The sequence below is a fragment of the Neopsephotus bourkii genome, unplaced genomic scaffold, assembly GCF_033783945.1.
Source record: "Neopsephotus bourkii isolate Nb327-2 ecotype Australia unplaced genomic scaffold, CSIRO-AGI_Nbou_v1 NB_86, whole genome shotgun sequence".
Lineage (NCBI taxonomy): Eukaryota > Metazoa > Chordata > Aves > Psittaciformes > Psittacidae > Neopsephotus > Neopsephotus bourkii.
The window spans coordinates 40,350-162,613 of NW_026900603.1; the positions used below are offsets into that span (position 1 = coordinate 40,350).

Sequence of the window (122,264 nt, forward strand, 5' to 3'; positions counted from 1 at the left end):
ACCAATTTCAGGTTTGTTCAAGAATCTTATCAAATTATTTGTGTATAAAAAAATCAAAGTCTGGTTTTGTGTGTAAAAAATTCTCTGTATGATGTGACCAAAATGAGTGCATTAACATAAAGGCTCCTGAGAAATGCTTAACAAATCAAAATATGTCTGAAACCTTGAGGTCATAAAATACCATTTTATTTTTCTGCCATGTTGAGAGTATAGAAAAATGGTAAAATTACAGCGGTTTCAGTCCAGAGTAACAACTAGAATAGCAGCAGTGTGATTCAAAATTGATTGTGAAAGTCAGAGTTGTATCTGATGCTCAGACCAGAGTCAGGAAAATATGTGGATATTTCTGCCTGGCTGTGGGAGGCTGCCAGTGTACATAGCACTCACAGTGAGTATATAGCTACTGCTCACAGGCCACAGTCATGTCGCATCTGGAGTAAATTCAGTATTACTGCTGGAGCAGACTGGAAATAAAGACAATCACAGAGTTATGGGAAAATAGTTTTCTTTAGTCTCTTCAAAAAGAAACTAAGCATAGCAAAAGAAGACCTCAGGAGAGCTATGCTATTTCTATTCCAGTCTAAGTGAGACTACAGGTAGCTTCTCCAGGATTACTTTTGTCACTTTGAAAGCTTCTGTCCGCCACTGGAAGTACAGGTTTTGCAACAGATTTATTATTTTATCTTCTCGTATTCACCTCCTAATACCCAGGGTGTAAAAGTTCTCTGTATTTCGACATTACTTCCAATAGCAGCAATATGCAGTGATGTAGAACCATTGATTCTGAAAGCATTCAAAGCATTAATATGATATAGCCACCTGCTGGCTTTGGGAAGTGGCAAGGAGGAAATATATGTATCTTGAAATACTGCTCCTGCAAGTAAGTCATAAGATTACTATTACAGAGCAGTTACTAAAGAATGCTTTTGAAGTGTGCTTTCTTAGAGTCTCTGATTGCATTTTCTCAGTCCACATCTCTTCCCTGAATAGCCAAGTTTTCATTCTTCAATCACAAGCATAGTTAGCTCTTACACCACAGAGACTCACATGTGCAAAGAAGTTTGGCAACAAAGATAATTGCAATTTAAATTCTGTCCTTATTAGCTTCTACACAATTAAAAGAACCAGATCAACAAAAACAATAGTCCTTGCAGCAATTTGGGAAGAAATTAATGACAAATATCAGAAGCTATAAAGAGACCTGTGTTAGAAACTGAATATTGTTATATATCATTATTTTTAAATCCTGTTGCTAATTACTTTAATAACAGACTCTGGATAGAGATTAGATGCTGGCAAGATTAACAAACTTGAAATACCTGTTGTATATGATACACGTTTTTCCTGTACTACTTGATTTGTTCACAAAATGTACGAGGAACCTGACTTACCTCATGTGCAAAGCACAAGTTTTACTTGCTGGACTTAATCTTGATTTATGCAAACTAGACATGGTGTAAAATCTGGTTCCTCATACAGGTCACAACTTTAAGGATCATTCCTGGTTGGAAAAGTGCTTTAAAGACATTTGAAGTTAGACAATTGCCAGCGCACACAAAGGATTTAAATTTTTGTGATGGGAGTATAAAAAAATCAGGATAACCCCAAAAGAAGAAAAGGACCTATAAAAACAGAAAAACTGGTCTATTGACTTTAAACTGTTTCAAAGTGCATGTGCTGCAGCCATGGAAACAGGACATTATTGCAAGCAATTTCTGCCCATGAGTGTCCATATTCTGCCCAGTAACAAAAACAGTATGAAAAAACACACCAGATAGGTGTGTGTTAGGAATTATTTCTTGTGCACTCAGTAAGCAAAGCTTTTGGGATGGTAAGAGCACTTCAAAGCCTGGCTCTGCAGAGTTTGCCGTGCTGGCCACCTGGTGACTGATGTTGATGTGGTTTGTGTATATTTTATGACTAGTTTTAGTGTTACAGTAATGGTGAACTTTTACACTTGTTTTTAAACTCACTGCAAGGATAAGGTTGAAAAAAAATGTGACTATGTGGCATAACATTAAACTGTATTTTGAGTTGGAGACTAACTAAATGTTCATTTGGGCAAAAACTACTAAAAAGAGGTGCTGTTCAAGATACAGGTAGGTAATAACTCTTTTCTTCACCTGCCAACGCTGTCTGCAAATATACCTCTACCTACTTAAAAAATGAACCTTTTCATGGGCAGATGTATCTCTGTACAAATATAGTGAGGAAAGCAGAGTTCTGGTTTTCAGCTTGATCAGGAGATGAAGAGTACCTGTATTCAGATTACTAAATCACAGGTGTGGGAATACTTTTTCAATTCATCATAGACTGGGGAGATACAGAGATATGGCAGCCACCCTGCAGTCAGTGAGAGACAGCTTCCTGTGGGTACTGAATTAACTGTAGACATCTGAAACCATCAGTTGTGTCACATGTAAAACCTGTTAGTGGTGTGAGCTGCAGGGTTTCTTTGGGGTGTTAACAAGCCCAGAAGCTTGCTGCATGGGTTATGTGAAAGCAATTGGAGAGAACCAGTAGTGAGAGAAATATTTGAGAGCAAACATGGTCCTCAGGGGAGAGAGATGCGTCAGAGAGGCAGCCCAGATCCTACACAGCCTGCTGTAATTTTACTGGCAACAGTATTAGAAAAACAGGACTGCCTAAATGTTCCCTGAAAAGACAACACTGTACCAAAGCAATGTTTCAATCCCTACTGGTAAAAACAACTTGGCAATTCCCAGGACACAGTGAACCATGATAAACATCTCGCCGACTTTGTGCGCTCTGAACCAAAGGCTGGGAGCTGACATTTCCGTTCATGGTAATTGCCTTGTGTGAATTAAAATCAGTGTAAAATTTGCTCCAGCAAGCAGCTTTCAAGTGCAGTATTGTGCATTACAGTTTAAATCACAAATGCTGATGGATATTCGAGCTTCCAGGTGACATCTGCAGGAGGTTTGCTTACAAGTTTGTACAGTAAATTCAACCCATCATTCTGTGGTAGAAGGGAGTATTGTGATGTCCTTCCCATACTTGTGAATCTTTGCTGAAATCGATAAACTTCAGCAGTGGAAGAAAATGCTTCTGACTCACCCCTACGCCTGCTGTGAGCCATGGTTGTGTCTGCCATTGCAACTACACATAAGGAATTTGGATGCCAGCAGGACCAGCGCCATGCAACATGTGATACATCCCTATGGATTTCAATAGGTCTTTAGGTCTTGTTCCTAGGGTAATTGTGGCCAAAGTTCTGCCTTTTTTAGTGGGTTTGGAGTGAGAGCATATTTGGCTTACAATAGAAATTTCTTTTGAAGTACAAACGTAAAAATCACAAGTACTTTGGTACTGCTATCAAATAATGTAGTATGTTACAGATCTTGTTGCCTTCTCATCCATGTAATGAATGTGTGATGTTTTGTGATGTTTTTGTAGTGCAAAAGAAAGTATAAACCCTACGTGAATTAAAGTTTCAGCTTCTGACTCAACTCTGCCCTCATTGCAATCGGTGTCACTTTTTCTCTTTAAATATTTTGTCTTTGTAATTTATGTATCTTTAAATACTCTTAGGGCTTGTAAGTACAGTGAGAAGCATTATGGAAATATGTGTTAATGTTTTATATACAGTTTTGAAATTATGGGTGTAATACCAAGGTGTGAGAAACCTTTTATTTCAAGACACAACTCCCCCCTTTTTCTTTATAATTGTTTTTTGCTATAAAGTTATAACGATTTTTCTGCCTTCAAATGCTTACTTAAGATTGAAACAAAAGAATTCTGTAGGTGTGGTATCTCTGTGTGTATATAACATCTGAAGAGCTTGTTTGTTTTCATATTTTGCGTGCTGCCCAGAATGATTAGCTCTATTCAACTAGCTCATTGCTAATTTTAGCTTGGCTTCTGGATATATTTGACACAAATACAGTGCATGTCTTAAAGGCAATTCCATTGAAGATAACAAATAACACAAATGCACAAAAAATTGGGCTTTGGTATGAAAAAGTTGTTTGCCTCGTGTACTGGATCCTTCAGAAGTCATCTAAACCTTCTGTGTAGGGGGGTCTTTAGGACACTTAGGAGGTTAGCTTTCCCGTGGAGCTTGTGACTTTCAGAGCAAAACTCGCATTTCACTGACTATAGTAAACCTTTCCTTGAAATACCAGTTCATTGCTAGCTCAACCCCCATTCTTCACTCTCTAGGATATGTTCTGGAGGAGCCTAATGTCCATCCTGCAGCTGAAATATTTTAGATTTGGAGATCCTAATGCTGTTGCAGAAGGGAACTGAGTCAAATCTGAACTGTTCTGTGCTTCATTAATATTAATACAGTTACTGTTGTTTCCTTATGGCACTGTGATCTCTGAGCCACAGCTAATTGCTGTACATGCCGTATGTCCTGGCTATGAGAATCCAAGGGGCCAAAGGAGGTGGGTAGGTATGGGCCTACAGAAAGGAGATTAGTGAGTTGTGGGGGGCAGCCCTGTGAGGACAGTGAATTGTGTATCTGCTCTACTCATGCTGGAGCCCAAAATCTGACCCAAGGCAGGTGTGTTTACAGCTGCAGCAGCTGTATTTATGGATTAATCTTTTGAGTGTTTGGAAATATGTTGTGTGTACCTGTTTAAATTATAAACATTAACTCGAACTAAAGTTGCTGCGATGATTAGTCACTGAAGGAAAAACCCTTGACTTATATTCTGTAATTTGGTTTCATTCTGTAATTTGGCTTCCAGAAATCAAAGCAGTACTCAAGCTCATTATTTCTCCCTGCTATTCCTGAATCTAACTTCATATCTGATGGCAATTCCTGGGTAAATAAAAAGTACAGGCTACTGGCCCTTACTCCATCCGGATATACTCAGCCCAAAGAAATCAGTTAGAAAAACAGAGTGGGAATACAGCTATTGCACTGGCTGGTGACCGTCCTCAGAGTGATGAACCTCAAGTGCATTTCAAACATGTGCCTGACCACCAGCATTTGTTATTGCAGCCGTAATTACCTGATCTTGAGATCTCCCAAACTCTGCAGTATGAAGCAGGTGAGTGGTTGAATAGAGCTCTACAACATGCTGTGGTCTTGACAGCAACAGCTGTAGCCAACAACCTTCCAGTGAGTCAGAAGTGGACAGGTGTACAAGCAATGGATTTTTTAATCATTATATTTTATACTCCATTGGCTCAGCATTTACTGGCAACTGAATTGAATTTATCTGTGTATTGCTTTGTGTTTTCTATATTTGCCATACTATTTAATGCCAGTTCCTGACTTTTCAGGTGATATTTTTAAACACTACCTGCATAAGGACTGTTTGGCCTCCAAGATACGGCAAAAAGGGGTGCACTCAGTCAAGCATGGCAGTTGAAATATGTTTGTGACTTTTTTGATATAATTTGTAATGATTTGAGACATTCATGAGCCTCTTATTTGTAGGGTAAAGAAAAAAAACCACCTACAATGATTTTTGACTCAGAAAGGGATGGCAGTCTAATATCTGGTGGAAAATCCATCTGAAGGATTTACATTCTGCAGTTCCAACTGGGCACAGCATTTGCTTTCACTGCCTGTTTGTTTGGTTTTTTTTCTTTTTCTCCTGTGGGGCAGAATATTAATTTTTGATCGCTCATGGATTTGGCGACATCCCTCTAGACAGCTGCTGTATTCTGTGCTAGTATTTCTGTGGTGTGAAACATAGGAATCTATCACTTGTCTCACAGAGCTCTCAGGCACCTCAAGTCAAAATGGTGTGGTGTATCACAGAAGCAAAGTATCAGTAACACATGAGTGACCTGTCTTTAAAGCAGGCAAGTAAAATTCTGCTGTGCTCTGTGCTCCTGCTGCTATGTTGCTGCCGGTACGCACCAGCTCACACTTGCTCTGCAACTGCCAGTTTGGAGATGTGAATTTCATGCTGCAGTCATCACTGTGTCTGTAATTCCGAGAAATCCTGGGCAGCTCATTCCTCTATTCACCATTCTAACAGTCAAACGAAACCCCACTCTGACAGTGGCAGGCTTTGACCTGGTCCCTAAAGCTCAGCTCCCTCTTCTAGTTCCCCTTTTGAATGGTGAAAGGTGTGCTGCAGAGACTGAAGGGAAAGGTGAAATATTCGGCTTAGAAAGAAAAGATTCATTCTGTACTGTAAGCAGGAAAACCTGTGTTGTGGGAGAGTCAATCTACATGTGGGCTGAAATCCTGCCCCTACTGAGTTCCCTTGCTGAAGGACTGTAGGACAAAGAATGTTATAAGTGATTTCTGTCTACAGCAGGTGTCGTGGCTGATAGAGGCCTTCTTCTAAACTTTGAGGTTGACTATGGCTATTGAGGTGAACAATCTGTTTTAAGTACTCACCGGTTTGCTTCACTCTTCATTACGCAATTGGAAGCATTTATCATTTACAAGAAGCATATACTTACATTCTTTCTTTCATGTTGCATATTAAAGAACTTTGCATATTTATTAGCTGACGCTAGTGAGCATTATATGCTTCTCATTTGTTTGTGGTTGTCGGTATTTCCTGCTGTTAGCAGTCCAGCAGGAAGCCCAAGGAAGAGATTACAGGAGTAGCGGTGTTTAGGCTTTTCCACTGGATTTTCAAAGAACATTACATTCACACAAAACTACTTTCAAAATATGGACGCATACAGGTGACCATGGACAGCGAGGTGAAATGACTGAAATACACCTTGTGTGTGGCTGCCAACACTATTTTTCTCTTTGTAGACTTTTAGCCACATCCCATTGTGCACTGGCTGTGTTTCATTTCAGATTTAAAAAGGAAGAGCTTCTTTTCCAACACAGTGCTAATCCCTGTTTCAAGGTTTACACAACAAACAGGGTGAGACTGCTCCTCCTTAATGGACCGTTTTCCCCTGAGGAAACAAGTTTCCAAGACTTGCACTCTTACATGAAGTTGCATTGTTTTCTTCTGTTTCCTTACAGCGTACCCACCTCCTGTACTAACTTCTGTAATATATAGAACAAAAGGTCTATATATAAATGTATACTTCAAACGGCCCTCCTCCTGCGAAGGGCAGTGTTGGGGTACCCGGGGACCACGGGGGTACCACTGCCTGAGGTGCGCGCACAGCCAGGCGCGGCTCGCCTGTGGCGGAGAAGGCAAACAGACGCATTGACCATTGTCCCTCGGGGCTGCCTTTTTCCTGCAGCCCGACGGCGCGGAGCCCCGCAGCGAGGGGGGGAGCAGGTGAGGGCGGAGAGGTGCCGTGCCGGGGGCGGGCGCGGGAGAATGCTGAGGCCGGCCAGCGGAGCGCAGCCTGACGCAGCGACGGCCCCGGCCGCAGCGGGCGGGAGGATGGCGGGCGGTGGCTGGGCGCCACGGGGCTGAGGGGCGGCGCCGCCGCTGTGCCGTGCCGTTCTGTGCCGTGCCGCGCCGTGCCGCGGTCGGCCAGGAGCCGCTGCAGGCTGGCCCCCTGCGGCTGCCTGAGGGGCGGCGGCGGGCGGGCTGCCGGGATGATCCGGTTCCGGAGCTCCAGCATCAGGTCGCTGAGCTCGGAGATGAAATGCACCGTGCGGCTGCTGGACGACTCCGAGATTTCCTGCCACATCCAGGTGCCGGCGGGGAGAGAGGGGCGGCGGCGGCGGGGCATCTCGGCGGGCAGCGGCACCCCAGCACGGGAGCGCAGAGCCGGGCCGGGACTCGGGCGGCTGCCCTCCGGCGCAGAGCAGGTCGCAGGGCCCGGGCAGGGGCTCGGCGCGGCCGCGGCGGGAGCATTTCTCACGCCCCGTTTCCCTGCGCGGGGCTCCGCGCACCTGCGGCACGGGCAGCTGCGCCTTTCTCGCCGCTTCCCGCCGCGGCGCTGCGCCACGGCATTGAACGGCACGGCATGGAGCCCGTCCGGCCGCTGCTGGAGCCGTGGGGTCCGCCGTGCGCCGCACCCCCGGCACGGCATCCCTGCGGGCATGAGAGCCCGCTGGGCTTCGGCGACCTCCGGGAGAGGCGGTCCTCGGCGAGGAGGGAGACCTCGGTGTCGCCGGCCCCGTCCCGCAGCGCGGTAACGGAGTGCGCGGTGGGCGCATCTTGCGGCGGAGGTGGTGTGCGAGGGAACCTGGTCTGCGGGGCCGGGAAAGCCCTGCACCGGGAGCAAGGCCCGCGGCGTGCAGATAGAGGAAACGCTGTTACCGAGGTGGTAGGCAGAGTTGAAGTGCTGCTGCCCTTTCCTCTTCGTTCAAGGCAAAAGATAACTTAAGGAAGGATTTCAGTGATAGTAGTTGTGCTGTTGGAAAGAAAGTCCAACTTGCTGTAGTCCCTCTTCCTAATTACTTAGTTCCTTTTTATTCCTTTAAGTAATAACGATAAGAGGGCGAAGAGTAAGGAGTATGGATTTCTGGTGTAGCAGCAGTGTTTGTAGTGCGTGAAAGCAGAAGTATTTCAGGTGTCCTAACAAGATCCAAACTGATGCGTTATGGAAGTCTTACAGATTCTTAAACTGCGAGTGTTAGAAACCAAGTTACACTGTTGTAAATTTCCATGGCATTCATAAAATCACTGAGATGAACTTTGCATCCAGATCAGAAGATGTGAATAGCTTTTCAGGATGTTGTTTATTACGCATAGTAGGTCTTTCTGTCTCTCTGGTGGTATAAAATATCCACAGCTTTAGATCAAGTTGGCGGTCTTATGCAGAAACCTACTGTGGCTAAAAAAAATCAAGTGCCATGAGATGCAAGCAACATTTTTTTCTTGGACCAAAAGAAAACAGACTAGACTAGAGTAGACTAGACTAGAATAATTGTAAGGGACCTACAAATTGTAACCTAGTCCAACTGCCTGACTAGTTAAGTGCTGATCAAAAGTTTAAGAATATTATGAAGGGCATTGTCCAAATGCCTCTTTTTAAGTTACCTAGAGGACTGGGGCATCAGCTGCCTCTCTAGAAAGCCTGTTTCAGTGTTTGACCACCCTCTTAGTAAAGAAATGCTTCCTAATGTCCCATCTGAACCTCCCTTCATGCAGCTTTGAGCCACTGCCTCACATCCTGTCACTGGATCCCAGGGAAAAGAGACCAGGAGCTCTCTCTCCATGTACCCACATTAGGAAGCTGCAGAGAGCCATGAGGTCACCACTCAGCCTTCTCTCCAGCCTAGACAAACTCAAGAGCCCTCCTCACAGGACATGGCTTCCAGTCCTGTCACCAGCGTTGTTGTCCTCCTTTGAATGCAATCAAGGACCTTTGCATCCTTCTTAAACTGTGTGGCCCAGGACTGTGCACGGTGCTCGAGGTGAGGCTGCACCATGACTAAACACAGCAGATAATCACCTCTTTCGACCAGCTGGTGATGCTGTGTTTGATGCACCCCAGGATGCAGTTTGCCCTCCTGGCTGCCAGGGCACATGGCTGACTCACACTGCGCCTTGCTGTCAGCCAGCACCCTCAGGTCTATTTCTGCAAGGCAGCTCTACAGACACTTCTCTCCCGATCTGTACCTGTGTACTAGTTTTCACTCAAATATTATGCAGCCTGGAAGTAACAGGAAATTACTGAAACTTGTACCGGTGTCTTTGTAGTGCTCTTGTTAATGAATAGCGTGGTTAAGAGATTGTAGCATATGGGTAGGAAGCATAATGGTCCTTGGGTATTTTCTCTGAGCCCAATGCAGTTTGGCATCTTCAAAGATTAGTGTCTTTAAACAATGATGATTTTAAAGTCAGAATCTGAGCTGGTGTCATTACAGTTCTGTAGGTTTATAGTGCTCAACAGATTTACCTGTGCTAAGAATACGCCCTTTAATGCCCGCAGGGTAGAAAGATATAGTCATTACTTTAGGTGTTACATTGTGCAAGGTGAGTTGAATCTTACTGTGTCCTGGTGGCTCATCCCACATATATACAGGGGAAAAGTGTTTTAGGCTACAGCTGATTTTTTTTTCACTATTGTAGTTCTAAGGGTAATCTTGAAAACTGAATTCTGTTATAAACTCATCTAGAATCGTTTTCCTGAGTCTCCACACTGACCAGAAATATTTAAAAGGTGTGAATGGCTCCTGGTATGTTTTTTTGTTTGTGTGTTTTGTTGTTTTCTTTTTTCCCCTTTTAGGTACTGAAATTCTGAACATGTAAATGCAGATCCTAGGATGAGGACTTACTTTGCTCTTGGTCACTTCAGCAGAAACATGCAATTAATGATGGCATTTCATAGCTTTGACTTACCTTTCAGTCCTTCCTATGCCACATGCTTTGAACTGATAAATTCTGTCTCTAGCTAACCCTTACCTATTGCTGTATCTATAGAAGAGATATAATTTAGCTGTATAATTGATTTATCCTCTTGTATGTGCATAGCTGTGAAGACACTAGACTAACAAATCTCAATTCACTCAACTTCTTGTCTATAGCCTCTCAATCAGATTTCTATTTGAACTTCACAATGTGGACAAAACTTGCTAATTTCATTTTTGAATGGAAAAAAATAGAAGTTGTGAGTTGTGTATATGCATATTGCTGCATATGCAGCAGGACAAATAGTCCAGATGATGTGCTGCTGGGTTAGCAGCAGAGATGGCAGGGTTGTGCCAGCTGGAACATGTTGGACAGCTGTGTTTTGGTCATTAAGAAGATAAGAAAGCCTAATTCTACAACACTGAGAAATGCCCAACAGAGTCTTTTAAGGACATGGGATGCAGTAAAAACCAGTGATGACTGAAATTCTAGCTATGTATTTTCAGGGGGAAAGGAGGGGAGATACACAGCTAGTCTGGATGGTGATACGTGTAGCTGATGATTTGCTGCATTTTAGCATACTGAGTTTTGCCAAACCTTACTTTTTCAAGTATATCTTTCCAGCAGTTGGCTTGCACATGTAGACTGGTATCAGAGGGCCTCAGTACCACTTCAGGGCAGAGATGTCAGCTAATTAAAATCTTTATGGGTGCACTGTATGTCTTTGGCCCTGCAAAATGTGCAGCTAGAAGTGTGTGTTACTCAGCTAAAACACTGGTATGTAGTTTAGGAAAAGAAGGCAGGAGCAGATCTACTTAGGTGCTACATATATGTGTGTGTGTGTGTGTGTGTGTGTGTTTTGGAGGGGGGGGTTGTTTGTTTCTGTCTCCTGATGCACATTTCATAGTGTTCAGGAAGTAAAATAAAATATGCTTTTGTTTTTGCTATTAAAGTTCTTTCAAAGCAGTGTTTCAGCAAGCCAACAGGCTAATAAAGCCTGCTTTTGGAAATAAAGTTTTATAACAGACAGTGTAGTGACAGCATATGGGGTGTTGTGGGGATTTGCATTTGCAGACTCCAGCCAACTAGTTATTGAGCTGTGCAGCCGCCATGTAGGTCACCAAGTTGCTCAAGGCTAGGTTTGCAACTCAAAGGTCATGATTCAGTGTGTTGTCCTCCGCATCTGAGAGAATTCATTACTGCAAATTAGCTGAAGTGGTGACGGACACAGGAAAGGGCTAGGACCCGAGGGATGTTTAACTAATTCTTGTGATGACATGTATTTTGCCATGTTTTTTGTTTGTTTGTGAGGCCTCTCTGGGACCTGTATGTCGGGGCAGTCTTACAGCAGCAGTAAGGTGAAGTCATAGTGGCAACGCTAAAATTGAAAAGGTTATGAAAAACAGCCTGGAGGACCAGTGGCCACTGTTTGTTTCCATGTGCAAGAGGAAGAGGTGACCTGCTTGTGCAGTCTGCCTGATAAAGCACAGAACCAAGGCTTGAAGGAGGGCACTGGGGGAAGCAGGTATTCAAAACTATTGGAAATGTGTCTGGAGCAGCAGGAAGACCTCCTTTCTGGAGGTACTAATGAGATACTTATTTTCTGAGTCATCGGCATAATGAGCACTTAGCTTCTATTTTTTCAGGCTTCATGCAGTAACTTCACACATTTAATTAACCTTTTAGTAGCAATAGCGTAAACATTTGTTGTGTTTTAACCCCAGCTGGCAACAAAGTCCCACAGAGCCACTTGCACCCACTCCAGTGGGGTGGGAAAAAGAATCGCAAGGGTAAAAGTGCGAAAACTCGTGGGTTGAGATGAAGACAGCTTAACAGGTAAAGCAAAAGCTGTGCACACAAGCAAAACAAAATAAGGGATTCATTCACCACCTCCTATCAGCAGGCAGGTGTTCAGACATCTCCAGGACAGCAGGGCTCCATCTCGTGTAATGGTGACGTGGGAAAACAAACACCATCACTCCAGTGTCCCACCTTTCTTCTTCTTCCCCTGCTTTTATTGCTGAGCGTGACATTGTATGGGATAGTCCATGGGTCTGCTGGGGTCAGCTGGCCTGGCTGAGTCCCCTCCCAACTTCCTGTGCATCCCCAGCCTGCTCGCTGGTGGTTTGGGATGAGGAGTGGAAAAGGCCTTGACTTTGTGTAAGCATCTGCTCAGCAGTAGCTAAACATCCCATCTGTTGATAACAGTTACCAATACCGTTTCCAGCACAAATCTAAAACATAGCCTCATACTACATACTATGAAGAAAACAAACTCTGCTCTAGCCAAAACCAGCACAGTATCTTAAATAGTAAGGTTAGTTTTGTTTATTTACTTATTTATTGGTTTATCCTGTAAGATTACTTGTGCTTATTTCAGTTCTGAGTAAAGTTAACTATTGATATGATAGATTGCTATTAAATATGTAAGTACACCTTGGGTTCAGTGGTGCCACTGGCATGCTTTAGGGTGTGGGCTTTTAAAAATCGAAGTGTATATTAGTAACCTTTATAACTCAAAATGTATTTCTTTATAAGAGGTTAATACAAAATTAAAAGCTCATTCTTGAAAAATGCTAAGTTAAATATATTACTTACTTTTGAAATTAATGAAAGTTTTACTCTACTTTTGAGCTGCTGAGGTCAAGCTATGCACAACCAAGGATAAAGTTGGCATGAATGAGGCTTTTCTCTCAGCTGGAACTTGTTATTGACAGTGGTAGTGAACTTCGTTGTCTGTGTGTTTGTTTGTAGAAATACGGTCTGATTGGATCTTCTTGTTCCTCAGCCCATACGTAAATCTGTGTGATAAGCAGGCCTTTATAATGATGCAGATTTTCCTTTGTGTGAGCTTTCCCAAACAAAACCCGGTATAGATATCCCCCAAAATCCCCTGGCTATACTACTGATTTTTTGTTTAATGTACCTAAATGGTTATTTGATTGCCATTTAGAAGAACAAACTTGATTTTCTAAGTATACCCAGCTTCTGAGCAAGGAGAATGTGTAATTTTAAAGCTGGTTTAGAAGTCAGGAAGAAAACAAGCAGAGGAAAGCTTTGTTTTCCTCGTGGTCTGTTCTTAGACCTTTTACCTTTTTTTTGCCAAAGTCAAATTGGGGGTGACAAAATCTGAGAAGGTTCGTCTGAGAAAGCCACTGGTGGTCAAATAGTATAAGGTGACCTCTTAGGTTTATTTTTGTCTCAATTCAGGAGCAGTTTCTGTGCAGTTTGACTGAATAATGCTGCTTTTAGCTTGGCTAAAAATTTACTTGCTTGATTTTTTGTTTTAAATCAGCCCCCCCCCCCCTAAATTGTGTCCTATCCTGTCTAGGTCTTTTTGTAGCACATTGATGACTTGAAACTTGCCTTCTTGATTAATACTTTTTGCTTGGTCTGCGTCTTGCAGGCAGATGCTAAATTTAATAGAAATCTGCTAACCAAAGAACTCTTTTTAACATCTCATTAACATTCCCATCCCTTAATAAAGTGTCAAAACCAAAACAGCATGCTGAAGAGGGCTGTGAAGTTAAAGAATAGTGACCATGAATCTCAGTGTGAAGATATGCAAAATGTTGACAATATGGAAAAAGAAGTGGGAAAGGAAAGGCAGCATGAGCATGAAAAGAGCAGAGAGGCCAGAAATGAGAAGGCGGCAGAGAACCATAGCTGCAGAAAGGGAAAGGTTAAGGGATTATGTAGACAGCAGGCAGGAGATTTAGTGAATATATATTTATCCTGTAAGCAATGTCAGAACTGTAAACGGCAAGTGCCTTGAGCTGCTGGGATGATGCTGTTAACAGTCCAAAATAGTAAGACAAGATAAGGAAAGAGATGCAAGTTTGAATAGGTTCTGTGCTGTGTTCTGTTGACGCATATTGGAAACTGCGTACTAGGGTTTGTATTCCTAATTTCATGCTTGAGCCTCTAATTGTACAGTTACAACAGGTACTCTTGGTGACAGTTGCAGATGAGAAGCCTCTCTAATTAAGCTAAGCTGATGGGTTAAAGCTACCTCTGTTGTCATTTTGTGCTTTTGATTAAATTTGCAGTAACTTGTTTTCTTTTTAATATCACTTACTGATGTGCTCTTAGCTCCTTACAGAGCTGAAAAGGAAATAAGAATAGAAAGTGCTATTAGAAAGTTACTAGGGTGTCGGGAGTTCTCATTACAAACTATGAAAGTAATTGCCTTGATGGATTTTGGTAGGTATTTGTGGAGGTCAGCATTTGCTTAACTTTGGTTTCTCTGTTTCTGGTAGTGTAAAACCACGTATGTACTTGTACTACCAGTTCGCAAACTCTGTTCCTTCTTGTTTTTCTTAAATAAAAAGTTGGCTTATGAAGGATTTTATCCAATATATACTAAACTGCTTTTGTGTTGGATAAGGATTATTGATGGTGTTTAATTAGTTTTATTCTGCACTCCATGTTGTCTTATTAATGAACAAGGTCTGTAATTTCTCTGTCCTAATGGTGATGATCTTCCCTTTTAACTGTGGATTTCCCGTGTATTGCAATTGACAGTGTAATTCATGTTTTGATTGCTAGTAAATAAAGGTAGGGGAACTTAGATGTGTGCGTAAGGACTTGTGTGATCCAGGGTCGAGGATGAACATGTATTTCAGTAAGTACAAACAGTGTAGATGTTAAGTATTTCAATATATTGGTGAGGCCTGGTGCTGCAGTGTGGAGGAAAAAAAATGTGAAAAATGCAGGTATCCTCAAACAAAGCTAAGGAACAAGCTAAAAGGATAGTTACTGCTTAAAAATGTAAGTATAATCTTTTCACTTTTACCCACCTTTTGTTTTTCTCACAGCTTTGAATGCAAATTTTTACATTCTTTACTGTCGCGCATGTTTGGATGTTGACTGAACAGTAGGGGTGGAGCTGTAGTTATAATAAAAAGCATCTGGAAAAATCAATAATACCATGCAGCACAGCTTAGATCTCCAAACTGCGAATCGTGGGCTTGATCTCCTGAGGGGGAACGTGGCTCCTCTGAGATAACAGGGTGCTTTCTGCTTGCAGGAATTTTATACAGTCTTTCATCTTGAAAAGGCTTTTGGCACCTCATGAGGTTTAGACTTCTTACACCTTGAAATGCTCTCCTCTGTCTAGGCATCTTCAGTGCACTGATACAGATCTGATATAGTGGGCAGCTGGAAAGCAATCATTTGGCAGAATTAATTGGCCAAAGATTAGCACCAAAATGGATAATTGGTGAGCAAGTACTGTACTCTTTTGATTGTATTTGCATAGATTGACTAGGTCAGGAATGATTTAATAATGTGTATCAATGCTTCCCATATTACCTTCAACAAAAGAAATGATTAGTGGCTTTTCTATGGGAAGGTGCAATTGTGAGTCTGGATTTTGCCTGGTTGCTACTGGTTGTTGCTGGTCCCCTGGAACAGACAGTATATTAAAATCTGAAGTTTTAAACACTAAGGTTAAAGAATGAGAGAAATGACAGCTGATTTGTTAGTTCTTTCTCAAAAAAAAAAAACCAACAGGTGGCATGTGAGGACTGGAGAGCAATTCTGTGATAAAATGCTTGTTTTCTGTAGCCAGGACTCTGTCCTTCTGCATATTTTGGCTTATTAAATCAAATATACTGAAAATGTCTCTCTTTGTATTTTCCTTATTCTCCCTCTCTCTTTTTGCACTCCCCTTCCACTCCCCTGTATGGTAATATCAACCTCTTGGCAAGGTTCATAGCATTCATAGCTTTTTTTCTCTCTTTTTCCTGTTAAAGTCAAGCTGTTGCCAGATGACTTCTGCTGTATCTTTCCCGGCTGCATATGGAAAATATCTCCTCATGGTTCTTCCTTCAGCTGAAGCTGCTACCTGTTCCTTCATCCTTTGTTTGCTCAAATACAGCGTCATTGTTTTTGCTAGCCCTGCTTTCTCAGAGACCCATCCCAGACCTTACAAATCATCTTTTTGTTCACATTGGATTCACTTGTTCTTACTTTGTTTTAACTCCTTGTCTGACAGTGAAAACATAATTGGGATAATTCAGCTGTAATTAAATTAATACCTTCTTTAATGTCATAAAATAAAAAATACCCCCCCAAAAGACCACCCCCAAAGAAAAAAAAAAGAAAAAAGAAAAAGAGCAAAACCAAACCAACCTAAACAAAAAAAAAAAGCCCCTAGACACTTTTCTTCCTTTAATCCTTTGCTGTTTATTTTATCCTTTCCACCTACTGGTATTCAGTCCATAAAAGCTTTCCTGTTTTCATCTTTTCAGGGTTTAACACATTGTCTTTGATGGAGGTGTGTTGGTAATCAGCCCTTGTTGTTTGACATAGATGCTGTTCTCCAGCTAATGATTAATTATGGCAGTAGTAGACCAAGCGTAAACAGTAATTTACATTTACAATGTGATAGTAAACCATCTTACTCATGGTTGCTGTTCATGGGAGTTACTGAGAAACTCGATTAAGGAGGCCTCGGGGATGAAGAATGAACGCTGATGTTTTAGGACTGTTACGTTTAGAGGAAAAGTTTCTCCTGACTGAAAATAGTGCTGGAAACTTGAGATAAAATGTTTCACACCAATCTGCATAAGGTTAAGTGTATGTGTAAAATTTCTCTGTGTTGCTCATAGCCAGAAATGAGAAGGTATGGGCTATATACCCTGAGTTCTTTTTCTCCAGAAGGGTTCGCAAATAGAAACAATTCCTGCAATAACTGGAAATCCAGCCATTCAAGATAGTTCCAGTAAGAAACTTAAGTGGCTGCAAAATGTTTGCTCTTTAAACGGTTCCTCTTAAAAAACGTTAAGTGAGTCAACATCTTCATTAAAAACACTTGTTATTTTTCCCTTGTTAACTTGAACCACACGAAGAAGTAAACAATCTGGATTGAAGACGTTCATTGTTGCTTGCGAGTATATTATCTCACAATGATATTTGTCTCATAGGAACTCTCTTTGCAAGAGAATTGTGCCTTAAATAAAAGATTTGCACCTGGCCATTTTTTGTCCTGATGTAACATGTAAACTTCCTATAAAGGGGCACACGTTGCAAAAATAACTTCGGGTATTTCTGACAACACTGCATAAAACCATTTTAATACAATAAGTTCGTATGCCCACTTTTTTTGGTCTTTCATCTATCTGCAACAGAAGCAAAAAAGAAATGGGATTCAAAAGTAAAACAAACAAGTACACAATTCCCTTAGGCCCCCAAATCCAAACAGTATGAGAAGAAATTACAACAGGACTTAATAATTCATTAAATATAAAGAGAACAAAAAGCAGTCACAAACAACTGCAAGTTAATGGTAAAATCCTGTGGAAAATGATACGTAAAGTTCAGACTGTGATGGTGTATTTGCATTATTTCCAGGCTTGGAAGCCAGTCTAACATTTTTGTCTCTAAAGTAGAGTTCCCATGTGAACTGCCTTTTGGGAATGGATCCTGCACCCTTCTATTTGCCAGACAGTGCATGGGAATTGGTCAGTAAGAATGCTAATTGGCATGGACTAGAATTTTGGCAGGCAGTGCCCTTGCAGTTTGCAAGCAGGGGTGGTGGATTTCAACACCCCAAAATGCTTGGAGGGTTTTAGGAGTTTTGGTATGCATGCAATCTCTGTTTTCAAAAAGAAAAAGAAAAAAAGATTTTGTGAATGACTTAAGGATAATTTACAGTTCAGATACTAAACCATGTGAAATGGTAACTGTGTTCATAATGTTGTCCTTTTAAGTGGAAAATCTGAAGTATTTTGTGGGCCATCTTAAACATTTGGTGTGAGGAATAGCACTGGTTTTAGTAGGTGTGTATAAAACAGCTATGCTTAGGATCTGTGGCTAAGATCTTGGATCTGAACCTGTAATGTCTTCTGGGATGACAGGTTCTTGATATTTTTTTTTTTAATGCTCTTATCAAAAGATTAATACGAAGGTATTCCACAGGATGAGGACATCAGCTGGGGGTCGTTTTTTGTTGTTATTTTTACAGACACTAACCCTGTAGTGGAGTGAGAAACAAGACATGGTAGTTTATTTGAATTATTTTAGTTGCAAAAATGCAGATGAGATGTTCTATGGAGTGCTGTGAACACCACAGAGATCTAGAGTACATACACTTTTAATCCCGTTTCTTTAGGCTTTTCAGGGTAAAAGACAGGTGATCCTTCACTTTTCACTTTGTTACTTTAAAATTGGGTAACAAAGATAAATACTGCGCAGTCAGAGAATGATGGTTGCTCTTGCGTTAGATGGGATAGTTACCTGGGCATGCAAGGTGAACTCTGAAGCTGTACAGTGCCAGCCTGAACTTAGATGACTTCAGGATGACCTGGAGATGCTCAATGTGCCAATAGGTGGAGTGTACGAAACACACAGACTCTGTTTGCTCCTACTCTGTGTGAACTTTCTTTAGCTCCATCCTGGGAAAAGAGAGGAAACAGGAGAGGCTTTTACAGATGGTGCCATGAGTGATTCAGCATGCAGACTCAGCTGCTCACATGAAATCGCTCCATCAGCTCGCGGTGCCCCTGGCAGTTGCTAGGTGCAGATCCAGTGTGGCTTTTCTGTTTTGACTGGAGAATCCATTCACGTTGCCAGGATTTCCAGATTAGTTTTCTCATACCGTCTGGCAGTTGGGACTTCACAGTTACCAGAACAGAGAAGACTTGAGCGGGAATTATCAGTCCCCAGACCAAACGATGCTGCTGGTTTGTGGGCATTAAAGAGTGGCACACTTAAGTCAGAAATGAATAATCTGCACAGTTTCAGGACAGCATGTTCATGACAGCTTTGGTTATTTCTGTGCATGGATTACATCTACCAAATAAGTAGCAATTTTCATCCTATAGCTTCTTGAGAATCAGAGGCTGGTTTCTGTTTTACCCAGGAGAGTTTATGGTGTAATTTTGGGGAAAACACTGTAAGGGAGTTCTTAATTTATGTTGTGATGATGAGAATATACAAAGTAATCTTTGTAGTTGGCCTAAATTTTAACTTAAGTAAAGGGGGGGAAATAACTACTGTAGGAGAAGAAATCCCAGGAGTTTGGTGCTGGTATGTGTGGGGAAGAGAGCAAGGCTCCAGCTGTGTTCATTGATTATGTGGTGCATTGCAGAGAAGATGGCAGTATTGACTATACCCTTCCAGTGTTTGCACCTGTTTTTTTTTTGTTTTATTCTGTTATTTAGAAGCTCTTTATAAAAAACAGGTTATAACTTGGAAACTTCAGTTTCTTCACCTTCCTACTCATTAACTAATTTATTCTTACCAATTTAATTTCTTTTCCTCAATTTTAAAATCAGAAAAATCTTTATATTTTCATGGTCTGCTAGGCTGTCCCCTTTCAACTCATATCACTTTTTTTTCTGCCTTTGCCAAAGTCTTAATAGAATTTATATATTTTTAAGTTCAGATCCACCACTTTCAGTCTGAATAGTGCAGGTTTTTGCGTGTTCACTGAATTTGTGCTGTTATGTGAACTCCTGAATGATACCGGTGTGGTTCATGAAAAATGGAAATGTGTCTGTGTTCTGCAAGGGTTTTCATATAGCAAGAGGAAACAAACAATTTTTGACAACTAAGCCTCCCTTCCTCCCTAGATGAATTTCCTGTTAAAACTCTTAACACCGCTAGCATACTCTTCTGCATGAATATTCACATCTTTTTTTTTTTTTTTTTCCCCTAGGATTTCTTTACACATCCTGTCTTGTTTACAGGAAGTGATACGTAATGATACCAAATTTTTGTCATGAGGAAAAATAGCAGATATTTCATGTCCTGAAAAAAATAGATAAAACTGAATGTTTTTTTTTTATTCATAACACCAAAATATGTCTTTTCATAGTCCTTTTTTATTCTGTGAATATTTATGCTATTATTGCCTTGTGATCAGGGCTATCATTGTAGTTCAAAACCACAAGAAAGTTGTATTTCCTTTTTAGTTTTCCATATATATAGCCAGTATTTTGAGACTAGAAGAACTTTTTTTGCATATGATGCATTTCCATTAACTTGCTTTTAAGAGCTCTGTCTAGCTGTATCTTTTATTGATAGGAAATTAAAGGGAAGATGTGGATGTGGGTTTAGGTTCCTTCCCCTTCTTCCTTCTTCTCCCCACCATCTATAGGTGGAGCTTTTGGTTATTTTGAGAGCACTGGTTTCTAGTAGTGATTTTGATGCCCTTTTGCTTAGCCAGGCTGTGCTTTGGTGGTTGTCCAAGAGAGATGTAAACTTAACCAGGTGTTGGCAGGTATGGTCCAAGAGGTAATATATTCTTCTTGATGTCCAGGCAGGTTGCTAATTATGCCTGTTTTGTCTTCACTCCCCTCATGCTCCAGACTGACCTCTGTAATTTTCTCACTGGCTGCCTGTCTCAGCACTACTAGAATTATTTGTATTACCCTTTTCCCCTGTGAAGCAAGTCTCTTTGCTTTCAGACTTAGCTACACCGCTAATCTGTTGAGGAAGGAACTTCTTTTTTCTGTTCACTGCAGCAAAGTGGCTCTTCCCCCCTCTATTTCTAGTTGCAGGTTTTTTTTTAAGAACAAGCAGGAAAGCACAGTGACATGTAAATCCTTTTTGAAATTCTTGATTTGCTGACTTGACAGTATGCAGGCAAGACAAGAAGAGCTATGTTCATGGTGAACCTGCAGAGCTGGTTTGTGCCCTACATACTGTTTGGCAGTTCTCTGAGAGATATGGAAGGAACTGCATTTTCTAACCTCTCTCTGGCTCCTCTCTCCAGAGGATTCACTGCTTATGCAGAAACGAAGTGTTTGCTGGAGGAGGATTGTGAGTGTTTTATCCTGCAGGCTGAATGATGAAAAAAGGTTATGAATACAGGGGGAAGCCAGTTTAACAAATTCCATTTTCCTATTGTGTCCATACGGATTTGATACTGCTTTGTAATTAAAATTGGGTATGCTTCTACAGAATATTCTTTTTCTCATTTTGAACTATGTCGCCTTTCCCATGTATTCCTGAAATAGAACAGCTAACCATATGTTTGAAAGAAGAGGGAAATGAAAGGGAAAATACTGTCCATCCAAACGTGCACTGGGATCCTGTAGCAGTATTTCATTGCAGAAATATCCTAAGTTGGTTTTTCTTGCCCAGAGAGAGGTTTCTGCTTAATGAACAAGATAATGGTATATTTCTGTTCAAAGTAAACATCATTCTGACACGTTTCATGACCACAAGATACTTTATGCACTCACTGGAATGAACAGCACACAGGGCTATCTCAGGCGCTTAGCTAATGGGTAATGTTGTGTCTTTTTACACAACTTTCAGCTAAATCAGAAATCAAACTGAACTCCATCACTTGAGGGCATGTGGGGAGGATTTTTGACACTCTGGAGGAAAGTGAATCTGTAGAGTCTTAATGATTGCTCCATCTATGCAGATTTGCTTTAACTGGTGCCAGATTTTCTGTAATATTGATGACGTCCTTCACCTTGTTAATGGTCCAAACATAACAGAGCATATGCTGGTATTCTAATTTGTTCTTTATGTAGGGAGATCACAAATAAGGGTTGCTTATAGGGATGTAAACTATGACTACAAATTCCACATGTAATGTGCTTTCTGTTTAAAACTTTGATTTTTGTGCCCTGGGCACATCTCATGTCTATTTATAGTGTTCCTACAGGGAATGCTGAGAGGTGTAAATCTGGATTTTAAGGATAAAGGCTGCTGTTGGGAGAGAGGCTTTGTGAGTACTGCAAGAATGACTAGAGAATTCTAAACTCTGGGCTAGAAACAGTAATGCTTTCCCCTCTGTACATGTAGATACATTCACGTGGGAGCACCTTCCCCGAGATTCCTAAGAAGCATTCCGTTCCTCAGGTGACTATCTGGGTTGGAGTGTCTGCTGCAGAACTCATGAATGAGAACATGTTTTGCCAGATGCAGTCTGGAAAAATGAATTACCATTCATATTAGTTATCTGCCTCCTGAGCCTCTCCCACTTTGCAGAGAGGAAACGGAGTTTGCACTGATCACAGCATAGCTGTAGCACCCTTCCCACGTTTGCAGGATCATTGTGTACCTCTAAGTGTTCAGGAGAGATAGAATTGTAGAATCAACTGGAAAAGACCTTTAAGATCATCAGGTCCAACCATTATCCCAGCACTGCCAAGTCCACCAGTAAACCATGTCACTGAGGGCCTCATCTACATGGTTTTTAAACACTCCAGGTACAGTGACTCCACCACTGCCCTGGGCAGCCTGTTCCAATGCCTAACCACTGTCTTGGTAAATAAACCTCCCCTGGTGCAGCTTGAGGCTGTTATGTCTTGTCCTATCACTTGTTACCTGGTAGAAGAGACTGACCCCCACTTCATTAGAACCTCCTTTCAGGTAGTTACAGGAGTGGTGAGGTTCCCCCTGAGCCTTCTCTTCTCCAGACCAAACAATCCCAGTTCCCTCAGCTGTTCCTCATCAGACGTGTGCTCCAGACCCTTCAGCAGCTTTGTTGCCTTCTCTGGGCCCGCTCCAGCACCTCAATGTCTCTCTTGTAGTGAGGGGCCCAGAACTGAACACAAGGTTTGAGGTGCAGCCTCACCAATGCCCAGTACAGATCACTGCCTTGGCCCTGCTGTCCACACTATTTCTGAAAGAGGCCAGGATGCCATTGTCCGCCTTGGCTGCCTGGGTAGCCAAAGGATGTGGCCATCCAAGCTGTGTCTGCATTGTTGCTACTTCAGAGCTGAGAGTATAGATACTGTGAACCAGAGGGATGTTAAGTGTTAAGCTTTCCCATGTCTTGTGATTCTCACAAGCAGAGCTCTGACCCAGTGCACAGCAGTGTTTCTGCCAGACCTCAGGTACTCTGGGTAATTGAAAGAATTATGTTTTTCTGTATTGTTTGCAAGATAACCATTCAGGAGTGTAAGTAGAGAAAGCAAGAGGAATTCAGAATTTCCAAAAATGACACCATATGCCTTTCAGAGGCTTATACTTTGGTGAAAGCAGAATCATGTTTCTTCTAGAGCCCACTGTTCCTCAGTGCTAGTGCTAGTCATGGATTTTCAGTGTACCCTTTCTGCTTTCTTGCAAAATGGGCTGACAGTAGTTTTCCTCCACGTTAGTAATTTTTCTCTACCATATTACTATTTTTTTTCCAGGATTTGGCATTTTTAAATGATACGTGTGTGGCTTACAAGTTTGGGTGACTTTCATGAAGAACTTTTTCTATTTCATTTCTATAGGTTTTTTTTTTTTAAAGACACCAAACAACCAGAACTCATGCTCCAGTTGTTTCAGTATATCTAATGAATGCAAGGAGCTTACAGCCAGCATGCAAATGGCAGCTTGACACAGAGAATGAAACGTGGAGTGCATTTCCATGGGCAGTGATAGCAGGGTTTACTGTGTTACCACAGTATTGCCTCAGAGCCTAAGTCATCGATAAGGCCCCATTTTGCTATGCAGACACAAAGTAAGATACAGTTCCATGTCTGAGGTTACAGAGACGTAGTGGAATAGTATGTTATATGAAGAAACCAGCTTGCTTCAGTTTAGATGAGAAGTCATACTTGAATCTGCATCTGCTCTTGGTTCATGGCAACCAGGAGGGAAAAAGGTAGTCTGAAGCCTTTTTGCCTACACATTTTATTATGTTGAAGTTGGACAGTGTTTGCTAAGGCAGGTACTAATCTATAAAATCTTAAAATGCAGCTGAGTTACATTCTATGCCCGTGTTCTTAATAAGACTGTTGCTTAGGTGGGCATGGGCAGATAAAGAAACAATACAGGGTAACATGATATAGTTGTCTCCGCACATTGTTATCTTTACCAAAAAAGAGGGGTTTTGAAGATCATAATGGAGTGTGTTTTGTGGTCCCTCCCTTGTGACAGAAGGGCTGACTCGGAAGGAAACACAGAGCCTCTTAGTTTGGAAGTTTGAGAAATGGAGTGTGGGAGCTGAGGAGGTTAGGTGACTGTTACCCTCTCTCCCTCAGCAGGAAGGAGAGAAGGAGGCATAAAGTGAGAGGGTCCTGATAGACAGGATTACAACTGGGTGAATTACAACTGGGAACAACAGATGGATGAAGAGTATCTGGTGGAATTGAAGAAATCACTGGAGAGGTGAACAAAGGGTTACATCAAAGCAGCAGACAAGGGAGAAGATCTTTGCATCATTCTTTGGAAAGATACCAGTAATGTGACATTTCACAGGCCAGAGGGTATGATATCAGAATAATGCAGTCACAAAATGATGGTAACGAAATAATGTCTTGTTTTATTATACCCTTGTCTACTTAGAGGCTAGGAAGAGTAATGATTCTTTGTAATAAGAATGTGACTTCAGGAAAAAAAGTAAGTGTGTGTTAGGAGAACATTACTTTGGTCATACTTTAAAATTAACTGAGCAAGTAAGAGCTTTTTAAAAGCCTTCTTTGACAGGTCAAGGATGCTTGGGCTGTGAAGTTGGTTGTACTTACTGCGTACTATGTGTGATTCCAAGATGGTAATAAATCTTGGGACTCTTAACAGTAGAACCCCATTTTCAATCAATAAATGGTATTTTAATACTTCTTTGTTTTGATTTTGGCATCGAGAATCCTGAATGACATGTAGGCCCAGTTGTGTGCTAGCAGGGTCACAGCCTGGATGATATTATACAGATTTAGACTTGCCCTGTTTTGAAATTGTCCATGTTATCTACCAGCTTGAAAGGTGAGTCTCGACTGTGTTGAACTCTTCAACTTCTACAGAATTGCTGTATTTTTATCCAACAAATTATGTCCATTCTGACCTTGAGTTGTATGATAAGCAGCTTTTCATGCTTCAATAAAAAATGGATAAAGTTTTACTGTGAAAAACTCAGAGGTTTTAGCAAGGTGTTAGGGAACATTGCGTAGGGTAAAAGTGCTGGTGAGCTGCTTATTGTGTTCCGGTGTAGTTTGCTGCTTTGGCAAAAAAAAGTTGAGACACTAGGGAAAATGAAAATCCATTCAGAAAAAAGAATGTAAATATTCCTGTTGATTTGTATTAGGTATTTGACTAAATTGAATTAAGCCAGATTAGTTTACTAAATTAGAATAGGTAAAATTAGAGTAGGTAACAGGCTTTTAGCATGAAGCAAGCAGCTTAAATGTTAGTTCTGAAAGACTGCAAGATAAGTAATGTCTGTTGGAAAATTAATAAGTAAAGAACTTAAATACTTTTTAGTGAACATTTCACATTTGGCTTTTAAAAGATTGTTTAATGTGATTAAGGATTGTGTGGTGAAGAATGCCAACAGACCGTGACTGTTCTCAATTCCTGACCAAAAATGTGAAGGAAAACTGATTGCATGCTTACTCCATTATTCATGAATTACTCAGAGATACTATGGGTAATGTTTAATATGGCACACCTGAATTATGGAAGTGGTTTTCTTATTTGCAACAGATTTCTTCTGTATTGGTTAATCAGAAGTGAATGGAAGTGTACATAGTGCTCTCGTTACTGCTGATGCCGAAGATGTAGGAGTGGGATATGCAAATGCATATACCTTCTATTACATCTGAATTTTAGAATACTTAAAATGTTGGGTTTTTTTCATCAGTTGTAACTAGGCTATATGACAGATTACACATTCATTAACTGCAAAAAATGCATTGAACTGTAAGTATGAAGGGACAGAAGTTTGGGTACTTCAAGCTGCATTGATGCCGGTTATGTTAGCGTGTAACTAATTGGATGGATCCATGCTTGTTCAACTCCTGGCAGAGTGGATTTGGAGGGAAGTTAGAAGGTACGTGTACTGCTTTGCAGCTAATCTACATTACTGTGAGAACAGGGCTATAATTTACATCAGCTTTAGGCAAAACTGTATCTTGAATAATACATAAAGCTTAGGCAATTTTTTAAAATTTAGATTAAGGTGTGTACAACTGCTGTTTGTTTAACCAGTTAGTGACATCAGTTAGAAACAAATCTTTAATGCAAAACTTTGTGCAGGAAATGGATCAGTTTTCAAGTGTAAAGCACTTCAAAAGCTCAGTGTGGGAAGCAGATGGAAGTTTATATATAGAAATTTTAGTCTGGAGAAATGGTCATCTCTTTTTCAAAAAATCCTCCAAAGTATGTTAAGGTGAGTGAAATCAAGTGGGCCCAGTGAAATCAGTGGAATCAGTATGGTTGAGTATGATTTAGTCTAGGTCATGCTTTGCCTAGAAAGGTTGGACCAGGTGATCCTTGAGGTCCCTTCCAGTCTGGTATTCTGTGATCTGTGGAAGGTGCCTGTGTTATACACGAGTTACCTTTATTTCCTGAATCATGTTGGAATCTGGGACTGCCCATGCACAGTCCCTTAAAGCAATTGTTCTGGAATACATGTGCCTTATAATTTTGTTACACTTACACTGACCAGGGTAATTTTCTTGCAGGCATGACTTCATCTTGTTTTTTTAACTATACTGTAAATAGTTTCCCAGCTTGCTTTGTTGAAATTAACAGAGAAGACATTTGGAATATTGTGTCTGGCTCTGCTGGTGTAGATGTACTGACAGTCTTGGATTTTGGGCAAGAACAGTAGTGGCTGCTTTAAATGTTACAGCTATTACCTTCAGTACTGTGCTTCCAAGAGAAGAAGGATGCTCTACCAAGATCACATGAGCATCACAGTCAGCTTTGAAAGTTAATTTTGTGTAACAATTCTGACCTCTTGTCAGAACAAATAAATAGTTTGTATGAGGCTGTGTAGTTCTCATGAAGACATCCTTTTGCAAGCACTCAGAATGCTGAGGTTGTTTGCTTTATGTACAAAAAAACAAAGCTGATTTTATGCCTGGTGCAAACAGATAATGCACTGGAGTTTCCTGGGGTAACGTTGTTAGGTCTAGCCGTGATTTGTGAGTTGCAATCAAGGAGAAAGGGAAAGTTGCAAACCATTCCATTGTCATAAGTTGCTGAACCATGTTTTGCTTCATTTTCTCTCCACAGTATGTTAAAGAGTAGATAATGTAATAACTAGAGGAATCTAAAATCTGACCTGTTCAGTGGTACAAAATAAGAAACCCCACAACTTTCCAAAATGACACAATTTCCAATGACTTATAAAAGTGGACTATTTTGTGGTAGTATTTCTGTATCCATTATTTACGAAATAGCTTGTGACTTGTGCAAACTTCAGAAACTGAGAACTGAAGAAAGGTTTTTTTCCTCTTTAACACTGTGAATGAAATTAGAAAAAAGCATACTAGTTCAGAAACGTATATGAAAGTGGTAATCATATACAGTCAGAATCTCCAACTGTACATATTGTTTTCCTTTTTTTTGGTCAGTTATTTTTATGTCTAAAACATTTAAGTCACTTGCTGGTTTCCTTTCCAATCCACAGTTTGGTCTTAATTCCTCAACATTTGTTTACTTTTCAGTTGAATTTTAGTGCCCATCCCATTAGAACAGAACACAAATGAAAATGGAAGATTGAACTCATGCATGGTGATACTTAATTGTGTAATGCAGTTGCTCAGTACAATGGCATGGTGATGTTGACTATCATGTTCAAGGATTAGCAGCTAATTTGAAGAAAAAAAGGTTTAAATACTGAAATAAGATTTTATATTTTGCCTGTCAGTAGTTTCCTGGTTGCTATTGCAAACCCAGCGTATTTATGCAGTGGTTTTCAATGCCATAATGGTTGCAGCGCCAGTTTGTCTTCAGGTTTTACTGGCAAAAATAGGCAAGCAAAAATCCTGACTACCCTGGAGCCAGAGATATTCCGTGCTACTGGAAAGTGTGCCTGAGGAGAGATTTTTGTATATATTTCTACCTTTGCCATTTATTTTCTCGGCTAAATTCTGCCTCTAAATGCTGTCTGCTGATCACTCATTGCACAATGGAGCAAGTCAGGACTGTGAACTGCTGAGCTTGTGTACTGACTGTGGTGCTGTATTGCTTTCTGTTCCTGGGCAGTCCTATAAACCACAGTGAGTCAATTTAAAGAGAATTTGCAAGGCTTGTTTTTAAAGTTGTTGTGCTTAGGAGGAGACAAATACAAAGGTCTCAAGTATTAACATTTACCAAAATAGATTTTTTAGTGTAGGTAATTTTATTTTACAGAAGGGTCACAAAAGTGTCTCAGTCCTATCTTTGTATTACTTCCTTTTGTCACAACAAAGTGATGTTTGGAAGCACTTTGAGGAAAGGGACAACATTACGTTGGAAATTCCTTTTAACAGTAATTAGCATTCTGAGGATAATGACATAAGTGTTTCTGGAGATTCAAGTCTTATTCTGGTTATGAACTAGCTGGAAAGAATGCAACCCATTAAGAATATGAATTCTGTAATTACTGTAAGAGTGGGTATGTTGCTTCTGCCATTTTCAGTCACATAAACCCGATTTATCCTATATGAAACAGCCAAGAAAAGTGTATTATTTAAGTGGGAAATTGTAAACATATGCATTTTAATTGAAGAGAGTGAAATTTGGGGGCATGAAAACTGTCATGAAACGTAATTTATAGAAGGGATTATTATGAAGGTTTTTCTGATTCTTGCTGAGTGCTTCACTGAATGCCTCATGACAACATTAAAATTGAATTACTGGTCACAGAGGATGTCCTTGTATCAGCCAAGGTTTTTAGGTAAATGTGAATGAGTACCTTTTATTACTTAGCTGCAAAAACATTTATTTATTTAGCAGCACATTATTTGTTTGTTTCTTTTAAAATCAGCAACGGTGCCTGAGGCGATAAAAGCAGGAGCAGCATCTGCACTTGTGAAGAATTCATTAGTTTTAATGGAACTTTACTTACTTTAGGGAAGAAATCCTTCATCAAGTAGTGTTACTCAGCATTACCTACATACTATGTATGTGCAAGCTGTGCACTGAGGTCTTCCTTCGCTATACGTAGGAAGGACCTGTATTTTTTTTTTTTTTAATCTTTAAGCTTTTTTTCTTTTTAAACTATGCTTTTAGGTTTTATTTAATTTAGGGGCAGTGTATTCAGACTGTCCTGGAAATTTAGGAAGGCTAGAAGCTGCTATCATAATAATCAGAAATTTTCAGTTCAATTACTTGACTCCAGAACCAGCTGGCAGATTAAAAATGAAAACTTCCCTGCTCATTAGCTTCTGATGTGTGGCTAAGGTCACAAACATTTGACATCTCTAGCCTTGAAATCAGTTCTATCTATCTCTGGTATTGTTGGACAGTGTTTCAGAGAGTATTTTCATCTCTTTACACACACCCACTCGTTATACGGATGCATTGCCTCCTGGGATGGGAGGCAGGACCCAGATTCTGCCCTTGCTGAAGATTTTAGCAGTATGGTGTTAAGAATAGAAGCCTTGGCATTGCTAAAATTGCTTCACATGTCCCTTTGTGCCCCACTGCAGTGGCATTGTCTCAAAGCTGTTATATGGAAGATGCTGTTGTTTGGACAGGCAGTAAGCAGGCAACTAGCAGGAACTCTTGCGGTTGCACAGCCCTCTACTGATCCAAGTAAAAGGGGATGAGAAGTAACATCTTCTGCTGGAGGAGTGACAGTGGTGGGTTGTGACTGTGCCACCAGGAGTACAAGACCTCCCTTGGTGGCCTCCACTATGGTTGCTTCCTTGCTTTGAGGCAGGGTAGGGTGCTTTGTCCATAGCTTGGAGAAGGATGGGGTTGATTAGGAATGGTGCTGAAAGGCCATGTGGGTTTGGCTGCACTAGGCAGTAGGGGTGTCCATGGGGAGAGGTTTGTGTGTGTGTGTGCCTCTTGTATCTTGCTAGGTATAGGTCCATAGGGTGAACAGCTGGAACCCCAACGACTTGCTTTGTTGCTCCTGCTGCACGTGTAGAGGACAAGGACAAGATGGTAACTTTTTTGTGTGTGGAAGCCTTTGAGGTCTCTGACTCCCTCTGGTTTATTCGTTTTTTATCAACTTCGTTGTATGGCTGTTCATTGTCTGGGACTACAGAGTGCTGTGCATAAAGATTTTGGTCCTATTTGTGCTATTTCTGACATTTCAAGCTGGTAGCAGTACAGTTATAAATTACGAAGTTGATTCATTTCCATTCCAGTCACAATAACATTTCTCAAGGTACAACTGTAGCCTGAATGTTAAGAGCTGTTTACATTTTTATTTTTCAGTAGTGAGCAATTTCCACCAAAAAAGTTATCCACAGAACATATTTTTCAATGTGAGATTCATATTATTCTTCTCATTTAAGTTAAACAACGTATCTTGGAAATTTTTCCACTCCAGTATCAGTACCAGAAATTTTCCACTCCAGTGTCTGGAGGATATGTTTAGAGCATAAATGGGTATTTAGGAACGCGACAGGCCCATTGGTTTAAGCCATACTGAATACTTGAAAACTGAGTAACGTGGGATAGGTGAAATTCAGCAAGTCTGAGCTGGGCCTTTACCTCTTTGCCTTATGACTAATTCTTGGGCCAGATCTTACGGACTTTTGTTATATTAATCTCAGTTCTCCAATTTATTCCTAACTTGTATCATTTAGTAATCCAGAGGCTTTACTTCTAGGATTTTCTTTTTTTTTTTTTATTAATATATTCTCAACTGTCAGGGTTTTTTTTTTTGTTGTTGTTTTTGTTTTTTAAATTGCATGCTGCATGTATCTTCACAAAAGGCAAAATATATCCATTCATATATAATACTGTAAGGTTTGTATTTCCCATTATGGTCAATCTGTGGATAAAGAATCAGATCTTCCAGAATGTTTCCTGGGATGCTTTGGTTTATTGTTTGTCAGGGTTTGACTTGATTGTTTTGTTTTTGTTTTGATTTTCTGTTGCCTGTGGTTTAGTTTCAGAGTACCACAGAGACTTTGCATACCTTTGTAGCCTTAAAAATGATTGAGCCTAATAGTCTAGCTTCTATGTTTCTGAAAATCAGCAAATGAATACGGAAATAGTATTCCACACTGTAACAGGAGGGACGGAGAAAATGAGTTGTGGTCTCTTCCCTTAACAGATTTTTACTGTTTGCAATCAGAAATTGAAGGAATCATTAGTATTCATGGTGGTAGTATATTAAGACGCCAAAGGAAAACTAAAGTGGCTTTTTTTGATTGCCCAGCTGTGGGTGAATGATGTATCTTATTGCTTCTCTAGAACCAAGCTCAAAAGCTTGTTTCATTCTTCTGTGAGAGCATTTTATTTGGAGCATTTGTTAAGAGTATTTGTTAAGATGGAACTTAAATGATCAAAATGCTGATTTTGCTGTGCTTGAAGCTGTGCTATTTTTTAAGGTGAGGAGTAATAATCTGTTATGACTAATGTTTCTCATTAAAAAAAGTTATTTAAATATGTACATATTTGCTTTTTTTTTTAAGTTTAAACAGAGACCCCCTCTTTTCTGTGAGCTGTATCAGAGAGGAATGGTCAGAAGTCCAGGTATACGTTTCTTATGAGGAGAAAGTATGTCTGAACAAAAGGCTGAATGATGGTTTATACTTAACCGTCTCTGATGTTAGTTTTGGTGGAGTTAGTTTATTCTGTAACACGTCTTTTCTGTGGTAGCTAGCACTTCTCAGTTCTTTCAGCTTATGGGATTTGTATAGGCACTTCCAGAAACTGTTCCATCTCTGGATTTTTTGATTGTGAAAACTCAAAATTTTGAGTATGTTTTCTTCCGTGATACAGCTGTGTCAAAATACTAAGTTGTAACTGCTGCATGATAACAATGACCTTTCTATATTTGGTACTATACTGTCAGTTTATCATTATATAAGTGTGAATGTGTAGTCATGGTTTATTATTATGATTATTAATTTATGTATACCAGGACAGGTTCCAGTTGCATAGACCAGATTAAGCAGAAATGTGGAGCTATTTGGGTGCTAAGTTTGACGTGTACCATATATTTTGCACAGCTTGTGGAGCTCAGGTCAGAATGTCCAATGGTCTTGTTATTTCTTTCTTCTTTCTTGTTTATTTAATTTAAATAATGTGGTCCATTACATAATCCTGGCTTCATATGAAGTGTAAATATATTATTACCTAGTCTACTGAGAATCCCCCATGGACAATGCTGTAACCTGTGCCACTTTGTTCCTCCCTTACTGTGTCTGCTAAACGGTGCCAGCACTGAGGATTTTCACTTGAATGTGTTTCTTACGTTCTGCATTGCCTTTCAGCACACCATCTCCAGAGTGCCTGCTTCTCAAAGGAGTGCATGGGGTGACATAATACCAGATGCAGTCATGGAAACATGTCTGGATCAGTTTCAGAGCCTGATCTGGTCCAGACTTTACTTTTTGCAATTGCAAATACATCTTCTTTCAGTTGCTGCTGCCTCATTCAGCACATTATTTTTTAATTTTTCTAGTTGGAGCCACTGATTTGTACTATCACTAGTTGATCTTTTTTAACCTGTCTCACTATTCCTCTTCTCCCAACCCATCTCTCCTCCTCCCAGCATAAAAACTCACTTGTAAAGCTTAGGTGTACTTCCCTAAAAAAATGGAGACAGATTATTTATTTTGTTGTTAGTTCTCCCAATTCTACAGACATTACAGAGGCTTTTTTCATGATGGCTGGATGCACCACCTAAATTGCTTGCATGAACAAACTTCTCAAACTTAATTCACAGGCTTTGGGTGAAAATTTTGTGTCTGACGATCTCTAGTTGCTGTATGAATTATACTCACTTGGTCATTGAGATGTTTACCCTGTAAATATCGTAATTAACAAAGGACTACATAATTAATTTGAGTCAACTGAAAGTAGACCTTGATTAATTCACTGTCTGTGAGGTCAGGCAACAGGGAATAGTTGCCATATGCTGACTCTAGCTTCACAACACCGAAGGGCACTGCGTGTTTTCTAAGCAATTGGGAACTGGAGCAGCACATTACAACTACTTCCCAAAGCCCTGGGAGAGCAGGAGAAGAACAGAGAACAAAACATAAGAGGCATTGCATATCTGGGCCACTGATGGAGCCTTGACAAAGTCCAGAGCTGGCTGTGGACCAGAATCTGCCATTTAAAATCATTTTATGCCTGGTTTAACATGTTAGAAACCTGTAACCAGTAGCTAGTAGAAAGCAAGTATGATTGTTCAACATCAGCCACTGCCTTCAAAAAACTGAGGAATTAATTTGAAGAAGCCTCAAAATATATGTAGGATATTGAGTGTGTAGCAGGCTTAGATTTGTATTTGAACTGCTTGGCAGATGCTGTTGTCATTTTACACCATATTGCAGCGCTACAGTTAAAATGTAAACTACAGCCGCTATTACTGGTGGTCACCTTCATTTCTCTTTCCTTTCCTCCTATATTTTTCTTGCTTCCTTCGTAGTGCCCCCTTTTAGTAATCTGTAATGATGGTTACTGTTAAGTCTTATTTGGACGTTAAAAAGAAACAGGGAAGATGACTGAGAGAAAGCAAGAAATGTAAGAAATAAAGGAGAATGGAGAATAAAATGGCTTTTTTTCTTTCTTTTTTTTCCCCCAAAGTGTGGAGGGCAGCATGTTTCAGTCTTGGGCTTAATAGTAATAGTACTAATACATTTTCCTGATGCTTTGACCCAGGGCTGGGTTTGGGGCTATGTTGAATTTCCACCTGCCCAAACTCAAACTCTTCCCATTTCCTAATTGTCATAAATTTGGATATATGAATATATATGGATATATTAATGTTACTGCTTTAGTTATCTTTAATTTCTGACACTTTCACACATGCATGTTCATATATGTGTTTATTTAAAAAAACTAGGTGCAACTTCAGCAGAGGTGAGATAATTCTCATGTTCATAACGAGATGCATCTTAGATGAGCAAATTAAGAATTAGGATCTTCATTTCTTGGGAAACAGTCCCATTTCAGGTAAATGTGGATTTCCCTAGGTCTTGTGTGTTCTCAGTGAACGTCCTGATATGATGTCAGGATTTTCTCTCTGTTTTTGGCAGAGAACTGGTGTCAGTAACACTTTCTTCAAAATTTCATATTTGATGAAATGATCTTTTTTTTTTTTATGAAACCTTTGTCTGTACAACGTAATTTTGTGCAATTAAGAAATAAATAGATCAGCTTTTTTACTAGAGAACTTTATATTTAACCCTGTAAATATGTTTACATGGGATGTTCATAAGAGGGGCAGATAAGTATCATGGAAATTATCTTGGTGAGATTGGATTTTTTTGAAATTAATGTTTTTTAAATTGCTGGGCTGTGGAGGTTTTCCATTCCCCTTTTGGGTAGTAGGTGCCTTGTACACTATGAATTTTATTGTACGAACAGTTACAGAAGGACAGTATTAGTAGCATTTTCTGCAGTTAATTATAGGAGTCATTTAAGTTGGAAAAGACCATTAAGATCATCAAGTCCAACCATTAACCTAGTACTGCCAAGTCCAGCACTAAATCTTGTCCTTAAGCACCATGTTTTTTTAAATACCTCCAGGGATGGTGGCTCAACTACTTCCCTTATACACCTCTTCAAGTGCTTGATAACCCTTTCAGTGAAGAAATTTTTCCTATATCCAATCTAAATCTAATACACTAACATTTTAGTGGAGGTTAGATGGCTTGTGAGAAAGTTTCTTGTTTCCTGGTCTCACTAAGAAAAACTATCTTTCTGGCATCATCTCCTACTGCTCCTTTTAATTAGTTGTCTGCTGGCAATGTTTCTTTCAGTGCCGCCTCAAGCTATCAAGTATGGAATTTGAAAGGGACACACTGATGCTCATTTGCTGATTTGCAAGAGCTGTATTCTCGTTGGGAGGGATTTTTGTCGCTTCAGCTGTTGAGTTTCAATTAGCTGCTAGTGTAGATGTCAAAAAGTACTACACAGAGTGTGGGCAATTATTTCTGACGTTTTTGTTGATGTGCTTCAAAGGCCTTGGGGTCTGTGCAAGTTGTAAGAGATTGTATACCTTCCTGAGATGACACAGAGTTGGGAAAAAGCTATTATCTTGCTGCCTCATGGGCAGAGCTACAGTCTTATAATTGTTGCTAATTTTTTTAATGGCCTGTGACCTTATATGCAAGTCATCCGTCTGAACAAGAAAGGGCTTGAAGCTGAGACTACCAGCTCACCCTGATGTGCTTGGTGCGTGCAACTTCCACCACCTATTATGATGAATTCTTACAAAATGTGATGTTATCGCTCTTTTTCTGTAAGTGATTTCATTGAAGGATGGGATACAATTGCTGCAATTTACTGCACTGTTTCCTTGTGTGGTCTCTTTAGTTGAAATGTATGTTACAACCATGGAGGGAAAGGTCAGTGGTTTTGTAATACATTAAACCTTAGATTTTTTTTTTTGTTTTTTGGAGACATAACTCACTTAGCTTCATGTGTACCTGTTCCGCTCTGTGTGATCTGATCTGCTACTGTAGTACCTGGGTAAAAGCTGCACCTGCAAGTGGGGCGAGCGGTGAAAATACCTGGCTGCATTCAGCATCTACATTCAAGGCAATTTTCAGAAGCACATTTTCCCAGAGTCAGCTTGATTGCTCTCTCTTATGTGAATGGGGCCTCTTTGTTACAGTATGAAGCAAGGGATGCTGGAAAGAGCTATTGGAGGAGTCAGATCTGCTGTCATGGAGGTGAGGTCTCTTTAACAAAAACATAAAATAAAATACAGCATATGGGGAACCACAGACATGACCAGCTGAACTCTGGCATGTTAGCAAAAGGCAGCATCTGCTCTGTAATTCTTGTGAAGGACAAGACTAATCTCATTGAATCATTATTTCTCATGAGATAATCTCTTTTTGCTTAGCTCAATCGGCGTTGTTAATACTGTTTGCTAGGCAAGATATGTACTGCTAGGATCTACTGAAAGGCCTTGGTGTAGTGACTGGTTACAGCCATGGAGAAGATGGCATAGGTTCACTGTGGAGTCATAATATGCATAATGATGCATAAACTCACTCTTCAGGGAATTTAAGAGTAATTTTTAAGTACTGTAGCCCCAAAGAAAATGGAATCAGTTGAGTGAATTATTGTAAAATGTGATAAGGGGAAAAAAAATACTTTGAATATTGAATGTCAGTTAAGACTGTGTTTAAAAGATATAGAAATGTGATAAAAACTAAAATGACAAGATGAATTATGTTTAGCTTTTCAGTGCAAATTCCAGCTCACACTTAAGGTTTGTATACTGCAAAAATGGCAACCTATTTAGTTCTGTGTTTGGTGGTACTTGAATCTCCTTAGGCAGATAAGCAGTATATCTAATTTTAAGCCAGCATAGAAACTTCAATTCAGTCCAAACAGTCATTCGATTTTCTGCCACAAGAGTCCTGTTCAGAGTTGCTGGGTTATCTTTACCTCATACTGCACTGTGCTACTTTAATGTATGCCAAATGCTGATTCCCTTGCTGCTACTGCTAATGTAGCATGTGCCTTCTCTGCATCTAAGAGAAGGAGAAGCTGCACCTGCCAGCAGGAGATGTTAGCAACCCCAAATTTCATTATCTTCTCACCTCCAGTAATTTCCCTTTATACCTCCCCTTGACTGGAGGAACAGAAAATGTTGCTGGTAAAGTATCATGGTCTCAAGTGGCTGTTGCATATTTTCTGAGAAATGGCATTACATGTGTGACTTCCAGTATTCCTAAAAGCAGCTGAAAAGATCTGTGAGAAGAACTCAATAATAAAAATATCAGAAAGTAACTTACAAACACACTGGAAAATGCTTTTGTTTGAAAATTGGTTAGTATGACTACTACCTCATGTTTTGCCATTGTAATTTCAACGTACTTCTAGCTGACATTATCATTGCATCTAGAGTGAGTGGAGATTAACACAGCATTTCCTCTGAAAGCTGTGGTTATAAGCTTCCAGCTGGAATGCACATTTGCTTTAGTTCCATCAATTCTGTAAGAACAGCCTCATGAAATAATGTGAGGGTAGAAGGAAAAGAAAATAGAACTGAAAATAAGAAATCTTCTGAAATCTGTTGGGTACTGGATATTGCTAAATCCAATTTTCAACCTAGAATTCTGGGGAACTATTTTCAGAATTAGGAATTATGGGGGTACCAGGTAATTTTCTCTATTTAGAATCTGCAAGTCCATGCTGAAGATAAGGATGCTGACACCAGAATGTCCAGCACCTTTTAAAACAACCCTGGGTAGGTAGCCTTGTATTCTTAATTTGGGTTTTGTTTAGTCAGTTTGCAGGCCACACTGAGTAGTTTCAATTAGAGCTTTACCTTTGATTCTTTTCTTAGAAGTGGTCACTGCACTGGCACTAAGCATTTTTAGAGCTATATATTGGGGAGGGTGGGGGTTGCAAAGTAAAATCAGCTATCATGATACAATAGCCTTTATGACAAAATAAGAGACAAAGAGCAATTTGATTTTCCAGGCAATCATGCTTGGCTCCTGAGAATTGCAAGACGACAGCTAAGACTTCTGAATGCCCTGTATCAGGGCTTCCTAATCTTGTGGGATATCCTGAGAATGGTCAGTTTGCTGCTTTTCTATGGAAGAAACACAAGCAAAGATGAATTTGGGTGCTGAGTGGGGTGATTGTCCCAAAAATCTTTTATAAAGTAAAAATTTACTGTAAAAGATTAGTGGACTCTAAAATACTGTTGTTGCTAGGGAATTTTTCTTGTTTGTTGTTGTAACTCTAATATATTCCACTCAGATTTATATAATGCTGTTAGTTTCATGTTTCAAACCATTTTCCATTTCCTTTGCTTGCTCTGTTATATTTAGTAACACACCAAAGAGGGCTGAAAGTGAACAAGAAAGAGTACAAGGAAGCATGTGCATGCATGCATGCATGCGCGTGTTTATGTGTATTTGTGTGTGTGCAGGGAGAAGGAGCAGGTACAGTTTTAGAGCTGGAAACAATTTTCAGACAGAGGCATCTCTGCTGACATCAAAGAAGGTCGTAGCTATGCTAACAACTGAGCCTTGGGAGAAAGGCTTATTCTCTCTCTGCTAAAGTAAAATTTACACCACAGCAGCTGGATTGAGCTCCTGCTCTGCCTGATCTCTTTGAGATTCTGGTGATTCAGCCCTATGAGGAGAAGGTGTCCTAAGGCATTTCGCTGTCAGACCATCTCATTTGAAGCTCTTGGAGAACGCCTGTTGAAGAGCATTCGGTGTGTACACTGGCAGCATCAGTGGTGCTGTGAAAGCTTTCCTCTGAGGAGCTGCTTCCACAAGTAGGTATGGTCTCCACTGCTGAGAGCAGCTGTGATCCCTGCACAGCCAGATGACAAACTGGCATGTGTACAGAAGATTCTGCATGAATGTGACATGGTATCTTAGCTGCAGTAGGCCATCACAGCTGAAGGGGTCCCTTGAAGGTTGTCTGTCATGCAGTCTAATTGGGAACTTCTGTCTATTCTTGTCCCACTATGAAAATTTTCTCTAGCAAGGAATAAACTCTCATTAAAAAAATTTGCAAAAAGTTTTTTTGCTATGGATAGTGCTAGGGCAGGGTAAAAAGTGAAGGGAGGAGTAATGACAGTCCACACCAAATTATAATGTTTTGTATCAGCATGTTCCTAGACCTAATTATAGAGATCTGAAGTGACTCTAAAGGGGGACTTCTCATCCATGTCTATCCAGAATAATATATTTCAAATAATAAGCATTAGGTGTTAGGATTAGATTTGTAAAATTCAGAAGCTCACAATGTAATACGAAAATGTATCTGCATTTGTTGCCTTGTTCTGCCTGAATGCAAGTGGACTGCTGAGCTTCTAAGTACAGCCTTTACACCTAATAATACCTCTTACAATGACTTGTGGAAACTTGAATGCATACATACATGCATCTTCTTTGGCTGTCTCCCAGACTTGCTATGTGAAGCCCAGTGGTCTCTATGTTGTTTTTAGTCTTGAAAGGTCAGATGAGAGAGATGCACAGAGCCATCAAACCTCTTGGCATTAACTGTTTACTTGCATCTTCAGCAAGTATGGAGCTGAAGTTCTGTTCTGAAAAAATACCTTAAAGAGGCACTTTGGTAGGGTGTGTTGTGAATTTTTTCTATGAACGTCAACTCTGCAGTGGAGTCACTGAGTAATGATGGTTTAATAAGGTGTCTAGGCGTGTTTTAGTGCAATTTCTGTCTGCAGCACATATTGTATCCTTCAGAAACATTTTCAGAGGATGTCATTGAAATTCTGTCATAGATAGCTTTGCAATAATTGGACTGTTAAGAGCAAATGAGAGCCCTTGACTGATGAAGAGGTGCTGAACCATCTCGTGAGGGATGGTAAAGACATTTATGAGCTGGTGTATCTTTGCAAATGAAAAGGAAATATTTTGTATGTCAGTCTAGTATTGTCGTTACTATATTGTCATTAATTCCAGCCTTTTCCACGTGTTACTTAGCTGGCTGTAATTCTTGGAAGCAGCTTGTTGAGGACAATATCCTGCATAGTAGTCTCTGCAGAAGTAATGCATTTGCTCTTTGCTATTAGTAAAGAGAAAATTAACCCTCTTTTGAGCTTTTCTGGCCAAGCTACTTGCTGAACAAATGAAATGTTCCCTGAATAAAGCTCTGCAGCAAAGACCCAAATACTTTAAGCTGCTCTGAGGCTTAAATAGTACTAAAAGTAAAACACATGAACTGGTAATACTTATTTTTCTCAGGAAAACACTTTTGAAGGCCAAGTAGAGAAAGTTTCCAAATGTAGAAATATGAATGCAACAATGAACTTGAGGCTGGACTGCAAACAGCTGTATTTCCTCTGTGTTTTAAGGTCGTGCTCAGCCATTTGATCTTGCATTATTCCAACTCCATATATTTTACCTTCACAATCTCAAATTCCAAGGATGAGATCCCTCACTTTAATGATTTGAGGACACTGTGATGTCTGTTAATACTGATATGATGGCAATAATGAGTTGGGAGATTTTTCTGTTAGCTTTTTTGTATAACTTCTAACTGCTGTTCTTAGGAAAGCAGGTGAAATATTTAACTTATGGTTGCTTCCATTAGAAAGGAAAAATGTGTGTGTGTGAGGAAGGGGTGGGTTAAGAGTTAGAACAAACATAATTGAGGTTGGTTGTGAAAATGGGTGTAGTGGTATCATATACTGTTTGTCCTTGAAGGTGCAGTGCAAAAGGAGTATTTAGTGTACTGCATATTATGCTTTTCTATAATCATATTAGGTGTGATATTTGCTGGGAAAGCTGCACACAACGAACTTCAAATATAGTAGTTATAATTATCCTGTAATAAAAATTAGCGTGTTTTGGATGCATCTTGTGTTAACCAATAACAATATCTCAGAATTTAAGAAGCTTCATGGTAGTTTTGTTCTGAAAATCACCATTGAAAAAGCAATTTTTTTCAGTCTTAAAGAAAAACTTCTCTCATGGCTAGACCTCATCCAGTATTTTGAAAACTATTTCAGGTGTTTGTAGGAGAAGTGTGCTATAATAATTCATCCTCTTGCCTCTGTCAGTTGTTAAATGTGCAAATCAGAACTCTGACGTGACTGTGCTTCTCAAAGGATTTGTTTATGCCTTAGGGTTTATATACATGTGGGCTTTGTCACATGTTTGTAAGGGACAAATATTTCTTGCATCCATACTCACAAAGAGCTTTTTTGCATATAGTCATTTGTGACAGCTCCCGAGAATAGGTGGAAGAAAATATGCCTCTTCAGCCTAATTATATTTTGAGTTTCTGTTTTGATGTATTTTTAATCTTGCTATTGGTTGATGTAGATTAGTGGTTTTGATGCACTATATGCCTTCAAAGATATTTCACAGGTTGACTCAGAAGTTGAACAGCTGGTGCACAGGAATTGGTTCAGGCAAGTTAAACTGAGTTAAAATGAGGTGTACTGATCAATATACACAAAGTAAGCAACTAAACATAGAATCATGGAATCATAGAATAGTTAGGGTTGGAAGGACCTTAAGATCATCTAGTTCCAACCCCCTCTGCCATGGGCAGGGACACCTCCCACTAACCATGTTACGCAAGGCTTTGTCCAAAATGGCCTTGAACAGTGCCAGGGATGGAGCATTCGCAACTTCCTTGAACAACCTATTCCAGTGCCTCACCACCCTCACAGGAAAGAATTTCCTCCTTATAGCCAATCTAAACTTCCCCTGTTTAAGTTTGAACCCATTACCCCTTCTTCTGTCACTACAGCAGCTAATGAAGAGCCCGTCCCCAGCATTTTTATAGGCCCCCTTCAGATACTGGAAGGCTGCTATGAGGCCTCCATGCAGCCTTCTCTTCTCCAGGCTGAACAGCCCCAACTTTCTCAGCCTATCTTCATACAGAAGGTGCTCCAGTCCCCTGATCATCCTCGTGTCCCTCCTCTGGACTTGTTCCAACACTTCCATGTCCTTTTTATGTTGAGGACACCAGAACTGCACAAAATACTCCAAGTGAGGTCTCACGAGAGCAGAGTAGAGGGGCAGGATCACCTCCTTCGACCTGCTGGTCATGCTCCTTTTGATGCAGCCCAGGATACGGTTTTCTTACTGGGCTGCAAGCACACACTGCAGCCAGCTCATGTTCAGTTTCTCATCAACCAACACCCCCAAGTCCTTCTCTGCAGGGCTGCTCTGAATCTCTTCTCTTCCAAACCTGTAGCTGTGCCTGGGGTTGTTCCAATCCAGGTGTAGGACCTTGCACTTGGCATGGTTAAACTTCATGAGGTTGGCATCAGCCCACCTCACAAGCGTGTCAAGGTCCCTCTGGATGGCATTCCTTCCCTCGAGCGTATCAACCGAACCACACAGCTTGGTGTCATCAGCAAACTTGCTGAGGGCGCACTCAATCCCACTGTCCATGTCACCGACAAAGATGTTGAACAAGACTGGCCCGAACACTGATCCCTGAGGGACATCACTCGCTACTGGTCTCCAGCTGGACATTGAGCCATTGACCACAACTGTTTGTGTGCGGCCATCCAGCCAGTTCTTTATCCACCGAGTGGTCAACCTATCAAGCTGATGTCTCTCCAATTTAGAGAGAAGAATGTCGTGTGGGACAGTGTCGAACTCTTTGCACAAGTCCAGGTAGATGACGTCAACTGCTCTCTCCCTGTCCATCAGTTCCGTAGCCCCATCATGTCCATAGCCCCATAGAAGTCCACCTAATTGGTCAGGCAGGGTTTTCCCTTAGTGAAGCCATGTTGGCTGTCACCAAGCACCTTGTTGTTTTTCATGTGCCTTAGCATGCCTTCTGGGAGAATCTGCTGCAAGATTTTGCCAGGCACAGAGGTGAGACTGACTGGTCTGTAATTCCCTGGGTCATGCATTTTCCCCTTCTTGAAAATGGGGGTTATATTTCCCTTCTTCCAGTCATCGGGAACTTCACCTGACTGCCATGATTTTTCAAATATGACGCACAGTGTCTTAGCAACTATTTGCCAGCTCCTTCAGGACCCGTGGGTGGATTTCATCAGGTCCCATGGACTTGTGCATGTTCAGGTTCTTAAGATGACCTCGAACTGCATCCTCTCCTACAGTGGTCCTAAGGTCTTCATTCTCACAGTCCCTGTGTCTGTCTTCCAAGACTTGGGTGGTGTGGTCAGACCATTTGCCAGTGAAGACTGAAGCTAAGAAGTCATAAAGAACCTCAGCTTTCTCCAAATCCAGGGTAGCCAGTTGTCTTGATAGCTTCCAGAGAGGGCCCATGTTGGCCCTAGTCTGTCTTTTGTTTGCAATGTGCCTATACAATCCCTTCCTGTTATCTTTCACATCCCTAGCCAAATTTGATTCTAACTGGGCCTTAGCTTCCCTAACCTGGTCTCTAGCTTCTCAGACAACATCCCTGTACTCTTCCCAGGCCTCCTGTCCTTGCTTCCACTTTCTATAAGACTCTTTTTTCATTTGAATTTTCCTCAGCAGCTCCTTATCCATCCAAGAAGGTCTCCTGGCCCTCCTGCTGCATTTCCTTCTAGTTGGGATGCAACACTCCTGAGCTTGTAGCAGGTGATCCTTGAATATCAACCAACGGTCTTGGGCTGCCCTGCCCTCTAGGGCTGTATCTCATGTCACCTTACTAAGCAGGTTCCTGAAGAGGCCAAAGTCTGCTCTCTAAACATAAAATATGGTCTTATAAAACAAAATTGTGCCTTAAAGTGAAACTCTGGATTTAGTAGCTTGTTTAAGAAGTCTTGTTTGCCAAATATAGAAGTTTGAAAATGAGTTATAAACTTGTTGCTGTAGCATCTGGTGTATCTCTTAAGCCAAAAAGCTGCTGAAAAAATATAGTAAAAACTGGAAATTAAATGGAGGGCAACATCTGGGGTTTTACTAGTTTAGTGCTAGTCAGCTTCAGATTAGTTAACACAGATAATTAATGTGGAGGATTTTCTGGCAGCAAAATTGTAATTGCATTCTGCAAAGGAAGAAACTATTTTTTTGTATACAGTTTATCTAGTTTTTAAGGTTTTTTTAAATTAAAATGTTATTTTTGAGGTTAAACTGTAGCCTCAGTGTCAGTCTTATTCACTCATTTCATAAGCATGATTGTACTGATGAATTACCACATCCAGGACTTTCCAGTTAAAGGCTGTAGAGTTTGTTGTACAGTTTTGACCTGGACTGATGGATTGCACAGCAAAGGAACAGATCTGCAGCTGCATTCACTTTCATTTAAGGGGTGATTTGAGGAAAGTAAGCAGTGTACCATCTTGAGCTAAATCTATACAATCCAGAAGAAATTGAAGTAAGAAATAATTGAGCTAAAACATTGACAGATTTCTGTAGTTTACATAGCTTTTACTTTGGTGGTTAAGATAGATACCATACATAATTGTTTTGTTGCAGATGGTGCATATTTAGTTGTCTTTTGATTTACGCACTTCAAAGTAGCAATTCTTCTGTGCAAGGGTTCATTCTGTTTCCTATGCTTCCTTTTTAATTAAGAATGAATCAGAAATTGCCTGCTACTATGCATGATATAAATGATAGACCTGTAATTTATTAATTTATTGTATGTGTGGATTAACTACTCACCATTTCATCAGTATTCCCTGTTTACTTACGCTTTTCTGTAGGTGTTATTACGTAGCACCTGAAATGTGGAATGTGCTAGAATTAGTGCACACCATGCTCTCAGTGTCTGATAGCTGGGATGGGGAGGTCTGCTTTCTTTGTGTGTTTAAAGCAACATCTGTAGTAAACTTTTTGTCTAAGGGCTCCTGAAAAACTGTGAACAATTTACTTCAGACTCTACCTTGGATAACATTTTGGACAAATGCCGTCCTTTGCAGTCTGTGTTCTCATTTAAATGCATGTTTTCTTGTCAAGACCACAGAAATTGGGAAACTGCAATGAGCAAAGAGGAAAGGTGGTGCAGAGGCCTGAAAAGCTCAGGTTTCATCTGCCTTTGCTGATGATTTCCTGTGTTTCCACAAATCTTGTAGCCTTTTTATTCCTTAAAAAAAAAAAATCAAAAACCAAAACACCATAAAACAGAACAGTAAGAAGTCATCTGGTTGCAAGGAATCATCAAAAAGCTTCTTTGTCCCTTATGCTCCCATTTATTACCTGTTTACATCACAGAATGATGTATTTCCAGCTGTATTCAGAATACATCAAAGTAGTACTTCTGGGTTTTTGATATTTTGAAAAATTTTTCAAAGTGAAGCTTTTAGCTGCTGCCAGGTGAAAAGTTCCTTGCATGCCATTTCTATGGTTCCTCATTAGGCTGAACATCCTGATTATTATTATTATCTCATGCTTTGCACTGGCTCACACTGGAGTAATTTTGAAAGTGTGTGGTTTTGCAAAACACAGTAATCCTACTTTTGTAAGTACTCTTTAAATTCCATGCTAGTGTGCTTAAAAAAAATGCTGTTTGCATGGAGTGAAGGACGCTAAATATTTTAAAAATCTGTAGAACATTCTCATGAGTTTTGATATACTGATGTCATAATGATATTACTGAACTTACCCTCATTACGCACCAATAGTTGTTTATTGTAAGTTTATTTGTGGTAAATTTTAGGAATGTAATCAGTTTGCCTTTTTATATCAATATTTAAACACGTTTTCTTTATGCTAAGGTCCTGTGTTACAGTATGTAGACTATTTAGTTATAATGAGTTCCCTTTTATTTTAAAAGAACCTGCACAGTGAGAAGCAGTTGTGAAATTTGCTTCTCTGTGAAAAAAAGATGTTTATCTCTGTTAGTTGAATGGCATCACTGCAGTACAGGGTTGCAGGGGTTAACTTCTCGTGCTAACACATGAAAATTGGTATGCAAGTGGGAAGTTGAATGAATGGTGGGAGGTTTTTATCCCTTATCCCCAGGAGTTTGGCAGAGCTTGCATGAGAAAAATGGCTCTCATCATCCTCTTAAAGAACAGTGGGCTTCTGTTGTGTTTCTGCTAAATGCTAACTCTATGGTATTTTTAACAGGGAGTAGATTCCTTGTTCATGAATGTTTCTGTAGAAAAATGATATGCAAATGAGTAAAAGTCATAGGCTGAGGCTACATCACATATCTGCTAGCCAGGCTGGTGGAGGAATGGGCAGGTTTGTCAGCTGGGGATACAAACTGGCATTTGCAAAATGCTGGGACTTGTTTTAAATAGTCTGAACAGCCTCAGGGCAGTGAGCTGGTAGGGTCCAGAACTGGTATGGAGAATGATGTGTTTGAGGAAGTGAGCAGCAAATATAAACTTACACTACCAAGCAGCAGCTACTTGTCTGTGTTGGCATCCTGTTGGTAGCTCATTAGGAATGAGTTTGTAGTTGAGAAAGAGGAAAAGGAATGATTTATGACTAAAGAGAGGATCTCTGCTAATTCACAAACATTAAATTTAGAACAGTGCCTCGGGGGTAGAAAACCCCAAGCCTCAAATGCTGTGTCTGTACTTTTCAAAACCAGAAAGTTACAAATCCTCAGGGTGTAAATGCACAGGGGTGAGTTGCAGACACAATACTGAGCTTACCTTCACCAGGGGCAATCACAGCTTCTCAAACTCATTTTCTCTAACGATCTTTATGTCAGTTTCCCAGGCTAGTCTAGGTGTCGGTTTCCTGGCTGAAATAGGAGTCATGGTGCTAATTTTCATCATAACAATGCCACAAGAGAGGTGAATCTATCAGTATTTATTGGAAGTGTATTTGTCTGGTAATAATGGTGCTTCTATTATGCTCTAAAATGAAGGATTGCAGAGCTTTTTGCATATATTTTTGCAATATTGCAATATATGGCAAATTTGCTAATGGAGGTCTTGGTTAATCTAGCTTCTGCAGTTCTGATGCATACAGATCCCACAAAGGGATGGCGTATTACAGATTGCTTTTACCTAGGAAATTTATGGTTTTCAGTCTGCAGAAACCGAAGGCACGTGCTCAACTCTTCATCTCTGAGGAAACTACTTTTATATTTAAGAGCTGAATTTTCAATGGTGTGTATAAGGACTGTTTCAGCCATTTGCCCTTCCCACATTCAATTTTTTAGTACTTCTCCGTTCATTTTATGCCTCCATGTATTAAACAATAACTTTTTTTTAAAACAAGCAAAGCTGTTTTCTGTGATGTTTTATTTCTAGTTATGTTTTTACTAGAGACATATTCTATCGATAGCACTTACTTAATGACTTCACCTCCTTACTTGCACATCTGTGAGCTGTAGGGGACAGCGGTGAGAATCTATTACATGACTTTTAAGTAGGAAGATGACAAACCTTTTTTTTTTTTTTTTTTTTTTCCTTCCAGAAAATACTAAGCAATCTGTCTGGACAAAAAAAAGAAAAGCTTAGTGTGGTAAATGTACTGTCAGAGAGGTGGAGAGCATTTGGGGAAGGAGGAATACTCCAACCCAGACAGCCTTTGAGTTCTGCTGATGAACCAGAAGGGTATTTAATTCAGTATTCTCCCCACCCTCCTTGTTCATCTTACTTCCTTAAGAGAGCAGGCACTGGAAACTGTTTCCCCTTTCAATTTTCTGTTGCCTTGGGCTTTCACTCCATTCCCATGGTGACTGCAATTTTTTGAGAATTGGCCCAATAAACCATGGTGGTATTTTCATCATATTCTGTACCGTAGCATTGCCAGTAGTACAGTGCTTATCACAGGGCTAAAAATCCCGATGTTGAGGCAAACTGGAGAAGAAAGATGTGTGTACCCGAGACAGTTCTTTTGTGGTTAGGTTAAATAAACAAGTCAACTTGATAATATATAGCTCTCCTCTCTTCCTGTGGGTAGTATTTTCTTACATGCCCATAATGTTGCATAAGTCTGAGTTTCTAGAAGTCTGTAGCTTTTTTCTAAACAGTAGAAGAAACCTACTTCAGATGAAGTAATGAAGATTTAAGCTGTGACTAAATGGTCTTCTAGACTATTTAGATGTTTAATAGTCTGAATATTTTAAATTGCTGGCTATTTGTGAGCCTATTTTTTGTATACGATTTTCAGAAAACAGTATTTTACTTTACAAAAAGATGGAAAATTAAGTGAGGATATCAGCTAATGTATAAACTTGTTATAGCCCTTGTGTCTTAACCAGAACCAAAAGGAAGAAACTGGTAAGGAACTTAGGGTATATGATAGAATCATATAATTACAGGATATCAGGTTGGAAGGGACCAGAATCATCTGGTCCAACCTTTCTTGGAAAAGCGTGACCTAGACTAGATATCTAGATGTCTCAGCACCCTGCCCAGCCAAATCTTAGAAGTGTCTAATGTTGGGGAATCCACCAGTTCAGGGGGTGATTATGCCAATGGCTGGTTGTTCTCATTGTGAAAAATTTGCCTATTGTATCCAGTATTGTTGCAGCACCACAAATAAGTCAAAACTAGCTAGTGTATGAACGTGTGTGTGTGCATCTGTGCAAGTAATGGTTTATGAGCAGTAAGGGGTGTGTCTTGCTTTCAGATAGGGGTAGATTTGTTAGCTCTTCAGGAAGAAGCCTGGATTTTTGTAAGAGGAGTCCCCAATGGCCGTGATCCATGCTGTGCCTGCTACACTGAATGGCTGTGGCTTAAAGCTAAGAGGAGGTTTAGGTAAATATAAAACCAAAATGTAGAGAATAGTAGGAGATATGATTACACATGGTAAGCACTTTTCAGTGCTAATAATCAGGTTTTTGGCTCTAATCTTGCTGAAATAATTTCCAACTGACTTCAAATGTGTTTGGAGTGAATCATGCTAAACCTCCCATATGCTTCTAGCATACTATCTGGAAAAGGTCCGATTTTTGAGTTGAAACTGATGATCATTGAAGACCATTGCATGTGGGATTCCGAAGAAGATTCTTCAGAGTGGATATTTATGTTTTGTAGAGCCCTTCTGAAGCTAGTAGCATCTCCTGTTTGCTTCATCATTTAATCATGGAGGTAACTTTGGAAATTCAGGGTCTAGTGGTGCACTGGATTGAATGCTAGGTTTAATTTAACCCTTCCCTGGATGGGGGGTGGAAAGAAGAATAAGTGTTTAATCAGGAAGGAAGTATTTTTTTGCAGCTCTAAAGAAAATTGCTCCTTTCACTGAGAGAGAAAATTGCTCTTTCTTTGAGAAGCACTGAAAAGGTTGGCCAGTATGGTGACTGAATGATTTAAGGAAATGGTCACAATGAACTTTTCTAGTACTGCCAATAATGCATTTTGCTTTTTTATGTCCACTTTTAGTATGTATTCAATATGAGTTTTTTAAAATTTGAAAAGGAACTATAATTTATTTGCTTTTATAACTTAGCATCATATTCTTTAAATCTTATTTGCAAAATTGTTAGCTTCCTCTAAGTACCAGTGTGAGCTATAAAAATGGCTAGAACTGTCAGTACATATGAAAGGAAAATAATTTCTGATCTGCTCTTGTAAATATGTATTATAAGTAGTTTTCCCTGTGTTTTGGTAAGTATAAGTGCTGTCAAGCAGTGTCCAGTGTGTGTTGAGTAATAACAGAGCATGAAAATAGGGGAAGGGGCCATGCTGGCAGCAGTGCTGTCCGTTACAAGTTTTACCTAAAACAGAATAGAAGAAAATCTTAGTGTTCCAGTTAAGTGAACATAGGAAGAATGCGCTTAATGTTAGTAGCATGCTGAGTTTGCTTGCCTGTCCATAATGGTCACTTCTACTGTAAAAAGAGGTCTTTTAAAGTACATCATGATCGTAGTAAAATTCTAGTATCCACTGCATACTTGTGTGGGTTTTTTATTTGATTGGTGATTGGTTTAATTTTAATTTTTTGGGCACCTGTTTAATATCATGATCCATTCTGTGGTGGGTTTCTTGGGTTTCTCCTTTTCCTTTTTTTTTTTTTTTTGGTTGCCAGGTCTCCTGTAAAAGAATTAGGGACCTACCCTTGAGATCAGAATGAGGTCTGTAGTTGCCATAAGCTGTGGAGTGTGTGGTGTTCCATGCTAGCTCTTCGTACAATGACACAGAGAAGAATTGAGGGGAAATGGTGGCGAGTGGATCACTGAACTGCATGAAGCCACAGGGCAGTTCTCATTCGAGGAAGTGTGTGGAGGTGTGGCTGCAGTAATGGCCAGAATGTTACTCTGAACTGGGAACGCATTTCATTTCCTCATTTTCTGCATAAATCATACATGCAAACCTCATTTGGTTCATCTTCATGTAGCGGAGGGAAAAAAAATACTCTATATGCTGGAGTTTCTGTTAGTTTATTCTAAATGATAGATTTTCTGGTTTTGTTATTTTAATGACTTCATTTTTTTGCTTTAAGCAATGATTGTTCAATAAATACTCGGTGATATATTATTAGATTTATTAAAATGGTAGCTACAGAGACCTTTTTTCCCTTTTTAGATTTTTTTCTTTTTGAGTAAAGAAAATCGATATAAAGTTTCTGTAGTTGAGTTTTTTAGAATGTGTCCTTTCTCATTTGAAATGCCTTTGGTAGTTTTAGGTGTGTTAAAACATAAAGGGGAAGGACTGGCATTTCCTGAAAGGAAAGATCAAAGAGCATAAGGATTGTCCAAAGTAAGAGATCAGTTGTATTACCCAGTTTCTTAGGGAATTTCAAAGTAAATTTCAAGCCCTGCTACTTTTAAAATATTTAAGATTTATGCAGCTTATTGGTCAGCTTATTTTTGAACTAATGAAGCAGAACTAATTAGTTAGCTTTTTCATCTCTAGAAAACTTTAAAATTAAACTTAATCATAATTAATGAAATGAATACACAGATGTCTTTGGTTTACATGAAAAGAGAGTGAAGAACTGAGGCTACAGCATTCTGTTTTATTACATAATTTACTTAATCATATGCCTTGAAGACGTTATTATTCTTGTTCTGCTGGTTCAAGTTTATCCCTTCACTGAACAATTACGCTCTAATGTAATTTCCCATGACTTCACCAGTTGATACTGGGAACAAACCTACTTTTTCTGGTTTCCCTTTGGGAATAAAATAAACTTTTCAAAGGCTCCTGATGCAAGTAGGATAAAGAGGTCCAGCAATCTTGAGTAAGTAGCTGTCTCATCCTTGATAGTTCCCATGAATATGCTAGGAGCGTTGCGGGCATTGTAACACTCTTCTTAGCTGCCAGCTAGCTCTTGGTAGAAAGCTCTTGTGTATTTGCTGTGTCTCTTTCAAGTGGATGCCTCTGGGATATTGCTAAGTCTTCTGACTGCTAGCAGTTTTTCCAGTTTTCCTTGCCCTGCATGGATGACATGCAAGTGAACAGGGTAATCTAGGCCCACATCTTCCCCTCTGCCAATTTGTGGCTGGCCCTCCTTGTGCTTTTTCCTGTGAACACTTGATGTATGGTTGTGATGTTATCATTAAACGTGCATATATGTCATACCTTCAGAAGTCTGCATGGTGTGTGGTGCAGCATCTCACAATGTTAAGTCCTTCAAACCAGAAAAAAAGTAAGTGTAAAGACAATAGGTAAGCATGTTAAATGCAAAGGGAAGTACAAGTGTGATCCTGGATTGCTGGGTTACATGTACCTTGAATTTTATTGAGACCAAGGCAAGGAAACTCATGCACTGAACTCTTAGTTTCATTTCAGGAGTTGTGTACAAGTTTGAGCTCCATAGATTAGCATGAAGACATCCTTTTGTGATGTTCAAATAACAGCTTGCATTGTAGGCTGAGATGCTAGCCTGAGACTGCAAGATGCTGTGTGGTTCCTGTTTCTTTTTCTTTTGGTGTCTTCCTAGCTGTTAACTCAGCTTCCACCAAATGTGAAGTTATGGGTCATTTAACCCTTGCAGCATTAATTCTGACTTTTTGAAAACAAACCCAGGAAGATTTGCAGAGTGAGTCCAGGATGTGTAATAAATAAAGTCTTTTGCAGGAGGAATCCCCTAAAATCAGTCTTGGAGCTAGTGTTTTAGAAATGCAGTTGGCAAGCATATTAAACTATATTATGTACTCAGAATAAATTTCTCAAAATACTTTTCACCCGTGTGTTTTTGCAAGCAATAAAAAATTTGTCATAGTGGCCTGAAAGTTTGTGTTGATAGCCCAGAAGCTGGCATTGCTGAGGTGGTAGTGGTATGTTGTTTTATACTGATTCTGCTGCTGCTCTCACTGTTATGTGCCTTAGGCATCAACACCCTTAAGTGGGTTTGTACTGAATGTATGAAGGTTATCATTGATTTCTATCTCACTGGTAAAACTGGTGTAGACCCAGCCTCAATAAACTCTGTGAAGGCAAAGTTGAATCTGGTGCTGTATGTGTACCACAATGCTCTTGTAATGCTTCCCTTCTCTGACATCTGGGATGGTTCTGCTTTCCTCTGCCCTGTGTATGTGTCCTGTCAGCAGAGTCATCTGCCTCTCTTCTGATGTAACCCAAATGACTGGTTGGGGAATACAAATCTTATCCATGTTTCCTTCATATGAACCTTAGGGTATGTTGGACTGAGACTAATGATCAGAATAGAACTTTGAATTTTCTGTCATGTTCCCTGAAAAGTTAGTACAGGCAAGAAAGTTTGTGGTTTTCCTTCTTTCTTTGTTTTTGTGGTGCATTTGGTGGGGGTGGTATTAATGTTTTTCTTAGCTTAGGACACATGAAGGAAAGAACTACTGTACTTCCATAGTTATGTTTTGAGGGAAGACATGCTCTGTTTTTCAGTGCTGCTTTTCTTGGTTGTTTGATTATCTTAATGAGAATTTGCTTTTGAAAAGAAAAAAAACCAACAAGCCAACCCATAACTTTATTACTTAGATGTTTTCTGTGAATGTACTGGACAACCATGAGATATAAGTAGACAAATTTCCTGGTCCATCCTTAATGCAGCAACTTTCCAGAGGAGTTGGGTTATATAACACCTATGGTGGGTTTTTTTTTCTGTTTTGTTTTTTTTTTTTTTTTTTTTTTTTTTTTTGCATCACCAGGAGACAGTCATAGCAACACTTATTAAGATGGAAAGTTAGTAAGAATTTTCGCTCTGCAGAGGGGCTACTCTGGAGCAATTCATTGCTCTGGACTAGCCTGAATGACACGGTAAAGACCGAAATTCTGGTGTTAAGTAAATGGAATGGGTAGATGATCAGATTGTCAAGCTACATAATACAACTAAGACCCAGATGGTTTTGTTGCTGTATTTTAGGGTGTGCAGTGCTTAGAAGACCGTAACAGGAAAGGGTTTGGAAGTATATTGTTTCCCTATACCAAAATAGGCATCAAAACATGAGGAAGTGTAGTACAGCTTTTTTGGCACATGAAGAGAGAAATTCATAGGAAAGCAAGCAGTAAGACAGAAAACTGTCAAAACATAATTAATGAAATCTAGGCAATTTGTCACTAAACGTTATTTAGTTTATTACCAAGAAGTAAAATTTATGAAATGGAAAAGATTATCAGATGCTTATCATAGATTATCAGAATAAAGGCTATTTATACACTTGGGATAGTATTCAGACAGGAGATATTTTTCTGGTTTGTCTTGCTGCTGCAGTTGGAAGCAATGTTGAGTGATATTAACAGCAAAACAGTTTTTTAGGAATTTGTATTTTATTGTTTGAACCCATTAAGCCATTTCAATATAGTGTATCATACTCATTCCTAGATCAGATAAAATGCTGTAATAAATGTATTTTTTTTTAATTTGAAATCTGTGATGCAGATAACCTTTAGATGTTGCTTTTTCACAGTCTAGGCAGAAGAGTATTGTATTAGGAAAGCTGAAACTTTGTCCTTGACATAGATTAATATGTCTGTTCAGGAGAAAAGCTGAGTTGAATCTAATTTATGTAGTCCTGGCAGGATGTTGTTGAAGGCTAATTGTTTATTGATACTTTTTTGGTTGCACTAGTTTGTTTGCTGTGTGTCATACCAAGTTTTTGTTATTCTTGTCCAATATGGCCAATAGTATATGAAAAACAGCCCCAAAATTTGCAAGATTGGCTTACACAATTTTGGGTGTGCGAGTGCACAGTTTCATCCCAGGGCAAGCTGCTTGCCTGCCTTATATTTCACTAACCTGTCATGAACTTACTGGAAATGGGTTTTTCCAGTGTCAATACAAAAAGGATATCCATACCCCTTATTCTTTCCTTAGTGCTAGCTCTGCATCAGCTATTGGAGAGCAGGGCAGTAGGCACGAGTGCAGGAAAATTGCTGTGCTCTGCAACTGTGTGTATTACTGTTTGAGGTCTGTGGCATCTGTGCAGCCAATGAGTCAGTGCACAGGTGCTTTTGGGGATGGGGATAGTGGTTGAAATGCATGGGGGCAAGATCTGAACTTGGAACAAGGGGCTGCTGAAAACTCACTGGGTTCAGGAGAGCTGTTTTCACATCAAATAATGGCTTTGCCTCACAGTTGTTAGACACCGCAAGCCTGTAACTCTCACCTAAAATGACGTATACAGCAAGTTAACTGCTATCAGCATAAACTAGTCAGCTGAACTGACTGTCATATGGGATTTTTCAGATGTTCGAGTGCTTTGTTGTTCCTGTCATACTTCTTGGAGAAAGGGTATCTAACTTCACAGCTGTTCAAAACACAGTGAGCTGTTGGGATAGTGAAGTTTTACTTAATTTTAAATGATAACGATGAACAACCAAGCAGATGTTTGAAATATATTCTTGTGTATGTTTAAGATTGTAGTTTAGTCTGTAAAAAGTTTTATCCAGTATGGTCCTTCAGGTGGCTGCTCATAGCTGTTGTAGGGGGAGGAGACCCCACCTGGAGTACTGTGTCCAGCTCTGGAGTGCTCACTGCAGGAAAGTCATGGAACTGTTGGAGAGGGTCCAGAAGAGGGACACAAAGAAATTGATCAGGGGAATGAAGCTCGTCTCCCATGGGGAATGGCTGAGACAGCTGGGGTTGTTCACGCTGAAGAAAATTCTGGGGAGATCTTATTATGGCCTTTCAGTTTTTAAAAGGGGCCTATAAGAAAGATGGAGAGAGACTTTTTAGCAGGGGCTGTTCTGATAGGGCAACGGATGATGGTTTTAAACTAAAAGAGGGGAGATTCAGGCTGAATGTGAGGAAAACAATCTTCACAATGAAGGTGGTAAAATACTGGCACAGGTTGCCCAAAGGAGCGGTAGATGCGCCATTCCTGGGGAAATTCAAGGCCGGGCTGGATGTGGTTCTGGGCAACCTGATCGGTTTAAAGATATCCCTACTCATTGCAGGGGGGTTGGACTAGGTGACCTTCCAAGGTCCCTTCCAACCCAAACTATTCTACGATTCTCTATTTTAAAACTTCTTGGGAAAAGCAGCGCTTAAAACTTTGGAATGCATTCTGGTTTGTGAAAAAGTGGATATTATGAAATATGACATATTTATTTATGAGCGTATATAATTTTGAAAGTAACAGGGTTTGAATGCTGTCAAATAGATTATGGTCCTTCAGTAAATCATTTTGATCAAAGAAGATTATTCCAGATCTCTCTTCTTCTTTTAGTATTTTTATTTTAGTAACAATGTTTGTAGGGAATTATGGTGCTCTATGGTGCTATGCTGACGGTCTAACTGAAGCATGTTTTTTTCCAAGTTTGTTTTGTAAAGCTTGTAATGCAGTAGAACAAACCAGCAATAGAATCTGTAGATTTTCAACCTCTTCTTCAACCTCTTCTTTTTTTTTTTAAGCTTTAAATCAAGATTGACTGCCTCCCCTGAAAACATGCCTTAGAAGAAATGGAATTACTGAGCTTCAGAAAAGATAATACTTGCTAGTATGAGACATAAAATTGGATGAAATTGTATATTTGAAATTACACAGCCAGACAAATGATCTGATGGCTTTCTCTAATTTTAGAATCCTTTAGTAATTTTTCTTGACATCTTTCCTACAGATTTTTATATGAAGTATGTATGTTTGTGTATGGACACACACAAAAGTGTGGTGTGTGTATGTGTAAGATATATCAAAGACGAATTGTAAGATAGAAAAGGAAGTGCCTTTAATGAGCTGAATACACGATGATGGCCATCATTTTTGATCTATTGACCACTGCTATTATAGGATCTTACATTAATATTTCAGGACTAATATCTGATGCTCTCCAAGAGTGCTATGTACTAGTATGTATTGCAGTGACTCTCTGGGATTAGTGTTTAAATAGGTAGTCATATGTAGAAAAAAATACTGGCATTTAATTATTGAAACACCTTTCAAAACCACTGTGAAGCTGTTTCCTTCAGTAGTTCATTGCCTTCTGACATTTGTGCATTGCTAACCACTTGTGCCTGCTTTTGTGCTTTGCCTGTAACTCAGTGTACGTTACAGTCAAATGCTTAGAGCTTGCAAGTTGGTGCTCATTCACGTTGATTTGGGTTACTGTTTTCTGTTGAGAGAAGGTGGCAAAGACAAAGCTTCTGAGCATATTGGCTGTTGGGTGGCTCTATGTGCTCTTCCCACGCACATGGCCTGAGGCTTGCTGCCTTCTATTGAGTGGCAAAGATGAGGATGGTCAGGACCAAGAAGGGTTGAAGACCAGGTGACGGGACAGGGCAGCACAGAAGTGTGGTGCAACTCCTGCAGTAAGGTTTAAATGCCTTGGAAAAAGGGGGATCTTCTTATCTAGAAGGATACATCCTGGTTTACTGGCTCTCATGTATGTATCTTTGATACGGTTAAGCTTAACTCTGATACTTTCTCAGCTGAGCTGGGAGTCTACTCCTTTCCTTTGAAGAACAAATGAAGATGGGTGACTTTGGGTTACTGGCAGAAATGCACCTGCTTCCCTGCCCTCCTTCTGCTTTCTCCTGATGCTTGTACATAGCTAAAAATGGTTGCTGCATTCCACACGAAAGGTGTGAGGGCACTGAAATGTCTGCTTGCTCTCTTGCAAATTCCCGTGTGGGGTTGTTTCTTGCTTTATTTCCCAAAAGTCCTTTTTGCTTTGCTGTATCAGGCAGAAAGAACAATCCAAAAGGTTACCTTGTGCCTTGAGACGAAGGTACCTTTTTTTCATTGGTGTCATCTGCTCATTTATGTAATTTCTCCAGCTTTGAAAAAAAGGATCATTGTAAAATAATTGCAGTCAGTTTTGGCACAACAGGTATGAAGCTATCAGAACTTTGCTTGTTATAATCTGCATGTCAGCCTTGTGTTGCCTCTAGATCTTTCTTAAGAAACTTTTTAAAAGATGGGTTTTTTATTTGCACATGAGCCCACAGTAGCCATAAATTGTCTGGGTGAAGAGAAGGGAAACTGTAGCTTTAGTCTGCTCCCAAATTTCAAGACGCTCAGCACAGATCTTTCTACACTCTGAGGCGAGAAGAAAAAAAATTATTTAACTTTTTAACTTGGAGATAGTTCAAAGCTGTTCAATCCTTTGTCAAGTTGCTCAGTTTTTGTCCTGGTGTTTGCTGCAGCTGTGTTTTTACTGTATATGCTAAGGGAGACCTTTCTGATGTAACTGGTGACCTGAAAACCAGCCGTACAATGATGTAATGAACGTTACTGTATATTACAAAATTTAACAGGTCTCCCACTGTCCCTCAACTGCCTGCGTGAGAACAAGACTTTATTTCCAAAAACTTGGTTTGGTGCTTAAATATGTGTAAACAAGGCACTTTCAATTTTTTTTTTTTTTTTTCCATGTTAGAGTTTTACTTACTTGGGAGAACCATGCACTGCTTGAATGTATTTTTCACTGTACGGCTTTCTTATCAACCATTACAAGAAGTAAAATGAATACAGGTGATCCATCCATTCAGTGGCTTTCTCTGGTCTTTTCTTGTTTTAATGAATTTTGTGTTCAGTTGTAATAGGCAGTGTGGCTAGGTGAGGGAAACTGGTCAGCATGTGTAAAAACCCACTCCGTCATATGCAAAAAACTGATGGACTTTACAGTGCTTTTTGTAAATGCCAGCTGCTGTGGAACATGTTAAGACAAATTCCAGTGTTTAAACATATATTCTGAAGTCCTTTTTTTTTTTTTTTTCCTTCAGTTTAGCAGAGACCTATAATGTCATAAATATTAAATGCAGAAAATGGTGTCCTGAATAGATGTATACAATGATTCTGTGAGGTTAGTGTTTGTACTGGGAAAAGTAAGTTGTCATTTGCTATGTAATTCAGAGCTTTGCTTTCCAGTTACTAGATACAAGAAACATTTGCAGTGTCCTAGGGGTTGAACTGTGAGAGTAACTACTGCTGAGTAGAATCAAGTGTGATGAGTTTCCAACTTAGTCAGAAAGACACGTTTTAATAGTGTGTTGATATGTTCCAGGACTCAAAGATGTAGAAAACAGACCAGTTACTGAAACAGAAAAATCCTTGGTCAGTTTGCCTTTGATTTCTGCCGAGTGCATGGGAACAGGAGGTCTGGGCACATGACATAAAAATGAAAATGAATCTGACGGGCTAAGGGAGAAAAGTGGATCTAGTAAAGGGAAACAATTAATTTGTTATGGGAAATGTATTGCTTTATTATCTTCTTTTTTTTTTTCACAGCTGTGGATAATGGGACAAACCTGTAGAACCCTCTATTTGGGTTTTTGCCAGCCATGATTTAAAATGTGTTTTGTCTTCTGTGGTGATATTTAAAAGAAATTTGGAGAGAAATTTTGTTTAAAAACTGGATTATACATAATTGTTCTTAGAAAAAAAAACCCAAACAAAAAACTTGCCATAGTTGTAATTTTGTGAGGTCACAATTAGAAATGCGTGGTGAGTTCTGGCAGTCCTATCAAATAGAGGTCGTATTTTAGGTGGGACTAGTGAGACAGTTCATGTGGCTTTCAAGGACTGAATAACATCCAGAAAGAGAGAAAGAAAAAATATCAGTCCTGCTCCCCCTATTACAAAAAAAACTATTCGTGAACTGGGAGCTTTTTTTTTTGGCATAGGGGCAGAAGCTTGTATGACAGAGAGAATGAGCTCCCTCTCTGATGCCAGTAACTGGCTTATATTAAATACAATTGGGCTGTATTGGTGTAGGCACTATGTCCAAGGAATGCTTCTGAAGGGCTTCTGTCTCCAGTGTTTTCAGTCTACCATAAATTTGTTTTTCTGATGGTTGGATGTTTAATCTCACGTAATTAATGTTGTTTGTTTTCCTTCACAACAAGCATTTAACTGGGAGGGGGAACATATTGCAAGGCAGAAAAAAGTATTGATTAAAAGTTCTTTTCTGTGTAATTATTTCTGACAGAGTAATACATAATGTGTCTACAAAGCAGTAGTTTAGCAGTTTGGAAGTGGTATTACATGGTAAAATTATTCTTTCAGTTTGCCCAAAGAGAATAAAGGAAGAAACCACTTTGGTGAGTGGGAAATGACCCAATATAATCCTTCAAGTTACAAAACTTCTTCAGTCTAAACACATGGGGAAAATGAGAGAGCATAGCGCAGTATTAATAAAGACCAAATAGTTTTCTCAGAAGGGATTTCCTTGCCTTGGGCAGGTGGGCAAAATGAGTATTTGAAAGACAGCATGTTGATGGATTCTAAATTAATAAAACATGAGAGAGCTTTTTGTGCATCCTCACCTTCTTGCAGTCAGAAAAAAACATGGACAGTGGGATGGAGTGCGCCCTCAGCAAGTTTGCCGATGACACCAAGCAGTGTGGTTCGGTTGATACGCTGGAGGGAAGGAATGCCATCCAGAGGGACCTTGACACGCTTGTGAGGTGGGCTGATGCCAACCTCATGAAGTTTAACCATGCTAAGTGCAAGGTCCTACACCTGGGTCGGAGCAATCCCAGGCACAGTTACAGGCTGAGCAGAGAAGAGATTCAGAGCAGCCCCGCAGAGGAGGACTTGAGGGTGTTGGTCGATGAGAAAATGAGCATGAGCCAGCTTCAGTGTGCGCTTGCAGCCAACCGTATCCTGGGCTGCATCAAAAGGAGCGTGACCAGCAGGTTGCGGGAGGTGATCCTGCCCCTTTACTCTGCTGTTGTGATACCTCACTTGGAGTATTTTGTGCAGTTCTGGTGTCCTCAACAGAAAAAGGACATGGAAGTATTGGAACAAGTCCAGAGGAGGGCCATGAGGATGATCAGGGGACTGGAGCACCTCCCATATGAAGACAGGCTGAGAAAGTTGGGGCTGTTCAGCCTGGAGAAGAGAAGGCTGCATGGAAACCATATAGCAGCCTTCCAGTATCTGAAAGGGGGCCTATAGGGATGCTGGGGATGGACTCTTCATTCGCTGCTGTAGTGATAGGACAAGGGGTTAAAACTTAAAACAACAGGTTAAAACTTCAACAGGAGAAGTTTAGGTTGGATAAAAGGAGGAAATTCTTTCCTGTTAGGGTGGTGAGGCCCTGGAATGGGTTGCCCAGGGAGGTTGTGAATGCTCCATCCCTGGCAGTGTTGAAGGCCAGGTTGGACGAGGCCTTGGGTGACATGGTTTAGTGTGAGGTGTCCCTGCCCATGGCAGGGGGGTTGGAACTAGATGATCTTAAGGTCCTTTCCAACCCTAACTGTTCTATGATTCTATGATTATTGGGTATCTTCAGCAGGAATTACAGGTGTCCTCTGAAACATTAATAATATGATTATAATACATGACTGTTGGACAGTTCAAGCGCATAGCATGGTGAGGATTCCTGAGCCAAAAGTTTTCATCTAGGCCCTTATCACATCAGATTAGTGTTTGAGTTACAGTTCCAGCTGGTTCATTGGAAGCTGTTGACTTCGTCACCATGGTTGAAGGTCTTGTCTGTCAGGAGACATCATCTGTGATTTGCAACGCTGGGAGAGATTCAGCATGCTTCAGGGTTGATCCTGCCAGACCACTGATTACGCAGCTGGAATTGTGATTCTGGAGTAACCCATGTAACAGCAGATCAAGTCTCGTAATATCTAGTCATATATTTTGTTCTTAATGTGATCTCTTAGCCTCGCCCATCACTAATAGCCTTTCAAATGGGCATTAATTCAGCAGTTAGGAAATCTCTTCCTCTAGGGCTTATGTTCTATGGTCTTCCTTTTCTTTCTCCTTCACTTCCATCCAGTGCATGCACTCCCCAGGTTATGCTTGCAAGCATTTGTGCTGTATTTCACCATGAGAGGAGAGGAACTTGAAGGGGTAACCCCAAGCTGGGGCATGAGGGAGACTAGTTGAGCTGTCATTACTAGGGCGTACAGGAGCTACCTTGCTCTGTTCATTTCTTCTTCCTAGTCACCCTTCTCTGCTGTGGTCATACTTTCCCAGTGGGTGAGGAAACAAGGTTGTAGCTGTACCTGCAAGACTCTTACCATGGTTGGGGTTCAATACATTCAGCTGGGCCCTGAAATGTACCTGGGAAGGGGCATTTTTGGCCCTCCCCAGCTGTTTGTTTTCCTGAGAGCACCTTAATTGAGCTGTATCACACCATTCTCTCTTCTGCCTGTGCTTAGGGAAGTGTCTTGTTTGGCTAGAAGTAGTTTTGGTCCATTTCTTTTTTAAAATACTTTTTTTTTTTTTTCTATAAAAAGGGCACACTGGTGTGTATCTGGTAGAAAAGGTACAGCTAAAGAATAGTACTTGGAGCACAGTATGGGGGAGATCTCATTTTCTGGGTCTGCTGAACCCACCAAGAAGATTCGGTATTGCATGGGGCCAAGGGAGGATTGTGACCATCACTTGTACTAGGGGACATCTGCTTTTGCTAAATGCATTATGTCCATGTGTAGATGGTCTGTCTTAGCCATATCTTCCAAGTTCGTTTGGTGTTGAGGATTAGAGAGATAAAGCAGAGTTAACTTTGCTAAACAATGCTGAATATTGAATAAAATGATAGATTTGTTGACAGAAGCACTCAGTTCCTTTTAAGAAATCAATAGTGCCTCTGATAGCATCATAAATGCTGAGCTAATGGAGGCTGTTACCAGAAGTGAGCAGTTAATGCTGCAAGCCCTCTGCGAGGCCATCACTTCAGGGACATAAAACCTAAATGGCTAAGTGTTGCCCATGTACAGAGGGACACAAAACTATGATAAGCCCTGTAAATGAATATTGCATTTGTGGTTTCTTCAGTGCCTGTCTGGCTGGTGATGACTTCTGAGAACTGCAGTATGTGAACTATAAATGTTTTTTTTTGTCATTTATAATTTACTCATGGGTCAAAATAATATACTTCCACAATAGCACTGAGGTTGAGAACTGATTGTGAAAAAGCTGTTAACCTCTGCTCACTCATGCTGTCTAGGTTTTAGTAGGTAGTAGAATACAATTTTAATTTTCCATATGATTTTGCATATATGATAGTTTCCATTGCATGGGGCTGGCATTGTGTAATTTTTCTGTGGTCTGATTATTTCTTTTCCCCCTTCATCTTTTATTATTTGACCAGTATAGTCCTACAATAACCTCTAATTCAGGAGAGGGCAAAAATATGCTGTTGTGTGGATGCAAGTGTCCATCTGTTGCAAATAAGTAGTGCAAAACTAGAAAAAACCAAGCAACCTTGAATAACCCAATTCATTTCCCAGCCAAGGTGGCACATGAAAGAAACCATCTTTGACAAATATATTTTTGACCTCCTCAGCAGATATTTCTGGGTAAATTTTCAGTGCCCTGTACATTTTGTTATGCAGTTCCATTTAAGATTAATAGAGCTTCCACAGCTGCATTCACACATACAGCCTTGAAATTGCTCTCCACTTACTTCTTTTCTTCTCAGCATATTCTTCGCCTTTTTTTGCCCTTTGCTTTCTCCTTTCATCTTTGAGATGAGTATGTATATTTGTTGCCCAAATTAAATGGTAGGAAGAGGTTGTGAAGGTGGGCTTTTAAAATTTGTTTGGTTTTCGTTTGTTTGTTTGTTTTTAAAGTTAGTTCTATTAATACGTAGAACATAGGGCTCAACTGATAATTTAGGGCTCTGAAATTTGAGCTTAAAGACTGATATGAAGTGTTCTTGTGAGCAAAGATTATCACTACAGATGTCCAAATTTCATATAAACATAATGGGCATTAATTCTCTATGTTTGCATGCATGTATTCACATATTTTCTCCTCACAGCAAAAAAAGTCTTTCCCACTTCAAATGAGGGTAAAATAAGATGGTAGTTCAAATCTGCAGTTTTCCACCTCTTAGTTTTGAGTGAGTTGGTGGTGTTGGAAGAGGACTGTTGTGGGTAGGTAAATGCCAACGACTTTACTGCGATGTCATTTTTTGTGTTTTTCATTAAAAATTATAAGCACTGTTTTTTTCCCTTTGTTTCAGGTTTGTAGAGATACAATTAATTCCTCACTGTAAACAAAAGAAAAATGTGTGATAAATAATTTGCTTCTAAACTAAAATCTGCCAAAAAACCAAGCTGGGTTTTTATCAGCACAAGTTTGTTGTCTTTTTATATTTTACAACTTCGACAATAACAAAAATGTGAATTGCATCTGGCCCTTCTTACAGTTGATAATATTTTCCAGTTAAATGCTTTATAATACACTTCCAGTGCATTTTCAAGTAGCTTAAAATATTGAAGCATCCTGGTTATGACGAGGAAGGTTTGAAGGGTTATAGCATTGTAGTTGAGGAATGAAACAGGCATATTTTTAATTGGTCATTATATTTTGAAAACTTTACGTAATGTCCAGCTCTTGTAAAATATTTACAGAAGGATATTTGTATCACTGTTTCCAAAGATGGAGCGAAAAAGGCAAAGAGCTTGTGTATTTGTCTTGTGAGTAGTTACTGTCACTTGTAATTTCCATGAAGCTGAAAATCCAAAGAGCCGTAAGAGAGCGCTGAGGGTGCTAGAGGCTGTCAGAGGTAAAGGGCTGGCTCAATGTTGCCAGGTTGGAGCTGAGCCTATTCCATCTCAGTGCCTTTGATCGCTGCAGAGTGAGGATTCTGTTCTTGACGTTGCTATTTGAACGAGGCTTAAAAATTGATCTGGAAGATACCACAAAATTTGGACATGCCAGGTTGCTTTCCTCCTCTGTGCCCTCAGCTCTCCACCCTGTTCAGCTCTGAAGGATTGGTATTACATCAGCCTGATTCCCACGGGATGTGCCTCAGTCCAATGGTGATACTGAGTGAACTTTTTTGCTGTGTCACTGGAAGCAGTTTAAAATGTAATGACAGCTGTTGCAAAATGGACATGAGAGTTGCTCCCAGATGTTGTTTTACAGACACATTTATGTGTATGAGAGGAGGCCCTCTTACTGAACTGTAGAGTAATTGTCGATGAAATGAAAGATGTGTGCCTGTTGGGATTCAAGGTATTTCTTTCATGAAAAGCCTAAAAATATGCTTTTACAACTGGAGAAGGATGTCTGAAGATAAGTCAGAAATGTGAGAGGTGGCAGTCAAAGAAGCAGTTTAGCTCTGTAAATCTCTGCTGCTTTTTATAATTTTTGTCAAGCATTGTCAACAGAACTGTACTGTTTCAGTCTTCAATGGGTAAAGCTGCTTTTTGAATTACGTTTTTGCCTTAGAGAAACTTCTTGGTTTTGTCTATTTTTCTGACCTGGCTAGGTTTCATGCTATGCTGTATTATGATTATTCTGGAATTCATGTATTTAACTTCTTTACATCTGTAGAGCTTCAAAATATGTTGCATACCGAAGAAAATAAACATGCAGAATCAGACATTACTCTTGGCTTCCTGGAGAACATGAACTTTCAATTTATTTAAGCAGAAATATTGTAATTGCGGGTTTAATTTACCTTTTTTTTTTTTTTTTTTCTTGAGTGGACTTAAGTAAGTACTTAGAAGTATGTCAGCAGTTTTACACAGGGGGTCACTGTTGGGAACTGTTGACACAAGCAGACAGTTGTGGGATGAGGATTGAAATCCCTGGTACGGATAAACACAGTGTTTATGACTCTGCACTGCTTCTTAGTAATGTCGGTGGCTTCCTAACAGAGATAAGCACAGCTGGCAGGACTTCAGTGGTTAGATAACAGAGCAGAAGCACTGTTTAATCTGCTTGACTCTTGATCTTGTGACGTTCAGATAAATACACATAGAACACAGTGAAGCAAATGAAAATAAGGAAGATGTTTCACTGAATGTACGTTCTTAAACTGCTATAAATGGCTTTCTTCTCACTTTCAGAATCGTGAAACAGTCACAAATGTTTCATGGTGTCATTCTTTGTCATCTGAGAACAGTAAAATTGGCAGAACAAGATGCATTCTTCCTTGCTTTTTAGCTTGCACATAGAAACTAGGAATAAAAAAAGAAAAGAAATCCCCAACACAAGCAGGAAATTAGGATATTGTGTTAGACCGAAACTGCTCAAGAGCCATGGAGATTATTGTTTCTATTATTTTCTGCATAACAGAGCAGTTACCAAGGAATTGGGTTACTCAGTCATAAATTTGCAGAGTTGCAGTAGCGGAAGCTGTAATCATATTATCTAGTAATGAAAATGAATCATCTCTGTAGTGTCTTACTTGGTTCCTAGAGCTAAGGCAGAAACTTAGATTGTCCTGTCAGTCTGTGAGTGACGGACCCTGTATGATCACAATTTCATGTTTTGTTGGAGTGGAGAATATTCCTCGTTTTGCTTAATTCTTTTGCAAGAGCTGCTAGTTGAATTGGATACATGCTTTTTTAAGTAGAAAATAATACTTTTGAACCAGCTTAAAAAGCAGAGTTTAATAGTTGTTTGCAAGCTGACCTTCTGGGTTCAGGGATTCTGTCATTCTCATGGCGTTATATCCCTTGAATGTGTGTTGGGGTTTGTTGTGGGATTATAGTGGTATTAAGGTCAGATATTCAAATGCAGTCTCAGGAAATACATACCCATCTTGTCTGTGCAAATTCATATGAGCAAATCAGAGAGTTGTTTCTCAAATTATTTATGGGAATCTCCAAAAGTCATTTTTATATGAGTGAGTGGAATTACAGGATTTTGTTTAAGGACCTTCTAAAAAACACTTTTCATAGAATATGGGTTACAAAAATTTGGCTAGTTGAGTTGGGTATTCTTTGTTCTAAAACATTGTATTGACTACGATCTTGGACATTTGGTTGTGTCACTTTAGTGACTCTTCTTTCTGCCCGGATTGGTCTTTTTCACTTGAGAATATTTGATGACTATTGCGTGAACTGTGGTATAATTATCGAAGATTTCAGCTATGAAGATTTAAAAAATCTGACTTGATTTTTGCTCTCAGATTCCTGTGATCTGTTGATGATTTTTTCAGTAGTGTTGCTTTTTATGATGTCATTTTCTCATGTTCTGCAAACATGCTGAAATATAACAGAAACTTATCAGTCTGAATTGCTGCAGAATACTTCATTGGTATAGCAGGACTTGGGGTTTGGTTATTTTGGTTGTTTTGTTTGTTGTTTGGGTTTTGTTTGTTTTGGATTTGTTTTTTTTCCCCTTGAAGGATCACTTATTACATGACAACTGTCTGGAATTTCAGGCAATGTTTTATATTCATTATTCTGTGACCTAAATCCATTCCCTTGCTCTGTTGTGGCTGACTGGCAGTCCCAAATTTAATTTATCCATATTCTTTCAGAAATGCGACTAGGCTATAGATTTGATACATTCTTTTGTATTATAATATGTAATAAGTGTATCAAAGAACAGAGGAGACAAGAAAGATCATCAGATTCTAAAGCTCAGGAGAATTCAGAGCATTGTTAGAGAAATGCAGAATATAGTTATGGATACTGTTTACAGAAAACAAAATTAACAACACTGTCTATCCTTTTTGCCACACTATCTGTTATGAATTCATACTTGAGCTGTTCTATGCCATATCACGTATTTTTTCTCTGTGTATCAGTTAGGATCTGAATTTTTTTCATATTTCAGTTATTTAAAAAGCATAATAATGCAACATTTACAACAGAATTTCTTACCAAAACACTCCTTACATTATGTATGTGCCTATTTAGCCACTTTTGAACATCTTGAATCTTTTTAAGTATCTGGTAATGAATCATGCGAAACGTGAAGCCTGACTAAGTGGCACTATTAACTGAAGTGTATACTAACCAAGGGTGAGGTTATTAAACTAGTCTCTTTTATGTATCTGTGGAGGGCTTAAGGTTTCCTAGAGCATGAATTTAGCTCAGAGGCTTTTGTTCATTTGCTTCTTTTTCTGTTCGGTTCATTTCTATAATCTTTCAAGCAAGAAAACCAGGACATCAAGTAAATTTAGAAAGGGAGTGTTGTTACTTGATTGAAAAACACTGTACATGCCCTAGCCTTTTATCGGATTCCTCAAGAACTCAAAAAAACTTTTGTGATGATTTAGGTGGGTGAAGCAAAGGGCTTTTTAAATGAACTGTTTAGAATGTGAACCTATAGCAGTTAGTTCATGAACTGGCTGTTTTTCCAGGAGCACCCTCCAATATTGTCAGGTGAAAATACAACTAGTCTGGTTTCCTCATATCCAGTGTTTTAAAAATTGAATTTCTTTTGTACACTGTTGTCAGTAATGCCTGTGTTCATGGCTGACTGTACCCGAGTCACTTAATAGCTGTTGTTCCCCAGTTCTGTTTAGTTTATTGTAAATTCATCTTAAAACTGCGTGCAGCTTGAATATCACATCTGAGTTCAATTTTATTCCAACTGCCTTTGTACTGAAACGTCACTGTGTAATTTTATCTTCATATTTTGATGGCCTTGCTTATCTCATAGTCACAAAAGTTTGTAGACACTTCTAAGATTTTAAGCTAGAAAAAACATTATTGAGATGTGTATATGTAATTGTAGACTTTTTTTATGTCAGTCGCATGGTGAGTGGTGGTTTTCTTTCCTTAATTTTCTTTGATATCAGCTCTGCCTTCTGGGGAAAGTTCTCTCTATGCTGTCACAAGCCCATACTTGTACTGGGTGCAGTATAAAAAATGTCAGTGTTTGTGTTAATCACTCTTAACAACAAAGAAGTTGTTTTGTAAATGTTCTGAAGCTGGAAAAAAACAATTGCAGACAAAACTGTTGCAGCTATATCACGTGGAAAAAGGTAGCAATGCAGGGGGCGCAAAGCATAAGGTTGAGTGAGCATGTATAGAAAACAGACAAATCGGGTTAACATCCTTTGATACTGGCTGTTTAAAAATAGGAAAACAAAAGTACAGAAATACTGTGGTGTAGACAAGGCAGTGATACCCTCCAGGAAAATAGCAGCATATGGGAGAGTAAAGGACACACAGTGAAGGCTAAATACATAAGAGGCAGAAGGTGGAAGAAGAAAGGAGTGATGGAAGTAGGTGGCTTACACAGCAGGAAGAGAAGCAGAGTCGCTCTTGTCTAGGAAAAAGAAATCCGTAGAGAAATTAGCAACTCCCTCGAGGCTGGAATTGAATTCAGGAGAGAACGTCCATGTGGTAGGGACTGGGATGGTTGCAGGAGCCCCAGTGTACCGGAAGCGCCATGCAGCTTTCTGTCAGTGCCATAACTGAAGGTGCTTTTTATTTAGTTAGTCTTTCCTTGAGTAATGGGATTGAACAAATGAGTAACACTATCCATGTCAGAATTCCTTAGTAATTGTAAAGATAAGAAAATAGAGCAGTAGTTCACAGATTGTATTCTTTTCTAACACTCTAGTCTTGAAGTATGTCTCATTTTTAATGTATTAAGCAGCAGGTCTCAGTGGACAGTGCTGTTCTTGAGACCCTCTTGCTTCCTCTGTCCTTTAAAGAATGACCTTGGATGGATCACAGCACTGTTTTTGCCTCAGCTGCTCCTAAGTGAAATGAAGATGGTAACAGTGTCCAATTTTGTATACTACCTGGAGAAATGCAGGAGATACCTGTTCATTTTTGCCCAGCTGTTCTGTTTATGGTTAAAATTGCCTGTTAGATTCTGAAAGAAAGGTTAATTAAGTCATAGCATCAAAGTTTTCAGGGAGTCATTTTGAGGAATAATTAAGTAATTTTTTTTTTATATAATGTGATTGCATATTCTGTGTAGTTTCTATTTTGTAGTGATAAAAGAGCAAAGTTCAAGTTGTTTTATGTCAGCAAAGGGTAGAGCCTAGCAAACTCACTACGTGGTCCACAGCAGAGGTGTCTCAGTGCAGGACCTGGGTAGACAAAGGAAAAGAAATGCAGAAACTTGACACTGCAAAGTAGTGAAGTACCTTTGGCTGCTTAAAGTGGACTGTTTTAGGTGAATGGCCTTGGCCCAGTGTTAATACTCATGCACATCTCAATTTAGAAAACTGTGGGTTCTCCACATCAGGCAGTAGACTAAGGAGAAATGAAACATGGTATTGGGATTCAAGAAAGCAGAAATAAGGAGTGAGATTGTTAACAGACCATCATGTGTACAGTAATTTTCCATAAGGCTGTAGCTACCCAATGGAATTAAAAGATCTCTTTTAGCCATTTGAGCATCTCTTTCTTGTAATGTAGTGCTGTCTGGGAATTAAGGATCAGCTCTCTTTTTCTGTGGGCAGTGCATAAAGATCTGGTAAGATACTCACTGCCAAAGCTGCTTGCAAACTTGGGGGATAAAAAAAACCACACATACAGCTTTGAAATTCCGTATGTAAGTGGGTATCTGTTATGCCATTATAACGTTAGGTGGAAGTATGGTTGTTAGTAATATATTGGATGTTATGAATGTGTAGCTATTAAAGTAGCATGAGTTTTCCTGAGGCAGGAGTAGTGATGGTATTTTTCTTAACAAATCAATTTGTGAATGTGCAGGGTGTATATTGATCACTAATCTCCTGCATCTTTTAGAGGAGATAAATTCTCAAAACCTTGTCCTCATCTGAGTAGCAACAAATTTCATGTGCCATTTTCCTTGATACTTCAATTACATTTTTTTAAATATTTATAGGCAGCAAGGTCAGAGTACTCAGAATAATATATATATATATATATATTTATTTTTTTTTTTACAGAGGGAAACTAAAGGTCAGTTTCTCATAGATCACATCTGCAACTATTACAGCTTGCTGGAAAAAGACTATTTTGGCATTCGATATGTTGACCCTGAGAAGCAAAGGGTATGTATATCAACTCTGACTACATTTGCTCGTAAGTAATGCTAAATTGATCGATTTTCTTTTTAAACTTTTTTTTCCAATTAGCAGTGAAGTTCTAATGCAAAGTTACGTATCTCTGAGGATTTATACTGTAGCCATAATCCACAGAGCTTCCTAAAGTGGCATTATTAAATTAATTTTCTCCTCAGTTCATGTATTTAGCTTCAGGTGAATTGATATATTCTGCTTCCCCTGGGCACTGAAGATAGAAAAGATCTATAGGCATGACTGAGCGGTGGCACAAAGTAGCTCTAGGCTCTGCACTGGAATTTGGGATTTCTTTTTTTCTGTAGAGTATGCTTCTTGGGAAACGTAGGCAGTAATTCTGTTGATTTTAACAGCCAAAAGCAGTGATTCTAGTCCACTTTTCTTGGTTTTAAGATCATGAATTAGGAAATGAGTTATAAGAGAAATTACTTTATGCAGATTTAAATGCTGTGGATGATGAAGAAATCATGACTTTGAAATGATGAGGTAGGTGATGGCTCTTCCCACAGTTTTGTATTTTAGCAGTTGTGAGCTTAGCTGTATGAAATTCATATTAAGTAAAAAACCCAAACACAAGATTACAGAGGAGTAGTTGTTCAGGTATGTGTTTATAGAGATAAGCTGCAGCAAGTATAAGATGTAACGGGCTTGCTGAAGGAGCATCACATCATTGTAGCCACTGTGGAATTCTTGCAGCTCCCACCAAGGAAAAAGGGAGAGCTGTTTCCTGCAGTACATTCTTATGCGTTGGACAGATGTATTACAAAACAGGAACAGTGGTTCAGTAAAGATCTGTAGATGGAATTCACCAAGAGCTTCTTTCTAAAGTTAAATCTGGTAATTTGACTGAGAACAATTGCTTTGAAGGGAAGTGATAATACATTCTAAACCAGTTCAACAGGGTGTGTGACAATATACTTCATCGCCGTCTATTCAAATAAAGAGATGGAACAACTAATAATCATAGAATTGTAGAATGGTTAGGGTTGGAAAGGACCTTAAGATCATCTAATTGTCCTTATTGAAGCCATGTTGGTTGTCAGCAACTACATTATTGTTTTTCATGTGCCTTAACATGCATTCTGGGAGAATCTGCTCCAAGATTTTGCCAGGCACAGAGATGAGACTGACTGGTCTGTAGTTCCTTGGGTCATCCATATTCCCCTTCTTGAAAATGGGGGTTATAGTTCCCTTTTTCAGTCGTTGGGAACTTCACCTCACTGCCATGATCTTTCAAATATGATGAACAGTGGCTTAGCAACTTCATTTGCCAGTTCCTTCAGGACCTGCAGATGGATTCCATCAGGTCCCATGGACTTGTGCACATTCAGGTTCTTAAGATAGTCTTAAACCAGATCCTCTCCCATGTTGTCCCTAGTCTGTCTTGTTAGCGACATACCTATAGAAGCCTTTCCTGTTATCTCTGAAACCCCTGGCCAGACTCAGTTCTAACTGGGCCTTGGCTTTCCTGACCTGATCCCTAGCTTCCTGGACAATGTCCCTGTATTCCTCCCACGCTGCCTCTCCTCAGTTTCACCTTCTATAAGTTTCTTTTTTCCTTCTAAGTTTCCTCAGCAGCTCCTTATCCATCCAAGGAGGTCTCCTGGCCCTCCTGCTGCACTTCCTTCTAGTTGTGACGCAACACTCCTGAGCTTGTAGCAGGTGATACTTGAATCAGCATTCTTTGGCCTCTGGCCCTCTAGGGCTTCATCCCATGGAACCTTACTAAGCAGATTTCCTGAAGAGGCCGAAGTCTGCTGTCGTGAAGTCCAGGGCAGTGAGCTTGCTGTGTGCCCTTCTGCTGCCCTGAGGATCTCGAACTTGACCATCTCATGATTGCTAAAGCCAGGGCTTCCCTGGAGCATCACATTCCCCACCACCTCCTCCTTTTGGTGAGCACGAGGTTAAGCATAGCACCTCTCCTTTTCAGCTCCTCTGTCACTTGCAAGAGGAAGTTGTCATCTACACAATCGAGGAACCTCATGGATTACTTATGCTGGAATAAAATTAATATTGCCTGGTCTGGTTTTGGCAATAAGCCATCAGCATGATGTGGCTGTGACAAAAGACAACACTTTGTTTGCCCTCTCTTAGGATTGTATTTTCAGGAAAGTTTTAATATTATTAAACCCTAATGAGACCTCAGCTATTCTGATCTAGATGTCTGTATTTAAGAAAGAAAGTTTAACTGAATTGGGAGAAGAAGTATAAGAAAGATAAAGAGAATGGAGGGCTTGTTTTTGAGACGATATTAAAAAGGGCATAACCCATTTAGTACAGCAAAACAGAGGATAAGAGGATATGGTCATGCATGCATCAGAGTGTAAAGTAGAAAGAATAAAATTTAAGCAAGAGAAGTGGTTTCTTAATTAAGCCAATGAAAGCTGCAGTGTCTGGAGCATCTATAATGGAGGCAATGGGGCAAAATTTTTAACTGGATTATTAAAGAATTTTAAAAGACATCTCTTGAATTTTATGGAAGGGGTTTTTATTAAACACTGACAGGACTAGGCACCATCCTCTGAAGTTTCAAAAAATATAGCATAACTTTTTTCATAAGAGTTATTGATTCTGATGTAGGCAGCATACAATTAATGTTGCTTTGCCGATTTTCTTGGAATTGTTGAATGTCTTTTGTAGTTTATATTTCACTGCATAGTGTCCGTCTTTGCACAGAAAGGGTTATGTCGTTCCAAATGGAAGTGCCAAGATCATGCATTTAATTCTGGCTTTTACTGAATTATTCTTGATTGGCTGTTTGAATAGTTAAGCTCTATGACATAATAGTATGTTATTATATAGTGTACACACGTGTACATATATATACATATAAATATTTTGCAAATTACTCCTGCTGACATTTATTCTACCAGTGATACTTGCCTCCCTTTTTTTTTATGTGTAATTTCTTGTGTGAAGGTTGCAGAGTTGCTCCAAAAGCTAATTTGCAGTCCTTTTGTAGTCTATTGAGGGAGTTCAAGTAGGCAAAAATACCAGCTTTAACTCATTTTAAATGTCTTCTTTCAGAGTATGCTACCAAAATATAGCATTTTGACTTAGAAGTGTTGAAACACTTGACTGAGTTTCAGAATTAAAAAAATTAACTGTTACAGTATTTCAGACGTTCCAAATTAACTGTTTCAATATTTGTGTTTAAAACATTCATAACTTCTATGTGAAAAATATAGATAATTGAGCCAATTGTCTTAGCTTGGAACAAAATTTTGAAATGTGGGGAAACTGTGGTAGGAAACAACTGTGTTACCACAGCTTATTTTTCGTGTTGGTTATAATGTACTCCTTCCTCCCCTTAGCCATTTTTTTTTTCAATAGTACTTTCTTTGTGCATAAGTAAATGTGTGCAGATATCTTACAGAAGCTTAAACTTTGTAAAATTTTCTATAGTTTTCTATTTTCTTTTCCAGACCAAAAAAAGAAACTCTGAAAGACGTTTCTAACAGAAGGCAGCACAGTAGCTTTTTTTCCTATCTTTGCATTTACAGGAGAATAAAAGTGCCAATGACCTCAAATTGAACTAGCAGTTAAAAGCTCTAGGTTCTACACCATATCTGCATTCTTGTGTCACATTTAGATGTTCCTTTGGGGAAACTGCCTTAGGGTAGCTTCAGAAATACACAGGATTGTACTAAAAGAATGCAGTAAGTTGTGGTGTGCCATTTTATGCCTAATGGTACTATGCTGAGAATGAGCAATTTCTTTCTGTTCATATATTAGCTGCTGAATTTTTTGCCTGGATTTCTGAGAAAACCAGGTGTATGGGATCACATTGCCTTTCTCCCTTTCATCTGTAGTAACTTTTAAAAGTTACTACAGTAACTTTTGAAGACAGTTTTGGTCATATTTGTCTGGGGATGCAATTGTCTGTAAGGTTTCACAGTATCACAGTATGTTAGAGATTGGAAGGGACCTCAAAAGATCATCTAGTCCAATCCCCCTGCCGGAGCAGGAACACCTAGATAAGGTTACACAGGAACGTGTCCAGGCGGGTTTTGAATGTCTCCAAAGAAGGAGATTCCACAACCTCCCTGGGCAGCCTGTTCCAGTGTTCCGTCACCCTCACTGAGAAGACGTTTCTTCTCAGGTTTAAGTGGAACCTCTTGTGCTCCAATTTGTACCCATTATGCCTTGTCCTTTCATTGTTTGCCACTGAGAAGAGCCTGGCTCCATCCTCGTGACACTCCCCCTTTAGATATTTATATACACTAATAAGGTCACCCCTCAATCTCCTCTTCTCCAAACTATAGAGACCCAGCTCCCTCAGTCTTTCCTCATAAGGGAGATGCTCCACTCCCTTAATCATCTTAGTTGCCCTGCGCTGGACTCTCTCCAGTAGGTCCCTGTCCTTCTTAAACTGAGGGGCCCAGAACTGGACACAGTATTCCAGATGAGGTCTCACCAGGGCAGAGTAGAGGGGAAGGAGGACCTCTCTCAACCTACTAACCACCCCCCTTCTAATACACCCCAGGATGCCATTGGCCTTCTTGGCCACAAGGGCACAGTGTCGGCTCATGGTCACCCTGTCGTCCACCAGGACCCCCAGGTCCCTCTCCCCTACACTGCTCTCTAACAGGTCGTTCCCCAGCCTATACTGGAACCTGGGGTTGTTCCTGCCCAGATGCAGGACTCTACACTTTCCCTTGTTAAATTTCATCAAGTTATTCCCCGCCCAGCTCTCCAGCCTGTCCAGGTCCCTCTGGATGGCAGCACAGCCTTCTGGCGTGTCGGCCACCCCTCCCAGCTTAGTGTTTTCATGAGGAAAAGCCACCACATTGGTGGTAAAACCCTATTATTCTTCTCACTGGGGTAAACAGTGTAGGGTAAACCCACTCCACAGGGAATCTGGAGGAAGCTGTGCTGAAGAACCCAGAAACCATCATTTGTTTTCTTAGAAATAAGTAGTTTCAAACATGAGACATGCCTTGAGGTGTTTCTGATTCTTCTAGATTCTGCTAGTCAAGAAACTACCTATGGGTACATTTTCATGTAATAGATACTATGTCAAGGCCAATTATCACTGTCATCCTTGAGGAAATGCAGTATGGCTAGTAGTGTGCCAGATAACCCTGGGTTAACAGCACATTTCTGTGTGGGTTTTTCTGGGCTGGTAGGAGATGGAATTAGGCTGACATAATGCAACTACTGTCCAGCAACTCTCATTGGAGATGATCCCTTGTTGAGTGAGGCTGCTGGTATTGGGAGCAGTGGAGGACTGGGCTGAAGGAAAATGTCAGTGTGGTGAAATTTATTCTTTGAGTCCCTTCAGAAGATACCCGAGCAGTGATTTAAAACTGGAAATATGTAAGTTTATGTTTTTTTACCCCCAGTAGGTGGCTTGGAACATGTGCTTGTGATTATGTTTTTGGATGTGAAAGTAAGAGGTGGCAGAAATACTTTGGAACTACCCATGGGGAAGCATTAGGTATTATGAAAAGGCGTTTTAAGAGCATGGAGCAACTGTGAAGTCTTGCCAGTCACTAGAAATGTTTGAGATTGTAATCACCCTGAAGCGATAAGATGCTTTGTCATTTGGGTGTGCTGCAGGGTTGTCTAGGAGTGGCACAATAGTGAGGTGGTTTTAGCTTTCTGTGTATACCTGGCAGTATGAAAGCAAAGCTTTCAGAACGGTGAATCTGCTGTAGGAATACTGATCCCACCAGGCAGGTGGTCTTGAATGGTTGAGTACACTGGGATTTTTTGACTTCCCCAGAACGTAGAGCCCAGCTCTGTGCATCACTAGAAAGATGACATTGTGCACTATGGATTTGCTGGTACTCTTGCCAGTCTACCCCTAAAGAGCTGTTGCAAATACAATTACTATTTTCCATGCAAGTAGGCACCTCTACACACAGACAGTTTTGTTTGTTTTTTTTTTTTGTCTGATTACATACTAATTTCACTAGTAAGGCTGCTGGGGAGTCCCATTTGTATTCCAGTTTACATCATTTACTATGGACTTGGGCAGAGTATTCGTTTAATCCTATAAGCTAAGCTGTTCAGCAGTGTCCCAGTATTTACTAGGGAAGGAAACTGGAGCCTATTGTCTGTGAATAATGAATTTGTGTATCATGAAGTAGCAGTTCTGTACACAAAATCTGCAACAGTTCCTCTTCAGAGTGGACTTCTGAAAGGGTCAGCAAGTCTTGGGTGCCCTGATCTCTGTTCTAGTAACCAATAGTTATTTAATACATTACTTAAAAATGTGCACTTAGTCCAACATGAGGGCAAAGAAGGTTGGCAGGAAAAGACAACAGATAATTTGCAACTTCAGGTTAACAAAGCTGTATCTTTGGGTAATGCATTGCAAGACTCCATACAGCTATGCAAAGAGGGCTATCTGGGAGCTCTCCACTCTCTTACATGCTGAACACCAGAGTCACTGGGCTGTAGGTTAATTATACTTTTAATGATTCACTATGCGTATGAATCTGCTCTCCTGGACAGAGTTATCACAAAAAATATGTCCTTTTGCGCAAAGTGTTGCTGTGACACTACTTGTTGTGTGTATTTCAGGTCATGCTGTTCCAAAAAATCATAGTTGAACTAGAAAAGAAACAAAGACAGCTATGAGAATGATCAGAGAATCATAGTATCGTAGAATGGTTCCAGTTGGAAAGGGCTATAAAGACCATCTAGTTCCGACTCTTCTGCCACAGGCAGGGATGCCTTCTACTAGGCTACGTTGCTCAAAGCCATGATATCAAGTAAGAATGGATTTCATACAAAGAGAGATGGATTAGACTAGAAAAATTCAGCTAGGAAAAGACTTAAGTGAGAGAGAATGACCGAGAGAGAGAAAGAGAATGAACAAGAGATGTGAGAGAAATAGATATGATGTAAAATGGCTTGGAGAAGGAGATCAGGGAAAGATTGCCCTGCAATTTTTATGACAGAACTAAAACACACTTAAAAAAATTATAAAGCAATAGGTATTGAGAAGTATTTTCTAAAATACCATACCTATTGAAAAAATTCATTGTTGTAGATGTCAAAAACACAAGAAAGTGTTAGGAAAAAAGTTAATCGTCAAATCAGTGAAGGTCCACAAAAGCTTATAAACAAATTATAACGGAGGCTGATGGAAAAAGCCAGTGAACACAATGGTAGCTGCTACTCTTATTCTTTTTCTAAGTGTTTACTTCCGGCAATTTTTAGGAACAAAGTGCTGAGTTAAATGGATGCTTTTACCAGTAGGAGTGCATTTATGTACTAAACAAAATCTTGGCACAAATGAATAGTAGTGTGAATGTACATATAAACTTAATTCAGCAGTAATGCTGCTAACCATAGTAATGCTACTATCATATGTGAAGATCAATAACCCTGTACACCAAGTAATTCTGCAGGCTATTTTAATAAAGATGTTTTTTCCATCATTTGTGAACCTGTTGTCTGTGAGGACGTGGTGGCTCAGGCACACATCAAAATATAAAACACGAGAAGTTTCACCTCAATATGAGAAAAAACTTCTTTACGTTGAGGGTGGCAGGGCACTGGAACAAATTGCCCAGGAGGGTCATTGGGTCTCCCTCTTTGGAGATCTTCAGAAGCCACCTGGAGACAGTCTGCAGGTTCTCAGTTTCTGTTTTACTGTGTGGACATCTAAGCATTGACTAAATATTGCTTGCTGAGGTGGAGTTAAGATATTCATAGCATTTATTCATGTTTGATTGCTCCTTCTTTAGTGCTCCTCTTGCAAACAGAGAGCCTAGATGAAAAGCCTCTTGTGTTGGAGGAGGGGAGAGACTTTTCACTGAATTCCTTGACTTCTGGTTTGTCAGGTCCCAAGCACTTGCCTTTGCCTTGGCAGGTTTTTAGGAGGTGAGCTTTGGTTTATGCCAATCTTACACAGGAGTCCATAGGGTCATCAAGTCTACCTCTCTGGAGATCTTCAGAAGCCACCTGGACACATTCCTATGTAATCTGCTGTAGGTGACCCTGCCTTGACAGGGGCATTGGACTAGGTGATATCCAGAGGTCCCTTCCAACCCTAATCATTCGGTGATTCTGTGATACACAGATTCTATGGCCAAATGTTCAGCTGGTATTAGAGGTTACGAGTCGGTTGAGCTACTCCAACTTACATCATTGGTGTCTCTCTGAATACTTTAATAGGAAAAACAGAGTGAGAATTTGGAAATTTGTTTAATAAATTCCAGCTCAGAATCATACAAATAGTAATTCTATTTCAGTGTATGGTACCATTTCAGGACCAGATTCATTTTTGTTATAATGATGAATGTTGTTTCTTCCTGCTTAGCTTGTGCCAGAGCCAATGTCCTGATTTTTGGAGTAGTACAGAGGAATGGCTCCTTTGCTGCAACAGGACAATATCAATATTGGGGAATCAAAGAATATCTCAAGTTGGAAGGGACCCATAAAGATCATCAAGTCTAACTGCCTGCTTCTCACAGGACTAAAACCATATGATTCAGAGCATCATCCATATGCTGACAGACTTGGTGTTGTGGCCACTTCCAGGGGAGCCTTTTCCAGTGACTGACCACCCTCTCAGAGAAGAACCCTTTTCTAACATTCAGTCTGAACTTTCCCAGATGTAGCTTCATTCCGTATCCTTGTGTCCTAAGTCAACTAAGCAGCCACTAGCAGATATTCTTGGTATAGAGGTTCCTGAAACCAGGAAGAAATGATGTCAGCCTCAGGGCATGAAGAAGGAGATATGCAGGGTGCCCTAGGTTGTTTGTCATCTGTTGCGCTGGTGTAGAGGGGTATCTAGTTAATTCCAGTGTCTTAGATTCCATTAGCTTTGGATACCGTTGCTATTTTTTTGAGTCTGGCTTTTGGCAGTGACCTGGTACAAGTCACTGCCTTGAAGCTAAAGCAAATTAGTATTGATTTTGCTTTTCATTCAAGGAAAATTTTAGGTATTCATTTTCAAGATTAATATAGGGTTGATGTTTAAATAAAATTAATTTTGTTACTTTTCTATCAGTGTTTCAGTGCATATCTCCATTCTCCTGCTTTCTTCTGTCCATCGAGCAAAGTCCTCAAATGCTCGTTAGAGTAGTCTTGTGATGTCTGCAGGTTCTCAGGTTCTGTTTTACCGTATGGATATCTGAGCATTGACTAAATATTGCTTGCTGAGGTGGAGTTAAATATTCATAGCATTTAGTCATGTTTGGTTGTCGCTTCTTTAGTGCTCCTCTTACAGAGCGGCTAAATGGAAAGCCTCTTGTGTTGGAGGAGGGGAGAGACTTTTCACTGAATTCCTTGGACTTCTGGTTTGTCAGGTCCCAAGCACTTGCATTTGGCTTGGCAGGTTTTTAGGAGGTGAGCTTTGGTTTATGCCACTCTTACACAGGAGTCCATAGGATGAGGAGACTGAACCACACGTTTGCACTGTAAGGAGACTGTTGAATTTTAGAGGAAGAACAGTTGGGCATTTTCATGACACCTGACCCTTTACAGGGACTGTAAAAATAGATATGTGACGTTGTGTCCTCTTTCCTCCCTGCATCTTATCCTAAAACCCTTAACTCTGTGCTGTAGTGAGACCAAGCTCAGTCCTGTCTGAGCTTCTCAGTGAATGACTGTTCAAAACAGGTTGTTGACTGAAGTATCTTTACTAAAAGGGTATCAGTGTTTGTGGAGTTAAACTGACTTTCTACAACACTGTTTTTATCTGTACGTGGTGTCCTCGCTCGTCTTGAGCTTTTGCTGTGGAAGCTGGTAGAACATCAGCTGCTGAGCATTTGTGGGTAAGCAAGAACACACCTGTCCTTGCTAATGACTAGTCAGTGCCACTTAAAGGCTGAGCAGAGGTGAAGGCTGTATTTACAAAGTAAAAACTGCACTAGTCTGAAACACAGCATGTAGTCGCAGTGAAATATGAGTCAGAATGCAATTCTCAGCATATTTTAGGATCCCAGCACCGAAAGTGATATCCATAATAGTTTGCTTACTCACCACTGATGCTTGAAGCACTGAGACTTGTTAGCTATCCCATGACTGACCTTCAAGATCTCTAGGTTCTTTCTTTGCTTTCTGCTTCCGTGAGGACATCTGCCTGACCATCTATGTGCCCAGCTCCTACACAGATGTCTTTTGGCAGAAGGGATTAGAAGTTGGCAGTGCTGAACAGGAATCTCCTCAAAGGATTCTTAGATGTTATCTGGATTAGGATCAAAGTCTTATCTACTCCGTTGGGCAACAACCGTGTTACTAACATGCCATCATTGAAATAGGAGGCTCAGCCTCTGCAGGAATGATTTCTGATGATCATTAAGTACTGCCACATAAAAAATCAAGCTGGTTTGAGGGTGTAGGCTATCATCCAATTAAAGCAGTCCTTATGGACAACAGTGTGAAATACATGAGGCAAAAATGGAACTGTAAGGTTGATGGGTTTTTCCCTTCCTCTAGTTTGCACATTTTACTCCATGGAGGGAAATTAAAGATTCTGTCTGTGGTTCCAAGTTTACATCTGACTTGTTTTGTTTCTCTTTTTTTTTTATTTGTCTTATAAATGAGGTGCTATCTTTACAAAAAAATTGGAAACACCTATGGTTTGTTCCTGCAAGGCAGTGTGGCACACTTTAGCAATGACATCTTTCTGTGGTGGAAGCATTAAATGCTTTTAAAGTTTGGTCTGAGAACTCAAAATGTTGTATTTCTTTTTGTCTGAGGATTTTTTTTTTCTTTCTTTTCAGGAAATTGTTTAACAAAAGATTGATACATGGAAGGAACATTTTGCAAAGCCATGTGCTTTTCAATTGAAAATTCCTGCAGAAACCTTTGGACGAATTTATAGGAACTTTTATCTGGTCCTAGCTGTAAGAGCTAATTAATCTTGGAATAAATATAGCATGAATACTCTAGTGTAGAGATGAGGCACAATTATTAATTATTAGTCAGTGCTGTAAGGCTGGAAGATAAGTACTCAGGGGAAAATCTTTCCTAAAACTCAAATTGAAATATGCAAACAAATATAGGGGTGGCTATTTTCAGAAGTACTAGCAGTGACTAGGTGTTTATCTTCCCCTGACATTCAGACAGCATTAAGCACCTAATTGCTGTATCTTAGAAAATGTCCACAAATTATAAAGTGACTGCTTAGTTTTCTGGAAGGTTCATTTGAATTTCCTACATGTCTGCAATCTTCCACCAACAGAAGGTCACTACAGAAATCTGAGCTTCTGAAACCTGCCAGTTCCTTGACCTCCAAGTGAAGGTCTAGACAGCTTAATTGCTCGGTGTCTTTTCAATCCATTTTTAAACTATGAAAGCCAGCTCTTAGTGAAACATTAGAAACAGTTTGCTTTCAGACATGTTAGCTAAATCTGTGTTCTGGGGGTTTATGCAGGAGGAATTTCATTCACGTTTCCCCTTTTCATTATTCATGAATTAGTCATTAATTGCGAGGGTTTAATATTTGCAAATTGGGTGTTTTTATTAATACCTGACTTTTTGTTAGAATAGGTAACTGACTTTTTCAAGCAGCTGCAGATGCTGACCTGGTCTGTACTAGTATTTCAGCCTGGCCTTTCAAAGAGAAACATCAAACAAATTGTGTTGTGCTTCTGGTAGATTACATGTGTGAGATACCTCTTACCTCTCAGTTCCCTGGGAATAATACAGCACAGCTCACTGTCTGGGTTTCTCTTTGCTGTCTGAATCTTCAGCTAGGATACCTAAATCCTGGTGGAGGTGGGACAGGTGTGTGAAGAGGTTAAAGAAAGTAAACTTGTGTATCTGTGTGTCTGGTTTCATATCTGTGAATTCATCTAGATCATTTATCTATAAATTACTGCAGACTGCATACAATTTCTTAACTTGCCTAACCTATTTATGAACAGCCCTCACCCCACAGTTATTCGGAGCAGAATTAATAAATAATGTATCTGTGTGATCTAAAAAAGAATGAAATGAGCTAGGTATTTCTGGTAAGTTGGTGAAGCACTTACTGATTTCTCTTTTTTGTTTTCTTCTTTCACCCCCAAAAAAGAGACATACTAGAAAGAGGGAAGATGTGAAGAAATCGTGTGGGGTTGTTTTTTGTTGTTTTCAAGTTTGTTGTTTGAAGTTTGGTGTTGTTTTTTTTTGGTTTTTTTGTCTTTTGAGCAGTGGTAAGTAAGCTTCAAACAGAAATACAGGGTAGTGCGGATCACCAGTATTACTGTAAACTGTATGCAGTAGTTTCGGAGCAGCCGTAGCATATAAGCTGCAGGTATTTAAAACTGTTCTTTCCATGTTATTTGTTTTCTCAAAAGTTTGGTTCCAGAAAACTAATTTAAAGTTATCCCTGATTTTGACTGAAGTCTTGAGATACCATGATTTTTAAAATAATAATTTCTGTCACCTATTGACAATTCTTACAAACTGTCTTCCCTGGCCTTTTTCTGTAGCAGAATTACTGTAAGTTATGAGTAAAAACAGTAGCTGATGTAGGGTATTCTAAATATTACATGTGGTTTAAAAAGTACTAGATTTTGTAGGACTTCAGAGCTAGAATAAAAAGGGTTAAAAATGAAACCCCTTAGTGCAAGGCCTTCCAGTGTTGATTATGCTTATTAAAGCTGAATACTATGCTTTCTGACCAGCTGCTTCTGCAGCACAAATCTCATTTTACTGCGGAAATTTTTTGCTTACAGGAAAAATCCCAGTACAAATGCTGTTCGCTGTGGTTAGAAGTGGCACTTGAATATCAGCATGTTCTTTTGTCAATCAAAACATGCTCCTGAACGGTTCAGCTAGTGGTAGCAGGGGACGTGCTAAGGCTCTTAACAAAAATGTGAGCCTGGCTTTTCATCCCAGAAGAATCTGAGTTGATTTTATAGAAATTTTTCTGTCATTGCAGTCTTTCCCTGGAAAGTTAAACACCAACTATACCATCTGTACCTCTCTGTTGTGCATTCACTGAAAGTAGCATACACATTTCATGGAAAAGTACACTTTTTCCCTTCAGATTCTCCGTTCTTGCTAGAAGAGAACAGTAGCTTGTGTTCTGAAGCTGTTGACTGAGAATACAATATTTTTACGTGCTTATATAAGACCTGTAGAAGACAGCATTAATGAACAAACAATATTAACGTTTCTGAATAGTCTGTCCTACTGGCCCAGATGGTCATATTTCTAGACAAAAATGGCTGAAAGTGTAAGTCTGAAAAGTCTGTTGCAAACTAATCACTAGAGAATGTCTTTTAAAATTTATCTTTAAAATAAAATATTTGTCTTACCTTGAATGTATCTACTAAGCAGTGGTAAAACTAAATACGCTTGTACAGTGCAATTCCAACATTACAACAGTATGGAGGTGCTTTTTCAGCGTATATATGTCTCAGTGAAACAAAAATCGTACTTCCTATTTTTGGTACCACATAGCTGTACAAGGATGTTGTTGTCTGATGTGATCTGTATTAACCTCTGCTCTCTGCTTTGTCTTTCCAGCACTGGCTTGAGCCCAACAAGTCCATCATCAAGCAAATGAAATGTAAGTGTTGAGAGTTCATGTTTTAGAAATGCCCAAAGGTTTTCCTGTGCAAAAAGTTTTCCTGTTACACAGTAACTTAGAATATGTTTAATTTGTTTCTTGGTGCAAATAGGCCCTGTATGTCCTCTCTAGGCTCCTAAAAACTCAGGGTACTCTCATTACACTGTCACAGTGCTCTGCACATCAAGAGCTTCCCCTTGCTGCTCAGAGCTAGAGGCAGAGGTCAGCTGATGTGTGTAGGGTGGCAGATCTGGTTGGAAGACCTGTACGTTCTTGGCTCTTGTTTTCAGTCAGATGCCACTGGGAGATGGCAGTGAAATGTGGAATGTGGCAATCTGGTTCTGGGTCTTTCTGGTTTGCTCTCTTTCTGCTGTCTCCTACTTAGTGACAATGCAGAGCACTGGTTTGAGATTACTGTTACTGTCCAGCAAACTCAAGTGCTGCGTATTACTGCTTGCACCCAACAAAGTGAAGCTCATGTTTCTTGTTGCACTTTGCATAGGAACATATTCAGGAACTCTGCCACCAGATGTACCGAGGGTGTTTTGATTTATTCAGAACAACTCTACCTGCACAGAGATGGTGCTTAGATATGATTGATGCTACTCCATAAGTTCCACAGATTCACTGATGTGATGGTCTTATCAGAGGACTTGTGTGGCTTTTGGGTAACTACTAATAAAAACTCTGAAGAAAAAACATCTAAGAAAAAAGAAAAAAGAAGAAAAATGATCATGTAGGAAATAGCAAAACAGAATGCAGCTAGTATGAGATTAGTTGTCACAGTGAAAATTTTTCAACAGCAACAGCAGCAGAGAATGAGATGGTAACAAAGGAGTTTTGTTATCAGCCTTAGATTCAAGACACAGGACTAGAATTAACTACTGTGATTGGCTTTTTATAAGCAATTTTAGGTTAATACTAGTGTAGCTTAACTATATTTTTTGTCACAGATAAAGGACTTCAGTTGCTACAATAGCCCTTTAAGGAAACAAAACATATATGTGTGTGTATATATATATATATATATATATATATATAAAATGCATGTGTAGAATTAATGGAGATAACACGTAAATACATCTTTTTCTCCCACAGGTTTCAAGGACATTTTTGTAAGCATTTCACATCAGGAACCTCTTGCTTTATTTTTGTAAAAATATTCTGTATTAATGTAGAAAACTAAATTTTTAAAGGCACACAAGGTTAATTCATATTTTGTCTAAAAATACATGGTTTTCTAGGAAATGGTTTAGACTCAGAAGAAGAAATTAACCATATTCATTTGGAAAGCATCAGAGCCTCAGGTGACACAAGTGAGGACTGAAATTAGAATCAGGTGGAAAGTATAAAAACTGGAACCATGAAGTGAATGGTTAATAGAACATACATTATGTATATATGACTTCTAGGAGAAATGGCTGTTGACAGTGATTGTATGTAAGAATGGACATTCATCTCCTCTGCTGCAAGAGTAGGTTATATTAATACTAATGATTCAAAGTGTTCTAAATTCAGTTGAATGCTCAGATTTTTATAGGATTATGGCAAATTTGAAAATTTGCTGCATGGTTGATCTCAGCTACTCTTTGTGAGGAGCTTCATTTTCCCCCAGCACAATAACAATTTTTTCAGTTTATTCGTACACCTCAGTATTGAAAAATATACAGAGCAGAAAAGGAATGATTTGGAGTAGTGTTCTAATACAAATTTCAGTAGGTATGAGATTTCATGGGCCTCAGTAGCATATGAATCATTCAGGTATAATCCCTCTACATAGGCTGTACAGAAATCACAATCCGGCAGTTATATGATTCTGTTGGTGGGATAGGATGTTGCATGCTTGAAGTCTTCGTGGGCTCTTGTGTGGTGCTCTACCATTTTAATTTCCTTAGCTTTGGCAAAGATTGTTTTAAACTCATAATAACCCTGGGATATGACAGAATCTTCCAGAATATTTTTAATTTTGTCTTAATCACATATGAAACCTGGTTCAACAGAGAAGAATTAAAACATGTCATTTTTTTTCTGTCAATCTCTACCTTTGTGTATTCCACCTTCCCTTGAATGTTTGTGTCAAAACATGACGTGTAAAATCTAGGTCTAATTTTTGCCACTAATTCTGCCAGAGAGTGGAAATTTTAGGCTCTGAGAAATGTCCTGAACCACTGCTGGTCTTCTTCTACAAGTTGAAGCCACTTACTGGCCAGTGATTGATAGCTGTGAGCACCATGCTTACAGCAGTGTGTTGGAAAACTGAAAGGTTGCATGAGATAGCTGCAACTTTGTGGTTCTAGATAAAGACTTCCGAAACCTGCTTTTCTATTGTTTTGCATGTTTTTGTGTATGCTGTAATCTCCTAGATGCTGGCAGTAAAGCTCTTTACCATTTGGCCATCTTACATTTTTTACTTATTTTCTGTCTAGGAATGTCTTGGTGTAAATCCTAGTGCTGGTCACATCAGCACTAATGTTTAAGCAAAGAACAGAGTTTTCCCATGCACTTTCCCTCTCTCTGTTTTTCAATAATTTTGAAGGTTATTCTGCATAATAAGTATGCATCTATCCTGTAATCTGCTTTGTGGGAAATGTCCAACTCTATGGGTTTTGATCTTGATGACAGAATCAATTCTGTTGCTTTGGTGTGCAGTAGTTCAAATTTCATGTTTTCCTTGCTGCTTTACATGTCAGTTGATCTGAGAGAGTAATGCAAAAAGGATGCTTTCCTGTGTCAGGCCACTGGAATTTGTTAATTTCCTGAATCTCTAATGCTATTATAAAGTGTGAAACAAAATGGGATGAATCAGGGAAAGCAAGAACCCGGATGCAGAAATGGGTTGTGCAAAACCTCCTAAAGATTCTTAAATCTCAAAGTTGTCATCAGTTTTTGTGTCTAAGTGCAAATGTAAAGAGTTTATTCAGATATGAGGTTCATAAATCTATGCACAGTGAAAACATTAAGATTTGTGTGATTCTTCTGGTGTTACTCCAAATGATGTATATTGTTTATGTATGATTCTTATTAACATGCTTTAAAGCATTTTTATAACTGGTTGATGAAAATCCACCTTTCTGTCTTTCTTTCTCTCCTTTCTTCCATCCTTCCTTCCTTCCCGTATCTCTTATGCATGAAATAAAAACACTGAGTAGTGTTCTGTCTTAAACACGCTCACCAAGTGATAGGGTCAAACAGCTGATTTGTTTGGATAAGTGGAATATGGATATGGAAACAGCAATATATGTCTCACGGTGCCCCAGAGAGTAATGATTTTTTTGGTCTGGTTTGGTCTCTTCCCCCCCCCCCCGATGTTCACTACCTTTTGGTAGGTATAGTGTAGCTCAGAGAATACATAACATCAAAGAGAAATGCAGGAAGTTTTCTGAAATGTCGCATTCTCAGGGCTATGAAGATAATTAAAAAATCTGCTTTTGGCTTTCAGTATCCATCTGAATCCATGTTTAATAAAAAAAACAACACTGCCAGTAAAGCTCATTACAGAACCTAGTATTCATGCTGGATGAAAAGCAAGTTGTTAAAAGCAAACAGGAAACCTACCCAAAAGCAGCAGATGAGAATCTGTCCTTCTCCCTCTTTGGTTCACAATTCTAAAACTTCAGCCAAGTTTTTCACCAGCTTTTTTTTTTCTGTTATTGTTTAAAAAACAATTTTTCTCTTACAAAAAGGTAGTATTTCAGTTTATCTTTCTATGAAGAAAATGTGCATATTTTCTTAGGCTTATGATCTACCTTTTGATCTACACAGAAGAAGAGTGATTCAGTGGGCTTTGCTTAAAAATGAATGCATGGAAGATGCAGTCTCTTATACATTGATACCTGTGCCTAGGGGTGCAGGTCCCGTCTCCCCATTTGTTTTGATCAGGGTATTAGAGTTTTGTTTTTTTTAGCTAGGAGATCCTTATTGTTTCATGTATATGGGGTAGTTTGTCTTAGTTGAATGTAACTGAAATAAACCCTGAAGACACATCAGTTGCCTAGAAAACTTCCATTGCTGTATGTGTAGTTTCTTCATGAGGTTCTAGGTCAGGACTGGTCTGAACATTTGGTATAATTTAAATGATTTTATTCTTTTGCCTTCATCTTTTATGTTCTGCTAGCGCATAAACTGGCAAATTAATAGCCCTATTCAGTGGAGTTTGCAGTCAGTACTATTTTCCATGCTAATGTCCTTTGCAGTTACTGTAGTTGTGAATATTAGTGAAAAAGCAAAGCCTGTGATGGTAGGAAATTCTGACAAAGCCTTAGGCATTTCACTGTACTGGCTGCTCCTTATCTGATAGGTAAAGGACCAGTCTGAAAGAAAAAGCTTATAGGTGTTCTAAAACTAATTATATTCAGGCTAGTTTTGAAGAAATGTCCCTCTGTGTAAATTGAATTCTGTTTTGGGAAGATTTATTGTTAATGTTGCCACTTTAATGTGCAAGTAAGTAGTAGAAAGTAATTTTGCTTTCAAGGAACCGAGGAACGGTCTGGCTTGACAATCTCATTTCTTGAGCTATACAATTCACTGCCTGTCTTGCTTTCCACTACAAGAATATAGTGAAGGAGAGAATATGAGGTTCTCATGTGTATTTCTCAAGTGTTGTAAAATCTGTAAGACAAAACCCTTACTAAAGGTCTACATACCATCAAATGTGTGTTTGGAGGAACATTAGGCTTACGATCCATTTTAAAATGGAGAAGAAAGTAGATAGCTGTGGGGGTCCCTTCTTCTTCTTTCAAGTGCTCATTCTTTTGGGCAGGTTTTCTAACTGGGAAAAAATAGAACAGAAAAAAGAAGATCCTGTTTCACTGTGTAGTTATAGGGTACCTTCTATTTCATTTCCAGAGATTAATTGGATGGAGGGGATCATATTATTTTTAAAATTTCAAATTGCCATACTTGCAGCAGTTGCTGAGGGAAGACCTCTGTTTGACAGTATGCAGCAGCCTTGTTTTTTGTATTGCTAGCTGCACTACTGAGGAGGAATATTGTTACAGAGGCTTGAGTCTAGGAAATGTTTCAAAGTAGGCTTTAAACTACCTTGCCAGATCTTGCCAATCTGCGTATTCTGTGCACTGGTGTACACTTCTGTCCACGAGGAAAACATTTCCTGTTAACTGCATCTGGGCTATTTTATTTAGTCCAGTGTATGCTGTCCTTTCCTCGCAATGATACTTCATGCATACAAGGCAGCTGTTGTTTTTCTGTGATTACCACAGGCTGCCAGAATATGGCTCTTCTGATATATATGTATTATTTTTACCTGATATCAATATATTTTTGTATATTAAAAATATATATATATTTTATATTATTTTATAAAAAGAATTTATAATTCTTTTTACCACAGCCAGAAAATTTAATCATTTCATTGGCATCCAAAAATTTAGGTAAAATTCAATACATTTTTAGAGTCTTGCATATGCTTGTGGTAGCTAAGGTCCTGCAGAGGCACGCACTAGCTGTTCTTATGTCTGCATCCCTATTTCAACCACAAACTAATTCTAATATTCCAGGACAGGTAAAAGTTTTTTTTTTTTTGTTGTTGTTGTTTTGTTTCCCTTTTTTTCTTTTTTTTTTTTTTTTTTGAGGAAGAGCTCTTGCTCAGTCAACACTGGTTGGTTCTTCAGTCATGTTTTGTGAGTGCAACCATATTATAAAAGTCCAAGTTTTATCCCTTGCTAAGGGATGTTATTGCTAAGAGACAGAACCATCAAAGATGACTTACATTATCTTTTGCTTTGTCCAGGCAACATGACTCCTTAATCTCTGGATGGCTGTTTTCCTTTCTTGGATATTGAATTTGGTTTACCGTCTAGTTTGCCACTAAAGGGCAGGGAGGACCTAACAGTGTTCTCTGTTTTTCAGTCTACGTCCAATTACTGTAAGACACTGTTGCAGTCATGTCTAAGCAGCTGAAGCCCACAGAAAGCAGTCTTGAGTGTTTCTCTTACCCTCAGAGGACTTGATTAGCTTGAATGTTCGAATCATCTCTAGAGAACAATTAAGGCTTGTTTTTATTCCTCCACTTCCTCTTGTTTGTTTCTAATTGTTTCCTTACTTTCTGTTTTTTTCCCTGTGTTTTTTATCTCTTCATCCCCATCTCTTCTGATATTTCTCCTTGTGTTTTCAATGAACAATTATTTAAACAAGTAAAAAAATCGTGAAATCAGCAGTTTTTGTTGAGGCTGAAAGTAGCTAAAAAAAGTGCAACGAGGTCTTGAAAGGGAAAAATATTCCTACATTGTCATAAGCAGTCAAACCCTTCAAAAGACACCTACCATAATGAAAGATGTAATGCATTTTTATTTTCTGTTGCTTTTGTACATCACATGGAACTATGTGATCTTCAGTCCTGAGTTTCTGGAAGACTGCAGCATATATGTAAATACTGCAGTCAGAGTAGCTTGAAGAGGTATCATGTTTATAGAACTAATTTGCACATGCAGTTTATACAAGTCAGTGAGCAAGTAAGCTTAAGGAGATTGTACAGTAAAATGTTGTGGTATCTGTATGATTACTTTTATATATTATAATGACTAAAAAGTAATCCTCTGTTTCACCTGTTCTCTTCCTTCATTTTCTCTGTAATTTTCTTTGCCCTGTTCTTCAACCTTCCGTTCTCATGTGAAAGAACCCTCTCTTCCAGATTTAGGAAGTTAGATTGACTGAGTGCATTCAGGATACAATAAGACAAGGGACTTTTGAATCTAACCAGAATATTATAATTCTTACTTACTATGAAGCAAAGTTACGTGCATGCTTTAATTTAAAAAAACCCAAAACAAACCAAAACCCAAACCAAAACCCACCCAACTAAAACCCCAACCCCCCCCTTAAAAGGAAGGGTCTATAAACATTGAGTACAGTTGTAAATATGCAGAAAGTTAATTTCAGAGTTAAATATTACAATAAAAGGATTATAATTTTGCACTCAGTTCTGTAGGACACTCCCAAATGAGCACAGTTATTACATGTTCCCATTTTGTTTAAAGCCTCAGCTTTTCTTCTATTTCTGTCCACCTAAAAATGGCTGTGAGGGTAAACGTTTTGGTAAAGGACCCCTGCCCAGCTTACTTTTCCCCCCACACTATTTACCTTTTGAAGATGTGGTTATTTTCCTTCTCACTCCAAACTGAGAACTGGAATGTAAAACATGAACACTACCTGGCTACAGATAGTTCTGAGGGCTCTGCCTACCTGCGTATTGTGCGTGATGTGACACTTTTAAGCCTTTTGCATCGTTTTCACACATTTTGGTGGGATTAATAGTCTTCAGTTTGTTTTCTGTCCCTTCTGTGATCACTGAAAGATCAACTGGCCTAAGATAAGGTAGTATCTTGAATACTGTCACAGATACAACAGTGCGATATAAAGCTGTGTTCATTAATGTAAAACTGAGAGATACTGATTGCAGAACTGAAATAATTCCTGTTACTAGGTCTTCTTCTTTGGTTGTTTTTTTTGTTATGATTTTTTTTGTTTTTTTTTTAAAGAAAAAGGATTGTACTTAACGCCCAGTATTGTTACTATAGCTCAAGAGTAGGTAATGTGGTCTTACTAAATACTGTAAACAATAACAGTTCTGTTGTCTCTAGCTTCATTAACCAAATTTAATTAATGGGTTCTTCCATTTTGTAGTCTGGGTATTATCATTGTCAGAAATAACAAGTATAGGTAACACCTTTTGTATCTCTTTGTGACAAGATGCATCTGCTTCCTGTTTATAAAAAAAAATAGCAGCACAAATGTTTTTTGTACTTCCTATATCAAACAAAAAGTCTTGTGAGGTGCAAATCCCTTTATAAATTGATTTGCCTAGGTTAGGTCTATTTTGCACATGCTTTGGCCACCTTTGTCATATATTCTCTTCGTATATACATATATATATATAGTGTTTATTGGTTTATTTGAATCGCTGCCTGATGTTTCAGAGCTAACCATCACACCAGCTACTTTTTAAGACTTTTGGAGTTTATTCCTTCCAAGTGGCTGAGACAATGTTTGCTACTGTTCTCATGCTTTATCTTTATAATGTTTCAGCTCATCCACCATTTACCATGTGCTTTAGAGTGAAATTCTACCCACATGAACCCCTGAAGATTAAAGAAGAGCTCACCAGGTATTTGTTTTGTTTGTTTGTGCATTTAATGTATGTCTTCTAACAAGTTCAAAATCAGGCTGTGTATTGTGTAGGGTGAGGTTCTCACTTTTTATGCTAAAATACTAGAGCAAACAGCCATTTGCACTGTTGGTAGCTTTTTTATTTATTGTGGTACCTATAGATTTTTAAAAACAGTTTAAGGTGATGTTTTAACATACAGTGAAGTAGTCATGTTGTTGAAGAACTCTCAGAAAGAGAAACAATGGTCAAATGACTAGAGAAGGATTATTCTGACTTTTACCCTGGCAAGGATTGTGGTCTTGAGTAAGTTCCTTCTGGGTCTTAGTTTTGGTTTGCTTATTGAAATCATCTATGAAGTTTAATTCAGTAATTGCCTTAACTCTTCCAACAGGATCATGTGTAGTCCCACTCAATTTTCTCTTGTGTATATTTTTAGGACCACAACCAAGATAGTATTTTTAATGTACTGGTAGACCTTTAGGAAACTGACATAGAGGTGCAACATATTTATATTTTTAAAGTAAAGCTTTTCTGGAAGTTAAGAGTTCTTTTTTGCTTATATTGGGATTTTCCAGCTTATGCTGTAAAAATAGTCGTACGTATGTCAAAATAAAATCATACTTAACAAATGGGAGTTTTGTCATTTAGCCATTGTGACTATTTTGTTGCTTTGGGTACTTTTCAAGAAATTCAACTGGGGAAAAATGAAGGAAAACAACAGCTCTTTTGACCTGTGCATTAGCTGTGCCGTACTACATATACATATGCCTTGCCATGTTGCTAGTCAGGAGGTGCACTGCAGTTGCATGTCGCAGAAGCATGGAGCCCCTGAACACTTGTTGCGCTGACTTCTTCACTGAAGCTTTCCCCAGTCCCTGCAAATTCTTATGCTCATGAGTCACTGCATGAATGGGAGTGATCCCATTATCACTGGTCTCATTCTTAAAGTTTCAGGAACAGCTTGCATTCTGCTGAATGGGAAGTTTATAGTTTGTACAGAGCAGCTGGAACATACAGTTCACATTATAGCTATTTATCTTTGGTGGAATACTGAAACTGTTTAACTGAGTGAATAGGTTGTAAACCAGGAAATCAGTGGGTTTTCATTATTTCTTAGTCTTTGTTCTTGGATGAACATTTTACTTGTTATGAGCCAGAGTATAAACTTCCTCATTGAGGAGTCTTAATTGACCTCTTTTTTTTTTTTTTTTTTTTTTTTAAACTACTTGGATACCCTCCCAGGAGAAGTTTTATTGAAATGCAAAGAATCTAGAATTAGCCCACTGAAGTGTATTGTGCTGTCAGTATGTTTTAGGCTTTGCTGGAACCTTTCAAATTAATTTTTAAAGTCCAGCTGCTGTATGAAAAAATGTTTTATGGTCTTCAGTTAAAACCAATACTGTTAAGACTTAAAAAGGAGAAATAACTAATCTTTTCAAATGTCCACCTTGTGCACATGATGCCTTTTCATATATTATCAGCTTTATAGTTTCCCAATGTTGCTATTTGGGGCCTTTGCTTTGTGTCTGCCCAGGTCTTTTACACAATAACAAAGTAAAGGAAATGCTCCTGAAATGAACGAGTGATGTGTAGTCATGTAATTTACCTCTGAGAATTTGTTTCATAATCTAAAGCAGAGGGTCAGATTCAAGGTGACACTCTATATTGGCTTCAGTTATTTATTTTTTTCTCATATCACAGTGATAGGTGAAATTCAAGAAGAAAAATGGGTTACTGTGTGACAGAGGGAAGCAATGAAAACTTGAAAGCTAATTGGCTTTTTGGTAGATGTAAATTTTTCAACTTTTTAAAAATCTCTGTTGTCTTTAATGAGCAATCATCTTTATTTCAGTGTGTGCTTAATGTTATTTGAAAATAAATGAATAACATTGTCACCCTTTGGCTTAAAGCCATCTGTACTTCATTGCTGTATATAGAGTTAGCTGAGTCTGTGTACTAGTGCTTTGCATTTCTGCTACTCTCCATGTCTAAGTATGTAAAAAAGCTGCTTTCTTGCTTCTTCAGTTGGGTAGAAATCTGACGGGTGTCTATAGTCCCATTTAGATGAATGAAATGGGAAAATGAAATTAAGATACAGTAAGACATCCTGTCCTGGACTCTTGGTTCAGAATATTAATTAACCCTGTCTAAATCCCCCATGTGGATTATTGTCGATGCAGTCTTTGTAAAAGCTTTATAGGAATAAATCTTTAATCAAGTACCATAGAGGCCTCAAAGAGAAATCCATATATTAAAAAGAGCTGTTTTTCCTACTCTTCCAATAGCAGTATCTGATGTAAAAAAAAACCAACCCAGTACATGAAACTGTGTGTGTTTGGGGTAAATGATTTGATTTCTGTGAAAATAGTACACCATGTATAGAAATGCTATACAGTATTTAGACATCACTGACAGTGAGAAAATTTAATATTTCTCACCTCAGATTACTCCCACTTCATTTCTATCCTACCTTTGGTGGGCTGTGCTGGACTGTAATTCTGGAGTTAGTTTGTGGTTTTACAGTTGGAACTCTTTTCAGGAAATAAAGATGGCAAATTACATAGTTGAAGTTACCCGTCTGTTTATGATATTGTAGGAAAAAAAAATGTACGAACCTGAAAAAGTGTGCATACACTGTGTTCAGAGGCCAGGAGTGCCTTGGGCAAAGGACCGAGCCACATGCTTGCTTGTCGTTTTGTTCCACTGCTAAGGATGCCTGTGGATATTGTTAGTCCTGTCGTACCACTCCAGCTGCTTACTTTCATCTTCCCTCATTTTAATTAATAATCACTTTCATAGCTGTGCTTTTGAAATAAAATCAGTGCCTGCCTCTGGCTGTTAAGGCATTTAGAGGTATTACTTCTAAATAGTCAGCTGGAGTTAGGATTGTAATTGCAAAGTTACTTTCAGTGGCCATGGGCTTGTCACCCTGAGTTCTCTAGTTCGTGTAGTAGCAGACTACATGAATCCTGACTTGTCAACGAAGCCCAAGTCTTAAGGCACATCAGTGCATGACTTCCTTAACTCATCTCTTGTGTCAGCATGGATTTAGAAGATCTGTCCTTGTTTTTGGAAATACTGCTTGCTGAGCGGGACAGTGAAGCCATACACGTTTGAAACATGTTTGAGAGACCCTAAAGACACACTATTTCTTTTCAGTAGTTAATCAGGCAGTTTTTCAATGCATGTTTAAGAACTGGGATGAGAAAGTGTCAAGGATTTAACTTATTTTACTGAAATGAGTTGGCCTCTGAATTTATTTCAGGGACACTGGAGGCTTAGCAGATTGCAACACTAACAGCAAATACAGACTTTTGAACAGTTTATCTTTTAAACAGAGAGAGGTGTTCAGCCTCAGTAGAAGTATCATATTTCTCTATGCTGAGGCCATTTCTCAGAGTTCGACTTCTGCTTCATGTATGTGGAAGGTGTCAGGGTCTTCTGAGTGGTGTATCTGTGGCTTTCTAGATCTGATTGTCTAGTACTTATAGGTGGCATGGAGTCAGAACAAAGTACTTTAGTTTCAGAAAATGGCATTTAGCTGGCTTCACTGAGCATCCCTAATGAGAGTAATCGCTACTAGTTTTTAAGTAGGCAATAGCAATATAACACCAGGTCCTCCCATCTCCTTTGTTTCCTGTAAAACTGCGCAAACCTGTAAAACAGAATTTCAGTTTCTTTTCCTGTTAAATCAGCCTCTGCTCTGCAGCCTGTTTTCTGGCTGATGCTGCACATGCTTGGGTAGAGACCTTGAACAAATATGTTTTCAGTATTACTGCTAATTTCCTTTTCTGGTAATTTTCTTTCTTCTTTTTCCTTTTTTTTTTAATCTTTGTGGTACATTCCAGTTGTTTTTCCCAGAGAGCATGGTAGGCTTCACAGTGAGAGGGGATGTTTCTTTAGCTATGTGTACAGAACCATGTGCAGAGAAAAGGATATTCCAGAGTTCACTATGATGGTCAAGATTATTCTGCTGGCATGGCATACAAAGATACAAAATTGTCACAAAGGAAGTTGTAACTGTGGAGGTCATTCAATCTGCTGTGTGCACAGCTTCCCACTATGCTCTCTGAAAGCACAGGTATTTTTGCTATGTGCCTCTCTTCCTATTCTGTTATCACAGATCAGTGCCCTGGGAGGGTCCATAGCTGGGAAAGCCTGAGATGTTGTGTGTGAACAGAATAGGAACAGTTAAGAGAGTGTGAACAGATGAATCAAAACAATGGTCATAGCTGGGCACAAAATTTTACTTTTTTTTTTTTTTTTCAGGGTTATTGCTTAGGTAATAAATAAATCAGTGTTTGTTCTTTCTTATGTAATAAAGCAGCTCAGGGCCTCATGCCTTCTTATATCCAAATCTCTACGTTATACTGTATGTATAATTAAAATGAGGGAATATGAAGTCATCTGAGGTCCCAAAGGAATAATCTGAAATGCTACAGATAATACTGTATCAGCAGTAATCCATGATTATTGTAGGAAAAACAGACCTAGAAAATGGCATGGGTGAGTAGCTGGTGGAATTAACCAAAGATGGATTATTTCAAATAGCTTTCATCATGCCGTTTTTCCTAACCCATATTTCCTAATCCAAGAAGCAGTTCTTCAATCACTAGGCTGTCATAAGACAGTGTAATGAGTACTCTGGTACAAGAAAAGCAGATTAAAAATGTTTAACTGGAAATCATACAAAATGACAAAGACTTGGGGTATGTAAACATGGCAAATTCAAGACTTCTGAATGAGCTAGCTTGGGCGAGGAAGAGCAATACCACTGCATGCATGCATGCAATGCTCCACTGCTCCTATCTCAAGCAGTTGTTACTGCCTTGTGTTGGAAGAGCCTGGTGCTTTCCTTTCAGAAGCAGGAGGGCAGTTGAGACTGACAGTGCTCCAGCTGGGTTGCTGATGCTTGAATATCAAGCCATTATTTGCAAGTTGAAAAGTCTTGCAGTATGTTCATCCTTTCAAGGATGAGTGAGTATGAGGTGAGCCTGTGCTGCTGACCCCTGTTCCAGGCATCATTAGAACAGCATCATCTTTCTCTTTGGGTATCCTTGTCCTGCTCTTGCGATGTGCAATGGTAGCTATGTTTTCATGCCTCTGCAAGTCTGTTTTGGCTTTCTCAAGGCCATATTGGCTGGTTTTCAAGTGAATTTATTGTTCTAATAGTATTGGATTCACAATCGGATTGAATAGTGCAAGTCTTAGAAATGAATGAGTGTTGTTAGTAAGAGCACATAGTGCTGGAAGGCTTGCAGAAATCATTCAGGGTGGGAAAAAAAATTACCCAGGACAGTCCTGCATTTTTTTGGTGATGCTTGTGCCTATTGTAGAAGGAGACCTTACATGTTCACAGGTCCTCTTGTGACCCTCTGTAGGGAAGGAAGGAAGGCTGAGAAAGTGTAGTTTAGTTGTGAAAGCTTGCAGAATAGAATCTATACCTGAATTTTTGTGGGGCTTTTAGGTATCCAGTATCCAAAACAAAGCTTGCGACTTACTACTCCTTTGTGCTCTTGATTCATTGGTGAAATGACTTCTTGTGTACCAGTAACGCTTTTTTTCCTTCTTTTCCCTCTGTAGCCAGTGGTGTCAAGCAGCTGGCTAGCATGGCAGTTTTTCACACTTTTCCTAAGGGAAGACCGTATGCTGTAATGCAGGAACTGGCCAGCTCTGAAGCCAGAAGGCCAAGCCCATGTATTACTAGATCCAAGTAGCAGTCATCATCCTGACCACCAAAGTCAGATATTTGAGATTACTGGAAAGCTGTTATTCAAGTGACCTTCTCACCCCCACCGCAGGGCAGAAAATAAACTATTTCTGAGGGAATACTGGTTGTTGTTCTTGTTGTTTTTCGTTTTGTTTGTTGTTTTTTTTTTTTTTTTTTTTTTTTTAATATTGGTTGGTTGTTTTTTGTGTTTGGTGGTTGTTGGTTTTTTTTAATACTGTGGATCCAGAGGTTCCCTGATGATTTTGGCCATCCAGGAGGGATGTAAGTTCAGGATGAAGTTACAGGGTGCTGTTACTTTTGTGTTTGAATGCTTAGCATTACTACTTCTCTCCAGAAGGCACAGACCAAGGAGGATGGTTCTTCCTGCAGGTGCCTTTTCACATGAAAGAAAGTTGTGTGATTTCCTAAATAAGTTAACGAAGTAGTTGCTACTACTTTTGATGTTAGATATTTTAAGATAAATAGATTTTTCTCTTTTTTCCTGTGTTGGAATGAAGATAATGTTTTGAAGTGATGATGGCTATGCTCCTAGTTACTAATTATTCTGCTAGAATTTGGCTTATTACTGATTAGGTGGATTGAAAGGGCAGCTGCTGTACTCACATTACTGTGGCATGCTTATTGCCATATGTATCAGTTTTACAAATGCTGTGATGGGTTTAAGCCATGCTAGTGTTCCAGAAAAACAAGAAAACAAATAGACGCTATCCACATCCAAATTCACTAGAAGGTTTCTGGAATATTATATTAAGATTTTAACAGTTACATTTCTGCCTGTTCGTGTTAGTGTTATTTTCTGGATCTGTCACTCATTAATTTGTCTAATCATTCTTTTTTTTTGGACTTGGTAATAATATTTGTCTTCCCAGCGGCCTGAGGCAGTTAGTTCACTACCTGCTGTGTAAAGTACTTCATTCATCTGCCTTAAGCTATTTCCTGATTCCCATGGCTTCCCTGTAGCTCTAGTATTTCAGGATTCAGTGAACAGCAGTTCTACCTTTGCCTTTCCCATTGCCCTGAAGATTTCATGAGACTCACTCCCTCTCAGTCACCATCTCTCATTCTAAGGGAGGCTCTATTCTGTCAATCATTTTAGCTGTTCCCTGTATTAACCTCAACTACATCCAACTTAGGATGCAGAGACTAGAGCTAGGTAAAACATTCAAGATGTGATTACAGCAAGGCTATAAATAGTGTCAGAATTCCCCTCTGTCTTGCTTACAGTATCTTTCCTGATGCTGCCCAGTGTTTTATGGCTTTTTTGGCTACTGCTCCACCCTGAGTTGATAACGTCAGAGACCTGTCTTTGAAGACTACAAGATCTACCTGTCAGCTTTGTGTTTTATCAGTAACTATTAGAGTGATGGCTTTTCTTTAACTTATAAAATATCAAAACACTCCTCAAATATCATTAAGTAGACAAGCAATATAATTTTAGAGAATATAACTATTTTTCTATTAGCCTTTTTATCTAGGTGGTACTGTAAAGCATAGAAAAGATCATTCTCTTAGTTGTGGTATTACATACTATTATGTAGTAGTTAGTGTTTAGGTTAGATTCATAGACTAAAGAAACGAGTGTTCCTGCGGTGTACTTGATATCTACTGTAGGAGAGGGAATATGCAGTTAGTGTCCAGAATAATACACATAAAATGATCATAAATTCTTATGCGAGAGAAGGGCACCCAGTCCAGGGATATTGTAAAGACGTTCATTTGCCCTCTGCTGCTCTGCACCTGAGTATGCACAGTAGCATGGGAAAGAGCAGTGCAAAGACACCTCGCTGTGATAACAATTTTGAAACATTGCTATATCTCTTGAGGTGACCATGTTCTTCAATTAGAAAGGCTGCGACAACACTGGGAAAAATGCTTGTTGCTGGAATAAAAGGAGTGAAGTTACTTGAACACGAGAAAAAATGCACAAAATTTGGCATCAGGAAAGCTTTCCTGCCTCAGTGAACATCACTGAACAGATAAGTAAAAATAGAATAGATAAAAGTCAGTAAATAAATTGACTGATAAGCAGTTAGGAATATGATCTCTGGGGGTCATGAAACCTCCTTAAACCAAGGATAGATATTGCTGACCCTTCATCTGCAGTTGCAGGAAAGGCTTGGCTAACCTGGAGTTGAGTCATCTGTATTGCAAACAGATAATAGATGGAAATGAGGTTATTCCAATGATAGAATCTAAGCACTGAAGCATAAGTTTACTAGCTTGCTGGTACTTAGGACTGTAAATCAGGCTACAAAGTTGTGCCAGGGCTTGGAAAAAACAGCTGTGGTAGAAGGATACAAGAAACAGGAAAATGAAATCTGATTTTGCACGTTATTTCTGTAGGTGTAGGCAGTTTTAAGCATATGCGAAAACCTTACTGATTTCAATACTCGGGTATACATTCGTAGGTCTTTGCTCACCTGGGACATAAATTACTTTGTCAGGATTATAGGAAATATCTGAGGTTGAGCCAACCTCTGGCAAAGCTTGCAAGATTAGCTTTTAGTCCAAAATGCATAGATCTTCATTTCAGAGAACTCATTAGTCTCTTAGTCTTGTTCCAAAATGCCCTTCTTGCTTTGTAGGTAAACAGCATCCCATACAGCTTGCTGTGTGGGCAGTCTCTGGAAAACATATTCAGACTCTGATTCTGCCTTCCTTAGGAGTGTAAGTGCTTGTCTTGTGTCCCATCTAACAGTTTCTCCACTCTCCACTGTGAACTGTGCTCTGTACCTCTTTTTGCCTTCTTGACTCCCGCATTCTGTTTTGGAGATGTTTCTTTTCTTTTTTTTTTTTTTTTGTACTTTAGTATTTCATACAAATAATTCTTTGGAAGTACAATTTTGGACTATTTAATTATAGTGAATGCATGAATTGTAGTGAAATGCATGCAACAGAACTTAGTGACAGAAAAAATAAACGTCACTGTTTTTGTTTTAAAAATTGTTAGTGTAATGGGAAGGTACATGAACCATTGTTCCTGCTCCGGCAGGGGGATTGGGCTAGATGATCTTTTGAGGTCCCTTCCAATCTCTAACATACTATGATACTGTGAAGAGACAACAGCTAAACCCCTTTCATGCAAGGGAGGGTAGCCAGAGCTTCTTCCTGAGACTAGCAAGGACTAGGGATTATATATTTTATAGATTACATATATATGCTATATTTTAAAGCAAAGACAGATGAATAACATCTGTGGCCCACGTTTGTGACAGAAGCTTGTGCTCAGCTCTGTCATCCCAGGATGATCACTGGTAAGAAATCAACTTTGAGGCACAAATGTTCTTTTCCCTAAAATTGTATCTTATGTGCTGTTTCAGTTATATATCCCATGATTACTCTTATCTATTTTCTGTTAATACACCTCTCAGCAAAAATTGAATATGTATTTCTGTTTTCCTAATTGTTACAGAAAGGAAGTATTTTCTGTTATCTTAGGGAGACAAGACAATGAAAAATACATTATGCTGAAGTTACTGAAAAATGATAATGGAAGTTTTCTGCTTTTTTTTTAATTGTCCATTTTATTTTAATTTTTTTTTTTTAAATTCTGAACAACTTGCAGAGCCAGTGATTTAACTGGAGGAAATGGGTAATAATACATTGTTATTAACTTCATGTAATTGGCAAAAATGCATATATTGATAATTTAGATGAAAGAGTATACATTATTTTATATTGTAGTAAAACCAACTTTGGGGAGTATTTTTTGACAAATTTTGGTAGTTTCAGATTGCAAGCAGTCTTACACAATAAACTCATTTCTTACAGGGAAAATAAACCTGTGCATTTCTTGCTCAAGATTAACTCAGATGGCTTGAGACTATTCTGGATGCAGAAATTGAATAACGACATTGAGGAACTTTGATCCTCTTTGATCAGCAGCAACCTGTTTGCTTATAAATGCCACAAGTATGCACAATCCAACCCAGACTCCAATGTTCATCCACACAGAATTTTAGTGGAATGCCTAGAAATGAGTTCTTGCCCTCATTCTGAGGAGTTTCTGATGCTGCTGCTGTTGCCTTTGATCCTAAGTGCCAGTGTGCTATCTTGGTGATCGGTCACACACTGGCGTATTTATGGCTGTATTTATTATTAAAAAAAAAATAGAAGGGGGGGATTTGATTCTAATGAATCAATGTCTGTGTGTTTTCAGGTTTATTCTCATAAAATAGCTGTATATTGGAGGGGGAAAGGGACTCCCTGCCATCTCACTTCAGAAATCTTAACTTCTGATTTATTGCATAGCATCTGACAGGGAGATGGAGAGATGCTGCCCAACTCCTGAGTACATGCTTTGAGTCAATTCTGGAACATTTTCAATTTCTCCCTGTGCTTTGAAGATAATAGATGGTCTTGTAATAGATGCAGGGTGTGAAGTATTGGTTCCCAATTCTGATACATGGGAAATAATTACCTCAAAACTATTTTATCTTCTTGAAATACCAAAATATTAATGGAAAAGTTAGAGTTCATAGTGTTGCTTCCATCAGTACAGCTCTAGAGTCAGACCTGGTATAGTCCTGAGACTTGAAATTCTTAGTTCTAATCTCAGCCTCATGTCTGCAAATGTCGGTCAGGAGCAGTAGGTTAGTATTCTTTTCCAGAAGCCTATTTACTTTTGTATGTCATTACAGTAATTTTAAAACTCAGGAGCCACAAGTGTTGTGGAGATGTTTTGACCTTATAGGTCAGGTAACAAGCCATCCTTGAAATCTTGGGATGCCTTTTCACAGGTGGCTAGTTTGGGCACTTCTTAAAAGGTGAACTGACTTCAGTCTAGTGGTAGCTCTGAAGAACCACAACCCAGTTTTTCACCCTGAAAGACTTACCAAACGTTTTAGGATGTGGACTGCTCATTTGCCCAGGTTATGTACGATATTTGTTTCAATATACTGAGACTTTTCCAGTAGTCTGGAAATTGCAGACTACTGTTATTGCAGACCAAGAATTTTTACTGCATCTCATTGAGGCCTTTGGTGCATCCTGATAAGAGTTATCCTCTGGGAACTGCTTGTACTGTAGCAGGACCCAATCATGGCAGTGAATTAGTGAGCTGTTACTGGACACTAATTACAGGAAAAAAAAAGGAGTTTGCAAAATAAAAAGGTCTTGAAGTGCAAGGGTTCTGTAGAAACTTTTAATACTTTAATAAAGGGATGTGTTCACAATGAGAACAAATTGCTTTTCTCTGTGGTAACTGTCTCATATTTATGTAGCAATTAGTAACGATCCAAGAAAAGGAGGAAGACTCCTCTTGCTCTTCACGTAGATACTACTTCAAGTCTTACATCTAAAATGCACTTTAAGCTTCAGATAAGATACTTGGTGCAGGAGCTTATGGTACACACAGATCAAAGTAACTTGGGCAAAATATGTCTGACATCAGTGTTATTCATAAAGCACATTTTTATTGTCTACACTGTAGCTCAAGGTTGGAGAGGACTGGTAGCATCAAGGAATGTCCTGAAGCCCCTGGCAGAAGCCACTGAGTCTTATAGCACCCTCTAAATAGTTGACTTTATCTGGCTTAAGCAATGCTGAAGTGGTTTAATTTTCCCACAGGGGTGAAGCTGCTGAATCGTAACTAGCTAGGTGGGTGGGAAAGGAGCTCCAAGTGAGTCACTGGCCTGTAAGCTGGTCCATCTCTGGGAGGCTGCTGTCTAGGGGAGAAAGGGAGAGACAGTGATGGCCTTGTGGCTGCCCTTCTACTCTTGCTACTAGAAACAATGCTGCTCTGTGGTAGGAGTCGGAGGGCGGGTAGAAGGAGGCTATTGTTTTCTTCTCCCAAGTCCTTCCTGGAGGTAGAACAGCACTGAGAGGAATGGGACAGGTTTCTTCCAGGCAGGTCACTTGTGCCCGATGCTTCCTGGGCCTCAGGTAGTTGCTTTTACCTCAAAACTTCATCTAGGGTTCTTAGCAGATTAAAAACCAGAAAAGGAAAGAAATCCTCTGCACTGTGGTCAATGTGCTATTTTGTGTCCAGTGACAGAGCAAGAGATTTCCTGTGTGTACCTGCATTTAATGAGAGGCGGTGTGCTCAAGCAAACACACTGTAATTTATTTCAGATTACTGATGAGCATTGTAACAGGTGTACATTTTAGATAAAGTACTTTCCGTGCTATCTGTTAGTGGGGTTTTATTACTTCTGCTGTCATTATTTCATTGTTACTGAGAAAAATCTCTTGTCTTACATCTAGTTTTCCCTGTGGTTGTACTTCGCCTCTTTTTTCCTGCCATTTAAAGCAGCAACTGAGAGATCCAGAAGGGTTTCAGAGAGACATACAGCTGTTTTCACATTGTTAAGTTAAATGTGTTACAAAAAGATGCCACACAGTTTCCTGGTTTTTTTTTTTTTTTTTAATTATATTTCAGGTACCTCTTATACCTACAAATAAAAAGGGATATTTTCCATGGCCGTTTGCTGTGTTCTTTTTCTGATGCTGCCTACCTGGGTGCCTGTATTGTCCAAGGTAAGTACAAGCAGCGGGCATTTTTAAATACATAACTGGTAGGAATGTTAAGTATAAAAGGAAACTCAAAACTGTTGCAGGAATATAGCTAACAATAGCCCTTTTTTTGGTTGTTGTCATCGCACTGTTTCCCTATGCTGACCTGCACTGTAAAGTGTTTCAAGTAATTCAGCCATTTAGCCAATTAAAACCAAGCTGCAACTTAAAAACCTTAATCTTGGAATTTAAGTGAAAAGTTATGGCATTAATGTTAGATTGCAGTTACAAACAAAGCAAAATTCTGTTCTGAATCCTGAATGTAAATTCCTATTCCGTTTGACCTAAGCAGGATAAAGTGTCATTCAGTGCCCTTTCTTAGGGTAAGGAAGACCTCTGTAATGATGCAATCCCCGGGAAAAAGAGTAGACATAATTCAAGGAGAAAGGTTCTTAATTTTTTCTTAATTCTTCCCTTTTCTCTCCCCATCATTTCCTTAGAAATACAGGAATATGTCTTGAATTGCACACAGAGAAATAACTAGATGTCTGATTAGGCACATTATATGTGTGGAAGTTCCCTTCCTTTTGCCTTAACATGAATGAAGGTCTTAGTGCATTATAAGGCAGAGTATCCAAACCAAGATTGTGTCAGGACTTTATTAAAAGAGGCTTATTTAGAAAGCTGTAACACTAAATGCCATGTTTGGGTACCTAAGTGACACATCTTTTAGAAGAGGAATAAAATACTGTGGATGAGTGTGTATAATGTTACAGCCTGTGCTTCTCTGCTAGAACAGAATTAAACCAGTACATATCAGCTAGGGTAAATCGGTGTAAAAAAGTGGAGAATCTGAAGTACATTGTTTCAGTTCTGCCTGTTACCAGAATGACAGGTACTTAAAGCAGAAAGATTACCTGTGCCTCTGTTTTACAGAGCATGTTTCTGACACAGAAAGTACTTTAGGATCGCTAATTACTGCTGCAGCTAATAAACATGAACTTCACTTGAAACTCATTGATTGAAGTGGCAGTTAATAAGGAATTTTTTTTTGTTTCAGTTAACTATAGGTTCTTTAAAGCAGCATTTCTTGAGAGATGCTGGATTGTTACCAATCATGGGAGTATCTTGAATTACACCGTATTTATTGACTTTTTTTCATGTTAACTAATGTTGAAATTGAATTTATGTATTTTTTTTCTTGTGTTTTGGATCTGTTTAGCTGAGCTTGGTGATTATGATCCTGAGGAACACCCAGAGAATTACATCAGCGATTTCAAGATTTTTCCCAAGCAGTCACAAAAACTTGAGAAGAAAATAGCTGAAATGCATAAAAATGAATTCAGGTAATTTAGAAAGCTGTTTGGCAATGAGCTAAGAAACACTTTTATATTTCCAAATAGAGAATGTTAAGTCAGGAGGGTTTGTTCCTTGGATTGCAATAGATGCTCTGCCAGTATACAGTTCAATATGCTGTTACGTCGTAGTGGTTTTACTTTTCCTGTTGGCCTTCATTAATCATAGCTGATTCCTGAATGCGTGCTGGTAATTTAGACTGCATTTGCTTCAAATGTAGGTCTGGTTAATGGGAGTGGCTCACATCATGAATGCTGCTCTGTTTCATTAGTGGGGTAACATCTTTTACTTAGAAATCACACGTCTTTTGCTGTGAAATTTCTGTATGTAGTGCAATTATAAAATTATTGATAGATTTTGACCTGACAGAAAGTAAGTTATCTGTAGTTTGTTAACATGGTGGCAAATTCCACAGAAATGTATTTAAATAACTTATTTGGAAGACTAAGGAGGTGAGATTCAGAACTCTGCATGCTGTTTTTATGTCCTAAACTTTTAATACTGTGACAGAGGTGATGGACATAGATCAATCAGTCTTCTGGTTTCTAAGTTGAACGTGTCCCAGAAGTACCGTGTTTCTGGGAGAGATGTAGCGGTGTGTTGTGCAACTCTACCCTCTTCAGGATTGTAAACAAATGACATGCACCGTAATCTCAGGGCAGCTTGTTCGGTGCCCCAGGCGGCTTGCTTAGTTGGGAATAGTCCTCAGAAACCCTGGAGAGAAATAGGATGTGCAGAAAATCAAATTAAAGCAAACGATTGATTACATAAAGTAGAAGGACGATTTTTATTCAAAGGTCACAAGGCCCTTTGCACTTGCTTAAAACCCCTGTGATTTGTTTTCATATTGCAATATGTATAAATACTTTGTGGGAGGCTGTCAGAAGCCTTGCTGAAATATAGACAGCATCCACTCTTCCCCTCATCTTCTCAGTCAGTCATTTCATCATAGAAGGCTATTGGATTAGTCAAGCGTGATTTCTGCTTGGTGAATCCATGTTGACTGCTCCTGATAACCTTCTTTTCCTCTGTGTGCTTAGAGATGACATTCAGGAGGTGCTGTTCCATCACCTTTCATGGGATGAAGGTGAAGCGGACTGGCCTGTAATTTCCTAGGTCCTCCTTTTTGCCCTTTTTGAAGACTGGAGTGACACTGGCTTTTTGCCAGTCCTCAGGAACCTCTCGTTCTCTATAGGCTTGTTCTCCAACCTTTCAAAGATAATGGAAAGTGGCTTAGCAGTAACATCTGCCTCTGTCCTCTTCCTGATAAGGTGGCCTGTAGTAAATGCCCACAAGACCCATGTCAGCCTGCCCTTTAATTCTTACCCATAACCTCTTGTCTTATTCTTTATCCACCCCTAGGCAGAGCTTGATACCTTCCAGTTACTCTCACATACAAAGAGCAACTCTATCATTTTGCCTTGCTAGTCTTTCAAAAGTGTGCAGCTATCCATGACAGCATTCCAGTTATGCAAGCTATCCCACCATGTATCTCTAATTGCAATGAGATTGTGTCCCCGCACTGTACAGAAATCTCTCATTCTTCCTGTTTATTGCCCATGCTGCATGTGTTGGTGTACAGACACTTCAGAGAGGTAATTGAGCATGCACACTATTCAGGAGGGGTGCAAGAAGATTCGTGACAGCCATACACACTCTTGAGGTGGTTGGCTTTCTGGTTCTCATCTTGGGAGACAGCTGAGGAACATTCATCGCTGGTCTGGCTGGCCTGGCTTATTCCCAAGTTGGATGTGATGGCGTGAGTGATGCCACTACAGATACCACCCATGAGTGACTTGAAAGCCCCCCTCAGCAAGCTGGCCACTTCTAGACAGGTGGATCCCATCCTTCTCTAACAGGCTATAGTCATCAAAGAATGCCCCATTGTCATTAAAACCAGAATCCTCAAGACAGCACCAGTCATGAAGCCACGAGCTGATTTGCATTATACATCTATTTCTGGCTGAATCCTCTCTACCTGTTAGAATGGAATAAAAGATAACTAGGGCACCAGTATTTTTCACTTGCACCTTCAAGTCTTTGTAGTCTTTGATTCTGCCCAGGTTCTGGCTTGTGATGTCATTTGAAAAAGAAGCAGTTTTCTTTCACTTACTGCAGTATCTGATGTGTCTTACCTGTTTAGCCTAGTTACAAAGACAGTTTCAGAGATGTCTGGCCAGTACTGTAGTTCTGTCTTCCAAAAATTGATCATCCTATTACATTTTTTTACATAAGACATTCACTATTCACATGGAAGTTTTACCTTTTTTTGGATATTTAATTCCATGGATCTCTATTCTAGGAGTACAAATTAATAAAACATAACTGTCATATAATGAACTGTACATAGAGAGGTCAGAGCTTGATGATCAGGTTTCTATATCTAGCTGGAAAAAGATAGCTAAAAAAAGCATTGAGCTAATAGTCTTCTGTCTGGTTTATTGATCAGCACAACTGATTCACTGCATTCAGCAAGTTGACTTTTCTGATAAGAACTGATATTTTGCTGAGTATTTCTGAAAATGCTGCAAAAGGTTCCCTGGCCTTTTTTTAAACAAAATATTTGAATCACATTTTAGCTGAAAGCCAACACTGGAGCTAAAAACTAACATGAGGAGAGTGTAAGAGACTAAAAGCTGTTTTAGTCCAGCTGCCATTCTGCTACATTCAGAAGAGTTATTTGTGAGTTTCAGCACTGCAACTGCATCTGATTCTTTGTTTTCTTCAGATGTGTAAATAAAAAAAGATCATGCAGCAAGGTTCCAAATAACCAAAGACTTGTGCCTTGGAAGAAGCCAATTCTTCACTGAATTCTGTCTCAGCATCCTCAAGGCCCGTTCACTGGGCACATCATTTCTTCTACAGGATGTGAGAAATTGCATTTTGAAAGGCACCTGAAGACCACGAGGGGGGTGCATGGGAAGCAGCAGTAAAGTACTGTGACAGCTGCCAGTAACTTAGGGACTCATGGTGTGCCATTTAGAAGCCTTGTTCTTATTAATTAAAACATGTATGCCCCCATTTTGTATCCTTTGTTGCTGTGAAAACATCACTGGATTTTAGCAAAATGTGACCTTCTGTGTTACTTCCCAGTGCACCTAATTGCAAAAACGTAAATGTGACAGGCAGAAATGCATGTTAGTTTTATTGAGTTGTGATTACCTTGTGAATTTTAATTAACTAGTCTTCCCTTGTGTAGAAAGGGAGAGGTACAGGAATTACTTCATTTAACCTTACCAGCAATGGGGCAAACACATGCCTTGATTTGATCACAATACATATGCTCATTTCCTTGTCATTTGAAGTAAGTCCTCTTTTGAAACATGGTATACTGCTGGGAGGTGAAGAGATAATGCTCTGTGACTTAAAATCTTAGAATATGTGAGGACGTACTAGGAGCTTATGAGACTTAGAGACTTGTTCTTGAAAGAATACAAAATTAATTTGAGTGTGATGTTTCTGGGTGTGGCTACAACAGAGCATAGCTACCGAAGAAATAGCTACTTGCATCTCCGTTTACCTGCCACTCTTAACAGATTGAGAAACATTTGGACCATACAAATCTAGATATTCTATGAGTGTATTCTGGTGTACCTGTTTCTCCAAGTGAACTGAATGCTAAGGTCCCTCCCCAACCAAATAAAGGTTGTTCATTTGCATGTCCCTTATCCCTTTTAGTCAGATATGTGCAACTGTTTCTAAGGTTGCATTGTACATCACATCAGTGAAATGATCCAAGTTAAAAAATATTTTTCCTTTACTTGACTTCCATGCAAAAGTACATGGAACCACATGTTTAGTTCTCACTTATTTGGCAGTATTAAAGACACTTAATACACTGCACTGTGCTCAGTATATAAAGCCATAGTTAATTGTGATTTCTTTTTACCGAAAGCTTCCATCTTAAAAAAATATGTTTAAAAATTCTGTATAGATTTGTGGAAAAGCAAACCAAAACTAAACCATCAAATCAAGTTAAGCAGAGTTGTGACATCTTCTAGGTAGAGGAAACGAATGCTGAGGGAAAGGTTAATTCTTCAGCAGGGATTATTAGGAATACTGGGCTTTTATGTGAAAGATCACTCAGATGATCTTCATAATCTCTTAGGGATTTGAGATTTTGGTGGGTTTTTTTCATGAGTTTGCTCTTTTTAGATATTCCCAAAACAGTTGTACTTTTTCCATGGCAGAATTACTAGTGCTCATTTATTCAGGCAACCAGCATTAATAGCCAGCGAAGTTGTGCTTCTAGCTGTTGCTATTGGATTTTGTGGGATCCTCTTACAAAGCAATGGACTTCATACGTATCTACATACGTTTGTCAGTACTAGTTCTAAACTGGCGTCTGTGTTGTAACAAACTCTGGAATTTGCTTCAGACAACCAAATAAAACATCAGATGTTTTCAGTGCAGTCACATTCCTTTTTCCCTTTTCTACAACAAATAGTCCTTCTTACGAATTTATATCAAATCCTAAGTCCTGTAGCAGAACATTTGTTACTCTGATAAAATTCCCTGGCTTTTGGGAACTATCTGCAAGCCAGAACTCCCTGAGGCCAGACACCTGAAGATACAGAGATTTCCAAAGAGAATATCCACATAAATCCCTATCAAGGGAATTTTGTAGGAATCAGAAAGGGGTTTTCCCTTTTTTTGAAAGGGTTTAGTGGTTGAAAATAAAGATTTTTTTTTTTAAATTCCACCTGAAAACTGATAAATATTTTTTGCTTCTTTCTAATATGAAATATTATGCCAGAGTAATTTGTATGAAAGTATTATATAAACAATGATTAATTTATCTGAAAGCCCTATACAAACATTGACTTTTCCCTGTAAATTACAGTTACATGACCTGTTCAAATGCCTGTTTCCCAGGCTGAACTGGGACCTGCTTGGTATGGCCAGTGTGGGTACAGGCTCAAGACAGGCGAATGCTGCCGAATTGGCTGTTTTCTCCGTTTTGTTTATCAAATATTCTGGTTTTTGCAGAAGTCGTACGTGGGAGAGCATCTTTTGGGAGAAGAAAAGGTTTCCTCTGAGGGCATGAAATCACCGCTGTGTTCTGCTATGAACTATCTCAAAAGCAATTTAAACTTTTAAGCTAAAGGGCACTATTCTTTTGAAAACCAGAGTAGCAAATTAATGCTTGTCTTTGATTCAAGCTGAATTAAAAGTGTTGTCTAAATTTGATTTGAAAGGCGTATGACATTTTTATCCTTTGCTGCATCATCTGTACTGTAACTCCTCAGTGGGGATTTAAGCACTTGTAACTTCCCTCTGCTGCTCTATCTCGTACTGTATTCCTGTCACTGTACAATCAGTTACAATGTGTGCTCAGACTCTGGTGCCAGCAGGAGTACAGGGTTTCCCAATCTCTGCTGCTCTGGCTCTCCAGCTTTTATGCAGATATGGAGCTGTCACTGGAGCCACTGGCAAGTGTAACTACAAATGTTTCTAACTATATTCTGGGAGGCTGTCCTAGAAGACTTGGCAAGCCTGGATAGAAAATCCTTTTCTATGTGGGTGTTAATATCATTTGATCAAAGATTAAAGCAACTTCTTGCATGCTGTTGAATACATTAAAAAGTGCTAAACCTGAATTCCCATTTATTAGGTCCAGGATAAGGTGGATCTTGTATTTCACTTAAGAGGTTCTTGCAATTAAAACTATGTATTATCTGCTCTTATGCATTTAATGCTGGGAGCACATTCCCCTATGCTTTAAATTTAGCTTTGTGTAACACCCTAATCATATTGTTATTTAACAGTCTCATATGCATGAAGAGAATCCTATCAGAAGGACATACAGTGTGCTTCAAAGCTTGCAAGTCATGTTACTAGACACAGAAGTCTCTTTGCTGGGGACTAAAGATCTGTTGAAGTTTACGTGAAAGGGAGAGGGGAGTTTGCAAAAGAGCAGGAGTTAGGCTGGAACATGAATATATGATTTCGAGGCTAAAGGACCCAAAGTCTTTGTAGTTCTCAGCTATACAAAGTATACCAAGGACTTCGGAATGCTGAGGAGGATGATGATGTGTAGTGGGAGTTCAGAGGCAGATAGTGGTGACAGCTGCTCAGGGTGCCACCTACGTTACAGCCTTGGGCTGCACTGAATGTCCTCTTCATTTCAGCCTTGACAGCCCAAGCTGGTTCATTTACAATTTCCCAGTATAGGCATTTATGTTTATCCATGAGGCTGTTAAGTTGGCACATGTACATTGGCCCGTGGCAGGATAGTTGGAAGTAGGTGATCTTAAGGTCCTTTCCAACCTTAACTATTCTATGATTCTGTGATTCTATGTCACTGAAACTTCCCCTTTATCAATCTCATATTAAGATGCCATAGTGTTTGCTGTAATAGGTGAATAATTTGTTTCTATTCTGCTATAATTTTCTGGTGTATTTTTTTGCTCCATAACTCTTACCAGTTGTAATTTGACTAAATATACATTTATATATATTTATTAGATATTTGAAATAATGTATTCTCTTAGTCACCCAGTCCTTTCCCAGAAGAGAGTATTTCCTGAAGGTTTATGGTAAAGAGCAGCCGAGCATCATTTTAATGGGAGATGCAGTTGTGGCAGTAAGTGGAGAAAGGAACTTCACAGACAAAAGAGGTGTCTTTCTCCCTGCTCTTCTCCCACAGTTCTGATAAAATGAGAAACTGAAAAGACACATAAAGACATGATTTTTCTTTTAATGGGAACTCCAAGAAGTACTCAATAGAAAGGATAACCTACTTGAATTGAAAAAGGTATCTATTCTTATTGTAAGTGACCATTTTTTAGCTTTAGGAAAGATTTAGTGCATGTATGTGTGTTCACAGGCTTTTCCCCCCACCGCTCTTCTCCCTTCCTCGTGTGAAGACTAGTCATAATCATGATCCACAAATGTGGTTGCTTTCTTTACCAAGCTAGCTGCTGCTTATCTCATGGAGGGGTTTGGATTCATGTTCTGCATGTTTAGCATACTACTCAATTCAGATGTCTGTGTGCATTTCTGCAGTGTAGGGATTTCTTCATCAGCTGAATTTCCTCATCAGCTGAAATATTTCCTCTGCCTTCTTCTTCCCTCCCCCTCTTCTTCCCTCCCCACCTCTTCTTTATCTGGGAGGCTTTATGGGCTAGGTGTGTGTCATGGTTTAACCCCAGCCAGCCAGCTTTTTCACTCACTCCCCCCCCTTCTTGCTCTCCCCTTACTCCTGGAGGGACAGAGAGGAGAACTGAAAAGAATGCAGCTCCCATGGGATGTGATAAGAACAGTTTAGTAACTAAGGTATAACACAAATCACTGCTGCTACCACCAATAATAATAATGATAAAGGAAATAACAAGGGAAGAGAATACAACACCTCATCACCAGGTGACCGATAACTTGCCCCCCCCCCCAGCCCGACCAAGCACTGACCGATACCTCCTCCAACCCTGCAGTCCACCAGCCCTTTTGGGTCACTCCCAGTTACCTCCTGGGCATGACGTGCTGTGGTATGGAATACCTCTTTGGTCAGTTTGGGTCAGGTGTCCTGTCTCTGCTTCCTCCCGGCTTCCTCTCCTCCCTGGCAGAGCATGAGGCTCACAAAATCCTCAGCCAAACCAAAACATCATTTTTATCAGCTCTCTTCCCAGCCCAAAAGTCAAAACACAGCACTGCGCCAGCTACCAAGAAGGAGAAAAATGACTGCTACTGCTGAACCCAGGACAGTGTGGCAGCACCAGACAGGTGAATCTACAGTGATATTAAAACCAGATAGCTCACTAGATGTCTCTGTATCATGGGAATAGTTTTAAAATTAATAACAGGTAAATTAAAACTGCATTTACTCCCTGAATATATTCTGTCTTTTGAGTAGGCTTAAAGTTGTCTGGGTTGCAGCATCAATTTAAGAAGTTGAAATACAAATGCCTAAATACAGGCTTCAGAGATACTGTCTCAGCCTCTCTGAAGGTGCACAGGTCATTTTAAATGTTCTGGTAGAAGGTTATGTAAGTGGCACATGTCATAAGAACATGTGCGATGTAAAATTAAACCTGTAAGAATTTAATAGACTTGGTAAAAGAGTTTTAAAGAGATTATTTGGGTTTTTCTCATCTATCTGAGAGAAATAATTCAGTTTTTCAGTACAAGTTAAAATTGATATTTGAGTGTTCTTCAGTTTTCTAAGTTTTATGTGTTCCTGCAATATTTCAGCAATTCACCTACTTGCCCGTGATAGTGTCTCTTTTCATATGCAGACAGTTTCAAAGGCTGTTCTCCTATTGATGAGGTAGCCCAGCCAGTTCTCAGGGAAGCAGTGCTGCTGCGTGAGCAATGTGCAAAGCGTGGCCTCACTAATTTGACAAACTGAGAAACAGCCTGCATCACAATTTTGCTTACCAGTGTCTTCATTTAGTGTTTGTGCTGTTGTCTCCAATACAACTGAAATACTGGTAATTGTAGCAGATTTGTGTTTCATTACCACATAGTCCTCCTTAGGACCTTCATCATGACTAAAAATGCTAGGAAAGAAATGTCTCCACTCTCTGCCAAAATCTCCTGAGCTTAAAGGAAAAGTAAAAACTACTCAAGACCTTAAACACTGTAATTGTATAGCAATTTGAGTCTGGACCACCTGTAAAAATATTTGAAGAAACAACAGCAAAACCTCAGCCATGTTGTAGGCAGTTCTGTGATTGTTATATGATGTAGTTAAACCTGTTGATTCTTTATGCAGAATTCTGGCTTTTTTTTAGGTTAAAAGGAAACCCAGGTAACCTTTTCTGCAGAGAGATGTACAAGATCTGGAATATAGCAAGGAGAATATTTCCTAGATGAAGATCCTTCTTGAAATAGTTACTGTGATCTCCTGAGGATGCAGTGAAGTATGTCCACAGTTGCAGGACAGGGCGAAGGATGTTCGATGGAGACTGAGCCTATGTTAGTTAAAGGTTTATGGCTGGTACTTTTCCCTGGTTTGCATGGAGGTGAACATGTAATGTTTCCAGAGGCCATATCATTATATACACATGTACTTATTCTTTGAACTACGTCTATTGAAACACCCTCTCGTTTAATCGAACATGGGGCATGCTCAAGTACAGGATTGCTGTTGTATTCTGCAGCAAGTAACTCTGACATAGAGATGAGGCAAAAGGATGGACAATAATTATCTCTTATTATTATTATGAACAGTATGTTGATAGGAATATCTCACAGCACTTTGTAAGTCAGTAGGGGAATCAGGGAAGAGATAATTCAGGAACCAAGAAGCCAAGAATAGCATTGAAAATGGTTTTTATTTGCTGTTATTGCTATACAGTCTTCCCTGTTTGTTTAAAGGAATTAATGCTCAATCCTGTGCTATCTCATCCTTGACTTTCATTAAGTTTCACTACTTCAATTTGTACGAGATACATACCTCAAAGGAAGGGTATGAAGGGGAGAAAATTCTAGAGTGAATTGGTGTGAGCAGACAGCAAAACAAGTAGATCATTGCTGTGGCACACCATGGAAGTATTCCCTGTTGAGCTTCTAGCTTTTGAAGTGCTTCAGAGTTGGAGACCCTGTGGGGAATAAACAGAGCTTGTACAGCCTCTACTGTGTACTTCTCATGAGCCTAAAGCAAAAAGCGGAGCATGTTGCAGACTTCTAAGTCTTCTGTTAAAGTCTTTGTTTGATTAGAATTTTATCAGGAATTCTTAGGTTGATTGATTCCAAGGTTGAGTAATCAATTCATGGCTAATAACTGTGGAGCTGTAATTTCACAAGTAATCCACATTTTATTATTTGTATGGTATACAGAAAATTTTCTGTGCAATGGTTTCCTTTACTGGTCCAGTTCAGAACCTTCAGCGAACTCCAGCTGTGTGCTATAGTGGTTGCAACATATGGAAATAATGCTGAACACTTACTGAAAAATTTGGGAAGTCATATAAGGTCAAAAGGATGCAATGAGAGAGAAACCTGGCTTTCCTGAGATAACTGAGTTACAAAACAGGAAAGACGCACTGTGTAAGGCTGTTTGTTGCATATAGAAAGCTTAAAGGCTTTTTAACAGATCCTGTCAAAGGCATATCTAATGTTAAATCACTGATTAATGAAAAGGTGTTGACTTTTCTGATAGGATTTGCTATAGTTACATTTTCATTTAGCAAGGAAAATTTCAGTAGTAAGTTAGAGATGAAAAGCATATTATCAAGGATTGACAATCCCTTCGTAAGGGATGAATAAGGATTTTTTCATTTCATATTACCCTTGATGTTCTTTTAAGGCTTTGCACAGTAGCTATTTGATTAGCCTGTAATCTGGTAAGATCTAACTTGTCCATGTCTTACGGGCTTTTTTTTCCCTAAGTACCACAGCTTCTTCCACTTGACATGCAGAAAGACAGAGTAGTTTCAGAAGCTGTAGTTGAGAAGAGCATGCTAATTCTTTTTTAATGTCTCTTTTTAATGATAATTGTAATTCAATATTTTGGGTGAGGTGTCACTGCCCATGGCAAGGAGGTTGGAACCAGGTGATCTTAAGGTCCCTTCCAATCCAAAACATTCCGTGATTCTATGCCAAACCCCCAAATCACATTCTCCAAACTAATTGTCACTTTTTGTCCATTCAAACCAGAACACTGACTACTTTCCTTTGAACCAGTAAAGGGAGGTGGAAAAAGATGCATTTTATGATTTTATTTTTTTGTGAGGCCTAGTCCCCAATAAGCAATCAGACCATCTGTTTTTTTTTTGCTTCTTACTATGCAACATAAGTGTTCTAAGTAGTTTAGGTCAAGTTAGTTAATTACGTCTGTCCTATGCAGTTGGTTGGTACATGAAACAAACTTGTTGCCTTTTTAAGGCTCATTTATGGTCTTACAGTTGAGATTACACTTAAAGTTGTGATTTATTAGTATTGAAAAGGGAGAACAGTTTAGTACATTGCTACTAAATGGTGATTGGGAAATTAAGCATTTTTGTTTTGTTTGCTGCTTTTATGGTGTCTTCCCCTTATATATTTAGCTGTGTAAATATGAATTTATAATTTTTGGTATTCTGCTTGAACATGTTCTGCTCCATTGAAAAGTGTTGAGAAAGAGACCAAAAAAAGGAAGTAAACAGAAGGGCACTTATTCTGTAATCTTGTGGGGTTTTTTTCATTAAAAGCTAAACATCAACAAAAATGTGATCTGAAATAAAGTGCAAATAGTGTAGTATGAAAGAGGACCAAAAGACATATGGAAGACCCCAAAGATGTATCATGGTGTTGACTGAGAGGTGACGAGAAGTGAAGTACAAACGAGCACGAGTTTAAATTATGTCACAGAAAAGTTTATTGACACTTACATTGCCATGGGCCCTTAGCTTGTTAGGTTCAAGATGGGATTTGACATTCACAAGCATGCTAGACATTGTCTTAATTGTTAAAACTGTACTTTGGCTGTGTACTGAATCTCATATGTCAATGCTTGTTAAATTTCTAGCTACTTGAGGATAACAGATTACAGGGAAATTATTCTACACCAGTACACAGATCAGTTTTTAAATGCCAGTTCCCAAGTGCCATTAGTCACAATGTGTGACTGGACCCCAAAATGCAGGAATAAGATAAAGTATAACTGTTGGCTGTGCTCCTTGAAGAAAAGAGGCTAACTCTTTGACCATTGATGATGGCTCATTTTTTTGGATAATTTGTATATGAAGCATTTATGAGGACTGGCTTTCTAAAGGTCCTAAGCACTGCTGATTGTCACAAAACAGTATTATCTATCAGAATCATATAGTAATGCAAATACATAAATAAAATAATACTCAGAACAGTTCACTTACAAACAGGCATTGTAAATCTGTGTTAAGAATTCATTGCAACAGTGTTAGAAATGAAGGCATTACAAAAGAAAAAATCAAATAAAAAAACTTACTCTAAAACTCAAGTTGTGCATGTGTATAGTCATGGTTAATTATGGACACCCTAAAAATAGGGGCATATAATGGAAATGCTGACAGATTCTGAACTATCATGTTGGTAACAGGCACTGCTATAATTAGGCGTACATCTGAGTAGACAGTGTAATATGATCTATGATTCTGTGATTCTATGATTGACGTGTTTATATCCTGCACTGTAAGGAATGTTTGTTAATCTGCACAATCCTTTTAAATTAGTTGGGGAGCAGGAGTTTGTGGAAAACAGATACTGAGGTTTATTTCATAAGATGATGTGCATGTACATCAGAAGACAAATACTTGCAGGATATTAGATAGCTGTGGTTAATGGCAGTAACATGATGTTATCTCAGGACTGAGATAAAAACATCACTGTACAATCAGCAGGAGAAAACATGGAAAAAGTTTTCTCCTTTATATTATAAAGAAAACATAGTTAAAATAGTTTGTATTTCAGTAAGATGTTTTCTTTCCTACTTTTTTAGGTTTTAAACTCCCTGGTCAAAAAGTCTTTTTCTCCAGTTATTTTTTTTTTCCTGTCCTTTCTAACCCTAACCATTCTATGGTTCTATGAAAGTACTGTTTCTTTTGTAATTTCAGAGGTCAGAGCCCAGCTGTTGCTGAATTAAATTTGCTCCTGAAAGCATATTCTTTGGAAACTTACGGTGTTGATCCTCATCCTTGCAAGGTAACAGTTATTTTTACTAACATTCAATAAAATGTTCTTTTTGCTAACATTTAATAAAAAGACATCTGTTTTTTATCCAATCACAAATATGGAGTAATCTGTAAAAGAACTTGCCCTGAAACTACATATTACATTTAAGGCTTGGAAGAACATGAACTGTTCAACATTTCTGCATCAGTCAAAGGAAAGGTCTCTCCAAAGGAAATAAAACATCATAGGAAAACTGTAGTAGAGTGTCATGACAAAAGCTTTGATTATACTTCGTAATTTCTTTGCATTTAGTGCAGAAATTTCTCTAAATTCTCCAAGTGTGAAATATTTTGTTTGCCAAGATTTTCAGGATTTAGCATTATTCTGTCCAGAAGATGCAACAAATTGTTAGTCCTTGGCAGATTAGTTCTTCAAACGTCCTCAAAATATGCAGATCTTAGGAAGGGCAGCAAGCAAAATGTACAGGGGAGGGAACCAGATACGCATTTGTGTGTTCCTCCGCTTTGCTATTCTGTGGTTCTGTATAAGTAAGTGATTTTAGTTACCAGTTCTGATTGTCCCTTACACCTGCATTTTTAATTACTTTAATTACAATGCTTTATTTTGGAATCAGAAAAATAAAAAAAAGATCTTTCCTATTTGAAAGGCAAGTGCACTGTATATTCTTGTTTGCACTCAAGAGTTCTTGCTTGTAGCAAACACTGTCAGCATTACTTCCAAAACAGCATCTTGCAGAAGAAAAACGTATTGTGAAATCTTGAAGTATATCAGTGTTGAAGCATATGTGAATCAATGGTTTGTAATTAGTCTGTATGTTACGAATGACATACACAGAAGTATATTTTCAACAAAATTTGTAATATACCTAAGGATTCCCTGGTGTCATCAGCTAGAAGTAGACTGAAACAAAACATAAGTTCATTTAAATGTCTAGAAGTAAATAGGCCCTGTATTGCCAAGATCAGTCTTGGTTCTTTAGAAGTGTTTTGAAGGCAAAACTGATTTTGAAAGGAAAATAAAATGGAGGTAATCTATAGTGGAGGAACAATTTGTACTGCAAGTAAGAAATGCCTCATTGGCTTAGAGGAAAATTATTTTTCCTTTTTTCTTTTTCAAGGACTCAATGGGGATGACTACATTTTTAGGATTCACAGCTGCAGGATTTGTAGTTTTCCAGGGGAATAAAAGAATTCATTTGTTAAAATGGTAAGCATGTGAAGTAAGAGGAGATAAATATGCAAGTCTTCTGTCCTGTGTCTTCCCTTCTTCCTACTATTGTCACCTGCATTTGTTGTCTTCAAGATGAACCATGTGAATATTCCTTTGCTTGTCTGATCATGTTTCTGTTTTAAAGGATGTTAGGTGAGAAGTATAATAATTTGGTCTTGTTCTTCTTCCAGTGAAAATTATGTCACAGGGTGTATTAATCAACATAATGCACTAATGCTAAAATTGAGTAAGTTAATTTTTCAGCTATGCTGTAAATCACCAGTAAGGCTTATTGGCCAAGATGTCTGGCAGACTTTACAGGAGTCCATCTGCATCTTTATTTGACTCTTGCTACTTTCTCATTTAATTAACCTCAATTTGAACACTGTAGAAAGATTTATTTGGTAAGCAGAGGAGGAGGTGAGAATGCTCTGAATTTTTATTTTTTAGCCTCTGTTTTTAAGAAGTGGACATTTACACAATTGTCTTTTCCTTTCCATTGCCCTTTCCCTTTCCTTCCCTTCCCCTGCCCCTTTCCTCCTTTCCATTCCTTTTTTTTTTTTTTTTTCTGCTTTATTTTATACTCCTGTAAGGTATTTGACTTAACGGGGTAGCTTCAGCAGTGTTTGAGGGAGAGGTATCACAAACCTCCTGCAGGTGAGGTAACAGCAGCTGGCTGTGCCTTCACCAGTGTGGTTCAGAGTGAGCGCAAGCATGCTTGCACATTGATAAATCACATTTTAGCCCTGCTGCTAAACAGATGCCAACACCACTCGTGTAGATGTGGCTGCTTTACCTCAGTGCTGCCAGCTTACTGAAGAAGATGGGCGGAAGGTGAAGAAATAGTGAGGTGTTTTTTTGTGTGGAACTGGACTATTTTCTGAATATCAATAGAAACCTCCCTGATGGTTGATAACTGAAATTCTCAGAGATGTAAGTCAGTGTCATATCATACAGTCCTGTCTGTATGATTCGGTTCCCTGTGGACATCTGGAGATATGTTTGTCAAATACCATCCATTTGTGATTCTGGGTTTCGGCTGCAGTTTCCCTAGGGTTAATTTCAGGTAGCCTTAGTCACAGTGCTTTGGTGGTATGTGCTTTTGGCATAAGGACAATATAACTGTAATTTTAGTCTACAGCACAGGGAGGACAGAATAGCACTTGACAAGCACTTTTCATACTGTGGGAAATGAGTTTCACAGCACTTGTTTTTCCATGTGACTTAAGGATCATGTGTCCTTTCAGAAATATTGATGTATTGCTTTTATATGAGCTGAAATTAGCTCAAATTAATGTTTGAAATTTTCTTTTCAATGGAAAAGCTTTCTCAACTGGAATGATTTTTCATTGTTATTTAACGTTAAAGTAAACCTCTTGTTACAAAGTTTCAGGGATAGCATGGACCTTGCTTCCAGAATTGTCCCCATTTCAATCATTTGACATCCAAAATCTTTAGAGAAGTTTATGAAGCTACAGTGTCTATGTTTTAGCTGTGATTATGACAAAATTTCCACTATGTTTTAAGCAGAGGCATTGTATCATCTTTATATTCTATATAGCAGTGCACTGCTATCCTGTATGTAAATTGTGCTTTCAGCCGTTATATTAAGTTTTGACACAGGTTTGCAACTCACAAGGCCTCAGTAATAACTGCTGTCAAACATTTTCTTCCTGTGTATTCTATCTGTGAGTAGTCAGTTAGTAAGATGTGTGATATGAAAGCACAAATAAATAAGGATAGACATAAGCGTATTGTCTTTCCCTCAATTTCATTACATTAGAACTTCCAAAATTTTAAATATAAGAGGAATATAAGAGGAATATAGTATATAGAGCATAAACATAAGCTTCTGCCTACTTTTAATTTCCTCTTTATTTTCTAGCAGTCAAAGTTAATTCTTTAAAGGTGCATAGAGATGTAAAATAAATACTCTGGGCTTATGTTCTGTAATCTAAAGAAAATTAGAATATTAGATGCTTTTATGCTAAAGGTATGTTTAGGCTTTTTGTCATGTGACACACTTAGCTTGGGATTTGGGGAAACTTGGATATAAGTTGCTTTTCTTACCTGTTTATCTATTTTTCCTATACTTAAATTATTTTTCTCTTTCTAGGTGCGATGTCTATAAACTGAAATTTGAAGGGAAGACTTTTTATGTATTTGGAGCTCAGAAAGAGGTCAGGTTTAATACTGTTACAGAACTTCTGTATTTGATTTAGAATCAACTAAGACGTAACATCATTTTTCAATGAAAAAAATATCTAAACAACCAATAATTGTACTTTCTATTGTACATAAAAATACAGAAGATGAGTGAATGTAAATATTGCTGGTGTCAAAAGAATGTCTAATTTGCAAAGGGTTGAGACACTGATCACTTAACATTCACGCAGTACTGTGTTGATTGCTCATGGTTTTGGTTGTCTGTGTAGTCTGGTTGTAATGGACTTTAAAGCGATTAAGCTGTATCCACTCTAAAACATGAGCGATATCTGTATATGGTTGAAAATTCAGGATCAATTTGAGGTATTTTTGGCTAATAATGATAATCTTCTCAAATTTTGGTCAGCTGAAGAGATTGGAGTCTGTCCTAGGTAGATAAGAGTTCTGTGTTGCCATTGAACTTGTAAAGATTTTGGCTGCTGAATGCTAGAATCAGTTCTTCCCCTAGGTAGAATGAGATAGCTCAAGACTATGGCTTTAGATACAATCTAGGTGAGGAACAGAAAATGGAGGCTATTTCTGAGGAACAGAAAATGGAGGCAATAATTCCAGAAATATCAGGGACTGTTTATGTGATTTCTTTTATTTCTAAAACAATTGCCTAGGCAGTTTAATTATCAGCTGTGTATGAGTTGTATTTGCATGGATGAACCACAGATTGAGGCTACATGGGAAAGCTTGGTCTTCAGTGTGTCTGGTTCATGGTGATGCTGTCAGGTACAGATACTTCAATTTTTGAGAATTCAGTGCTTTCATTACTTTTATTTGCCTTCTTTTCCTTGCACTTAGAAAAAGACTGTGCTGTCATTCCATACCTCTACACCAGCAGCCTGCAAGCATCTTTGGAAATGTGGGGTGGAGAACCAGGCTTTTTACAAGTATGTAAACCTGAAGTAATTCCCTATAATGAAAGTAAAAAAAATGTGCATGTGAGTAGAAGATTGTTCAATGTGAAATGTTCCATTTCATTAGCAGAATTCAAAATACAGAAAGAAATATGCAAGTTAATGGGGAATATTATTTCATTTCAAGCCAGTATTATAAAGTGTTTACAATCTGCATGAGGCAGGAGAGTTTTGGTGGTGAATAATTACACTTTTCCCAGCACACTCTTTTTGCTTTCTGTAGTGTGTCATGGGATGGACATAGTACTGCACTTGTGTCTGGGAACACAGTTGTTAAGTTACCCCTGCTGTTGAATACCTTTAGAATCATAAAATAGATGAGAATTAGGATGGAGAAATTAGAATGGAGGAAGAAATCTGCTATGCTTGATTCTCTGGGCTATCCTGCCACTAGGTAATGTTCTTCCACTCTCTAAGATTTAGTAAGAGTTGATTGGAAATAAAAAAAAAAAAAAAACAACAAACAATGATTTAGGAAAGAAAGTGTTCTTGGATACATTTTGAAAGATGCCAGCCATCTCTTTTTTTTTTTTCTTCTTTTATTAAGTCTATAAATAAGCAAAAAAAAAAAGGAGTGTCTTCCTCCCTATTCCCTAAAAAGGAACTTGAAAATAATTCCTCATTAAAAAGCTCTTTCTGCCCTCCAATGTCTTTGTTAGATCTGTTTATTGATGCTCCCCTTTAGGCATGTAGCTTTCATTCTTCCCACTTAGTCTCTCTTTACAGCATCTTGCATATTTTATAAAAATTACCATTTCTGTGTTGGAGCATATCAACACCAGAGAGCTGCTGCAAGGGTAAATAATAACTAAGTAGGAAGAATGTGTCTTCTAACATGGATATAATGACCTACTTCATTTTGGAGAAGTTTCCGTCTTTTGTTTCAGCACTGATAAAATAATATATCAATATAAACCATTCAATTGA

The 122,264-nt window shown here is 39.0% G+C and overlaps 1 protein-coding gene across 1 annotated transcript; it reads left to right on the forward strand.

The window, feature by feature from the left end:
• The first annotated feature begins 7,289 nt into the window (after nucleotides 1-7,289).
• On the forward strand, nucleotides 7,290-121,372 carry FRMD3 (FERM domain containing 3). The gene is made up of 10 exons (XM_061355161.1): nucleotides 7,290-7,552; nucleotides 69,142-69,246; nucleotides 82,699-82,741; nucleotides 90,785-90,863; nucleotides 102,977-103,074; nucleotides 104,273-104,396; nucleotides 116,919-117,006; nucleotides 118,115-118,203; nucleotides 120,323-120,386; nucleotides 121,222-121,372. The coding sequence occupies exons 1-10, from the start codon at nucleotides 7,454-7,456 to the stop codon at nucleotides 121,327-121,329; spliced, it is 897 nt and encodes a 298-aa protein (XP_061211145.1). The 5' UTR covers nucleotides 7,290-7,453; the 3' UTR covers nucleotides 121,330-121,372.
• The last annotated feature ends 892 nt before the right edge of the window (nucleotides 121,373-122,264 follow it).

Coding starts and splice junctions, on each gene's coding strand:
- FRMD3 (XM_061355161.1), top strand. CDS start 7,454: ATGATCCGGTTCCGGAGCTCCAGCATCAGGTCGCTGAGCTCGGAGATG. Junction 69,247..82,698: donor TTGACCCTGAGAAGCAAAGG/GTATGTATATCA, acceptor TTGTCTTTCCAG/CACTGGCTTGAGCCCAACAA. Junction 104,397..116,918: donor ATGCATAAAAATGAATTCAG/GTAATTTAGAAA, acceptor TTGTAATTTCAG/AGGTCAGAGCCCAGCTGTTG.